The 121,896-nt window shown below is 41.0% G+C and overlaps 1 protein-coding gene across 4 annotated transcripts; it reads right to left on the bottom strand.

The window, feature by feature from the left end:
- Positions 1-1,233: 1,233 nt before the first annotated feature.
- Positions 1,234-93,480, bottom strand: scaf4 (SR-related CTD associated factor 4). 4 transcript variants are annotated; one of them, XM_033033217.1, is made up of 19 exons: positions 93,229-93,480; positions 43,998-44,081; positions 43,439-43,483; positions 43,172-43,333; positions 42,428-42,569; positions 36,722-36,858; positions 36,041-36,175; positions 35,752-35,846; positions 35,313-35,433; positions 33,256-33,465; positions 33,083-33,174; positions 26,060-26,250; positions 25,608-25,708; positions 24,011-24,124; positions 23,356-23,512; positions 21,803-21,918; positions 19,219-19,381; positions 14,764-14,862; positions 1,234-3,496 (listed from the first exon to the last, which is right to left on the bottom strand). In XM_033033217.1, exons 1-19 carry the CDS (start codon positions 93,256-93,258, stop codon positions 2,631-2,633), a joined length of 3,060 nt encoding a protein of 1,019 aa, XP_032889108.1. In that variant the 5' UTR covers positions 93,259-93,480; the 3' UTR covers positions 1,234-2,630. The 4 variants fall into 4 exon arrangements, with proteins under 4 accessions (XP_032889108.1, XP_032889111.1, XP_032889112.1 ...); XM_033033220.1 differs by having other exon boundaries at positions 33,262-33,465; positions 93,229-93,443; XM_033033221.1 differs by having other exon boundaries at positions 33,265-33,465; positions 93,229-93,443.
- Between the last annotated feature and the right edge of the window lie 28,416 nt (positions 93,481-121,896).

Below are 121,896 nucleotides of genomic sequence, written 5' to 3'. Positions count from 1 at the left end.
CACATTATACATTTACAGAAGTCATATGCTTAGTTTATCATGCTCCTGATCTGGATGGAATTTAACAAGTCAATTTAGCAAACAATCACATCAGAATAATAATCCTCTAATCAGATAATGGAAACTGAAGTTCTATATCCCTTAACACTAAATTTGAGCTGTTTTCACTACTTACAATATTTCCTTGCATTGATTGTTCTATGTGAAAATACATCCAACTTTCTCTGATGAATTTGAACAAAACCAGTGAAAAGTATGCATGACTGAAAAATTCTTTAGGATGCTGCAAAGTTTAAACTTTCATCTACAAAATATGACAAGGCAAAAAAAATCAACCAGCAATCACTTTCCAAATCACTAAACCGAACTACTGCCATAATCAATGGTGTAGCTGATTGATGCATTTTTCTTAAATGTTTTCTAAAATGGCTGCCAGATTATGATTGAAATTGGTTGGACTTGTATCTAGATGTAGAAACAGCATGAGACAGAATCTCAGTCATATTGCTTTAGAGAATTTGCATTTGTATATCTTTCATGTCTCAAGACATCCCAAAGAATTTTGCAATAAATTGAGGAAGTTCAATATGATAGCCAATTTGTGCATGTTACCCTATTTGAATGAATAAATCTTTAATTCATTATCTGAAGTTAGCTGAAAGAAATAACACTCATACTGTTGATTCATTGAGTCATGGATCAAGGCGAAATGGAAAAATTAAATAATTTTAAGGTTGGAAGACCGTCTAAAGGAAAATTGCCACTGTTTATTATTTATTGTAAATGCATATGTTGCATGTTTTTGCACTCTTTTATAAATTGCAAACTGCAGAGACATTCCCCACTGATGGAGGAATGAAGGATGTTTTCACATGTGTCAATACATGCTGTAGACACAAAATGCTGGAGTAACTCTGCGGGACAGGCAGCATCTCTGGAGAGAAGGAATGGGTGACAATTCGGGTGGAGATCCGGCTTCAGACATGCTGTAATTGATTTGGGAATGCTTGTTACCTGTAGTGAATAGAAAGTTTATGGACAGGAGAAAATAAGCTTTAGTGACCTTCCACAATTCGATCTTTCAGTAATTGGAGAAAAACAGTGCACAACTAAACCCGTAAAAGGCCCAAAGTCACAAGACTCTTCAGTGGATGACAAAATTAATATAGGATGAAACAACAAGAAATTGAAGCTTCATCAGAGTCCAAATCAAATACAAAGACTCTTTCAGAGGAGATGTTACCGGTGTGTTTTATTCTGCCTTGATTCTTCGTAGGACGGGAAGACTAACTAAAAAGTGAATTGCTGGAATAAGAGGCATCTATTGGAGAGAGAAAGAATCAAGTTACCAATATTAATCAATCATTAACAATTCAAACAACCTTACTTTTGGAATACCTCAGAACTAGATACAGGCAACCTCGCGTTACAGCCAACCAGGTAACAGAAATGAGTCCATTCAGAAATCACAAATCACTACCCAAAAATTTGAGGTACAGAATAAAATTCACACTCTTGGCATTTATGTGAAAAAAAGTAAATAATTTCTTTTCAAACTCATGTTTCTTTACACATGCGCAAATGACGCGGCTTCACGTTATGGAAAATCGTGATCGCACATTTTTCTAGGGACGCTAAACTCGCACCCCATTGTGATGTGTGGTCACTTGTATTATAATACTAATATTATGTGATTCAAATCATTGTTTTTGTGAGATGTGGATGAATAATTTGTGCTAAATTCTGATTAAATCAACAATCTACCCGACATTCATTAACCTAGCTGTAATACTGAAGTCTATTTTGAAAATAGTCAACATATTCTCCTTTTGCAACTATATTTACATTCAAAAGAGAAGAAAACAGGAAAACTGTTACTTTTAAGAAACGGTCTGTATTTAAGGGCAATGAACAAATAAACTTTCAAGAAACGTTCTAAAACAAAGTACTGTTCAGACCATTTGTTTCCTGATCTTGAGTGGGCAATTTATATATTTTTCTATACATCACCAGAGAAGTACACTAAGATCTTTATGATACACTTTGCAAAGCAATCTGTCTTGGGCTGCAGTTGGTTGTTCAAAAAACAATTTCTGCTTTTTAAAGAACACATATTAATGAGAGTCTAATTTAGACTTGTTTCCAATATAGAAAATATCAAACTTTAGGGTGTTTCACAATCTTATTCTTCCATCCCATGACATTCTTATTTCCACAAATCTGAGGAAGAATATCACACGCTCTAAAGTTTGTTAAGAAAATAGAGTTTATTAAAAACAAATCCTAAGCTCAATTTTTTGGAGGAGGTTTCACTGTTTGTTATTTTTTTAAATTAAAAAGAATAGAAAGCACTTCTACCTTACGTCAAAATTTTAAAAACGTACAGCAAAAATTTGATTTGTTTTTCTGGTCATCAGATGTTCAGACTGGAGTAAATTGTGTGGACGTTCTGAATACTGGGGAAAGCAAACAATTTGCTTAAAACCTTTAAAACTAGACAGGACTGTGGGATAGCAGAAGCAAATACTTTATACATCATTTTTTATACAACTCTGAAGCTTCATGGCACAATATTGTGGTGAATACATCAATTATCACCACATCATGTGCTTTATTACAATTAGTTTCTATCACTGAACCTCAGCCGTTGTGCCTGAATCTTTCATTTCAGGTTGATCGGTAGATGAGGTAGGCGCCAATTCCATCACCTCTGCAGCTTTTAAATTCATGTCCGATGAATTACATTCTCCTTGAGCAGGATCTCCTTCAGGAATTGGAATCGCGTCCGATTGTTTCATTGTTTCTTCTTGTGCATCTCCATTAGAGTTGTGATGCTTTTCATTGCCCTCATTAATTTCTTCAGGCTTTTCCTTTCCACGTTGATCCATTTCTCTATCCCTGCGAGATTCCCTGTCTCGTGAATCACGATCCCTATGTCCACTTGACCGCCTATTCCTTTCCTCCGAGTCCCTATGCCTTTCTCGTTCAGAGCTTCTTCTCCCCCATTCCCTTCTCTCACGTCCGCCACAATGGCGATCATGATCTCTATCCTCATGTCGATTCCCATAACGCTCACGATTATCATTTTCACTTCGATTTCCACTAAAAGGACGATTTCTAAACTCTGATCTGCCAAAACGTTGTTCTTGGTCTCGATCCCTTCCTGGAGGAAATCCATGTCTGTCATTCCTAAACTGTCTCCCATCTCTTTCTTCAGGCACTCCAGGACGACCATAAACATTCTGGGGTGGAAATGGTCCCCCCATGGCATGAGGTGGAGGTACGCCAAATCCTCCGGGTCCAGGGGGTGGTGGACCTCGGTGTAATAAGTGTGGTAGCAGCGGACGTGGTGGAGCAACAGGAAACCTCTGCAAATGAGGTGGGGGAACTCCAGGGGGTCTTTGTAAGGGTATTAAACCAGGTCGTGCACCCAAAAGACCAGGGCTTGGTGGCTGCACATTCATCATGGGAGCATGAGTAGTTCCACTCTGATTTCCTGAAAACCAAACACAAAGATGTACATTAGGTAACACCATTCACTGTCTCTTTTAAAGGAATGGAAAATTAAGAGGACACAAAATGCTAGAGTAACTCAGCAGACTAGGTAGCATCTCTGAATAACATAGGTGGCGTTTCGGGTCGAAAAGAAAGCTGAAAAACGGGAGAGGCAAGACAAAGTGTAGCAGGCGATTGGTAAACACAGACGAGGGAAATTCTTTGATAGGCAGATGATTTAAACAAAGGCCATAGACGAGAATCATTGGTGGGAGAAAGGTTTGAAGACTCAAGGATTGTAAAAGCAGGGGGAGGAAAGTAGCAGGAACGGAGGGGAGAAATTGGAATGAGTCGTTGTGGTGCCCAAGGGAGAAAAGGGGCAGGGGGCCATGTTATACGTGACCTAAAATTGGAGGTCAACATTCATACTGTTTACTTGTAAGCTACCCAGGAGGTGTTGTTCTTCCAGTTTGCGTGTGGCGTCATTCTGGCAATGGAGGAGGCCCAGGTCAGAAAGGTCAGTATGGGAAGGGAAGTTAAAACCAGGAGATACAGTAGGCCTTGACAGACCGAGCACAAGTGTTCAGTGAAACAGTCACTGAGTCTATGCTAGGTCTCGCTAATGTACAGGGGGTCACATCGGGAACACCTGATACAGTAGATGAGATAAGAGTCGAGGCACATGAACCTCTGTCTCACTTGGAAGGAGATTTTCGGGATCCTGGAAGGAGGCGGGGGAGGAGGGATAGGGACGGGGGTTGGTTCTACAATGGAAGTTAAAACTCTGAAATTAAGTCATGGTATGGGAATGAACCTACTCCCAAAGTTTATGTAAAATTCTACAATATTTAAATGGAGGCATTTCTTTATGAGAATAGATTATCATTTTCAGTATATTTATAAAAAATGAATTATTCTTGCATACATGCATACATTCAGGATATTCAGAGTAAAAACTTAAGCTTCCATATGCAAGATACAAATTTAAACCCGCGCCTCTACTCCAAAGATAGAATGAGCAGTGTCAGATATTGAACGTAAATATTTTAATAAATATGCTTCAAAATGGTAGCATAAATAATTTCAAGTGTTCTTTTATTAATTGAACATAATTCATAAATCCTTGTCATATGAGCCGAATTAGGTCATTGTGTCTACGCCATTCAATCATGCTTGACCTATCTTTTCCTCTCAATCCCGTTCTGCCTTCTCTCCGTAACCTTTGCCACCCGTAGTAATCAGTAAACTATCAAACTCTGCTTTAAAAGTACCCAAAGACACCCTCCACAACCATCTGTGGCAGTTAATTCCAGACTCACCACCCTCTGGCTAAATAAATTTATTCATCAACTTTCTAAAGTACGTTATTTTATTCTGAGGTTGTGCCCCCCAGTTTAGTTTAGTTTAGTTCTCGACTCCCCCACTAGTGGAAACACCCTGTCTACTCTATCCAGGCCTGCACTATTCAGTATGTTTCAATGAAATCGCCCCCGCCCCCTCCCCAATCTTTCTAAACTCCAGCGAGTACAGGCCCAGAGCCATAGAATGCCCATCATACGTTAACCCAATCATTCTTTGGATTATTTTGAAGACCTATTTTGAAGGTTATGAAAGATAGTATCCAACAAAAAAAGATGAAAGATAATATCCAATAAAAGCACCAATACTGGCAAAATGAAATTTTAAATCAAACTCAATAAATATTGCCTTTAAGTACAGAATATAACCAACTGGACATGAGGAAGTGATATCAGCTTTCAAGGGATAAACATACAGCACCAAATACAACTTTTATGTCAATAGACAATAGGTGCAGGAGTAGGCCATTTGGCCCTTCAAGCCAGCTATTCAATGTGATCATGGCTGATCATCCCAAATCAGTACCCTGTTCCTGCCCTCTCCCCATATCCCCGACTCTGCTATTTTTAAGAGCCCTATCCAGCTCTCTCTTGAAAGCATCCAGAGAACCTGCCTCCACCGCCCTCTGAGGCAGAGAATTCCACAGACTCACCACTCTGTGAGAAAAAGTGTTTCCTCGTCTCCGTTCTAAATGGCTTACTCCTTATTCTTAAACTGTGGCCCCTGGTTCTGGACTCCCCCAACATCGGGAACATGGTTCCTGCCTCTAGTGTGTCCAAGCCCTTAACAATCTTATATGTTTCAATGAGACCCCCCTCATCCTTCTAAACTCCAGAGTGTACAAGCCTAGCTGCTCCATTCTCTCTGCATATGACAGTCCCGCCATCCCGGGAATTAACCTTGTAAACCTACGCTGCACTCCCTCAATAGCACAAATGTCCTTCCTCAAATTAGGGGACCAAAACTGCACACAATACTCCAGGTGTGGTCTCACTAGGGCTCTGTACACCTGCAGAAGGACCTCTTTGCTCTTATATTCGATTCCTCTTGATATAAAGGCCAACATGCCATTCGCTTTCTTCACTGCCTGCTTTACCTGCATGCTTACTTTCATAGACTGATGTACAAGGACCCCCAGATCCCGTTGTACTTCCCCTTTCCCAACTTGACGCCATTTAGATAGTAATCTGCCTTCCTGTTTTTGCTACCAGTGGATAACCTCACATTTATCCGCATTAAACTTCATCTGCCATGCATCTGCCCACTCCCCCAACCTGTCCAAGTCACCCTGCATTCTCATAGCATCCTCCTCACAGTTCACACTGCCACCCAGCTATGTGTCATCTGCAAATTTGCTAATGTTACTTTGAATCCCTTCATCCAAATCATTGCCATTGGTACAGACATCAAGGCACTTTCTAGCACCCAAAGATTAGACCCAAGATATTTTGCGATAAATATAACCTTGCATTGACAACCTCTGTCCACGAAATATACTAATTTAAAGCTATTTGCGGAACTTTGTGCTCATCCTAAAAAATAGGGGTTTTAATATTTTTAATATTTGACATCTTATATTTTAAGGTCATAAGGAATAGGAGTAGAATGAGGCCCTTTGGCCCATCAAGCCTACTCAACAATTCAATCATGGCTAATCTATATCTCTCCTAACCCCATTCTCCTGCCTTCTCCTCGTAACCTCTGACACTTTTGGATAAGGAAGATCAAGTTCAGGTAATGTTCAAACTTTGGTTGGTGGGGGCATTCTTTAAAGAATGTACAGCATTAGATTGAATAACAATCCCCAGGTATGCTGAGGAACATGATCTCTCACTGAATAGATTGGAGAGGCAGTGAGTTTAGGACAAGAAAGAGCAGTATGAATGAAGTGAGGAATAGTTGGAAAGAGGACATTGAGAATGGAAAGGATGACTGGTGCAAGAGAGAGAGAGTTGCTAGAAATAGGAATGGTAGACTGGGAATGTGGGATGGGAGACTTCAGAAAGCTGAAACAAAAAGTATTGAGAGAATGCTTGGGAAATGAATGGTGACAAGTAATCTGGTGTCAGGGAATTTTGCTGAGAAAATAAACGGCGCAGGAGTGAAGAAATTATGCTGGTTCTTCTTGTGTATGGCGTGCACAGCCTAAAATTGTAGGACAACTTGTTCTATTTGATCTTATTTGATTGTGCACGACAGGTTGATTGATTTCGTCGAAACAGGGCGGACCACGTGAAGGTTGCAATCTCCCACCGCATTATGCTGGTGACTCAGTAATAAGTAATAATAGTCAACAAAAACATCAAGCTGAATGACTGATAGCTAGAATTCTCCAGCAAGAGCCGTAACAAAGCAGACAAGCCTCCAGTACTTTTGAGGCCCTTAGACGCGGAAGTGGTTGATAATTTTTATAAATTTCTCTGCCTCAGAAGGTAGGGGAGGCCAATTCTTTGGAGTCTTTCAAGATAGTTAGATAGAGATCTTAAAGATAGTCAAGGGATATGGGGAGAAGGCAGGGACGGGGGAATTTATGTGGATGATCAGCCACGATCACAGTGAATGGCGGTGCTGGCTCGAAGGGCCAAATGGCCTACTCCTGCACCTATTGTCTATTGAATGGAATTTTGCATGTTATCAAGCACTGGTTGTTAATGGCCTGCCTTGGGTGCCTTTATATAGGGGGGTTGCACGTAAGGTCACTGGGTCATAGGGCTCGACGCACGGAGCCGCTAAATCCAACTGGAGGACATCCGTCACTTCCGGTATATGTTATTAATGCAAGAAACGCGTACTTTCCTACCTGTTAAAAACCGCCAAAATGTTGAATTTTTGCGCTGAAAAAAATTGTGGGGATCGGGGTAAGTGTGAGAGACATGTACCCAACTTCAGAATTCCAAACGTGAAGCGAAATGAAGGTATAGAGAAGCGAGAACTGAAGGGACTACAGCAGCTAAAGTGCTTGGTAAACATTGAAAATATTGGGAATTATCCCGTTTGCTCATTGCATTTCATCAAGTAAGGCATTATTTGTGTTTTTTCTTGATTCCTTTGGTATCTAAAAATTCTCAGAAGTGATAAATCTGGCTGTAAATTTTTCTTCAGATGCGTTTTCATTTTGTATGTAAAAACCCACTTGGGAATCATGGGCGATTTAAAAAATTTACAGCCAGATTTATCACTTCTGAAACATTTTAAGATGCCAAAGGAATCAAGAAAAAACACAAATAATGCCTTAGTTGATGAAATGTAGTGAGCAAACGGCCAATGTTCGCTAAGCACTCTGGCTGTTGTTGTCCCTTCAGCTCTCGTTTCTAATTACCGTCATTTCTCCTCACTTTTGGAATTCTGAAGTTGGCTAAATGTCTCTCACGCTTATCCCGATTTCCATAATTATTTACAGCGCAAAAATTGACAATTTCAGCAGGCTTTAACGGGCCCGCTACGCTGGAAACAATGGTAAGTGCCTACCTGCAATTCATCGCGTGTAATCCATTTGGAGTAGCGTAGCAACAGTACGGGTCATGGGTCGTGACCCGACTGCCGTGAAACCTCCCTATACATTATGATTATAGTACACAGAGCATTTAGAAGTGGCTTCTGGTCTGACAAAGAAAAGGTCCAGGAAGTCAAAGATTTCAGCAACCCTGCTCTGGTCATGAATGCCTCAGTCTCATTCAAAATGAAGGAAACAAAGTAACAGAACTAGAGTGCAATTTTTTCCTAAAGTCTGTACCACATCTGGGAAACTAGAGATTGCAGAACTTGAATATAAAGGTACCAAGATATGTCGACCACTCTAACTTAGTTAATTTTCCAGTGGTTGATAATTCTTATAAAATGTACAAATATTATGCTGACAATCTCACTGATTTGATATAATAATGTGCAATCCTTGCCCAAGATTTTGCTGGCATTGGTAAACCACAGACTTGAAGCTATTTTTAGTCTGTATTTTTGACATTGTTGCTTTAATGCCCTGAAATCCAAACAGACTTGTGAGTAACATGGAGAGCACATTTCAAAATGATATTTCAACATTTTAATCTTCTGCAGGCAAAAGGCAGGGCTGCCAACATTGGGTTAGAGTTGGGAGTGAGAAATTGCGAGAGACCAAGCCCAAGGGAGCGTAGCGATTGAGGGGGTGAGGGGAAGATGGGGGGGGGGGGGGTGCAGAACTTTTGGTGCAGAGCTTTTCCATTTTCAGCTTGAAATTGTGCAATCTGGTGCATAATGTAGCAAGTCTTTTAACTTACACTTGAATGCAATATTTATGTTTTAAATTTGGATTAGCTATGAATAAGGTTAGGCTAAATTACATTCCACAGTAGAGCCCAGGCTCTGATCAACAGGTGCAGCACATGAATGATCTTAGTATATTAATGTATGGAAATCAGATTATAATCAAACACTTGGCCCATGTTGACCAACCTAGGTCTCACTGCACACTTAATATTACTCCTGACCCTGACTCCAGTTGCATACCTTCTCTCATTCCTGACCCTGAGTCCAGCCTTACACCTGGCCCCCTATTTTACCCTGATCATAACTGCTTAGGTTCCCAGTGCTGAACACTCCCATTGTCCCAGCTTTGACTGCACACCTAGTACTATTCCAGACCTTGACTCTGAATTCACACTTGGCCTTGCTCCTAGACCCTCTGCACTGACAATATATCTGGCCCACACATAAAGCCCCATATCTGACCCCAAGGTAGGGACTTTTTGAAATTTGATGTATTAAAATCATGTTTTAGTGCATTGTAGAAGCATGATTTCAATGTTTTTTGTTTTAAGTATTTTTAAGAGGTAACTTTTTCCACACAAAGGGTGGTGGGTGGAAGAAGCTGCCAGGGGAGGTAGTTGAGGCAGGGACTATCCCAACATTTAAGAAACAGTTACACTGATACATGGATAGGACAGGTTTGGAGGGAATATGGACCAAAAGTAGGTAGTGTAGCTGGGACATGTTGGCGGGTGTGGGCAAGTTCCGCCGAAGGGCCTGTTTTCACACTGTATCACTCTATGACTACATTATACCTCCACCATGCATGAATGCTTCAAAGTCAAGTGGTCGAGTTTTATTGCCATATACTCAAGCATAGAAACATAGAAAATAAGTGCAGGAATAGGCCATTCGGCCCTTCGAGTCAGCACTGCCATTCAATATGATCCTGGCTGTTCATCTAAAACCAGTACCTCCTTCCCGTTTTCCCCCCATATCCCTTGATTTCGCATGCACCAAGAGCTAAATGTAACTCTCTCTTGAAAACATCCAGTGAATTGGCTTCCACTGCCTTCTGTGACAGAGAATTCCACAGATTCACAACTCTCTGGGTGAAGAAAGTTTGTCCTCATCTCAGTCCTAACTGGCCTACCATTTATTCTTAAACTGTGGGTTCTGAACTCCCCCAACATCAGGAACATTTTTCCTGCAGTTACAGTAAGTGAAAATCTAGGAGGCAAGCAGGATGCTTTCTCCAACCATCCCCATTTGAAGGCCACTATCTTCCACCGTTTCTACCCAGTGCTTGGTACTTACTTCCTGCAGCCACTGGTTGTCCTCCAGGATGCACCGAGCCGCAGCCCGGCAAACACTCGCCAGCCCCGACTCCCCATCCGCATTTGTACCCACCGCTGCTTCTGCTTCCATCCCTCCCTCAGTCCCGGCTCTCCAACACCCGCAGCCCATGCACTTGATATGAGTTTTGAAATTTTCACGACAGAGCGTGAGAAATTTGTGATCAGCGTGAGAATTTGGCCAAATGCGTGATTCTCATGTTCAATGCGTGAGAGTTGGCAGCCCTGCAAAAAGGGAATATGAAGTTCTGGGAAGAAAACAAGGCCAGGCAGGTAGTGCAGGCTACTCTCTAACAATCGTTTGCTTCTGAAAATTAGAGAGCATGATAGTTCCTCAGGGTATGATAGTTCCTCATAGTCAGTCCTCCATGAGTAATCCAGATGCCCTGGGCATGGAAAGGACGCTAGAGCAAAGTGCTTGGGGAAACAATGGTCAGGAGGACAAACAGGAGATTCTGTGGTCATACATGATTTTGCAATGTGTAAGAAAGAACTGCAGATGCTGGTTTCAATCGAAGGAGGACAAAAAATGCTGAAGTAACTCAGCGGGTGAGGCAGCATCTCTGGAGAGAAGGAATGGGAGACATTCCTCCTCTCCAGAGACGCTGCCTCACCCGCTGAGTTACTCCAGCATTTTGTGCCTACCATGATTCTGCAATGGTATGTTGTTCCTCTAATGCCTGTATCAATATCAGTGAGTCAATGCAAAACACTGGGTGATCAGGGGTGTACAAAAAGTCATGCTTCATGGACATGAAAACATAGCTGAAGAAATGGTCCAAGAGGAAAGGCCGGATGATCTCTGGGGTATCAGGATTACTGGAAAATATGAATTTTTCATTCTGCAAGTAAGATAGACTGGAATCCAATATCTCAAAAGGGCCAGAATCAGAAACCCAAGGAGGCAGATAAATCAAAATTGTTTTGTGGGAAAGCAGTTTTATAAAGAAGAGGCAAAACTTGTCGAAGAAGGCATTCAGCAAACAAAAGTAGAAGGCATCAAAAAAAGACAGAATAAAATAGAAAAATATTAAAAGGTTTTAACTGGATGCACTCTAATAGAAGCAACGATCAGCAGAGCACAGGAATAGGCACAGGAATAAGAAAAGAGTGCATGGTACTATTGCCATTACTTAAATATGGGTAGCAATGGCACAATATTCTTGGACATAGCCTTTTCAGATGCAATAATGAGAAGAGATAAAATGAGAATACAGTGACATGATTACAAAAGGCAATACAGTGATAAAACATGGAATGTCATTAAGATCAACAAACAAGGCCAATTGGGTTAAAATCCATTTCAAAACAGAAAGCAATTGCACTGTAGGAAGCTGAACAGAAGTAAATAGAAGAGCGAATATGTTGAAGTGCAAGTATGTTTCAAAAGTACAAAATAAGGAGGCATTAAATGGTAGATGATTTCAACTATTCTACCATTAATTGCAAGGATAACAGAATTAAGACTATAAAAAGGTGCAGACATTTTCTAATGCATTCAAGCGAACTTCGTCAGTCAGTATGTGACAATCCAATGTGAGAGTCAGAGCAAAACACAGGTTGGAGGAACTCAGCAGGTCTGGCAGCATCTGTGGAGTGAATGGACAAGTGACGTTTTGGATAGAGATCCTTCTTCAGCCTGACTGTAGAATGGGCGAAAAACGATGGAAAAGAGTGTGGGGGCAGGACAGAGAAGAAGAGAGAAGCTGATGGGATAATTGTCTAGAAAGGTTCAAGATGATGAGAGACTCCATAGTCAGAATTGTACAACATATCATCCCCGGCGATGTCGTCTGGAGCTATGCTCCAGGTAGGGCCACACATGGCAGTAATGTCAAGGGGGAGGTCCCTGACAAAGAGCAATCCAACCAAGACCTAACTTTAGTGGAGCATCACAACGGCTGGGAAGGCGGATGAAGGCTGCAGCAGAAAAGAGTCCCCGGTCGTCTTGGACTGTTTGTGCACCAGTCTCCCCACGTTAAACAAAGTCACACACAGGCGTCCACCATGAGAGGAAAGTCATACTCGTTTTGAGTGACCGCTGATGATCATCCCACTTCATCTCTACCAACTATCATGCCAATAAATCCTACTTGCCTGCATTAATTCAATTTCCTTCCATGCCTAGGTCATTCAAGCACCTATCCAGATGCTTCCTAAATGTCATTGCTGCACCTGCCTCCAGCACAACCTCTGGCAGCTCATTCCAAAAATAACTACTCTGTGTGAACAGTTTTCCCCTCAGATTGACGGCAAGAGCAAAGTATGGAGGAGAGAAGGAACTGCCCAAGATCCAAAGCATACCACCTCATCTGTAAAACACGGTGGTGGGGGTGTTATGGCCTGGGCATGTATGGTTGCTGAAGGTACTGGCTCACTTATCTTCATTGATGATACAACTGCAGAATAGTAGTAGCATAATGAATTCTGAAATGTATAGACACATCCTATCTGCTCAGGTTCAAACAAATGCCTCAAAACTCATTGGCCGGCAGTTCATTCTACAGCAAGACAATGATCCCAAACATACAGCTAAAGCAACAAAGTAGTTTTTCAAAGCTAAAAAATTGTCAATTCTTGAGTGGCCAAGTCAATCACCCGATCTGAACCCAATTGAGGATGCCTTTTATATGCTGAAGAGAAAACTGGAGGGGACTAGCCCCCAAAACAAGCATAAGCTAGATGGCTGCAATACAGGCCTGGCAGAGCATCACCAGAGAAGACGCCCAGCAACTGGTGATGTCCATGAATCACAGACTTCAAGCATTCATTGCATGCAAAGGATATGCAACAAAATACTAAACATGACTACTTCCATTTACATGACATTGCTGTGTCCCAAACATTATGGTGCCCTGAACAGGATAAGATCTATACACACTGTGTGTGCTCGCAGAAATCTGTGTTGTATGACTGCTTATCAGTACATTGTCCTGTTTGTATGTTGAGCCACGTCAAAGAAGATTTTCTGTTACGACAGACAATAAAGTTTTCTGAATCTGAATCTGAATCTGAATGGGGGGACTATGTATAAACACTGCTGTAATTTCTACATGGTAAACAGAGGCAAATAAATAAATGATGGGTCTTTGTCCCATACATTATGGAGGGCACTGTACCTCTAACATTTCAGTCTTCTTCGTTCCAAAGGAAATCTTTCCTTACAACCCAAGCCTGCCAATCCAAGCATCATTGTGAAACTTTCTGCACTCTCTTGCATAATTACATTTGCCAATAATATGGAAGCCAGAATCATGGAGACCATGAATAAAAAACAAGGATATGGAACCAAGCACTTCTGTAGGGACAGCAAAGTGGCACAGCTAGTAAAGCTGTTGCCTCACAGCACCAGAGACCTGGGTTCAATCCTGACCTTGGGTGCTGTCTGTTTGTAATTTACCCATTCTCCCTGTGACTACGTGGGTTTCCTCAGGGTGCTCAGGTTTCTTCCCAGATCAGAAATTTATACAGGTTCGTAGGTTAATTGCCCTCTGTAAATTGTGCAGTGTTGAAGAAGTGGATGTGAAAGTGGGATAATATGGGACTGTTGTGAACAGGTTGGAGTGGACTTGGTGGGCCAGAGAACCTGTCTCAATGTGTGTACCTTTCAATCAATATATATATTCGTCCTAAGACCTGGCACAAGCACAATGGTGGCACGCGACCTCTCTCTAACCTGAAAGCTTTTGTGTGATTATTATATATTTTCATTGGTCTGTGGCCAAACCCAAAGGCATGAGTACCAGTGCTATGAGGAGAGAATTTGATGACCTTGGCAAAGGTCAATGGATGCAAAGACACTCTTTGTCCAAAAGCTGATTTACTGAGGCAGAACAGCTGAAAGTCTCAGAAAACTTTGTTTCTTCTGGGACCCTGGAAATGTTCATCTCACCTCAGTCAGAACAGAGGAAAATCAAATTCACGTTGCAAATCTATTTTGTAGCAATTAAGAAAATGTTCAAATGGTGAGGTCACTCTCAGAAAGCTGGAAAAAAGATTTATGGCCCATCTTAACTAAATTCCTTTCACAATTACCCCAGCCTGATTAAAACAGTTAATAGTAGTGGAAAACAATTTTTGTTTTCATTTCATATTTGCAAGTTCCTGCAGATTTTAATTGTCATTATTAACAGGTTGAAGGGAAAGTAGTTTGTACAATACATGCTGCCATGATTAACATGAAGAGGATTTTGATAGTTAATATAGAGCCTGAAAAGAGCAATTTTCTTCAAAAAGACAAAAAAACAATTAACATAGGTAACTTTGGAAAAAACAAATTCACGATTTAGGAAAATATATAAAAAATAAAATTATGTAATGGGAAATAACTAACCAGGAAGATGGGATGACTCGCTTGGTGGAATGTTAGTTCCTGTATTTCCAATGGGCATTGGAGTACTCAGTGGAGGCATAGCACCGGGCGGCAGGTAACCTGAAAGGACAAAAATATTTTTTAAATTGAATTTTCTCATGAAAAATCACAATTGATATTCCAATAAGAAGATTCTAAAAATGTTCAACAATTTATCCTAAAATATGCCATTTTAAGATTAATTAGATTATTTCTCCACAACAATTTCTTGCTTTTTTAATGTTATATATTTTACAAAATATATCAAAGATGTAAGGAGCATAATGAATATGCAGTAACGAAGCCTTGTGAGGTAAATGCAAACACTAACCATCGTATTGGATAAGCAGTCTACATTTCTGATTAAGATCCAGAAAATAAGATGAACAAGGTGACTGGTTATGAGAATAAAGGCAAAAAACGTGATACTAATCTAAATATTGTAACTTTTTCTAAGAGCCAGCACAGGCACAATTAACAAAATAATGACCTCCTTTACCGTTAAATTCAATGACTTTTATAGGTTCTGCCAGTTTTGTTTGTGAAAAGTTGTGATGGGTTTGCAGAGACGAAATAGGCAGAAATACAGTTGAAGGGAGCAGTTAAAAGCAATTGTATTCTAATCAGCTACAAACGTTAACATGAATTTGGTTTTGTGTAGGAAGGAACTGCAGATGCTGGTTTAAACCGAAGATAGACACAAAAAGCTGAAGTAACTCAGCGGGTCAGACAGCATCTATGGAGAAAAGGAACAGGCGACGTTTCGGGTTGAGACCCTTCTTCAGACTGAGAGTCGGGAAAGGGAAAGCGACAGATATTGATGGTGATATAGAGAGATATAGAACAAACTAATTAAAGACATGCGAAAAAGTAACGATAATAAAGGAAACAGGCCATTGTTAGCTGTGGGCTCAGTGAAAATGAGTTACAGATAATGAGACTCGACAGCTTTGAAACTAGTACAATCACTTGGGTGGGGGAGGGACAGAGAGAGAGGGGATGCAAGGTTACTTGAAATTAGAAGTCAATTTTCATTCCGCTGGGTTGTAAGCTGCCCAAGCGCAAAATGAGGTGCTGTCCCTCGAATTTGCGTTTGGCCACACTCTGACATTGGAGGAGGCCCAGGCCTGAAAGGTCAGTGTGGGAATGGGATGGGGAATTAATTAAAGTGTTTAGCAACTGGGAGATCAGGTAGGTTCAGGCAGACTGAGCGAAGGTGTTCAGTGAAATGATCGCCCAGTCTACATTTGGTTTCACCAATGTACAAGAGTACACAACTTGAAGAACGGATACAGTAGATGAGGTTGGAGGAGGTGCAAGTGAACCTGCCTAACCTGAAAGGACTGTCGGGGTCCCTGGACAGAGTCGAGGGTGGAGGCATAGGGACAGGTGGGAGAGGGGTGGTTTGGGTGGGAAGGGATGAATTAACCAGGGAGTTGCAGAAGGCAGAAAGGGGTGGAGATGGGAAGATGTGGTTTGTGGTGGGATCCCATTGGAGGTGGTGAAAATGTCAGAGGATTGTGTGTTGTGTTAAATTTGGTTTTAATTTGTATTATGCAAAGCTGATTTGCACAAATTGAAACATTTAGTCTTACTGCTAGTACTCAATAAAATATCATCACAAATAAATGACCATATAATTCATATCTGGTCTATAAACTAATTTATTGACCCAAGAAATTCTCCAGTTTGGAGAACCTGAAACAGCATGTGTATGAAAGAAACACATTGCTGGATCTTTCACTGAACTGCTACTGCAAACAATATTGCACATTATTTACACATGGATCATTCAGGCAATCCCTACATTGCTCCATTCAGTAATTAAAATTCATCCATACAGAATTCACAAATCACTAGCCAGAAATTTGAGGTATGGATTAAAATCCCCTCATGGGTTTCAATGCACATTATATTTCCATGCTTTAATTAAAAATTGCCAGTGGCATAAAATATTGAGAAGGCAATGGCCCAATGTACACAGAGCATCAATTTCATTCAGAAACTGCAAATCGTCCTTACGTTGGAAGTAGGAAAACGTTCAAAACATTTCAATTTATGAGGCTATCTAGAGGCATGCTTTTTGAACAGAATAGTAGGAATTTCACTTTTACATTTTCATTCTTTAATCACATTAGCAAAGATGAGTGTGATGTCAGACACAATGAGTATGCTTTGGGTTTGATTTGAAATCTGGTCAATCCTTAATCTTAATCCCACCTTCACAATAAACTCCAATATCCCTTAGCATTTAAGAATCTATAAATCTCAGCATCAAGTGCACTCAACCACCAAAAGATAAATTCACTTTAAAATGGGAATCCTGCAGAATCACAAACCTCCACTCATGATAGTTTTTTTTGCTGACAACAGGAAATCAATAGTGTCCTATCAGGACAACATTTTCCGGCACATTTTCTCTGATATTTTGATTGTTTAATAGGACTGACCACATAGCAATCTTTTTCAATCAGCTTGTTTAAAACAACCAATATGTCAGAATGAAATGATGTCTGAATGCTTCAAATTAGAATAAGAAACAGCAAACAAGAAAGTCACGGTAAATGCAACATTAATTAACGTTGATCCTCAGCATCAAACTTTAGATTTTCTTCTACAAATACCACAATTCTACTCTGTATAGTTTGAACAAACAAGTTAGGGGCAAGCCACTTGGCACCACGATTTATATAATTTATAAACAGTTGTAATCAGTAATCCCTGTAGCACAACTTTGATTACACCTTTACAACCACAAAAAAGTAGTTTATGCACGTTAGCCAACCTATCTCCTATCCAAACTGGTGTCACTTCCTGCACCATGGTGTTCTACTTTCTGCCATAACCTTTGATGCAGCACCTTGTCAAATCTGGAAATCTAAATACAGGACATCCACCAGTTCCACTTTATCCACAGCTCATACTACTTGTTCAAATAAATATGACAAAATGGCCAAACGTGATTTATTTCTCAAAGTCACAGGGACATTCTTCAATTTACTTGAATTTCTCTAAGCATCCTCATCTTCTCTGTGACATGAACAGCTCTCTGTAGTTTCCTGCATTCTCTCTGTCTCATTGAATAACATTTGTTAATGTCAATAGCAAAATAAACCCCCCCCAATATGTGTGGAATTAAAATAAAACAAACACTCCATCTCAGACAATGAAGACGCCCCATCAGGATCTGGAGACTTATCAGCTCATACACCCAAGAGCTTTATTTCCCATTGAATTATGTCTATCCCATGTATTCTGCAAGATCTATGTAAAATATGTCACAGCACTCCAAATGATCAATCACAGAAATCAAGCATTTCTTCCCTTCTAATCTCTCCTGCTGTATTGTTATTTTGTAAACTTTGTCGCTTTCAACAAAAAAAGTGAATCTTTCACTTCCGAATGATTTGTTGCGATAAATGAAAACATCCAAATAGAAAATGAATGGTTCCTTATAATCAATCAATCAATATTTATTACATGTCATTTGAACCTCAGTGAGGCTCAAACGAAACTCCGTTTCCACAGCCATACAAACAAAGACAATTTCCTACAGACATACACACAATTCAATTTACAAAAACATCCATCACAGTGAACCCACTGTGATGGAAGGCAAAGTCTTTTCTTTCCCCTGTTCTCCATTTCTCTCCCGATGTCGAAGCCCCAGGCGGGCGATGATAAGTCCCATGGCCATTTTAGGCTGCGCCGGGCGATGTACGGCCCCGCTCCCGGTCTAAATGTTACAAAGTTGGAGCCCCCGGCGGGCGCTGGAATGTCCCACGGCCATGAAGCCGCGCCGGGCGATGTACGGCCCCGCTCCGGGTCGTTCCAACCCCGCGACACGGGCTAGAGAAGTCGCGTTGCGGGAGCTCCGGAAAGCTGTCTCTCCACCCGGACCCGCGAGCTCCCGATGTCCCAGTCCACCGGACCTGCGGCTGCAGTTAGAGCCTCCGAGCTACGTGGTCGGGCCGCAGCAGCGAGTCACCACCTCTCCCCACGCTCCGATGCCGTCCAGCCCCACGATGGTAAGTCCGCAGCTCCGCAGGCTCGGTGACTGGAGCCCCCAGGTCGTTCAGGTTGGAGGCCGCTCCACGGTGCTAGGCCCCAACGACAACGGAGACCCGACAAGGAAAAGGTCGGGTCTCCCGTACAGGGAAGAGATTTTAAAAAGTTTCCCCCTCCCCCCCCACATATACAGTTAAAAACACTATTAAAAAACACAAACAACTACATTTAACTAGACAAAAAAATAAAAATAAAGACAGACAGGCTGTAGGGGCCGCTGCAACAGTGAGTCGCGCCGCCAACAATAAGATTAAAAAGCAACATTTAGTCACAATTATTTCTCTTAAGGCAGTCAGCATACTATCTTGCTGAGTGTTGTATGTGCAGACACTTCTCAGCCACTGCTAAAGATTCTGTGATGTGACATACCGGGTGGTGGCTGGACTGGATTGAAACCAGGACGCATAAATGGAGGTGGAGGTGGTGGCGGTGGTGGTGGTGGCACTCCAGGATTAAAAGTAGGTGGCGGAATTGTTGAAAAGTTCGGAGGTTGGAGTCTATTAATAGCTGGCATTTGCTGAATTCCAGGCATCTGCAATAACAAATATTACAGTAACATTTCTCAAAAGATTTTAATTGCATCCACCTCCAACACAATGATTACAGGAAAATACATACATTCATTTTTTCTCTACAAACCCTTGTAAAAATAAACACTGAACAAATGGTATTTTACAACTATATAACTGACAGTATTGAAAATGTATTTCTAATGCTGCAATGAAAAAAAAGTGATATTCAGATCATTTGTTGCGCGGATAGTGATTTTTGTTAATGACTTCGTCAAATCGCATTTCAATTGCTGTTTGATGCTAATATTGATATATAATCTTCTCTTGCCCCCAACATTTAAACTGCTCACCATAGCAAGAAAAGATTTGTAAATTGAGACAATTGCATTACACAATTAAACTTTGAGAATACATCACCCAATTGTTCGAAAGTCCTGATTGTCTGGCATCTGACTCACTCATTAGATCAGACTGTGAGCCAGGGGCCCAGAGATTGTACAGCCAGAAATCGCAGTGAGATCCAGAACACCAGGAGTCATGAGTATGGGCCAGTTTATAACCAGGACTGAGGTCTGGAATAGGTATATTTTCTGCACCCTTTACCTCATCAGTTGCATTGGCAGTCATTACAGGATTTTTAAGTAAAACAAGGTACCTAAAGGCATTAATAAGAATAACATCCAATAGTAAAAAAAACTACTCTTCTGGCACCAGAGGATCACAGCTTGACTGCAGTGAGAATTTGTAAATCAAATAGTTTTAAATCGAGATATAGGGTTTAATGACTGCAAATGCGCTGAAAGGCACAGAAAAAGTGATTCAGTGATGGGTGATGTAGTCCTGCAAAAGCAAGGTGTAACAAAAGCACCAAAGGATTTATAATTACACGATATGTTAAAGGGGCTGTCCCACGGGCGACCTAATGGGCGAGTTTAGAAGAGTTTAGGAGAGTTTGAAAAAAATGTCATGTTGAAGACCTCCTTCGACTATGTTGAAGACTAGCTTCGACTATGTTGAAGACTAGCTTCGACTAGCTACGGGAAAATTGGACACTGGATAGTGGAGAGTGAAGATGACCTCCTTCGATCTCTCTTCGACTACCCTCGATTACCTACGACTAACATGCCGACCTACGACTAAACCTACGAGTAAAAAAAGTTGATTTTTTTCCATGGCAACCTTTTTTTACTCGAGGGGATTTTTCAACATGTTGAAAAATACGCCGTGACCTAACTGAGGCCTCGAGTATATGGGGACTACTCTCGAGCATGAAGGAGAGTTACAAAGACCTCCTATGACCTCGTGTCGACCATGTTGCGAGTATGAGTCGAGGGCAAACTTGCCAGAACTCGCGGATTAGGTCGCCCAAGTGGGACAGCCCGTTAACTGTCTCATGGGATTGTATTCAGAATAGCCTTATATTTTCCAAAAGCAAAATAAACAGACGATGAATCAACCCTAAGGATGGAAAGATCAACACCTAAATGTTCAGCTACCATCTAATGCTGATGATTAATGCTTCACAGAAGGGATATAGAATGTCTCCCTTAACAACATTCAACCAGATATTCTGAACACGATGATAAACCCTATATTCGCAAAAGTCCACAAGTTGCTAATGGAATGTTGGCCTTCATAATGAGAGGATTTGAGTATAGGAGTAAAGAGATCCTTCTGCAGTTGGTGAGACCACATCTGGAGTATTGTGTGCAGTTTTGGTCTCCTAATTTGAGGAAGGACATCCTTGCTATTGAGGCAGTGCAGCATAGATTCACGAGGTTAATCCCCGGGGTGGCGGGACTGTCATATGAGAAAAGATTGGAAAGACTGGGCTTGTATTCACTGGAATTTAGAAGGATGAGAGGGTATCTTATAGAAACATATAAAATTATAAAAGGACTGGACAAGCTAGATGCAGGAAAAATGTTCCCAATGTTGGGGGAGTCCAGAATCAGGGACCACAGTCTAAGAATAAAGGGGAGGCCATTTAAAACTAAGATGAGAAAAAACTTTTTCACCCAGAGGGTTGTGAATTTGTTTGAATTCTCTGCCACAGAAGACAGTAGAGAGAGGCCAATTCACTGGATGAATTTAAAAGAGAGTTAGATAGAGCTCTAGGGGCTAGCGGAATCAAGGAATATGGGAAGAAGGCAGGCACGGGTTACTGATTGTGAATGATCAGCCATGATCACAGTGAATGGCGTTGCTGGCTCGAAGGGCCAAATAGCCACCCCCTGCACCTATTTTCTATGTAAACAAAGGTAACTCTGGACATATTCTCCCTAGGAAATATATAAATATAGAAGAACCAACCTTCTTGTACTTTTCTGGAATAACAGATGACTTAACACTATGTAATAGAATCGGAATTCCTCTACTTGTCTCATGGAAAGATTTATTTATCTCAGCTAAATATAATATGATTAACAGTTCATTCTTACCTGCGTTGGCATGGGTATGGGAGTTGGAGGCATTTCTTCTAACTGTATTACTGCTGTACTGCCATTTTCAGATGTTTCAACGACAGCTGCTGGTGCCTTTGTAATATTCTTCCATTCTAATGCAAATATGGAAAGGAATCAAATGTGACATGGATTCCACAGGTGACTGAAGAAGAAATAGAGTTGTTTGTTTCTTTTATGCATTAAAAAGACCATAGTCCGATGTTTGTTCCGACAACAGATACATTGGTTGTGCACTAAACATTTAGTTTCTTTAATGTGTTTGTCAGCCACAAGGCTGTAAAAAAGCAGATCTCCTCTCACCTCGTCTACTGCATCCGTTGTTCCCAATGTTGTTCCTTTACATCGGTAAGACCATACATAGACTCAATCTTTTTGCAGCACACCTTCTGTCTTTTGATCTCTGGCCTTGATTCAACCATCTACATATCAACCTCCTCCCCCTTAAAACTTGTATTCACCTATTACTTCCCAGATTAGGTCCTGCCCTTCCTCTCTTTCAGCTTCCCCCCACCCTCCCACCACCACCACCACCACCACCACCACAATATGCCTGAAGGGCCCTGACACGAAATGCCACCTATCCTTGTTCTCCAGAGATGATGCCTGATCCACTTAGTTACTCCAGCCCTGTCTCTTATTCTGTATACCAGCACCTCACATTCATTGTGCTTTCAGTGGAAATTAAAATCAGGCAATTTCATCAGGCTCCAACTTACCTTATCAGGTCCATATAAATTAACAAAACACTAGAACTGAATGACTTAGTATTTTTCATGTCACATTCCTTCTGCTGCACCTCCACACAATGACAAATGCTGTCTTTTTCACGCAGAGCCACTGTATTCTACTTGCAAGCCACATAGCTAATATGAAGTGTGGTATATCCAGCAAGCCGGGAAATACTACATTTCATGCTCTCACCAAATCAACAAAATAGGTTGTGAATTTCTGGCAAATCAGGACCAAGCCCTGTAGTAACCTTTAGCGATAGTCTCCCAACTCAAAAATTACCAACACCCTTTTCTGCCCCTCAATAAATCTTGAAACCAATACTGCTACAAGCATGCATTCTGGTTAATCTCATATGCGGCAAAACTATTAAATGCCTTCTAAAAACCAAATCAGATATCAACCCTCTCTTCCTTATTCATCTGTAATAATTTTCCTTTTATAAATTCACATGTGCTCTACCACCAATTGCCCCAAAACATTCCAGATTTTCTCTATTGCTAATGCCAGGCTAATTGGTCGATTGCTCCCAATTTTTTCACTCCTTGAGTAGAGGAGTTACATCTACAAAGCTGTAATCTGTGGGAACCATTTGAATTTTGGAAGATGCTTCTTTGAAAATTTTTGGATGTAAACTGCCAGTGTCTAGGGATTTGTTGCCGTTTAGTACAAGACGTATGTGCCATCTGTCCATACGAATGAGGGTTTTGGCGCCCAATGGGATAGATATGCCAGATCCAGCAGAGCTACAGGCATCTACCCGTGTGGGCATTCTGGTTGTGGCCATGTTTGTCACTTACCTGGACAAAGTGTTTCGCTGTCCAACACTCCTCCTTCACATAAACGCTCCAGTTCTTCTGGTTTAACTTTATCCCAAGGAATATAAGAGACCCCAAGCTCCACATCCCAAAACTGCTTGTATTCTGTTTTCATTCCTTTGTTTAAGGCCCAGGCAATCTGGGGGGCAAAGTAAACATTGTTTGCGTCATTTAATATTGCTCGATATCTAAGGATATTTCATTTGTCCTGTTATGGAAGGTTATGGTGCCTGCTCCCTCAAAATATCCAGTACTGGTGTTATAAGCATTCCTTCTGCATAGAGCATTGCAGAATTCATTTCAGAAACAACGTAACTGAAGAATGCATATTACAGTTCTGATCATTTCTGATCTTTAATTCTACTGTTTAGTAAACAAAAAAGTAGCCTTGCAGAAATGGAAAAAGTATTTCTGTCCTAATTCTAGCACACTTGTTGGACATTCTACACCACAACAGAATTAACAGTGAGATCTGCTAACAAAGGGTATCTTCCATAAATGCTGTGGAGAGTGTTTACTTTTTACTTTTCCCCCCTTAAAGAACAAAATCAATTCCTTAAGTCACTAATAACTATACTTGAGAGGAGAGGGCTTCAGTTTAGCTAACCATTTGCTTTAGCCTCTGCACAATACATACCTTTATAGGCTTTTGATTAACTTTGAATGTTCCTCTGCCAAGTTTTTGTAAGGCTCGATATGCATCTTGTCTATGAACCATCACAATGTAAGCACAACCTCTTGGAGGTATCATCTGTAGAGGGCAAAAAATAGGTTAAAAGTGCTAACAAAATCCAAAAAGCTCATCCAATGAAATTATCTTTCGCTCACCATAAATGCTCTTTGAGCTGAGTATATAAAGCATTTTCTGTTTTTATCATAAACATTACCAGGTTTTCATTTGTTCTGGACAGTACAAACAGCTTTGTAAATCCTGTTATTAAAACTGTATTGCATTTAGACCACCTCATGTTGATGAGCAGTTACAGCAAGCAAGAGTACAAGTAGCAAAGCTATCATGCTTTCTATATTAACATTCATTCGCTGAATGCAACAAGAGTACATATTAGAATGAAAAACATTAATTTGCATAATTACTTTGAATGTCGCATCACATTCTGGCATTTATTTTATTTATGAAAGTCACATCAAATGGAAAATACATGATGTGTTAACTGAATCTCAAGGACACTGGACAAGGAAGCATTCTCGTAGAACACCATACCTCTGTCACTTTTTTGTAAGAGGTAACCTAATTATCAGTCTTCTTTCACTGCACTTGCCACATACCTCTTCTATTATTTCTTTGGTTCACTTTTGGTTATGACAAGATCTGCTTCCAGCACCACTAAATTAAATCACAGCAAGATATGTCAAACAAATGTTTACTGCATCTCAACTTTGATTAATCCACCTGCCACTGGAAATAATTTCTAATGATTGACTCTATGAGTTCCTTCCAAGAATTTGAGAATCCCCATTCCTCTATTTGAGGGAGAATAACACTCCTTTCCAGTCTCATAAAGTAAATGAAATTTTGGCTCATTGATGCTTCTCTGCCACCTCCTTGATTTATAGCATGACACTGGTCCAATACAGCATTCAAATTACACACTCAGAAAGTAAACAAAGATGAGAAACAGAACTGTCATGTATGAGCAGAAGTGGGTATCTTTAGATTACAATGTTATACTTTGCATCTAGCTAAGCAACCCTGACCAGGAAATTGGTAACATCTACAGATAAGAACAACAATACATTTTATACAATGGTACAAGGTAGTTTGATAGTAATTTTGCTTTACAAAACCAAAATTTTAATAATCCAATTTTGCCCCAACCTTAAATCTACTAGGAATTTAGTTTCTGCATTAAGGGTTGATCAGATCCCAGCAACATAATGTGTTCATTTTACACTCACAGTTAAAATTTCCTGCAGCAACATAATTTTTACTAAGCTTGACTTGCCTATTTTTTTTACTAGAACAGCTACGTCAAGTCCAGTTCAGGTCTCACAATGATGATATATATATCCAACTATCTCCTGCAGGAGTCAGAAGATACAAATTCAAGACAGACACCTGAACTGATTTATCCCTTTTTCCTTTGCCACAGCAATTATGTTTGACAGGCAGCCAGCTCCATATATTCAACACCAGATTATTTATACACTGGTCTAATTCAAGTATCTAATCCAATGCAACAAGTTACTGGTCACTAAGGATAACATATACTTACATTCAAAGATTCTATCTGGCCAAACTCTTCCAAAAGATTTGCAACATCCTGCTGAGTTGCTCTTTTATCCAGCTGTCCTATCCAAAGTGTTGTGCTGCAAACTGTAGATAAGATAAGCAATTTAAATGAAGAATATTTTACGTTAATATTATGAGAAAATGTTTTAGGAATAGGGCTGGCTTGAATGTGCAAAACAGGAATCCCTCTTAAATTTAAGGAATAAACCACTTGATTCATTTTCTGTGGTTTAACAATGATGGACACCTTGAAACAAATAAGTAATATTACTTAGAATAAGCACTCCGTCGTTTTGAAAGTCTCTGATATGATTTCAACTAAATAGTAAAAGTCATATCCATACACTGACCATGGCAGATTACTCATTTAATAATAGTGAAATGTGTTAAAGGTACAAGTGTCAATGGTTTTCATGTTAGATTTAATTCACCCACCGCTGACAATTTTAGACTTAATTGCAGGAAGCCCTTTTTGCCGGCGTTCTCGCTCCTTTTCTCGTTCACGTCTTTCTTGGCTTCGGGATCGAGGAGAGTGCCTACGTCTTTCCCTGGATCGCGAACGAGAACGTTTATGTCTTGATCTTCGGGACCTAGAACTGGACCGAGAACGCCTCCTCTTTGGTGATCTGTGGATAATAGATTTTATGCACCCTGTAAATTTTATTTTAAAGAAAGAAACAAACAAGTACTTTATGTTCCATATCACCTCTTACAACTCATCTATAATTTAACCGTCAGCCTTCAAAACAAATACAGGCCCATCCCAGTTCCAAATCGTTCTGAATTCCATGAATACTCCAAACTGAATGTCAATGCTAATAATTAGGCACTGCATTGTTCTCAGTATTCACATTCCCTACAGGAGAACAACTTCCCTCATTTCAGCTGCTATGCTTATTAGCGATTATAAACAGACAATATGAGCCTCAAATTAATTCAAACCAGGTCCCAGATATGAAAGAAAATTGTGCCAAGTTGATTAATGCATCTTTTGCGATGTGTTTGGTCATAGAAACATAGAATTATAGGTACAGGAGTAGGCCATTCAGCTAGCACTGCCATTCAATATGATCATGGCTGATCATCTAAAATCAGTACCCCGTTCCCGCTTTTCCCCCATATCCCTTGATTCCTTTAGCCCCAAGAGCTAAATCTAACTTTCTTGAAAACATCCAGTGAATGGCCTCCACTGCCCTCTGTGGCAGAGAATTCCAGATTCATGACTCTCTGGGTGAAGAAGTTTTTCCTCATCTCAGTCATAAATGGCCTATCCCCTATTCTTAAACGGTGACCCCTGCCTGGTTCTGGAGTCCCCCAACATCAGGATCAGTTTTCCTGCATCTAGCCTGTCCAATCCTTTAAGAATTTTACATATAATTCTATAAGATCGCCTCTCATCCTTCAACCCATTCTTTCATCAAATATTCAGTTGCATTTCAAACATGACTGTATTTTGAAATGTTACTTATTCCATTAACTTCTATAATAAGTCTGAACAAAGAAATACAAACATTATGGGTATTTAATATTCATTTGAGGAAATATAGAGTAAGGTGGTTAATCTGACTGTCAAATTTTATGACTAATTGACAGAATAAACAACATTTAGAGTAAACTAGACCGACCGGGAACCATTGGGTCCCCGTCACACGGGAGGCCTGGTTCCCCAATGCAACCAGTTCCCCACGCATTATTGCACCACTAACCCGTAGCCCCCACTGGAGGCATGGTCCCCCAACTCAACACGTTCCCGAATGTAAGATTCCAGCACTCCCCTGCCTCCCTCAGCAGTGGACTTTAAAAAAATTCCATTTGCACTTCCCCTGCCTGCCGCAGCAGTTCCAATTGCAATACCAATTTGCCCTCCCCCTCCTGTTGCTGTGATATCCCATTGAGGTGAAAAGTTCAGTGTTCCTGTCTTGCAACTTTGTATCGAAGTGTGTTGGAAGCAGGCAGGAAGGATTTTAACAGTAAAAATCATGTTAAATTTGGCTTTTTTTAATCTTTAATCATCAATAATGTAAAATATAGCATCAAATGTTAAGTGAACCTGATTATATTGTGGAGCACAAAAATGTGAGTTTGAATTTTACACGATAGCGCATGGCGTTTTGAGGAAGATGCAAAACTACACAAACACACAAGATGAGACTTTTATAGGTATATAGATAACAATGCAAATTTGCCAGGACACAAAAAATTGAGGCTAGCACCCAGATTGGCAGATATTTTGCCTGTCAGTATTAGAGACAAAGATTTGTAATTTAACACGACCATTTATTCCCAGAAATCAAGTTTCATTCATCTCCACAGTAATTGTGAGGAAAATTGATAAGAAAATATGGAAAATTGTGTGAAATTATATTTCATACACTTGCACCTTGTTCCAGAGGACAAAAAACACTTCAATTGTAGTCATTTAACTATTTAGACTTGTCAAGTGGAACAAAAATTACCCCAAATAAGGAGGAAATCCAAGAAAATGCATAATAAGTGCCAATATGCTCTGTGACATGTGTCCAGGAGGATCTGGCCGAAATGCTGCTAGCCCAGTGTAATGATGATCAAAGATGGGAAATTATTATTACATTTTTAGCCAAACAGTAGAAATAAATAGTACCTAAAATAAAATAATTTGCTCACTAAAATGCAGAAAAGACAGAAGATCATTTAATCCTTCAAACCTGGCCTCAATGAGGTACTGGATGATTCAAATTTGTTCTGCCTTTCTCTGTCTATTTCTCTTGAATATGGAGGTTACCAAAAAGTTTATCATGGACTTAAAATGAACAATTTATTCAACATCAATTCCCATTTATAGGATACTGTTCCAAACTTCTAACACCCCATCCATCCAGATGACCTGGGCTAAGTTTCAGGCTACACCTTCTCAAGCTTGACTCCCCAAGAACCAAAAGTTTTTCTCTCACTGATCAGTTCACTGCAATATATTGAAACCTTCAATTACAATCATTTTTGCAAATCTATTCTGTACGCCCTCTGAGACCAATGTATCCTAGTCTGCTCAAATTACTCCAAAGTGTCCCAGCTAGCATTTTACAAAGCAGTAGTACAACTTCTCCTCTCCTGGACTGCAACCTTGACGTGGAGGAGAGGCTGGTGTACTCCAGTGAACCTGAGAGCTATGCCGGATGGGGTTTCATATCCCTGGCAGTTTCAACCAAACCGGACAGGTCTCGGGTGAGGAGGCAGATGAAGCAGTCCCTGGTCCTCCAGGTTGGGGATTGGGCATGGGGTTAACTACCCCACCCTGGTAAAAACCAAATTACACAATGGTTGAAGAAGGTGCCCCAGCGATGGGGAACATGACGCTTCCCAGCCAAACCCGCAAGGGCACTGGGAAGCTGACACACCTTCTGACGCCAAAGAAATCCATCCTTGTGGGGACATGGAACATCCGAACCATGTTCCAGGCTGGCAAGGTTGCCACAATTGCCAACAAAATGGTGCGCTACAATCTCTTAGTCCTCAGCTTGGCTGAAACAAGATGGACACAGTCAGGGGAGACCAAATTGGTCAGCGGGCAGTCCATTATCTACTCCGGACAGCAAGAGGAGGGAGCGAAGCATACTGAGGGAGTGGCCATCATGATGACGAAGGACGCTAGAAAGGCTCTAACGTAATGGGAACCCAGCAGCTCTCACCTCATCTCCGCAACCTTCAAAACTAACAAGAGAGTGAAAGCCCATATAATTCAATGTTATGCACCCACCAACGATGTAGAAGATGAGATCAAAGGCAGGTTCTATGACAGCTTGAACCACCTACTTGGTAGTATTGGAGGTAGAGACCTCATTATCCTGATGGGTGACTTCAACACTAAGGTTGGAGGCCAAACGAGGGATATGAAGCAGTAATGGGAAAGCGTAGAGTGGGGAAAATGAGTGAAAAAGGCAAGATGTTTGCTGAGACCTGTGTTAACAATAACCTAGTGATTGGGGGAAGTGTATTCCCTCATAAAACAATCGACAAAACAACTTGGGTGTCATCAGATCATGTCACAGAAAATCAAATTGACCACATTTGTATCTGTAAAAATTTCAGAAGGTCCATGGAAGATGTCAGAACAAGAAGAGGAGCAGGCACAGCTTCAGACCACCACCTCCTGGTAAGGAAATTCAAGCTAAGGCTGAAGAGACACCAAAAGGGCAAAAGCCAAAGAACTAACTACAACTTTGAATACCTCAGTAATGCTTAAGTGGTGATGAAGTTCAAGGATACCCTCTCATGGGAAATCACAGAGCTACAGCGCAGGAGGAAAGAAGAATGGACAATAAATGAGGAGTGGGAACACCTAAAAGCTGCTTGGAGCTCAACCTGTGAGAAGGCCCTAGGGAGAAGGACACAAAAGCACGAAGAGTGCATAACACCAGAAACCCTCAACACAATCCAACAGAGGAGAAAGTTAAAGGGGATAGTGAACAACTCAAGAACTAGAGCTGAAAAGGCTTTGGCCCAAAAGGAGTACAACAGATGCCACAAAGAAGTGTGAAAGAACATCAGGAGGGACAAGAGAACACAGGTGAAGAGGCTAGCCAAAGAGGCAGAAATTGCGGCGACTCAAAGAAACACGAGGGAGTTAGATTCCATCACAAGGAAATTGTCCAGGACATATCTGCATAGTAATAAACCAATTACAGACAAGAACGGTCAACTGCATTCAACCCAGGAGGCGCAGCTCGACAGATGGGTAGAACATTTCGAAGAAGTCCTAAACAGGCCACCACAGGCTGTACAGACACACATTCCCAAAGCCAGGATACCAATACAAATTAAATGTGACAGACCAACAAAATCAGAAATAAAGGCTGCAATCAAGCAACAGAAAACTGGCAAGGCTGCTGGCCCTGACAATATTCCACCTGAAGCCCTGAAAGTAGATATAGACTCATCAACAGACATGCTCTATGGCTTCTTTGGGAGAATTTGGGAAGAGGAAAAGACACCCACAGAATGGGCAGAGGAATACATCATGAAACTGCCAAAAAAGGTGACCTAAGAAAATGTGACAACTACCAAGGGATCACCCTACTTTCTGTACCCAGTAAAATTCTCAACCGGGTCATCCTCAAACGTCTTCAGGAATCTGTAGACAAGAGGCTACGGGACCAGCAAGCAGGATTCATGAAGGATCGCTCATGCACAGACCACATAGCAACATTACGCATCATCATTGAGCAGTCTATTGAATGGAACACATCCCTGTAAATCAACTTCATCGAATTTGTAAAGCGTTTGACAGCTTAGACAGGACAACACTATGGCGCCTAATGGACCAGTATGGAATTCCGACCAAAATCATAAACTTAATCAAGAACTCGTGTGATGGAACCTCATGCAAAGTTATGCATGCAAGCCAGCTCTCTCAGTGTCAGGACGGGCGTCAAGTAGGGATGTCTATTGTCACCATTCCTGTTCCAACTGGCAATTGACTGGATCATGATGGAAACAACTGAAGGGAAATGAAATGGAATTCAGTGGACAATGTGGGAGCAGCTATATGATCTTGACTTTGCTGACGACATAGCTCTCCTTTCACACACACAGGTATAAATGCAGGAGAAGACGGACAAACTCTCACAAGCTGCAACAATACTTGGTCTTACACCCAATACAGCAAAGACACAGGTGATGAGGATCCACTCCAAAACCAGCAACCCTATCCTTATGCACAGCACTGCTCTAGAGGAGATAGAAACATTCGCATACCTAGGCAGTGTTGTGGACATCACCAGAGGGGCAGAGGCAGACATAAAAAGTATAATCAATAAGGCAAGGGTGGTGTTTAACATGCTCAGGAAGATCTGGAGCTCAAAAATCATCTCAATCAACATCAAAATATGCATCTTTAACTCAAATATGAAACAGGTGATGCTGTATGGGTCAGAGACATGGAAAACAACAAAACACACTATAAACAGGCTGCAAACATTTATTAACACCTGCCTTAGGAGAATACTTAACATCTGGTGGAGAGACAAAGTAAGCAATGTGGACCTGTGGAAAAGAACAAGCCAGGAGCCCATTGACTTACAAATTTGAAGGAGAAAATGGTTGGATTGGACACACCCTCAGGAAACCTGCCACAAACATCACCCGGCAAGCCCTGAAATGGAACCCCCAAGGAAAAAGGAAAAGAGGTTGCCCCAGGAACAGCTGGAGAAGAGGTGTCCAGACAGAAATATCTTAGAGTGGGCTCAACTGGGGAGATCTCGAAAGAACTGCCAATAACCGAGTGAGGTGGAGGAAATTTGTCAATGGCCCCAAGAGGAGCAAAGGGCTTAAGAAGAAGAAGTACAACTTCTGCAGCCAAAGTCATTAAAAGGCCAACGTTCTACTAGCAGCTCTAATAATTATCTGCATTAGCTTCTGCCACTTAAATGTATTCATTTTCAAAGATTCAAAGGTGTACGGTGCACAGTATTCTAGCAAATATTTTCTCAATGTCACATTATTTCCATTACTTAACATTATCATTCATTCAAAGTTTTAAAGCAAATGCATTCATGGTACAGTAAAAGATTTTCACTAATCAGTATGGAATGGTAGGAGGACTCCACACTTCCCCACAGATGACTTGTATGTATAACAAGTCAAGCTTTTGCTCTGAAATAGCCAAGAGTTTCAGACATTTCAGAGGGCACCTTTCACTGCGTTGATGGCTTCTCACAGAAACTGATACCAATTTCAGTGTACATCCCCACCAATAGCCTAGACGCATGTTATGCAGCTGTTTAGGACAAAACTTGACAGTCTTATCTGAGAACTTCCTGGCAAAGTTACATTCTCCGAGGTGGGCGTAGCCTCATTTACACTATGTGCTCAATGTGCCATTAGGTCAATATTCCAACTAAAGGTTTGAAGTGTTTCGCACTAGGAATCTAGCAAAGTAGTTGTGCTCATTTGAAAATTGAAGAAGAGAAATTCCGCTTAATTACTTTTGACAGTCTGTACAGGGAATCACCCAAAGGTTACACAATTTCCTTTGTCTTCTAGGCACTAATAACATTGTATGTAGACCACTACCCAACAGATTTGTGAAAACACTGTTCTATACTTTAATGACCCATGTACATAAAATCTCCCAATTTCTTGCTTTTACCAGAAGCACTCTGTTCGATTTGTTTTAGGTTGCAAGTGCCAGGTCACACATTTGCCTACATTGAAATCCATTAGCCTGTTCTGTCCACACACCGTTGATATCCAAAATTCAGTATTCCCCTTTATTCTGCTTACAATGTTCCTCCTCCTTATGCTACCAACATAGTCAGAATATGTGGCTTTCCACTCCATCACCCGTCATTATCAATGCATATGCTTGTGGTCCCAACAAGGAACTGTACAGAAGACTAATGGTTACATCCTTGAATCTGCTTCAAGTACATTCATATGTTGCAAATCCTCAAAACAGTTTCCTAACTTTAGTCTTTTACTAACCTGGATCCAGATCGAGTGCGTGATCGTCTATTTTCTGCACTATGACGTTTTGTTTCATGGATATCGGGCTTTTCAATCTCCATATCTACTTCCTTGAAGACAAAATAAAACTACAATGATCATTCTGTCACGAGTATTTAAATTATTTACATCATAATATTAATTAAACTCACTTGTAGTTGTTGCTGCTGCTGCTGCTGCAGCTGTTGCTGCTGTTGCTGTTGCTGTTGTTGTTGTTGTTGTACTTCAGTGGGAGTATGGTAGTCTTGGAAAACAGGCTGTATAGGTGGTACAGGAGGCATAGGAGGCTGAGGCATAATTGCATAAGGATGAACAGGAACCATCCCATAAGTTGGTAACTGCCCATTGGGAGGCGGGGGCATCTGAAATAGAATAAATGATCATAAATTCTAATAACAGACCTTTTAAAAACTTTTTTTGCATTACACAGAGACCTAACATATAGGAGATAGGTGATTTTGGAATGAAGACACCCATCCTCAACACCTACTTACTACTTAATCATAGATAAACTTCAATATGTCTTGGAAGGGAAAACATATTTTTAACTGCAAATTAAGCAACGCTTTAAACGAAAATCTTTCTGAATAGTGCATGTTTCCCCTTTAACACAATGCATAAGGTCTTAATGCACTTAAAGGATGGTTACTTAATTGATCTAAACTATTTTGGAAGTACTTAATCCTTTAAGATATTCCTGAAATGGAACAAAATAATTTCAACTTTGGACCCGACAGCAAATGTTTCCTTCATAATCATCAAGAGGATATTAAAGAACCACATAGAAATAGGGTCTCGACCCGAAATGTCGCCTATTCCTTCGCTCCATAGATGCTGCCTCACCCGCTGAGTTCCTCCAGCATTTTTATCTACCTTAGAAATCTGAGAAGATCTGAGGTATAGTAAATGTATTTAAAGCAAAAAATATATATATATTCTCTTTTAAGTAATTATTATACAGTATGTCGGCGACTCCTGCGGTGGAGGAAGCGGTGGTGGATGGAGGGAGTAGGGTGTCAGAGGAGGGGGGAAGAGGCCGAGTGGATAGAGCAAAGGGAGAAGGATACACTCCCGGAGCAAACAACAGGATGGCCGACAGAAAGAAGCAGCAGCAGGTGGGAGGGGAGGGAGCCCCACAGGGACCAAGCAGGTCCTGTCTGTGGCGGTGGCCTGAAGAAAGCGCTGTCCCCAAGGGCGACAACGTAAGCCATGACAAGAGCCGCGTCAACTGGACCGTGCAGTGGCTGAAGGGCTGGTACACCTTTCCCTTGCTGAGGGTGGGCTCTAAGCAGCCGGGGAGGCACTGCAAGCCGGATGGCATCGACAGGTCCGTCTGCTACATCCAGAATTTGTTACAAAGGGGTCTGTTAAAGCGATGGTGTACTGGACTTATTTTAAAAGATTATGTACCAATCAATACACGGAATCAAGGTCTCCTGGGACTTACTAAAAATAACCCACGCTGCCAAGGACAAGCAAGAAGGAGGAACATTCTGTTGCCAAAAGTGAAGATTGTGTATTCTGAGAGGTTTTGTCACATTATCCAGCTGATGCTATTCAACACATATGCATTAATCAAATGTTCATCATGGAAGATAAATTAAAATAATTCATCTTTGAGATGTCACAACAGTCTCAGCATTTTTTTTTTCTATTCAATTTGCTATTTCTCAGTCAAATCTACAAACATCTTAAGACAGTTCAATTGGATGCATGGATACATCGTTTCTCATGGCTGGAATGCACAGGCCCAGGGATTAATGTCTCAAAGTAAGAGGTGGGCCAAATCAGGATTGAGAACTGAAATGTCTTTACCCAGAGTTATGAATCTTGAGGACTCTGACCAAGACAGTTACAGAAGTCGGGATGGGAATGGATCTGCCGGCTCCAGCCGGGCTGGAGTTCCAGAGCCTCGGCCGCAGGCGGTGAATTCGACCCGCCAATTGGCTGCGAAACTCAGCTATGAGAACCAATCTTCCAGCTGCCAGGCCGGGGTTCCAGAGCCCAGGTTTCAGGGGGCAAATTCAACCAGCCGATCGGCGCAGAAGATGAGATTGTCCGCCTCACCCGGCCTAGCCATCAGATTTTGTCTGGATTACAGGGTCGCGGGGGCACCACCAGTTGCCTGAAATCGGTGGTGGACCTGTATAAATTCTTCACCAAAAAAAAAAGGCTATTTCAAGATCTTAAGCTCCTTGCATTCACTAACCTGTTGCTGCAATGTTTCTTGTTGAAGACCCATCAAAGTTTGTTGAAATTGTTCCAAATTTGGTAGTCGAATGCCAAGCTGCGGATACATGGGTGGTTGTAAACCTTCTCCAGAGTAGCTACTAAAATGAAGCAGATTAAATAAACATTATTTTAAATCATCAAACTGGAATGCCCATTAAAAATATTCACAGAATTCACAATTATACTTAGGTTTTCACGCAGTAAACAACTTTCAACAGTGCTCAATGAATCTCATTCAGTGATACCGTACATATATAGTAGCATATCCATGAAGATAGTAAAATTACTGTTTCCAGTTCCAAAATTTAACTAATTTTGTAAAATGTGCCAGTTTTTGATTAACTGGAGGTAAATCATAAAACAGATTGCTAGTAAGAGCCTAATGAGTTCAAGCCTGTCAGATAATTGAGACTTACAATGAAGTTTGAGCAGGTGAAGGAGTAGACTCTTCTTTCTTTACTTCATCAACTTGTTCTGGCTCATCATCATAATCAAATCGGTCAAGCAATTTCTGTAGCAAAAATTATAAACAATCTGTCACAATTTCACTTTGTTTTAATTTACGGGGAAAGCCCCAAAGTACATTTAAAAAGTAATACAAATGCGGTCAGACCACCAAATTTGAAGAATGTGAGATATAATTTTAAATGTTTAATTGTTCTTTAACATATTTATTTGCACCATTCTTCAGCGGTTTCACCATACCTTATCAAAGGTAGGTTGTGTACTGGGTGGTTTCAACTGTGCTGTTATTGCCTCCACTTGAGACATTATGGCGCTGTCCACAACTGGCGATTGTGGCTTTGGAGCCTGTTGGAAGTTCTGTAATATCTGTTGTATCTAAAGTGAGACAAAAATCAGCATAATCATCAAATAAAAATTACCGAAAATGCAGGTTCCAGAATACAATGGAAGCCAAACAGAGCTAAAAGAAAATTAATCCTTTAATCTTTTTCTGCATGCTGCACTATTTCAAACAGTAACTCTAAAACTTGATTTGACTACACTTGCACTGCTTTTATCTTGACAAACTATCTCAAAGCAATTAATGTTTATGCTTTTATTTATGTTTTAAAATGACAACTGGGTTTGAACAAACTGTATCAAATGCTGTCATTGCCAGTTTTGAAATTCCAGATTTAGTCAGTTTGCCTGGATAAAATACCTAACTATTAATTTGGCAAATGCAAGCAAACATACGGTTTTGACCCAGTAAGGCAGCAATCAGGTGGTAAATTGAACCCAACACTACCCACTTCATATCAATATATATATATATATATATATATATATAAATATTATATTTATAGTGGCAGCCTTAATGTTATGGTGCAGAACTCATCAATTGGGCGACTTAATATGCAAGTTCGATCAGCCACATCTTACCTGTGCTCCTTGCGTTGACTGAAAAAGCTGAGCAACAGCTACAAAAGCATCAGATGTGGGTAGCTGTTTTATTGCTGATAAAGAATCAGAAGTAATCTGAGGAGTTTGTGCAGGTGTGGGCAGAACAACAGGTGGACCTAGAAAAAATAAAAGTACTTAGAAATAAATGAACCACATTCCTCTGCAACATTCAATTGTTAATGTTGTTGAAAACCAAATCACACTAAAACAACATCATTTTGTCATTAAACCTGCTTCTTGCACAGCTGCTAAAAAGACAATATCCATCTACAATTGACTTGCGCTTCTGATTAAGGCACCAAGTAACGTTTTGAATTAATTAATTTAAATGAGAGTGACAATTAAGGTGCTGCAGATGATCGCAAACCCCTAGGTTTCATAAAGGACAAGATCTCAAGTTTCACAATCCTAATTCCAATTCTATTATTCTTGCACAATGCACATTTCGCACCTGGTCACACAGAATGGGTCATTGATTTCTACAGAAACTAAAATTTGTAAAAACTTCAATTTGCGTTCCAAAAACAAAATCGTAAAATATTTTGAAATTTCAAAACTGCAAAAGTATACAGAACAAGTTGCAACTGTAAGTAGTTGAGATAGGTAAAATAACAACATTTAAACAACACGTGGATGAGTACAAGGATATGGACGGTTTAAAGGGATATGGGTCAAACGTGGGCAACTGGGACAAGATCAGATGAATCATCTCAGTCGACATGGACAAGTTAGGCCAAAGCTTTTGCAAGCTTTAGCTCTATAAAGGTACAGAATTCTCAAATTTGTGTGTGGTGATGCATAAAGTAGAAAATGCAAACTTCTATGTTATTCCAACCACACACCCAGTCTTGATGAAATCCTATAATAGGTCAAAATGCCTAAATTTCAATACTGATATTAGCCTTAGCCAAGAAGTGGCTCCTGAGATATGAACCTTTATTGTTGGACAGTGGTATGGTGTACAAGGGGCAGGGTTGTGGTTGATTTTTAACTCGCAGGTGTCAAGTTTAAGGCTAATCCTATCATATGCTTTTCTGAATGAGTCAATGTCTTGGAACTTTGCCTCTGAGCAGATGCAAACATAAGCATTGTCCATGTTGGGAAATAAAACAGTTTTGTTTAAGACCAGTCATCACTGACATTTGTTCTGGAGTAGATCCATGGTTTGCAATCCTTTATGGAGAAAATTTAAAGTGGAGCTAAAGTTGTGTGGGCAGCTGAAATTGAGGAGGGTATTCCACAGTACATCTCATTTGTTGGTGACAAAGGCGTCATAAATAGTGCAATGTTTGCTGCTTGCAGTATTCTTGGAGTTGGAGTGAAAATGAAGCTCACTATGCCTCCAGCTGGGCAGAATGTACATTTCATTACAACCTTCAATGTACTAGCACAACATTTGGCTGATTGAGGAAATGGATATCTGAAGATCATGACTTCAGATGTTGCATCTCAGTCTATCTGCAGCAAGCATCTCATGGCACTGCATGAATCCCATCAATGTTACATCCACAAAATCCTTCATATCTACTCAGGGCTCGAAATTAGCGGTTGCCCGGGTGCCAATGACCACCTAAAGTACCGCCAGGCAACCTAAATGCCGAGTCATTTTGCCCGGCTTGGCACTGCAGATACTGGTTTATACCGAAGATAGACACAAAAAACTGGAGTAACTCAGTGGGTCAGGCAGCATCTCTGGAGAAAAGGAACGTGACATCAAAGATACTAGCGGGTCAAAGATACTAGGTGCGGGGTGACAGAGAATTGGAGCGAATGACGGGCCCCACACAGCAGCAGCGGCTCCTCCTCCTCCTCCCGCACCCCTCCCGTCCTGATAGCAGCCGCTGTGTGCCACTCCGCCAGCAGCGCTTTCAAAACAAGGCCGGGAGGAGAGAGGGAGCGAGCATGAGGCCCCGTTCTGCCATCTGAAGCGCCTGCACCGCTCGACTCCGCTCCTTCCTGTTGGCTGGCGGAGGAGGGGAGGCGGTGGCGAGGAGATCCCAACTGCCTCCCCCTTTGGCGGCAGACAGGAACGGCCAAGGCAGCGGGGCAATGATGCTGGTGTTGAATGAGGAGCACTGACCTTCCTTCCTCCCCACCTCCTCTGTCTCTCTCCCCCTCCGTCTGTCCCTCTCTCTCCGTCTGTCCCTCTCCCTGTCTGTCCTCTCCGTCTGTTCCTCTCCCTCTGTCTGCCCCTCTCCCTCTCCCTCTGTGTCCCTTTGTCTCTCCCCCTGTCCTTCCCCGTCTCTCTCCCCCTCTCCCCTCTCTCTCTCCCTCTCTGTCTCTCTCTGTCATTGACATCCCCTGTGCTCCCCTCCCCATCTAACCCCCCCCCCCATCTATTCATCCTGCACTGATCTCCCTATCCACCTCACATTTAATCTCCTGCCACCCCCCATCCATCCTGCACTGCTCCTCCCATCCATCCTGCATTGCCCCCCCCATCCATCCTGCAATGCTCCCACCCATCCATCCTGTACTGACCCCCCCCATTCATCCCATACTGACCCCCCCTCCATTTATCCTGCACCGATCCCCCCATCCATCCTGTAGTGATCCGCCCATTCATCCTGCACAGACCCTCCGATCCACACTGTACTGACCTCCCCCATTCATCCTGAACTGATCCCCCCATCCACCCTGCACTGATTCCCCCCCCCCCATCCATCCCGCACAGATCCCCCCCCCCGTCCATCCCGTACTGATCCCCCGCGCACTCCCCTCACAATTTTACCTACTCCAACCAACACGCACTAATTCTCCAGCCTCAATCCATCCATTCCGCACCGATTGCCTTCTCAACCCCCCCCCCCCCCCCAAATGTGTTTTGATTCCAAATGTTATTATTTGTTTTTAATCCATAAAGATGGATTAATAAAATTGTGAACACATGATACATTAAAACCGCAGTGTTCGATTGTCACTGCTACCGTTGACACTTTATTACAGAATTCATTTTACCGGCAAATCAATGCTCTTAATATGGAGTATCAGTACAGTGGTTATTTAATGACAACATTCACAACTATACATTGGATTTATCCAGATTTTACTTTTACAGTCGGTCATATACATCACAAATTTGGTCAGGAGATATTTCAGTTAACATTTTAACATTAATTCTGAAGTGGGAATGATCGAAACAGCGTTTTATCAATTTTTTTTAAATCTGGTGCGTACAAACTGGGTATCTTCATTGCTGTTCACAACGCATACATCTAATCTGAATGTCCGGTAATGTGGCGTTTTGACACCTTTAAACATATTACTAAAAGAACATTTGCTGCAGTTATGTCCTTTGACCATCTCTTGTCAGTTAGTGTGATGTTTAACCTGTCAAAAGGGTATAGTCGGTTTTAACAGCTATTATCATAAAATGTCTTTTGAAATTTCCTTGCAAGCTGTATATTTTGTTGTGGATAAATTATGTGGGAAGCGAGAGTGTTTCTGTACCAATAGCAATAACGACCCATGCTATGGCCATGTCATGGTAATTTTCAGTCCTTCACAGAAAACATGTTTGCATCAATCTGTAGTGTGCATGGTTAAGCATATATGTGACCATGGTCCAGGATTTATTGACACAGGCTGATCATACGCTGAATAATCCAACCACATTTTTGTTTGGAAGTGGAAAGAAATAATAGAAATTGCATTAATTGCAACGTGTAAAAAGAGTTGAGATACTGTATTATAATTTTGCTGCATGTCATTGTGGTATATATCATGTCTTGATTGGTGAATATGTTTAGTTTGTGACTTTATTTGAAGCAGAAATAATATGTGAATGCTTCATTGAGCATAATTCCGACTGGTAACTACGCACTTCGTCCGACCACATTATCGCACGCGTCATGCAAGCTGTCTTAAATGACCACCTAAATTGTCATTTGGCAACCTAAAAAGTGAGAGCCCTGCTACTGGAAAGACTAGCAAACAGCATCAGCCTCTCCTTGGGCAACATCACGAGCATTGAGGAGATTGTTACTCTTGGTCAGCTACATTGCTTTCTGATTCCTGACTCCCAAAATAGACTCTATACAGAGATGAGATACAGCATTGTGAGAGATTACCAGATAACAAAGAAAAAGATTCAAGGTTGCACTCAAAGGTTCCTCGAGGAAATCTAACATTTCCAAGGACATCAAAGAATATATGTCTCATATCTGCAGCTAGTGGAGTAGATCCAATCTGGATGGTACTCATGGTAATGAGCTTCCAGCCCAAAAGCAGACCTCTAGTAACAAAGAACTGTGTGTGCTGGTTAATACACATAATAGACACAGAGTGCAGGAGTAAATCAGCAGATCAGGAAACATCTCTGGAAAACACGGATAGATGGACTTTTGGGTCAATATCCTTTTTCATACTCTAGGTCTGTAACTGGGCCTGGAATCCAGGTGAATTGAGGCAAGTATCCACGGGTGGCTGGAGTGCAGGTAAGGGTCGGCAGTGGTGGCTTGCCAAGGAACCAATGTTGGCAGTAGGTCTAACCTAGATGTAGCTGCGGCCGCGGAGTGTGCTAACGATGCAGCTGGCCTGACAGTAAAGGTCATCAGCCCAGCCTGGAAGCAGCCGGGGATGACATGGGCAGCCCAGCCCGAAGCGGCCAGGGAGGCGGTGTGGGCCTGGGCTTGTGTCGGCAGCCCAAACTGGAGGTGAAGGTCAGTAGGTTCGTCCGCTATATCCAAAATGTGTTATAAAGAGGGCTGTAAAAATGAGCATTTATTGTAATTATGAATTTTAAATGACATTTTGACAGATTATATGGACAGACAGGTTTAAGGACAAATGCAGGCCAACTTGGTCAGCAGGGACAAGGTGTTTTTGTGCTGTACAGCTCAATGATTCTACCTGAAAACCTGTATCATAAGCACACAGGAAGCCTTGCGGTAGTAACAAAAGGAATGCACCATCTCATAAACTACCTTCCACGCACCCCATCAACTACTCTTTGTGGTTTCCACTTTTATCTCATTTACCACTTCTGAACCCACAATACTCGAACGGAAGCAAGCCGTTCACGATCCCAAGAGAAAGCCCAAGAACATGGGAATAGAAAAATGGCAAGTTTGTTTAATTGTGGTGCTGAGCCTTTTCTAAACTTCATTAAATGTTCATACTGCTATTATTTGATACCATGAAAGGGACCCATACCTTTCAATTCTATGGCTAACTTTAGAAAATAACATTACATTTATTATAGCACTTATTCCATGGACACACATTGTAGTCAATGCCATCTGTCAAAAACCGTTAAAACGTTATGCTTAAGTATGAATTCAAAGGAACACATTCTCAATTGATTTGACCAAAATAATGCATTTCTCCATTTACAAAATGTACATATGGTTTCATTGAAGGACAGCAGTTCATTCTATTTATCACAGCTAATGTTGCAGTAATAACCTTAATACCAGGTTTAAAAGTCCTGTCAAAAGATTAATGCCAAGTTATTAATCAACTAAAGCAACGCCTTCAATACTAATGCTTATATTGTAAAGTCCTGTAAATAATTGAAAAGTCCATTCAAATAGAGGCCATCTGATTCAAATAGTTAATTACACTGCAAATTAAGATAAATAAAGCAGACGTGAAGGAGATACATATCAGAATCAATAAAAGTGCCACAATTATATTACTTTATTTTTAAACTAACATACTATTCAAGAGCAAGTCTGTTCTTACTTGTATTATTAGGAGCATTGTCCAGTGCAGGTGGAGCAAAAGTTGGTGGTGACCCAACTGCCATGTCCAATAATGGCTGGATAACTTCAATCTTGAAAACACAATTCTTTTGCCACAAGTTCAATACACGAACAATCTTACTCTGTTTAAAAAAAGAATAAACCAATTATTTGACCGACACATAGAATCAACATTAATATACATGACATTCACTCTTGAATGCAGTCTTTATAAATTCATATTGACAATACACAATTATCGGATGAAAAATTGCTAAGAGTACAGAATACCAAATGTTAAAAGATATTAATATTTTGGGTATTCGTGTCTTCAAGTTCAAGTTCAAGTGAGTTTATTGTCATGTGCCCCTGTATAGGACAATGAAATTCTTGCTTTGCTTAAGCACACAGAAAATAGTAGGCATTTACTACAAAACAGATAAATGTGTCCATATACCATGATATAAATATATACACACATGAATAAATAAACTTCATGGTAAGATTAAGAAACTTTTCTATTAATTTGGAAATTTTAAGATTAAAAAACCAATGCACTGCACTTCAAAAATGTATTTCATTAATTCCATTGTCACCTAGCTTGTAACCATTCTAAACATTAACATTTAAAGAACCTATTCGTGCGTGCGCTTTGCTGGATTGGAAAACATTCCCAAGAAAAATAAATTATGCCAGCAAACTACAGTGAGACTTGAAAAATATTTTGCCGAGTTGATTCACTTACCTTTTCATCAGATGGGCATTTATACAAATACTGGAATGTCGCAGTGAGATTTTTACTGAAACGTGGTCCAAAGACATCTTTTTCTGCTCCAAACTGATGACGGGATTGACGAACAATAGAGTCAACAACATATAATCCTGCAATTTTGAATTCTGGCTTGCACTAGAAGAAAAACAATTAAAAAGGTTAAATCTTGCACAATAAGTAGATTTGGACAAATGGATTTATTATTAGTAAATCAAAAAAAAAATTCAAAATGTTCCTTACCTTTTTAATAAACTTCTCTACAATTTGCACAACGTGCTTGTAAAGCTGAAAGACAAAAATATTATTGTCAATGAATTTTTTGTCTCAAATAATCTGTCACGTCTTTATCTCCTTCATGGTTATTCGTGATATAAATAGGTAATTTATCTTTCCACATGAACACGTTCATTTATATCCAAGCTATTTTGTAAATCTATGGCCATGGAATTGTTGAATCATTCAAATTTAACTATACCTTTTCAACAGAAATGTTTGGCATGAAATGAGATGAAATGTTATTTATTAAAAATGTTTATGGCAAATTCAAACATCGATGCTGGAAGTATTCCAAGATAGACCTGCAACATTTCATGGTAAAATGAGAATGTACACACTTGAAGAAACACTAATGTATTCTTTTTTCCCCTTGTTGTATGGGAGGGAAGAATGTAACCTAATGCAAATCCAACTCATTTGCTCAAGTCTACTACACTAGAAATTGAAAAGGGAGGAACAGTGAAGGATGGCATCAAAACAACAGCAGGAATACAATAAAACAAATCATACAAGATTTTTTTACCTTAATAGCCTTAATAGCAGCTTTTGTGATAAGGATCATTTTTGCCCGTGAAATAGGAGGCTTTAGTTCCATCAAGGAAAAAAGCTAAAGCAGAAGAAAAGCAAAATTAACCAGTGTACATTAAATTCGAAGTCTGTTTAGATTATGCTTTGTAAAAAGGAGCACGGCATTTTTTCAGATATCAGAAATACTAAATTTTGTCATTTCATGCTGTATGGAAATTGTTGTTATGTTGATGTACAATGAAAAGCTACACAATCTACAGTAGTAATTTAGAGTTTGAACAATATTTATCTTATAATACAATCATCGCTTGCATGGTCTCAAATGTATCACAGCAGTGTATCAAACATGCCCAGTAGTTGTTCCAGCAATGGTATTTTATCAACAGTCACTATATCCTATATCAGTCATGAGATCAAATAACCGAGAAGTGAAATAAAAATACCTCAACTCATTAGTCACCTATTTATAATGAACACAAATCATTCTGGCTTGTATTAAGGTTTAAGAAAGCCACAAAAAGCACATTTAAGTCATAGTAAAGCTATTAAAAACACATCAATGAATAGCCAAAGTCCAGCCAAACTCATAAAATTCAACACTTGGTCTAGACAAAACTCAATTTTCCTTCAGCTAATATTAAAACATTAATTGACAGCCACACTATCCTCCCTCAAATGTTCTCCCTTCATATTTAAATAAATGTTCTTTCTTATAGTTTTGTCATTCAGAAATCTTCCCCATCAGGCTATAATAGAAAATATATTTTTTCATGTACAAATATCGGCCCTTATTAATTATCAAATCAACCTTATCAATTATTACATTCCACTTCAATTCTATAAATTGTGCTGGCATTCACATCTGTGATTTCTAAAATTATTAAACATCAATGGTGGAAATAGGGTGGTCATAAACACTTTCATTTAGGTCTAAAAGTCTCACTTCCTTCCTAGACATTTCCCAATTGTCCCCTGGTTACTCAGACTTGATCTTGATATTCATCTCCAATATTCAAAGATTTTTTAAAATAACATTTCATTACTAAATCCCTCAATTATACTAGAATGTATTCCAATAATTGTGTAACATCAAATTAATTTTCAAAGAAAAAACAATTTAAAATTGTATTATCAGCATATTTAGCGAGGTAACAACCTTAATAGGATAAAAATTCAAAAGCATTTCACATATACATGCTCCGCTAAAATTACATCTAAATGTTTTTAAGAGAATTAACGCAACCTATTTCATAAATTAAAAATTTCTCGAGATTACATGATGAAATTCTGCCCTATTTAAAACATCCAATTTACGAAATTGTACTTGTAATAATCACAGAACAATTCAATTAAAGCCAAATATGATGGATCAGAATTTTGGGATATGGCAGTGTCATATTGTACTGCTAATCTAGAAACAGGTTCAAATCTCACAAAAACAGGGAAATTTAGGTTGAATTAACAAAACATGTTTTCTTTATAAGGAGTAATCACAAAAACTAACAATAGACACCAAGTGCAGGAGTAGGCCATTCGGCCCTTCGAGCCAGCCATTCAATGTGATCATAGCTGGTCATCCCCAATCAGTACCCCGATCTTGACTTCTCCCCATATCCCCTGACTTCGCTATCTTTAAGAGCCCTATCTAGCTCTCTCTTGAGAGTATCCAGAGAACTGGCCTCCACCTTCCTCCGAGGCAGAGAATTTCACAGACTCACAACTCCCTGTGTGAAGAAGTGTTTCCTCGTCTCCGTTCTAAATGGCTTACCCCTTATTCTTAAACTGCGGCCCCTGGTTCTGGACTCCCCCAACATCGGGAACATGTTTCCTGCCTCTAGCATGTCCAAACCCTTAATAATCTTATATGTTTCAATAAGAATCCCTCTCATCCTTCTAAACTCCAGAGTATACAAGCCCAGCCGCTCCATTCTCTCAGCATATGACAGTCCCGTGAGGCCACTGGTCTGCTGGAAAACACCTTGTGCTTCACTTCAAGAAAGACCACTTATTTGGGCCACATTGGGATGAAGGAGGATCTCTTGAATCTGGCTTGCTGGAGATTTCTGCTGTTCACGTTCCTGCCCAATGCTCAAATTTGAAATCCAAATGATCACACAGTTTTGCAAGTATTAAACTGAGCACTCACAACTCCTGAAGTGAAGAATTCCAAAATTTACAGGGCTCTGTAAAATAAATTCTCATATCCATTCTAAATAGTAAACTCTTTACATCAAGAAATTTTACCTACTTCTAGTCTCGCGAATTGGAGAAACTAAGCCTCATGGTATTATTTCTATCAATCTCTTTCAAAACTTTACACATGATTATATGCCAATCTTGGTTCCTCTTCTCGGGTAACAATTCTGTCACAAGGCAAGCATATCTCTCTTCAGACATTATGCCCTAAACCGTCTTAGTTGTTACATCTTCAAGAGATGTTTGTAATAAATTATTTGTAATAAATTATCTTTCTTTTTGAAACCTATACTGATCCTGTGTAATCCCTATTTTCCACACCTTGCTACAACATCCTCAAATCCAGCATTTTCCCAATCGTAGATATTAAGCTAACTGTTCCTATGATTCATCAATTTTCCTTCACCCTTCTTTCTTATGTAGCCAAGTTACATTGGCTATTATCCAGATGGTGTGACTGCCAAAGAATCAGGGATACCCTTGAAGATCACTAAATTCATCACCGGGTACTGCAGCCATCACTCTGGAATATAAACTTTTAAATCCTTGGGAAAATTAGAAAAAAATCCCCATAAAACTAATATTGACCTTAATTGCTAGTTAGCTATTGATTGTTTCCCATCAAGTTTTTAATTTCTCCATGGAAGTCACATTCAAAATCTTTAGTATTCTTCAGTTTACCTGCAAGCAAACCTTTTTGCCAATCTACTTTTAACCAATACACCAACTGGGTCCCTGTCACATGGGAGGCCTGGTTCCCCAACACAATATTGCACCACTAACCCGTAGCCCCCACGGGAGGCGTGACCCCCAACTCCACCCGTTGCCGAACGTAAGATTGCAGCACTCCCATGCCTTCCCCCAGCACTGGACTTTAAAAAAAATTCTAATTGCACTTCCCCAATTGCAATACCAATTGACCCTCCCCCTTCTGTCCTGCCAGGAGCTATGATGGCAACATTGTTGCAAATGTCAGGTGGAGGGCTGTGATATACCATTTAGGTGGAAAGTTGGTGGAAGCACAGTGTTCGTGTATTGCAACTTTGTATCGAAGCTTGCTGGAAGTTGGGAGGAAGGATTTTAACAGTAAATATCTTGTTAAAGTTTACTTTTTTTTAAACTTTGATCATCAATAGCTTGTGAAATACAGGATGAAATCTTAAGTGAACCTGATGACGGCGTGGAGGGGAAAATGGGAGTCAGAATATGTAAAAGTGTAAGCGCTAGCGCATAGCATTTTGGGGAAGATACAAAACATACATATAACACGATAGATAGACAGACAGACAGACAGACAGACAGACAGACAGACAGACAGATAGATAGATAGATATTCCTTGTATCCACATATTTGGCTCCATTAAGTTCCAGATTCTAGTCTCCAATTGTTCTGTGTACCTACGGAACTGTATACAAAACTATGTATAAGACCAATAATCAACTCTCTATAATTACACAAGATTGCAGATTGCCTGTTCCCAGTTGGTTCCAAGATGTACAGCTTCCATAAATACTGAAATTTGCACCCTCATCCAGTACCAATGTCTTCAAAATCAAATTAAATTGTGCTTTTGATTCGAACATGGGCCAAAATAACTAGATCTTTGTCCTCAATCCAAGTCCAGTTCAACCCTACCACCAGAAAAACAAAACACAATCTGGTCACACTGCAGAGAAGTTTCATTCACCTTACTTCATGTATTTCTACCTCCCGATATCAGATATTTTTTTTTCTCTTTGAATAGTCTCCTGTACCTTAAAGCCATGGTCAGATTGCCCTTCCTCACAAAAGCAATCACATATGTATGGGCAAGACCCATCTTGAAACCATTGTACAGAGTCAAATGCCAAGACTCCATAATAATGATATCATGTGTCATTAGAAGCTGCCTGCCACTTTCTTCTTTCTTTGACAATTGAGAATTGCCTAAATCCAGGCTGGCAAATAATCCAAAGAGTGTTAATTCTAATTTGCTCTGTCCAAGTAACTACCCCCACCTTTCTGATGCCCCAAAATATCACAGCTTGTTATTTTGGTCATTTACCATTGTCATATTTGCTGAAGACCTTGTTGCCACATGTTTTGTACTACATATAGAAACTGCAGATGCTTAAATTTTGCTCAGAACACAAAGTGTTGGCGTAACTCATCAGATCAGCACCTCCATTCTCCTCTGCACTAAATTGTCAGATAGACCATTGCAGTTGTCCCTATACCATCACATTGATAAGTGTAACTTATCAATAAGTGTCACTGAATACAGTTTTAGTAAAAGGATTGTGCTGACAATCAAAAATTGTTGCAGTAAAAACAGTACATATAAACTATCAGCGATCACATCAGCCTTTAAAAATGGAGGATTAAAAAATGTGTGCATGTTCAACAAAGCACGTTTTCCTTTGCCTAATGATTTTTTAAGGCAGTCAGAAGGGCGTTTTCACGACTAACATTCAAATCTAAATTTAAATGATTAATTGGACATTCCCAAATATAATAATGCTCCCTGCTAAACATTATTTTCATATTCTTGAGTATTAATAATGTTAGCTAAGGTGCTTTGAACAAGACTAGACCAGCAAATCCTGATAACCAAATCTGCTTCTCAGAGGGCCAGGAGGCAGCAGGACAAGTTTATGTTACAAATAGTGTGCATGACAATCTGTATATATTTCTCACAGAATTCACAGTAAATATGACCTCTGCACCATATGCCATGGCCAACAAGTCAAATCTGGAAAACACCCTTCTGACTGCCTTAAAAAATCATTGGGCTTGTGGTACAAGGAACAAATGCTTAATATGGGCCACAATCAAAGATTCAGAACTGTGTGCTGAGATGCACGGAATCTTGATACAAACATCGCTAATCCTCTGCGGAGAAAGTCCATAGATTAAGAGTCTCACCATTGAACATTGACAAGCACAGGTCCCTCAGACTGCTTGAGTAAGAAATTAATCTAATGGAAAATTGATGTGATGCATGCAATGGCATGGTTTATCATGAAAATGGCAATACAAGAATGGCAATATATGAATATCTATATCATATACATTTGCAAATATTATGAATTCTAACTTGATAGTCTGAACAATAGAAATATTCAGCTGCAACAGCAAGGAATATTTATAGCAGAAAGGCATGCTCAAGGTGCTCAAAATAAATTTAAGCCCTAAAAATAAAGCGGTTTAGAATTGCCCAGCAGTAGCAAACCTCCCCAGCATTCACTGCTCCCCTACCAACTCCACACCAGGTGTAAGCAGATCTTGGTTGTAATTTCCTCCATTCAACCTGATAAATGAAGCATCAACATCCGTGCAGAGCTGGAAAACTGTTTGTGAACTCCACAGTTGTGGTCTTACATGTCTGTTTACTTCATCAGGAAATCCAAATTTCGCGACACTTGTAAAGGGAAATGCTGGCAGTTCACAATGGCATTTCTCAAGAAAATCCATCCACTAAAATGTTTAAGTTTAACATGCATTATACAAGGAAAGTGATCGAGTTACTTCAAATAATTACAATGTTCTTCCAAAGGAGTAAAGGGCCTGTTCCACTTTGCGATTTTTTCGGCGGCTGCGAACGTCAGCGACTGACGCCCGTAGTCGCCCTAAAAACCCTCAAGTTGTACGACACTCCGCGTCACTGTCATGTCAAGCTACGACACTCCGCGTCACCCTGCTTCACAACACAAGGTTACACCGAAGTATAATAATCACATTGGAAATGAACTCATTTACAATAAATCTAAGGACCTTTTAAGAAATAAATTGTTTATTTAACGTCAGCGTCACCGGGCATCACCCGCAGGACAGCATACGTCAGCGAGTGACAGGGCGCATAAGATATAAGATAACATAAGATACCCAGATGTTGCCTGAAGATTTTGAACATTCCAAAATCCAGGGGTGGCAGGGAGACACCGCGCGTCACTACATGCGTCACCCCGCATCCCGCCGCGACCACACCGCGACAACCTCTTTTCAGGCTGTCGCCGAAAATGTCGCCCAAGTGGGACAGGCCCTTAAGACAACCTAGTTTAAACACATGCTTGTAAGTTATTTAAAAAAAATAATTGGGAGTATCAAAGCAAGAATACCATTCCAGTCTCGACAATATTCCATCAATCAACATTGATATCTCTCTTCTGCATTATGTTATGGATCTACTGCTGTGCTTAATTTACCACAGAATTGTTCATGTTGCGCTAATCTCTCAAATACCCTAATTATGTTCTAGCAACATGAATATCGAAGAGCCCCAACAATTGACCCTGCATAATAGCGTCAGGGTACTCTTCTGCTGCTGAACATTAAAATCAGTACAAAATGGGAGGAGGGGTGAGAGGGGAATAAACCAGTGATGCCATGTGGTTTTAAAATAAAATTGAGTTTCAGACAAAATTCAGGTTGATTGTAAAGTTAGGTATACATTGGACTTTGATGGTTCATTTACACCCAGGTTATTCCTCTTCTCCCCTCTCCCACTGGGCAGAAGATATAACAGCCTGAAGACACATACTGCCACACTCAGGAACAGCTTCTTCCTTGCAGTTGTCAGACCGCAAAACAGTCCCCTCATCAGCTAAGAGTGTAAGTAAGTAAGTTTATGAGCAAGTATTCACATACAAGGAATTAGCCTTGGTGCTCCGCGCACAAGTAACATATCAGGAACTTCAGAGGAAGATGACTGACTTTGGTGCCTTCCCTCACAGTGGGAAACTTTTTGATTCTGCTGTGTGGTGATGTTTTATGTTGGACTCTATTGTGTGTTGTGTTCTTTATTTTATTGTATGGCTGTATGCAAAAACAAATTTCAGACTTGCTCTGACAATAAAGTAATATTGTATCGTATACAGTGACAGTTACGAATGACTCAGAAAACATTGATAATAATAAAACATTAATGATAAAACACCATTGATCAAGCGTGTGAACCAACAAAATACCAGATCAAAGGGAGGCTACAGATTTTTGGCTGTTGAGTAGAGCAACTACTCGTGGATAAAAACTATTTTTATGTCTGGCTGTGGCAGCTTTGACAGGCCGGAGTCGCCTTCCAGAGGGAAGTGATTCAAAGAGTTTGTGGCCAGGGTGAGAGGGGTCAGAGATGATCTTGCCCGCTCGCTTCCTGGCCCTTGCAGTGTACAGTTCATCAATGGAGGGAAGGTTGCAGCCAATAACCTTCTCAGCTGATCGGATAATTCGCTGTAGCCTCCAGGTGTCGTGCTAGGTGGCTGAGCCAAACCAGACCATGATGGAGAAGGTGAGAACAAACTCTACGATGGCCGTGTAGAATTGGACCATCATTGCCTGTGGCAGATTGTGCTTCCTCAGCTGCTGTAGGAAATACATCCTCTGTTGTGCCTTTTTGACTGTGGAGTCGATGGTAGCCCCCCACTTAAGGTCCTTGGAGATGATGGTTCCCAGGAGCTTAAGACTCCACAGATGTGACTGTGGTGTTGTTGATGGTGAGTGGGGTGAGGGGAGGGAGCTCTCCTAAACTCTACAATCAGTTCTACTGTCTTAAGAGCATTGAGCTGTCTGTAGGCAGATTCCTCCCCATCCGGGATCAGTCCAATCAGGGTTCTGTCGTCTGCAAACTTGAGAAGCTTGACAGAGGTGTCTGTGGAGGTGCAGTCGTTGGTGCAGAGAGAGTAGAGGAGAGGAGAGATTTCCCAACTTATCTCATTGCGGCCTCTTCCTCTTTCTTTTATTGCCATTTCTCTGTAAACATAAGCAGTAATACTATATTCTATATGCTGATCTGGGTTGTCTCCTCCAGGCATGATGAAATCCAAAAGAGGCCGTTTTGGATCGTCCGGGGTCATTACTGAAGAGGTTCACATGTTGTATAAACAATCAATTTAATATTTAAACGATACAGCTCAACAATTAATATATAAGGGCAAGGTGTGTGTTAACGTATTGACTGTGAAGTGAAAGCTAGCTCCGTTGTCTGCTGCACCCCGTCAGCTGACCACCCAGGTCGGCGTTGATTGGTCTGCCCAAATCACGCCAGGTCCACGCGAGTGTTCCAGGTTGACAAACGATGGTTCGAGACCTGGCCCGCCACAAAAGTGTTTTTACTTTTCTTGTATGAATGGTAATCCTGATATCTATACATCTATCTATATATCTATCCCTATATTCTATTCTCTATATATATATATATATATATAACCAAAAGATCTTGTTACCTTCCGTTTTGCTTTTTTTTAACATTTGCACCAAAACAGTACACAATAGCGCTACAATTTTTCACTACCTTACTCACCATTCTCCTGTGCTGCAAGTGCAACAAGTTTTGTTCCGATCGGTAGTATATTTGAAAAGTTATTAAATTTTTTTAATCTTTAAAACTGCGCATGCGCAGATTGGTCTCCTCTCCTGTCAGTCACCGCCGGGATGGCGACACCTCTTCCAGCACCATCGCTGCACTAATTGGTCGCGTCCGCAGTCCGTCACCGGCGGCGCCTGCCTTGCCCGGCACGGCCACTGTCGGCGCGGCCACCGACTCAGAGTCCTGCGTGCTGAGCCTGGCTCTAAGGGCGCCGACGGCTGATGCTCCTCCGGGGCACCCAAGAAGGGAGAGGAGCGGCAACCTCGAGATCCTGGGGAGGTGAGGAGCGTGGGGGCATTGAGGGAGAGGAGGGGGTAAGGAGGGAGTGGGGGGGGGAAAGTGGGGGAGGTGAGGAGGAAGACTGGGGGGATTGACGGAGAGGAGATAGGGAGGAGGGAGAGGTTGGGGAAAGTCAGGGAGGTGAGGAGGGAGAGTGGGAGATAGAGGGAGAGGAGGGGAGTAGGGAGGGGAGAGGAGTTATGGAGGGAGTGACTGAGGGTAGGGGAAAAGAGAGGCGAGGGAGGGATTGGGGAGGGTAGGAGGAGAGGGGAAACAAGAGTGAGGAAGTGAGGAGGGAGAGTGAGGGAATTGAGGGAGAAGAGTGGGGGAGGTAAGGAGTGGGAAATAGAGGGAGAGGAGGGCAGTGAGGAGGGATAATGGAGAGGATAGGGGAGGTGAGGAGTGGGGGATGGAGGGATAGGAGGGGATAAGGAGTGGAGAGGAGTTATGGAGGGAGGGAGTGACTGAGGGTAGGGGAAAGGAGAGGGAGGGAGAGATGAGGGATTGGGGAGAGGAGAGGGGAAAGAGGGAGGGTGAAGAGGAGAGGGAGAGTGCTGGATGAGGAGAAATGAATCGCGCCTGCGCAGTTGGGTGCTCTGGGTGAGTGGTGGAAGATTGCATTGGGGAAACGGGTTGCTTTGGGGGACCAGGCCTCCCGTATGACAGGGATCCAACGGGTCCCACTTCATCTAGTTTCAATTAAATACCATCTTTCTGAGGACACGGTGCGTGATAATTTACTGATAATTGCTCCTACCAGAGATAGGTTCTCAGGCCATACAAATAGAACATGACAGCCGTGGATATGGTGGGGCATGCCTCATTTCCTTTTGGCTTCCTATACACAATTAGTGTCAGCATCTGGCAATTTCCATCCAGCTAGTCACGGCCAACTGTTTGCATCACTTGCAATAGAACAAATGAAAATCTTTAGATATATTCTTTATTTTGTACCACGCCTCAATACTCAGTGCTAATCGAAGTCATCAGCTTTGTCACTCAAGAAATGTTGTTTTCTAGTATTTCTAGCAACGTGTGCTTATATTCTGAAATAATTAATCTTTCTCACGGAATTCGCCATAAGTTCTTGGAGGTATCACACAACCATTTCAATTTAAGTCTGCTATTTAATACAAACTTAATTGCACAGATATAAATGATCAAACATTTTCATTTTTGCTGCCGTTGAACATTGCACTGTATTTAGTGTGGTGTGGGTACCGTTATATACTTTCTAGTAGGATTCAAAGCAGAGATACTTTAAAAATCAATGCTGGCTGCCCTCTCCTTTTGTACCATGACATGGCTTGTTAGTTGAATGGTATATTGAGAAAAGAGTTTAGAGCCCAGTAATTTAACATCAAAATTACTATATCATACCATAGCAACCTATAACCCACGTGCTAATCTTTCATCCAAAATAAACATGAAATGAAAAAAACAAATACTGCAAGCGCTGGAAATCGGAAAAGGCTGAAAATTTGATAAGGTCCCACGTAGGAGATTAGTGGGCAAAATTAGGGCACATGGCATTGGGGGTAGAGTGCTGACATGGATAGAAAATTGGTTGGCAGACAGGAAACAAAGAGTATGGATTAACGGGTCCCTTTCAGAATGGTAGGCAGTGACTAGTGGGGTACCACAAGGCTCGGTGCTGGGACCGCAACTATTTACAATATACATCAATGATTTGGATGAAGGGATTCAAAGTAACATTAGCAAATTTGCAGATGACATAAAGCTGGGTGGCTGTGTGAACTGTGAGGAAGATGCTATGATGCAGGGTGACTTGGACAGGTTGGGGGAGTGGGCAGATGCATGGCAGATTAAGTTTAATGTGGATAAATGTGAGGTTATCCACTTTGGTATCAAAAACAGGAAGGCAGATTACTATCTAAATGGTGTTAAGTTGGGAAAAGGGGAAGTACAACGGGATCTGGGGGTCCTTGTTCATCAGTTTATGAAAGTAAGCATGCAGGTACAGCAGGCAGTGAAGAAAACGGATGGCATGTTGGCCTTTAGAATAAGAGGAGTCGAGTGTAGGAGGAAATAAGTCCTTCTGCAGTTGTACAGAGCCTTAGTGAGACCACACCTGGAGTATTGTGGACAGTTTTGGTCCCCTAATTTGTGGAAGGACATTCTTGCTATTGAGGGAGTGTAGGTTTACAAGGTTAATTCCCAGGATGGCGGGACTGTCATAGGCTGAAATAATGTAACGGCTGGGCTTGTACACTCTGAAGTTTGGAAGGATGAGAAGGGATCTTATTGAGACATATAAGATTGTTAAGGGTTTGAACACGCTTGAGGCAGGAAACATGTTCCCGATGTTGGGGGAGGCCAGAACCAGGCGCCACAGTTTAAGAATAAGGGGTAAGCCATTTAGAACGGAGATAAGGAAACACTTTTTCTCACAGAGTTGTGAGTCTGTGGAATTCTCTGCCTCAGAGGGCTGTGGAGGCCGGTTCTCTGGATACTTTCAAGAGAGCTAGATAGGGCTCTTAAAGATAGCGGAGTCAGTGGATATGGTGAGAAGGCAGGAACGGGGTACTGATTGGGGATGATCAGTAATGATCACATTGGCTCGAAGGGCTGAATGGCCTGCTGTCTATTGTCTATTGAAATGTTTAGATGGTAAATAAGCACCTCGAGACAACGGTTAAGTGTTCCAGATCACTTACAAACCCCATCCACCAGCAAGCTTAAAAAGTTTATTTTATTTTCCCAATTTTAACAAAGGGGTTTTCACTTTCACATTAACTGTTTCTGTTGCCGCAGATGTGGCCTGACCTGCTATGTATCTTCCAGTATTTGCTGTTTTTATATTAGATTTCCAACCACTGTTTTTTTTTGTTTTTTTCACATATTCTCATCCAGATCATACCCCACTTTTACCAAATGATTCAGTTATTGAACTGAAATAAAGTTGTCACAGATGCTACCTGACCAACCAAGTATTTCCAGCATTTTGTTGAGCAACAACATTAAAAGTTAAGATTTTCTACTGGAATTTACTTACAGGAATTAAAGATAAATTTCCCCTCAGTATAACTACATACAAAATCTCATGACCTGCAATTCAAACCTGAAAATACTATTTACGCCATTATATATTCCCAAATATAATCTGCATCAACTACAACCTGCAATATAAAAATAAAGACTATTAAGGTTACTATTTAGAGCCTAAATTCATCCAATAACCCCATTTATGATTCACACTTTTATTGTGGCACAGTAATGAGATAATAAACTAGAATGCAAATAAGGAAAAAGACTGCAGCATTCTTATCTAAGTACTATGAATTGAATTTGTGACAGGTGTGCAAAAAAAAGGCAGTAAATTTGCATTTATTAAAAAAATTGTATTCAGGTCACATTAATATCAACTTTCACAGTTCAAGCATGCAATGTGGTGCTGAAACATTTCTTAAAGCCATTTTTAATATATTATGTTAGGTGAGGTTCAAAGAGCAACATTCACACCTAAATTAAAAGATTAAACATTCAATTGTGCATTGATGATACTATTGATTGTGCAATGGTATCTTGAATGACATTTTATTTATTGATACCCTAGTTCTCACAGAATATCAGCTGGTCAGGACACTGCCTTTCCAGATGAGGCATTTAATTTGCTATCTAAGACAGTACTAAGAAACTACTTTCACGAACAGCAGATAAATTATCTATTCTACACTTTAAGAGACATCCCTCATTCAACATTAAAAAAAAAGGTTTATATAGTAATTATCAGATTGTTTGTGCAAGCATGCTGTACAGAAGTTGGCTACTGATTTTCCTACTTTAAGGTTAACTGAACTACTAGGGTGTAAATTGCTTTGACAGCCTAAGGTTATGAAAACTGTTCACCTTTCTGTTGAAAAGCAGTAACGATTCATACATTTTAAAAATATATGTAACAGTATTTTAATTTTTGAATTCAATCAAGCTTAAACATAAATGTCATGCATCTTCTGCTTCCACCTTATTTCAATTGGCATTTGCAAAATACTGTATGTAGAAATGCATCCTATCTTCACTATTGAAATGACTGTTCTGTGCTAGGCCCCCAAAATAATGAGGATTGTCTATCTTCTGTCATTGTCTCTCAATAATTTAAATATGAATATAGCCGTGATACTTCCAGTGAACACAGAGCCCTTGCTGGTGTTGTCGCTTCTCACTGTAATTCTGAACCTATATTACAAGGTCAATATAATCTTCCTAAATTTGGTCTTGATGTAATATAATCAGAACACTGGTATATGTAGCATACTTGCTGAACTCCGTGTACTATAATCCATTAGATATAAAAGCCAGCATTCTATTATATTTTTTATTAGCTTTGATTGTGTATTGCACACATATGTGTTTTATTAACCCATAACCACTGAAATTATCTTTAAGCCTCCACTGATTCCAGTGTTTCACCATTTACCAATTTTACCCAATTTATATCTAATTTTTAAATAATCTTGATTTCAACCCTACATTTTCTAGCTATCCAATGTCTCAAAACACAATTTCTAATTGCGCAATGAATAAAATAAACAGATCACAGGTTTAATAATCTTAAATGCACTACCACAAATCTCAAAATAACTATGAACTAGCTGTAAGAATTTCACAATGTTTTTTTTCAAGGCACTCACTAGTTAATATAATCCATCTATTCACACCAAGGGTGGTGGTAACTTATTTATTATCTTTACAGCGTTGTTTATAGTTACATTAAAACCCACAAATTAACCCACAAATCTATGTTCAGTTTAGAAAATGCATGGACCCAAGTAAATAATGATTAATTGAGTTTTAAATGTTTCTTCGAGACAAATGAAAAGAATATAAAATACTTAGAGCTAGGGGAATAAATAGAATGTTTTCAAGGAATTCCCCAAATTATAGCTCTGAAAGTTCTTGAACCTATTGCTATAATTCACCTACTTTAATGCATGCCGTTACAGTATAAATTGAAGGTTTAAAAATGGTGTTAAAACACCTGTGCAAAAGAAACATTAACTGTGGTTGCTTTACTAAATCAATACGACTACTATTCTTTTAAGCCATTAGAATTCAAATTGATGTGATAGCAAGTATCTCAATTAATTTTGCAGGTATTAATAAGAAACCATACACTGTGTATCTTCAAGGCAGAGTGTATCTTCAATAGATTATTTAAAGACAGCAGATTAGTTTAACTTTTTTTTATTTCAAATCAGTAACTCATACAGTGTAATGAAAAACAAGACCATACAAAGTTTGACAGGTATATTAGGAAACCGATTTACAAGTCTCCGAAAACTATTGTGCATAATGTAGAACTGTACAGTACACAAGTACAATAGCTTTAAAAACATCTTCTACATTTCTGCTAATTATATATTCCCTAACAAGTTATTGATGCTCTTGCAGCCACATTCATATTTTTTCATGTTCACAGCAAAGTCCATATCAATTCAGCGTAACCTAGAACTTAAATTAACCAATGTTACTGCATTCATGGTTATGTTCTCTCTTTTTCGGTGACTAGTTATCCCCTAAACAAGCACATAAGTTTGAAAACGCACACTTCCAGAATCAGGGACAGTTTCTTCCCAGCTGTTATTAGGCAACTGAATGATCCTTTCATCAGCTACATTGCAGTCCTGACCTCCCATCCACCTCATTGGAGACCTTTGAACTATCTTTATTTGGACTTTATCTTGCACTAAACGTTGTACCCTTTATCTGTGCACTGTGGATGACTTGATTGCGATCATAGTCTTCTTTGACTGGATAGCACACAAACAAAAGCTTTACACTGTACTTCGGTGCATGTGACTTTAACAAAGTAAACTAACGACAAAAATAATAAAACTAAAAGGTCAAAATGTTTGAATTAGAGTAATTAACTAAACAGTGGACTTTGGTATTCTTCACAAGATATTCTGTTAATTGTGTAATGATTTGCAAAATTAGTACACCGAAACTTAATTTTGAACTTCAAAATTAAATCATTGAACCCCTGTAATTGAAATTAAGTATGGATGCATTTAAAAAATATATAATGGATAGGCAAAAGGCAACATCCAACATCATTTTTCAGTTCTGTGTCATTTATTTAAATATAAACCGATTTATCCAGATTTCGGCCACATTACAAACTGCTCTTTATGTTTAAAAAATCTTAAATATATTCCTTAATATCAAGCTCTGGTAACTCAATTTACTATCTAATCATCTGAAACTACTGGAAATGATACCTTTGCTGCTATTATTCATAGAAATTGAACCTTGTACACAATAGAGATGACAAGGTTAAACACAACACCTAGCTAATCATTCAAGACATTTTACAGATACCAATAAATAATATCTTATTCAGAAGATGAATGCCCTAATTTTGTGAAGTTGTTTTGTAAAACCCTCAATAGCAATGTTCACACAAAATGTCTGCTCCTCAGCACTCGTTGAGCAACAGTTATAAGCATTAAAGAGCAACAATGAATAACTGGAAGTTCAGTCCCTTCATTTCTTTGTCCAAACAGAAACAATTTATTTATCTCCCCAGACGATTATGTATGCATATGAAGAGAATAGCTCAAGAAAATTTAAACTAAAAATTTAATATCGGTTGGCAATAGGATATTTTCAATAACATTAGGCAGATGAATGTTTGTCCTTCCTTAGAAAAGTGTTTAGATACAAAGGTTAAAGATTCAATACAAATATCAATGTATCTTGTCTGTTCACGTCTGCCCATTGAAGTCAGAACGAACAACAAAAATAGGTGGAACATTTTTAATCTTTGGTATCCATCGAGCTTATATTTAAATGAAAATGCAAGTTTATAATAAAGAAAATTATACATCACATGGCACAGCCTTAAAAAAGTCATTCTATATATTATATAATCTGAAACAAATGAATGCAATTCATACAAAAGGAACAATCAAACTATTATTTGCAAAAACTATTGATATTACATAAAGACACACACTATCTACATAGTTAGCAAATGTAAAATCAGTAATTCACAAACATCAAGTTGTAATATTTGGTGGATTTTGTTGAAACGGCACAAGAATTTTTTTGCTAATGATCATAAACTGGGAAGACAAAAAGATCAATCTGGGCTTTCTGAAATCTTCTGAATCCATATATATTTACTTCATTTCAACACTATATAAAGGGGGGGGGGGGGGGGGAATCATATATTTGAAGTAATTGAGGTACCTCACTGTAACCATGCAGAAAATTATGTTAAATCAATCCTTGTCAGGTAAAACCTAGCTCCATGTATTCTAATTGGAGATTGTGGTCAAATAAATTGCTCATTTGCATGTGAAATATGATGTGAATTGTGAGCAACAGAGTTGAATGCCTGCAAAGTCCTCTTGGAAAGTTTGCGCAGGCATACTGAAAATGCATAACTTAGTGTTTCTGAACTGTGGAACAATACAAATCCATGTAATGAACAGTCAAACTTGTAAGTAGGACAACAATTAAATTAACAAGGCCTATTAAAAAACGACAGCAATTACTAATTTTGGAGAATCATCAGGAATATGTGGGGTGAGGTGTGGTGTGGGGGGGGTGTGGGGAAACTTTTTTTTTCAGGTTCTTACCTTCCCGGAGATGTGATCAAGTTTCGGATCACATTCTTCGGGCTCTGCGGCCTACCATCGCTGGAGCTGGAAGCCGCCTCGGACTGTCGTGAGCCCCACCGCGGGGCGCGGACCTACCATCGGAGCGGATCCCTTGCCTGGGATCGCTCCCACCGCGGCCTGCGGACTTACCATCAAGGGCTCACAGTCTCGGGAGAGGGTAGTCGGGAGCTCCAATGCCGCAGGTTAGTCCAGCCCCCACGCGAGGTTTGATCGCCCGGCGCGGGGGAGCTGACATCCCCCCCGATGCGGGAGCTGAACACCTCGACGCGGAGGGGCCGAACGCCGCCGGCTACGGGAGTCAAGACCGTCCCGTCAATGGGGGGCTCGAGGCCTCCGACCAAGGAAGAACAAGGGAAGGACTTGGAACTTTATTTTCACCTTCCATCACAGTGAGGAATGTGTAGGAGTCACTGTGATGGATGTTTATGTTAAAATGTGTTTTCTGAGTCTGTTGCTTTTTTAAATTGTATGACTGACCTGGCAAGTGAATTTCACTACACCAATTAATGTATGGGACAATAAATGAACTTATGAACTCATGAATTCTATTTTAAATATTTTTAGTTGGGATTGGCTGTTTTACAAGCATTTGAGGTTTTCTAAGATACCAAATGAAGTAACTCGTTAAACCCAGGTCATTTAATAGCTAGACCATGAATCTATTCCTGAGGATTCAGTAATCAAGATGAAAGCAGCAACAAAATGTCAAGTACAGGTGCACAACCTTTTATCTGGAGTTCCGGAAACCGAAAAGCTCCGAAAACCGGACATTTTTTCCAGGATGTCGTCTGCACACCAAAGCTGACACAAAGCGCCAAACTTGACCCGAAACGACCCACGGTCAACCCAGGTCTGTACTACTGTAGCAGCTGCCTCCTCCCCGGAGACCGGGGAGACACTTAAAAATCTGTAAATCATTGTTTAAATGTTAGTCAGTTAGTTTGGAGGGCTTTTATGTGAAGGGGGGGGGGGGGGGGGGGGGGGGGGGTGAATGGGGAAACTTTAATTCTTAGTCCCCTACCTGGTCGGAGAGGCGGGGAGCGTGCAATGCCTTACCGGATCGGCGTGCAGTAAGCTCCGGAGCGCTGTGGCCGCCGACTCCCAACATCGCGGAGCTGGGGCTGCGGGCGGCGCCGGTTGTAGCTCTGACCCCGGCAACTCTACCCCTGGCTGCGCGTCGCTCCAAATCCAGCGCTGCCCGCAGCCCCAGCTCCGCGATGTTGTGTGTCGGCGGCCACAACGCTCCGGAGCTTACCGCACGGTGACCCGGTAAGGCACTGCCCGCTCCCCGCTGGTATTCCAGCGCTGCTACGCCGCCGACTCACAACATCGCGGAGCTGGGGCTGCGGGCGTCCGGCCGCGGGCGGCGCTGGATTTGGAGCGCCGCGCAGCCAGGGGTAGAGTTGCCGGGGTCGGAGCTCCAACCGGCGCCGCCCGCGGCCGGACGCCCGCAGCCCCCAGCTCCGCGATGTTGGGAGTCGGCGGCCACAGCGCTCCGGAGCTTACTGCATGACGACCCGGTAAGGCATTGCCCGCTCCCCGCCTCTCCGACCAGGTAGGGGACTAAGAATTAAAGTTTCCCCCTTCACCTCCCCCCCCCCCCACCACATAAAATCCCTCCAAACTAACTGACTAACATTTAAGCAATGATTTACAATGATTCCCCGGTCTCCGGGGAGGAGGCAGCCGCTCCAGACTTTTCAGGCCGCCCGCGCTACCTACCTAATCTACACTAAAAATCTTCCATTCGGAAATCCGAAAAATTCCGAAATCCGTGAAGTGTCTGGTCCCAAGGCTTTCGGATAAAAGGTTGTGCACCTGTATTACTTTTCCCCCATTTCCTCCACAGATGCTGCCTGCCCTACTGAGTTTCTCCAACACATTGTTTTTTTGCTCATTACTCTTTGCAAGAACTTCTGACAATCTATCTGCACCAGGCATACCAAATTTACATTCAATTATGTTTTTAAACATTATTTGTCATTTATCTTGTCTCATTTTTAGGGCACCTACAATAGTGAATCTTCCACAGCATCTGTCATTGATAGGCAAATAATATTCATATACAAGTGTGATGCTAGTTAGAAAATTAAAGAGTTGAATATGTGGTCAGAGGAAGCAAACGGAGGATGGGAAATTGTGAAGTCAGGCTATGCTGGAATTATGCTTCTTCCCTTTTCTATTTGATGGAAAGTGTTTTTCAATTCAATATGAAATTGTATGTGTTAATCAAATTGTTTCATTATTTAGTTTTCACCAATTTCAAATGAAGATTGTCATTGCATTACTCCAGCATTTTGTGTCTATTTAAAAGGTAACTTATTTTGAGCCCCCAAACTTGTAAAAAGATGAACTCTGAATCAGTGTATTGTGCTGGTGGAAAACAGGTGTTACATACAGCAAAAAAATTACCATGGTTTAGTTATATTTGTTTAAAACATAATACATAATGCAACATGCGATGAGATTGTTCAAGTGCAAGTTTTACTTTATGGGATGTCACATGTTCTTGCAATCACCACTAGGGATGGGGCAACATCCATATGTCATAACACCACTGAATACATGGATTTGGGTAGGGATGGTTAAAAAAAAAGCATGTCTGTGCTCTCAACCTAAGTGTAGAATAAAACTGCAGATTTTCAATACAAGAAGCAAAATCTGGCACAAGATCCTGTGAGACAATGGGAGGCTGAGAGTTCAAAGGGACCGCCCACCAATGTTGCTGTGTAGTGGGAATAAGCACTCCCAGCTAAGTGCAGTGAGCTTCAGTTCAGAGTATTCCATGGAATTCTGACCCAATATGATATTGTCACTGTTTACGGGTAGATATAGCCAGAAAACCTGTTCTGAAGATACAAAACACATTGACAAATATTCTTGATAACTTAGTATTCAAACCATTAAAATGATATTGACTTTATAACAAATGGATTTTATGATTTTGTCAGAATCACAGTTAGTTCACAGGAAACAAGAGGAACATATTGAATTTCAACTTGGGCATTGGCAGAAAATTAATCCAAGATCTCTGGTCCAAGAAAGTCAGGAAATCGAGATGAATCATATGCAGGGTGATGAAATTGGTTTATCTTGGCATCATGTTTGGCACAGGCATTGTGGGCAGTAGAGTCTGTGCCTGTGCAGTATTTCAATGTTCAATCGCAATATATAATGTATCATTATTTAAACAAGAATTTCACTTTTTTAGGGAATAACAAAAGTGTTCAATATCCAGAGTCCATGACAAATATGTATAAATCAAGATAGTGCATAGATAAATATGCAAATGACATTCTGTACCATGTGGTTCTGGGCATTTCATGGAGAAACTCAGCGGGTGAGGCAGCATCTATGGAGAGAAAGAATTGGTGATGTTTTGGGTTGGGTCTGCATTATTCAGACTGATGTCAGGGGGGTGGGGGAAAAGAAAGGAAGTAGGCGGAGACAGTAGGACTTGTGGGTGAACTGCGAAGGGGGAGGGTTGGGAAAAAGCAAAGGCTATCTAAAATTAGAGAAGTCAATGTTCATAAACTACCCAAGCGAAATATGAGGTGCTGTTTGTGCTGGGCCTCTGGCAATGGAGGAGGCCCAGGACAGAAAGGTCAGATTGGAAATGGGAGGGGGAGTTGAAGTGCTGAGCAACCGGGCGATCAGGTTGGTTAAGACGGACTGAGCGGAGGTGTTCAGCAAAGTAATCGCCGAGCCTGTGCTTGGCCTCTCCGATGTAGAGAATTATTTAAGAGACTTCCTCTTAGAGAAGCTTTTGTAAGTCATAAACAACAAAAGAATGATCCACAAATGTGTTCCTTTATATTATTTCAACAAAATTATCTTATTTTCATCAAAGATATTTAACTTGCACTGAGTCCTTAAAGTTTCAATCATTTGCCCCAGTTAACTGCCCAAGTAAATCTTTCATTGGGAATTTCTCTCAAGTAAGTTGGGATGGTTTGCAAGTATAAAGGCATTATACAAATCTTCAGGTCAATAGCTATGGGTAATAAATCATTGGACACGTACAATCTGTGTGTCACAATGAATGAAATTTAACAAGGCGATTATGAGTTCTGAAAGTGGATTATTATTAAAAAATGTGCCTTGGAGGGTTGTCATAGTTGAATCGCAATTTTAAACACAAGAATGTATCTGCAACACAAGAGTAAATCACATTTGAAATTCCAACTCCTTAAAATAAAAACTTCCTAATCTTGTGGAAAAAGTTAGACAAGGGCAATAAAGAGGACATGCATTGGGCCGACTTATCCGATTCTACATCTGCCTGTCACTCACCTTGCAGTTGCAGCGGCAGCATTGAGTCTGCCAAACCCTTGACTGAACCTTTGACAAAACAAACCCATGGTGCACTCCATGCCACTTACTGATTAAAGCATTAAAGTCTTATGACTTCCCTGAAGATATTCTGTCCTCTTTACAAATTCGGGGGCGCCGTCCAGTATGATATGGTTGCCCAGCCTGCAGCTGCCCGTTTTTTCATCTCTTTTTTTAATTTTTAGTTAGTTAAAAGTGTTTTTGTTCTGGAGTTCTAGTCTTTTTTATGTGGGGATGGGGGGGGAGGGGGAAACTACCTTTCAGGGTCCCTACCTGGTCGGAGAGGCAGCTTTTCTCCAGGTTGCACCGTCGACCCGTCCTCGCGGCCTACCAGCGGGCCTGGAGCGGCGTTTCCTGAGGGGACCGCCCAGAACCTTGGCTTCGGCAGCGGCACAGCGCTGGAGCGCTATCGAGGAGCGGGCGGTGCCTTGCCCGGGTCGCCGCGCTGGAGCTCCGGTGAGCTGAAGACCGCCGAGTAAAACAGAGCAGAGCTGCGGGACTGTTGAGCGGCCGGCGACGCTGAACTTTACATCGGGAGCCTGAGATCTCTTGCTGAGATTGCCAGTGGTGGAGCTCCATCCGGCGCGGCCTTGTTGGCTTCGGAAGCCGTGGTCTCGAGTAAGGTGGCTGCCGTTCCAGGTGTCCCATGCCGCTGAGAGGATTCTCCCGACGCCGGAGCACCATCACCCGGCGACAACGGCCTGGAACATCGGGCCTCCGGAGCGGCGACTGCGGAGGCCTCAATAGGCCCGACTATGGGTGGACATGGGGATGGGACTGGACTTAGTGCCTTCCCTCATAATGGAAACCATTGTGGGGGGATGTTTTTTATGTTAAAGTTCTTTATTATTGTCATGTTTGTATTCTTTTTTTATGTGCTGCATTGGCAACAAGCATTTCACTACACCTAGGTGTATGTGACTACTAAAGAAACCTTTGAATTCCAGCTCAAGAAGGGACAGCGCTGAAAATGTCACCAGGCCTTTCATTTCAGTAACCAGGAACAAAAAAGTTGTACAATGATAATTGTTAAATAATCGTAAAACATTAGCATCAAGGTCATCTTAATTTAATTTTTGCCCCAACCAGCCAACAAACAATTTGGGGCAAACAAATATATGGGAATACAAAATTTAAAAATTCAAATTTACTTGCGGTTATAATTCTAGACATTTGGATGTCCAGGGTACAACTCAGATAGGGGGGTCCAGCACTGAAAAATCCCAAAAGAACTTGCTGACAGGCAGTAAACCCCCTCCCATCCAAATAAAGGCTGGAAGACTCTTGTTTCGGGAGTTTGCCGTTTCCCGTGGTACAACTAGGGACCAATCCTAACAGCATTCAGGCAGCAGGCAGTATGTTACCCAACAATCCAGCCACGTTCTAATTGGAAATAAAGTTATTGACAGTAATTTCAATTACTGTTTACCACTATATCAGAAGAACCAGTCCATCAGATCCATGTTGTTCCATTGTTTAAAAAGGGTTCTAAGAGTAAACCTAGCAATTATAGACCTGTTAGTTTGACATCAGTGGTGGGCAAATTAATGGAAAGGATACTTAGAGATAATATATATAAGCATCTGGATAAACAGGGTCTGATTAGGAACAGTCAACATGGATTTGTGCCTGGAAGGTCATGTTTGACTAATCTTCTTGAATTTTTTTGAAGAGGTTACTAGGGAAATTGATGAGGGTAAAGCAGTGGATGTTGTCTATATGGACTTTAGTAAGGCCTTTGACAAGGTTCCTCATGGAAGGTTGGTTAAGAAGGTTCAATTGTTGGGTATTAATGCAGGAGTAGCAAGATGGATTCAACAGTGGCTGAATGGGAGATGCCAGAGAGTAATGGTGGATGGCTGTTTGTCAGGTTGGAGGCCAGTGACTAGTGGGGTGCCTCAGGGATCTGTGCTGGGTCCACTGTTGTTTGTCATGTACATCAATGATCTGGATGATGGTGTGGTAAATTGGATTAGTAAGTATGCAGATGATACTAAGATAGGTGGTGTTGTGGATAATGAAGTAGATTTTCAAAGTCTACAGAGATATTTAGGCCATATGGAAGAATGGGCTGAAAGATGGCAGATGGAGTTTAATGCTGATAAGTGTGAGGTGCTACATTTTGGCAGGACAAATCAAAATAGGACGTACATGGTAAATGGTAGCGAATTGAGGAATGCAGTTGAACAGGGGGATCTAGGAATAACTGTGCATATTTCCCTGAAGGTGGAATCTCAGGTAGATAGGGTGGTAAAGAAAGCTTTTGGTGTGCTAGCCTTTATAAATCAGAGCATTGAGTATAGAAGTTGGGATGTAATGTTAAAATTGTACAAGGCATTGGTGAGACCAATTCTGGAGTATGGTGTACAATTTTGGTCGTCTAATTATAGGAAGGATGTCAACAAAATAGAGAGAGTACAGAGGAGATTTACTAGAATGTTGCCTGGGTTTCAGCAACTAAGTTACAGAGAAAGGTTGAATAAGTTAGGTCTTTATTCTTTGGAGCGCAGAAGGTTAAGGGGGGGGACTTGATAGAGGTCTTTAAAATGATGAGAGGGATAGACAGAGTTGATGTGGATAAGCTTTTCCCATTGAGAGTAGGGAAGATTCAAACAAGAGAACATGACTTCAGAATTAAGGGACAGAAGTTTAGGGGTAACATGAGGGGGAACTTCTTTACTCAGAGTGGTAGCTGTGTGGAATGAGCTTCCAGTGGAAGTGGTGGAGGCAGGTTCGATTTTATCATTTAAAAATAAATTGGATAGGTATATGGATGGGAAAGGAATGGAGGGTTATGGTCTCAGTGCAGGTAGATGGGACTAGGGGAAAATAAGTGTTCGGCACGGACTTGTAGGGCCGAGATGGCCTGTTTCCGTGCTGTAATTGTTACATGGTTATATCATGGAGCAGGATGCATACCTTGCCATAAACAAGGCTAAGGAAAAAAAAAGGACTGATGTCATGCATGACCACTGAAGCAGACTTCAGGAAATGTATCAAATTCCAAACTAGTCATGATATATTCTAGTTGGAAGCTTATTATTTCAGGTATCCCATCACAACTTACTTCAAGAGAGAGCTAGATAGGGCTCTTAAAGATAGCGGAGTCGGGGATATGGGGAGAAGGCAAGAATGGGGTACTGATTGGGGATGATCAGCCATGATCACATTGAATGGCGGTGCTGGCTCAAAGGGCCGAATGGCCTACTCCTGCACCTATTATCTATTGTAAACTTATTTCCTGAAAAGCTAACCAAAACTAACTACTTCTCATTCCCCCTTGCAAGGACGCCAGCCCCTTACTCTAATTTACTTAGTCTCTGCCGCATCTGCTCCCAAGATGAGGCTTTCCACTCCAGGACATCCAAGGTCTTCTTTCTTCAATAAACTTGATATCCTTCTATGCTGTTGTGGATGCAGCCCTCACCCATGTCTCCCCTGTATCCTGCAGTTCATATCTCGCTCTCCCTACCCCCAGACGAAACAAGGACAGTGTTCCACTGGTCTTCACATTTCATCGCACCACCATTCACATCCACCTCATCACTCTCTCACATTTCCACCACCTTCAACACCTTCACATTTTCCGTAGACCATCCCCACCACCCAACTCGTCCCCTCCCCAGATACTTTCTCCAACAACTGCAGGAAATGTAACACTTGTCCAAACATCCTCCTAATTCACTTCCATCCAGGGACCACAGCAGCCCTTCCAGATGAGACAAAGGTTCATGTTCATGTCCTTCAAACCTTGTCTATTGCATTCGGTGCTCCAGATGTGGATTCTTTTACATTGGCATTACAAAGCGTAGACTAGGAAACAGTTTCACTGACCACGTGCATTTGGTCCACCAAGGTCTGCTGGAGCTCCTGCTTGCTGAGTATTTTAACATCCCTTCCTATACTGACCTTTCTGTCCTCCATGATCAGAGTGAGGCCACCGCAACCTGCAAGAATAGCACCTCATATTTGGGTTGAGTAGCTTACAAACCCAATGGTATAAACATTGAATTCTTCAATTTCAACTAATACCTTCCATATTCAATCTCTACCATCCAGGAGTGAACCCATTTATCCCACCACCCAAGTCACATTGTTGCTCACCACACCCGTACACTCCTCTCCCATCCCAGAGTCTAACGTTTCCTTTGATCCCTTCTTTATCCTCCTTATGCTCCCTTTCACCCCTACCCCTATAACCTGCTTTACATTTCACTCATCTGCACCCTTTTGTCTTCTTTTCACCTCTAGCCTTTGTGACTCTCTCAAACTATCTGCCAATCACCCCCCCCCCCCCTCACCTGTATCCACCATCATTCACTAAGCTTTAGTCCACACCCCACCTCTCTTTTCCAACTTCGCCCCACCCCCCCCACTCCATCAGTCTGGAGAAGGCCCTTGACCCAAATCTGTATCCATTCCTCCACAGATACTGCCTGACTGCTGAGTTCTTCTAGCACATTTCTTTGTTTAAGATTCCAGACTATAGTTTCTTGTGTATCCAAGATCTTTCTTGAATCATATAAATAGCTGTTTATAAAACAATAGTTTTCACAACAGTATGCAGCACCATAGAAATAAGATAAGGGTTTTATTTGCTGAAAAATATTAATACAATAAAATGGCAAGATCGTTAACAGCAGTTATATACAGGGATTTTGGGGTCTAAGTCCACAGCTCCCTGAAAGTGGCAAACACAAGTAGATGGAGTGGTAATGAAGGTGTATGGTATGCTTGCCATCATTGGTTGACACATTGAGTACAAGAGTCAGGAAGTCACATTGCAGCTTTATAGGACTTAATAACGTTATAGGACTAGGATTTGAAATACTGCGTGCAGTTCTGGCCACCCCATTACAAGAAGGATGTTTACATTACAGAAGAGGTTTACCAGAATGCTCTCTGGATTAGTCTGTATTAACTATAAGGAGAGGTTGGAAAACTTGGTTTGTTTCCTCTGGAGCATCGAAGCACAGGGGTAACCTGATAGAAGTATATAAAATTATGATGCATAGAAAGAGTAGACATCAAGAACTTTTTTTTCCCCAGGGTGGAAATATCAAAACTAGAGGGCACAGCTTTTAAGACGAGAGGGGTAAAATTTAATGGAGATGTGCAGGGCAAGTTTTTGTTGAAAATGCAGAGTGGCGAGTGCCTGGAACCACTTCCAGGGGCGGTGGTGGAAGCAGATATAATGCCATTTAAGAGACTTTTATATAGGCAAATAGATATGCCGGGAATGGAGGGATAGGGATCATGTGCAATCAGAGGAGATTATCTTAACCTGACATTATGTTTGCATGGACATTGTGGGCTGACAGGCTTGTTCTTGTGCTGTAAAAGGCTCACCTATTGTGTCGAGAGGCCAAATACTTTTGCTGTTTAAAAAAAACATATACTAAACAAGATAGGCTAGCTGGTATGAGCATACTATCACAGAATAAAATTATGTATTTTGAATTCAAGAACAAATTTTGGCCCCTGCAAATTATTTTTACAATTTTTTTGGAAAAAATAAAGCTTCACCACTGAAGAAATTAATTATCGTATTCCAAAATACTATTTGTTATCAACTACAAATATTTCTCAGCCGTTTCAAAACTGCCGTCAAGAAAATATCACATTCAGGAATAAAATTGTAAAATGAATGGTACGTATCATTATCGGATAAATGCTCATTAAAAGCATAGAGCTAATCTCCCCCAAGTAGTTAAAATCCTTACCTAAAATACCAACAACCACTGTATCTGATAAATGGCCAGTTACAATGCAACATGACAAATTCTAATAATTAAAACTCGTCTTTGTGGTTTGAATGTACTTCCAATAACTAATATACTTAAACATTCTTCAGGACAAAAGGACAAAATTATAGCTGGGCAAGATTTTTTGTAAGATAATGCTTTATTGGAGCAGCGCATTGACCTTATCTATTCCTCTCATGATTTTATACACCTCTAAGATCAACCCCCTTTCTCCTACACTCCAAGAAATAAAGTCCCAGCTTGCTCAAGCTCTCCCTAAAACTTAGTCCCAAAAGTCCTGCCAACAAATCTTTTCTGCATTATTTCCAGCTCAAACTGCATCTTTCTTGTTGTAACAGGGCATCTTTCCAATTGTAGGACGACCAAAACTGAACACAATATTCCAGCTATACATCTTGAATAACTGCAGCAAACCAACTTCTATGTTGTTACTCATTGGTTTATTTTTGTTTAACAACAATCCTCAGGGCTCTACCGTTCACTGTGAAAGTCCAACCTTGGTTTGACTTCCCAAAACGCAATGCCTTACTTTTATTTGAATTAAATTCCATTTACCATTTCCACATAAATTCCATTTACCATTTCCACAACACCATAGATTTAAACATAATCTGCAAATTTAACAACTATACCGTGCACATTCACATCCATATCATTGACATAGATCAGGATTCTCCAAACTATGGCCCGCAGACCACATCTGGCCCGCCACGAGATTTTATCCGGCCCGCAGCAAGCGCTGAGCTCCGGGCTCCCCCAGGTCCTAAAGTCCAGCGACTCAGAATTTGTAGTGTGTTTGCAGCATTTGCTCTCCACACAACAGATATTATTTCTTTAAAACAGATCTTTGGAAGAATGTGTTCAAACTGAATTCCCGGTTCCAGGTGGGAGCCTGTTGTGCTCAGGCTCTGTCTCTCTCCCTGTAGAACATGTAGATCATTCCTTGTTTCAGTCGCCACCAGTCTCTTCCCTCACCTCTCTCTCAGGTACATCATGTCTGTATCGGTGCTGCTTCCTGCTCTCGTTCACCGCTTTAACGCTTCATGTCTCCCACTGCCAGTTTCCAATCAGCTCCCACTTTCCTCTGCCCGAGCCCCGACTCTTCCCTTCGCTTCCTCGCTGTCTATCTCGGATTCAGTGAAAACGCGAGTGACCAAAGTCCATTCTAAGCCCACGGACGCCATCGGCTACCTTATCTATCCACTACCCCTGTTTGAGCAGCGGAACTGGAATATTACCTCCAAGATCGAGTCTGTACAGCAAATCTGACATTTCTTTCCTTCTGCAGTTGTACAGGGCCCTAGTGAGACTACACCTGGAGATCAGATATTGTGTGCAGTTTTGATCTCCAAATTTGAGGAAGGACATTCTTGCTATTTAGGGAGTGCAGCCTAGGTTCACAAGGTTAATTCCCGGGATGGCGGGACTGTCATATGTTGATAGAGTGAAACGGTTGGGCTTGTATACTCTGGAATTATTAAGGGATTGGACACGCTGGAGGCAGGAAACATGTTCCCGATGTTGGGGGAGTACAGAACCAGGGACCACACTTTAAGAATAAGGGGTAAGCCATTTAGAACGGAGATGAGGAAACACTTTTTCCACAGAGGGTTGTGAATCTGTGGAATTCTCTAATTCAGAAGACAGTGGAGGCCAATTCTCTGGATGCTTTCAAGAGAGAATTAGATAGAGCACTTAACTTAGGGACGACAGATGGCACAATGGGCTAAGTGTTCGGCTGGCAACCGGAAGGTAGCTGGTTCGAATCCCGCTTGGAGTGCATACTGTCGTTGTGTCCTTGGGCAAGACACTTCACCCACCTTTGCCTGTGTGTGTCCTTGGGCAAGACACTTCACCCACCTTTGCCTGTGTGTGTGGATGTAATTATGTGAAGCACTTTGGGGTCAATGCAAGTTGACTAAAAATGTGCTATATAAATTAAGAAATTTAAATTTAATTTAATGATAGCGGAGTCAAGGGATATGGGGAGAAGGCAGGAACAGGATACTGCTTGTGGATGATCAGCCATGATCACAGTGAATGGCGGTGCTGGCTCGAAGGGCCGAATTGCCTACTCCTGCATCTATTTTCTATTGTCTTTATTTTTTCCTACGGCCCACAAAAATGTGCCAAATATATAATATGGCCCTCATGCTGAAAAGTCTGGAGGCCCCAGACATAGATAACAAACAACAATGGGCCTAGACAGACACCCAAGGCACATTACTCGTCACCGGCCTCCAGATGAAAATAAACTTTCCGGCATCAAGCCACTGTTCCTACCATCAAGCCAACTATGTGTCCAAATAGCAGGGTCTCCCTGGATCCCCTTCTACATGCTCTCCAAACCATGCACATCCATCCTGTAATGACCAGCAAGCACACCATACGCCTTCTTTATCACTATCTACTTGTATTGCCACTTTTAGGAAGCTATATATATGAACCACAAGATACCTCTGTATATCAATGCTGTTAAGAGTCTTGCCATTAACTGTACATTTTCCCCTTACAGTCAATCTTCCAGTGTAACACGTCACACTTGCTCGGATTAAATGTACATTCAATTACCCTTTAGATTTTCTTTAATGTGACTTCCAATGCCTTTTCATGGCCCCCAAAGGCCTTGCTTTCATCTTCCTAAACCTGTATTACTTTGGAAGTTAACAAACAGAAAAAAGCTGTCTTGGAAACAAGCTATTTTTATGTTACCTCCCCGCAGTAATCAATCGCCTCTAAAGAACACAGGATGCCAGTATCACCATGACAGGCCAATTTGACAAGCAATCGCTTCTATTGATACTTGAGCAACAATACTCTAATAAACAAAGTAACATACAATCTGAGACATAAAGTGCGGGAATAACTCACTGGGTCAGGCAGAATCTCTGGTTACTCCAGCATTTTTTTTGTAAACCAGCATCTGCAGTTCCTTGTATCTCCTAATATACAATATTTTTAGCTTACATGTTTAAAATAAACCTCTAGCTATAAAAACACCTCTATTATTGAAAATCCTGTACGAATAGCAACTTTGTTATTGCATGTCCAAAACTCTCGCTGCTAACCCTCCTATTCCCATTGACACAATTGCTCTTGCTATTTTCTATAATGCAAGGGTTCTTAGGAACACTACCCAGTAATAGCATAACTACTTGGAGATGGTCAATGGAGATGGCAGCTTCAAGACCTGACACTAGTGGGACATGAATATAACGTGTCAATGACAACACGTATGATGGTGTTTAAGTCTCGAGCTTACAGGCATGAGTATTTAAATTATCTGAGAATATGCAGTAGTGAATACTCAACTTCTGGAATGAAGGTCACTGTTGAAACAGTTGAAGTGGCCAGAGACTTAACATTGCCTGCACCCTTGTAGTAGTTTCCATAGTTTGACACAACGATCCCGGGGACAACTATCATCTTTGTTGCCAGTGAAATTTGTAACATCGTCAGAAAAATCAGTTTTTATATGAGGTGTTAAGCAGAGGCAGAACCTGCTCTTCGGTGGAACATATCCTATGCAACCATTTATAAAAGCAAAGTTATCTCCAATGTTCCACAATAATATCAACCTTTCAAAACAGATTATATGGTCACTATTTCATAATGGCAGTGTGTGAATTAGTTGCCACATTTTAGTGCATATACTTAAAAATTAGCATAAATACAGAATTTCACTTAAACACCTGCTCTCTTTAGATGCTAGTGAAACTCTTTAACATTTTCATTATTTATTTGCCTTTGTGTTGAATTAAAACCAATTTAAGCAGACACATCAAAGTAATAACTTAGCACCGAGTTTTGAGATGCAAAGTTTCTTCCGATCGTCTCCATCTATGATAGTTTCTGAACAAACTATTCATGATTGACATTGAGAATTTTTTGCTCAGTTGAATGAATAAAAAGATATTGGGAAAGCAAAGAGGCAGATTGTTCATGGTTTAACTGAATGTTAGTGCGTTCGAGAAATATATATTAAGCCTGACTGGAAAAAGCCCATTTGAATGGAATGTGTATATATTTGCACTGAAAGTAGCAAAGTTGTGAACACTGAAAGTAATCTGCTCAATGAGGGCAATGGGCATATCAAATCTGCCTTTGAAATACAAAAGTTACTTGTTTCACTATTCTTGGTCAAATATTTTCCAGACATTTTTCTTCTCTTCTATACTCAAAAGTGCCTTCCCAAAAGTGAGACTTTTGACACATTGTGAGCACGGCCACAGAACAATTGTCTTTAAATTTATCACCTAGACTTCTTCCAATCTAGCGTATTCCATCGGTAATCACAATGTGATCTCAAAGCTATCAAAGGAGTTAAATTGTCATGTGTCATGACAACAGAACAATGAAAATCTTACTTGCTGCAGTGCACCAGGCCCTTAAAAGCAATACACATATATAAAATAATCAAAGAATTCAGTAAATTGACAACCAATATATTAGTGGGGAAAGAAAACAAAGCCCCTGGTGCAATCAAAGACAAAGTCCATAAAGAGGTCAATGTTATGTAGTGGTCAAAAGCCTGATGGTTGTTGGTAAGAAGCTATTCTTGAACCTTGTGGTCATGGATTTCAGGCTCCTGTAATTTATTCCTGATGATAGAAATGAAATGTTAAAGTGGACAGGGGGTGTGGTTTTATGATATTGGCTGTCTTTTTGAGGCAGTGCCCCCTGTAGATCCCTTTGATGGTGGGGAGGTCAGTGCCTGTGAATGGACCAGAAAGTGTCTACGGCACTCTGCAATCTCTTTAATTCCTTGATGTTCATCTTGCACAACCAGGCCACGATGCAACTATAGAACGATACACCTATAGAAGTTCAATAAGACTATTCAACAACATACTGAATGTCCTCAACAGTCCATTTATGTAGAGCCATTGAGCTTACTCAAGCTGCATGCCCAAGAACTTGAAACTGTTGATTCTCTGCACCGCCATCTCTTCGATGAAGACAGGTTCGTGGATCTCCAGCTATCCCCTCCCGAAGTTAACAACCAGCCCCTTGGTCTTGCTGATGTTGAGAGCACGACTGTTGATCTCACAACATTCAATCGGATTTTCAATCCTGTACTCGGACTGGCTTTATTCATCCAACAATAGTGGTATTGGCAATTTAAAGATGACGTTGGAAATGTGTCATGGGTAGAGCCAGGATTTTGCCATCTACATTTTTTAATGATTTCAGCAAGATAAATACCCTTTTCACGATCGAGTACCTAAATCAGCCTTTTTTTGTCTCGTTCACGTAACTTACAAGAAAATTTCCACCATCGGGGCTGTGCTGGCTCGAAGGGCCTCCTCCTGCACCTATTTTCTATGGGGCTAAACCGGGGGCGCCATCATCAGTCGTTCATTCGTGGGTAGTGGATGTGGCCCCAGTCGTTTGCAGTCAGGCTATAAGTGGGTGTTAAGTGGCGATTGGAGGGGTGGGTGGGAAACGGTCCAGTCTTTGTTGACTGGAGTCATGCTTTGAATAGGTGTGAAGTGGTGATTGGGGAGGAGTGGGTGGGGAAGGCAGGGCTTGAAATTAACGGTTGCCCGTTTGCCAATTGCCACCTAAAGTCCCGCTGGGCAAGTTAAAAGCAGTGTCATTTTGCCCGGCTTGGCAAGCACCTGGGACACCTACCATTCAACTCCGAGCGGGGCCCCCCTCTCTATCTCTGTCACTCTCCGTCTCCACCCGCCATCTGTGTCCAGCCACTCATCTGCCGGCATGGCCGGCCGCTCCTCATCCATCGGCACGGCAGCCAGCACATCCTCGGCTGCCCTGCACATGCGCACTGCCACCACATCCTCCCCCTGCACACAACCACAGCCAGCACATCATTGGCCGCCCAGCACATGCGCACTGGTCGGCGCCGGGAACTTACTCCCTCCCTTTATATTGTGGGAGATCTGGCCGCCATTGCTGTCCAGTCACCGCCACGACCGCTGAAATCCAACGCAAACACTCCCTGGAACTGGAGTAATTCCCTGGAGTAACTCTTGCTTCTTGGTTTCCTGGTCCTCCAAAAATATTCCAAATGAAATTTAAACTGGAGGTGGTGGAGGGTCCACCACCAAACTCAAAACTCTTAACAATATATAGACACACAGAATTTTTATCTCCTGTTCTGTATTCTGTTTACATATTCTGTTGTGCTACAGCAAGCAAGAACTTCATTGTCCTATCTGGGACACATGACAATAAAACTCTCTTGACTCTTGACTTGGACTTAAGCAAAAAAGAGTTCTTGGGGAAAAAAGAGTTACCTTAAATTTAGTTGTGTCTGGTTGGGTAACTATAGTGGGGTGAAGATTACTCCATGCTTTAATTATGCAGGGGAACTCCATGGAGCAGCCAGCATCTCTGGATAGAAGAAATTGGGTGACGTTTCGGGTAGAGACCCTTCTTTAGACTCCCTCTGGTTTTAGTGTTTTTAGTTTAATTTAACGCAGACCACCGATCACCCGTACATTCGTTCTATCCCACACATTAGCGACGTAAGTCACGAGTGTTTTATTCTCTCACATCCCATTTAGAACAATGAAATCCTTGCAGCAGCACAACAGAATATGTAAACATAGTACTCTGTAAACAATGCTATAAACGAGAAAACAAAAGTGTATATTTATACATTAATATATGACTATATATATATATATATATATATATATATATATGTGTGTGTGTGTGTGTGTGTGTGTGTGTATAATACACACACACACACTTTCCCTCCTGGGATTAATAAAGTTCTATCGTATGTGTAGGAAGGAACTGCAGATGCTGGTTTAAACTGAAGATAGACACAAAAAGCTGGAGTAACTCAACAGGTCAGACAGAATCTCTGGACAAATGGAAAATATAACGTTTTGGGTTGGTCTGAAAAAGGTTCCTGCACACCTTTGGAATGTGGAAGGAAACAAGAGCACACGGAGAAAACCCATGCGATCAAGTGGAAAAGGAAAAAACTCCATACAAACAGCACCCATATTCAGGATTAATTCCGGGTCTCCGGCACTTTCATGCAGCAACTTTATGGCCGATGTACTGTCCCATAGACTTGAACTGAATTAAAACATACAGTAGCTGTAAATGGGGACACAGTGTCACTTAAAGACTAAGGCTGAAAATGGATCACTTCTTTCTGTTTTAGTAACCAAAAGTTATCAACGTATAATTTTTTTGTGTGTTGGAAAACAAAATATAGTTGCACAGCTGGTAGATTTGCTGCCTCACACGCCAGATCTGTGTTCGATCCTGTCCTCGGGCATTGTCTGTGTTAAATTTGCACGTTCTCCCTGCAAGCATGTGGGTTTCCTCCCACATCCTAAAGATGCTTTGGCTTTATAGGTTAACTTGTCTCTGTAAAATTGCCCCTAATGTGTAGGGAGTGGGTGAGGAAAGTGGAATAACAGAACTTGTGTGAATGGGCGGTAGACAAAAAATTGGAGAAAAAGCGGGAAAAAGGAAGAGGCGGAGACAGTAGGCTGTGGGAGAGCTAGGAATGGGAGAGGAAGGAGGGAGAAAGCAAGGACTACCTGAAATTGGAGAAGCCAATGTTCATACCGCTGGGGTGTAAACTACCCAAGCAAAATATGAGGTGCTGTTCCTCCAATTTGTGGTGGGCCTCACTCTGGCAATGGAGGAGACCCAGGACAGAAAGGTCGGATTCAGTATGGGAGGGGGAGTTGAAGTACTGAGCCACCGAGAGATCAAGTTCGTTATTGCGAACTGAGTGGAGGTGTTGTGCGAAGCAATCGCCAAGCCTGTGCTTGGTCTCACCGAGGTTGATCATACGCTGAATAATCCAAGCACATTTTTGTTTGGAAGTGGAAAGAAATAATAGAAATTGCATTCATTGCAACGTGTAAAAAGAGTTGAGATACTGTATTATAATTTTGCTGCAGGTCATTGTGGTATATAATCATGTCTTGATTGGTGAATATGTTTAGTTTGTGACTTTATTTGAAGCAGAATATGTGAATGCTTCATTGAGCATAATTCCGACTGGTAACTACGCACTTCGTCCGAGCACATTATCGCACGCGTCATGCAAGCCGTCTTAAATAACCACCTAAACTGTCATATGGCAACCTAAGAAGCTGCCTAGGATGCCCGGCTGGAGAAAGAGAAGTGGGAGCCCTGGGAAGGGTCCAGTCTTTTCAAACTGGAGTCAAGCTGTGAGTATGTGGGAAGTGTTGGTTGGGGAGGGGGTACCAGGGTTAAGTTTCTGTTTATCGATCCTGCAGTAGAACTCGTTCAGGTTGTTAGTCAGCTGACGATTGTCCAAGGAGCGGGGGTGGGTTTTCCTCTTGTAGCTTGTGATTTCTTGTAGCTTGATTTCTTGCAAGCCCTTCCAAACTAAAGAATCATTTGCTGAGAACTTTCTCCTCAACTTCTCAGAGTACCCTTTCTTGGCAGCTCCGATTCCTTTTCTCAGCTTGTACTTGGCCTACCTGTAGAGGTCTGCATCCCCGCTCCTGTCGGATCTACCCCTGCAAGTGTCAAAATGCCTAAAGTCAAGTCAACACCTTGTAAAAAACTGAACGATTTGGTGAGAGTGTATGGGGGTGATATATTCTTTAAAGCCAACTGTGTGCTGTTTTGCAAAGCATGTGAGTAAGCAGTGAATCATGAGAAGAAATATTTAATCTCCCAACTGAAGGCAGGAAATACGCAAGCCTGTCTCCTCACTACATTTACTGCTGGCTCCAGTCGCAAATCTGAGTTTTCGAGCGATCTGTGCAAGGCATTCATTGATGCTGGATTTCCACTGTGGAAATTTGAAAACAAATCTCTCAGAGGATTTTTAGAGAATTCAACGGAGGAACATATACCGAGCGAGTCATCATTACGGAAAAATTATGTTGACAGCAACTTCAACATTGTTGTGCAGAAAATTAGAAATGAAGTTGCATGCAACAAAATATGGATCTCAATAGACGAGACAATCAATGCTGTGGCGAGATATGTTGCTAATGTGGTCATCGGTACACTGGAGGCAGGTCAACCGTCAAACAAGTATTTGTTGACATCAGGAGTATTGGAGAAGTCAAACAGCTCAACTATTGCTCAGTTATTTACATCTTCACTTGCTGTACTTTGGCCAGAAGGTATAAAACATGAGAATGTTCTTCTGTTTGTGACTGATGCAGCTCTGCACATGAAAAAAGCTGCACGTGCTCTGAAAGTTTTATTCCCCAAAATGTTGCATTTGACATGCTTAGCTCACGGACTCCATAGAATCGCCGAGCACATAAATAACTTGTTTCCATATGTCGATCGCCTAGTTTCCAATGTCAAGAAAATCCTCCTCAAAACACCGTCATGTGTGCAGTTGTTCAAGGAAACGGTACCCGAGATTCCGCTACCTCCTCAGCCCGTTTTGACTAGGTGGGGTGCATGGCTCTCTATTGTACTCTACAATGCTGCAAACTTTGAAACGATAAAATAAATCGTCAACTGTTTTGAAGAAGAATCTGCTGCAGTCAAGATCATCAGTGAAATCATGCAGAAAAAGTCCCTCCACTGCCATCTTGTGTTTATTGCTTCCAATTTTGCAAACTTCCTACAAGCTAACACTTCCCTTGAGAAACGCGGCGAAACATTAGTGAATAACGCAGGTTTTTAATAAAGTAACTGACGATATTCGTAAAGTTCCTGGCGATGTAGGTAAAGACATACAAGGTAAATGTGAGTATGATTTTAGGTAACAAAGATCTTGAACAAATACAAAACATAGCTAAAGTTCTCAAAGGTAGATGTTATGCACAAGATATCAACATGAATATAGAGTCCGTAGCTTGTTTTGGGTATGCACCAGTGACCTCAGCTGGGGTAGAAAGAAATTTTTCACAACTGAAGCATATTCTGTCTGACAGATGGCAGTTTAACACCAGTTATTTTGAAAAAAATTGCTAGTAATTATGTGCAACCAGGCAACTTTGGTCATTTAATGTAGCATACCTTTATATCATCATTTTTAAACCATATTTTGGTGTTGGAAATACATGCCTTTTTATTGTCAGAAATGCCTTTTTCGTAATTTTATTTTGCCCATTTGCCTGCATATTTCAGAGACTTTTAGCACCTAAATCTCCTGGCTCTAGTCATGGGTATAGAGAGATACTGAGCACACAACTGTGAGGTGCTCATATTGACAATGCTATTTGCCGACGAGGACTTTGAGATTCCACTTACATCCGGATGAGCATAGACCCAGTCCTCTGAGTTTGACAACAAGATTGGAGGGGATAATGGTGTTGTATGCCAAGTTGTAGCCGATGACCAATAGCCTGGAATATGTGTTCTTATTATAAAAATGACCCAGTGCAGGAGAGCCAGCAAGATCACATACCGCAATGGTCTATTGTGTCACTAGGCGAATTGTAGAGGGTACAGATCCTTACTTAGATACGAGTTGATATGTCATAACTAACTTCTCAAAGCACTACGGACATTAGTCAGTGAGGCATGTCATAGAAACATAGAAATTAGGTGCAGGAGTAGGCCATTCAATATGATCATGGCTGATCATCCAACTCAGTATCCCGTACCTGCCTTCTCTCCATACCCTCTGATCCCCTTAGCCACAAGGGCCACATCTAACTCCCTCTTAAATATAGCCAATGAACTGGCCTCGACTACCCTCTGTGGCAGAGTTCCAGAGATTCACCACTCTCTGTGTGAAAAAAGTTCTTCTCATCTCGGTTTTAAAGGATTTCCCCCTTATCCTTAAGCTGTGACCCCTTGTCCTGGACTTCCCCAATCTCGGGAGCAATCTTCCTGCATCTAGCCTGTCGAACCCCTTAAGAATTTTATAAGTTTCTGTAAGATCCCCTCTCAATCTCCTAAATTCTAGAGAGTATAAACCAAGTCTATCCAGTCTTTCTTCATAAGACAGTCCTGACATCCCAGGAATCAGTCTGGTGAACCTTCTCTGCACTCCCTCTAGGGCAATAATGTCCTTCCTCAGATTTGGAGACCAAAACTGTACGCAATACTCCAGGTGTGGTCTCACCAAGACCCTGTACAACTGCAGTAGAACCTCCCTGCTCCTATACTCAAATCCTTTTGCTATGAAAGCTAACATACCATTCGCTTTCTTCACTGCCTGCTGCACCTGCATGCCTACTTTCAATGACTGGTGTACCATGACACCCAGGTCTCGCTGCATCTCCCCTTTTCCTAGTCGGCCACCATTTAGATAATAGTCTGCTTTCCTGTTTTTGCCACCAAAATGGATAACCTCACATTTATCCACATTATACTGCATCTGCCAAACATTTGCCCACTCACCCAGCCTATCCAAGTCTCCTAGCATCCTCCTCACAGCTAACACTGCCCCCCAGCTTAGTGTCATCCGCAAATTTGGAGATATTGCCTTCAATTCCCTCATCCAGATCATTAATATATAATAATGTCATGCTACTCTTTTTGGTAAAGCATGTATTTTAAGCATTTGAGAACCTCATACCTTAGTAATGAGAGGATGAAGATGTCCACAAAATCTCCTGCCAGTTGGTCCCCCATACTGCTTTACAAGGGTTCACTTCCTCTACATTAGAGAAAGTAAAAGTAGATTAGGTGTCTACTTTGACTGAGATTTAAGGTGACACGTTCGCATCATGTGTCACTTTAAATCTGTCTCACTATGACCCTTGTCTTTGGCCCCTTGCAATGCTCCATGGAAGACCAACATAATCATGAAAAAAGCATCTTGCAGACCTTGGGACTCAATCACCGATGTCATGGGGGGGGGGGGGGAAATGGTGGCACGGCGGTAGAGATGTCGCCTTTCAGCGCCAGAGACCTGTGTTCGAACCCGTACTCTCTGTATTGTGTGGATTTTCCCTGAGTGCTTCGGTTTCCTCCCATTCCAAAGACGTGCAGGTTTGTAGGTTAATTGGCTTCTGTAAATTATCCCTATAGCGTAGGATAGAATTAGTATACTTGTTGGTTATAGGTGATTGTTGGTTAGCGCAGACTTGGTGGGCCTTCTTCTACTTCTTTTTGCGAATAAAACATAAACCAAAGGAATAGTTAGATCTCAAGCCGGGTGTTGAGCAGCCAGGTTGTTGTCTCTGCGTCAATGTCTACCAGGCCCTGAGCTCCATTTGGTGGGTGGTAGAGCGGGCACCCAGCAATGACATGGTTGGCTGTCTGTTGTTCTGCTCCACATTCACAGGCTGGGCTCTGGCGGAGTCCCCATCTCCACATGCTGGCATTGAAATGCCCAACTCCAGTACGAAGTCTGTTGAGCTTCACCCATGCTCCTCTGGGGAGGTCAGACCCTGGACAGCTTTTATCTGGTGAAGAGATGCAGCTGTGTAATGGAGATGAGGTTGTCTTTCACTCCTGTGACCACTCAGTTGGCTGGATGGATGCTAGGAGTTGTTTTCCATGTGGAGCAAAGGGGTGGCGGGACTTCAGTCGGGTTGGCCTCTGCTCTCTGCTGATAGCCTGATGGAGGAGGCGATCTGGGTCCATGGCACGACGAGATAGTGACAGAGTTGCTGCTTGCCTCGGATCCCTGCAGGCGGAATGCCTGCAACTATTGGTGGGCCGAAGAGGCTGTTTCCATGCTGTATCTCTAAACTAAACTACCGAATTAAATTCCTATTTGTAATAGACCAGACCTGCTCTGATACAAGGACATCAGTCTGTAACAGATTCATTTTTTTACTCTGCACAGATGCTATCTGTTCTGTTAACAATTCCACCAATATCTTCTGTTTCAGATTTTCAGTTGCTGCTCCCTTCTGCATCTCATAGTCTCAACCCACACCCCCATTGTCATGCCGATACCGACATCATTGTGCAACCTAGACTTTGGCTCCATCATATTCACACACTCTTTGTTTTCTCCACCTTCTAAGCTCTACAACTATTGATTTATTTGTTGGTTATTATACATTTAAATGAGAGCAATAGATTAGATTTTGTGAAATATGAGTTTTTCGTCAAAATCTTAAAAACTTTAAGTTTAGGAATAACATTGGCCAACAAAATTCAGCCACACAACCAGAAAATGCTCATGGCATAAATTATCTTGAAAAAACCCACACATGTTCTTGTCTCAACCCACCAACAACACTATCCTGAATATGCTTTCAAGTTTACTGCTTATTGACTTCCATCATTTTCTTGGCATTACTAAAATCAATGAATAGAGCTTGAAGAGAAAGTGTAAATTTACACTCCTCGTGCCATGTTCTGTGCCAATTTCTGCAGTGGTGTCTGCTTTTAAACTTGCTTCAATGTGTGTACATTTTCCTGGACTTCTATGTCGCAAAATTGGAAAAAAATCTGTTACACTAGTACCACCTGATCAGTCTGAGTAGACAGTAATTCATATTTAGCATCAATCTATATTAACTTGCTCAGTTACCCAGATCATGACCACAAAAATAATTTTGCATCATCCTCATTTAATTGTTCTACCAATGTTCAATCTTGTTTAGTTTAACTCTCCATGCCACCTAGTTAGGTGAGATACATACAACAGCTAAATAGTGAACCTTCTGGGACTCGACTTAATGCCGCAAACTTCTACCTGACAATTAAAACCTCTAAATCTCAATCTAGTATTTTAGATCCTCATTTCAGATTCTCCAACTGTGATTAGTTTTTCAATTTACCTGATCAGGTGTTTTCGCAAAAATAAATTAAGGCAAATTACATGCTGCACTTTTCTTTGACCTTGCAGTTACAGGTATTTCTCCGAATTTTGAGTTGATTTATTCTCAAAACACATAAATGCATAGCGTAGCCTTTAAAAAAAGGACTGCATTGTTTTAACCAGCTGAAAATATGCCAGTAAGCGTTAATTGTATTTAAAAAAATGTAATGTTTCTTTTAATGTCCAATCCGCAGAATCTCACTTGTGACCGATGATTCCTCCCTGACAGCGGTCAATGGGCCACAAATGACCTCTCTGGTCTATTTAAGGACATATGTCACCTAGGGTCTTTCTGACTCCAATTGCCAGGTAGTGATCAAAACAGTCAATTTGAAATTAATCTCTGAAGAATTTTTTCATGCTTATGCTGGTTACTTGATCAGATCAACCTTAAATAATACAAGATGCACTCAAATTTTGTGTGCCAACCCTCAATTAAGAAATACATAGTTCTGCATATACACACTTAACATAAGCACAGAAAGGAAAATTTGAAAGAACCAAATTGTTCATTAGACAAAAAGACACAAAGTGCTGGAGTAACTCTGTGGGTCAGGCAGCATCTCTGGAGAACGTGAAGAGGGAACTTTTTTGGTCGGGATCCGAAATGTCACCCAACTATAATCTCCAAAGATGCTGCCCGACTGAGCTCCTCCAGCACTGTTTTTTTTTGTAAGCCAGCACTTGCAGCTCTTTATACCTCCATTAGATAAGACTTCTATTGTATGATTTGGTGTAAAGGCTAGTGTTTTTTGAGAGGATTCTGCTAGAACGCAAAAGAAACAGTCAAAGACTTACTATTCTGATACCTTTGAATAAATGTACAAGTAATAAGATATGCATCTCAATAGTTATTTGAGAAAGATCCTCAACAAATTAATCTCAATGACCTTTGACAGTGTATAAAGCAGCACACGACCTCCGAATTGTTTATAAACCTTTCCAGAAGAGCACATTATTACGTCCCAGGTCAACAATGTGCAACCTCAGCTTGTTATGCCCTATCAAAATGAGGTTACCAAGATCACAATTCAGGCTCAACAATAACAATATATTAGAAAGGAATGGCAGGCACCAAACCCCTGAAGAGCCAACACCATTGATGGAACTGCGTCCAGCATGAATCCCTGCCTTCGAGAAAAGAGGGATAAGATAAGAAAACCTGTAGAAACACATACAAAGATAAAAAATCAAGTTAGAAAATGCAAATAAACTTGCTTTAATAACTATCACCTCATGCGCAAATATATTTTATTTCACATACTGCCATAATGATGCATGCCTCAGGTCATGCATGGACACCCTCACAATGTGTAATGGAATAAGAGACCTTTTAAAATAGTTTTTAAAAAATTCTAATCATGATTGCTAGATTGGTTTGAAAACAAAATAATTTACACCATTCCTTGCATTCATAAAGCAGAATCTTCCCTGCTCTTATTAGATCTCCTTAAGGAGACCACAATAAAATAATTTGAATTGAACAATAGTACAAAAAATATATATTGTCACCACTACAATAATCCTCATTTAATTCAAAATAAGGCTTTGGGCAAAATAGTGAAAGAGATTCGTTACTCCAGAAAAAATTGCTTCAATTTTCAAATGCTTGCCCGAGATAGGGACTATGCTGCTGGATTATAACTCTTTCATTTTTATGGGAGGAGAAGGAAGAAACCAAGCAACTACCCAACTCCCAGGTTAATATTTACATAAAAGATACTGGAATAAATCACAACGACACAGTAACTGAACAGTTTGATAACTATGAGATGACCATCCAGAGTCTTTTGTAAAGGTTAGGTCATGTAATCTAGTAGCAATTTTTGAGAAGATTACAAGCATGGAAATGTTTGGATGCTGACTGTGTGCTGACAAATTTAGACTTTATAAGGTTCACGCAAGAAATGAAAAAACAACGAACATGGGAGACTATGAAGCTATGTACTAGGAAACAAAAAGCAGGAAATGCTCAATTGAATGAATATGAAAAGTGACACTCTCCAGGAATATGTCCCTTGATCTTAACTTCAAGTAATATAATTTTTGACGACTTTGATAAAAGATACTGCAAGTTTGTACGTAATGCTGAGGGTGAATGATGAGCTATGCAGAAGGAAAAAAAGAGGTGAGTAAATAAGTAGATGATCATATTGCATTGGGTGAATTATGGCCATTAAACCATGCTGGAATATTTTCTGATGACAAGAGAGAAGGGATTACAAAACAAATGAATTGGGATGCTCAGACGCTTAAAGGACTAAAATTCAAGTTAAAGATACAGAATTAAGCAAAGACAAAGGACCATTATCATATAATCTCAAGGGACCAGAGTGGACATCTCAAAGTGTGAAGAATGCTCTTCTTAATCTAATTCTCCTCAATCAATCTCAGCACCTTGTGGTTATCAAGTGAGTTTTGGCAAATATCATATTTTGGACAAACTGTCTTCAACCATCTTGACGTCATTTCAAGAGGTCCCAAACAATTCCATTATTCAGCTCCGTTTACAATGGCTGGTAACAATTACATACGACAACGCTTACCTCAAAACAAAAACTCAAACTATTCAACCATCATCCAATTAATTGTCAACAAAATAATCATTACAATGTTCCTTAACATAAGTATATTAAGGTAACTATTTCCGAGACATTTAATAGGTTCAACTATGTTACCCGGAGTGAAAATCCTAATGCCAAATTACATTTTGGAAGCCCGTAAAATACCCATATAACAAGGTTCAAGCCAAGATCAAGGCTCAAGATGGTTGCATATCATTATAAACCAAAGGACAAAGCAGGTTAATTTTCTGGTATCTACAATGCCCTCCATAAAGTTTGGGACAAAGACCCATCATCTATTTATTTGCCTCTGTACTCCACAATTTGAGATTGGTAATTGAAAAAAAATCACATGTGGTTAAAGTGCACATTTTCAGATTTTAATAATGGCCATTTTTCTATTTTGGTTTCACCATGTAGAAATTATAGCAGTGTTTATGCGGCTAACCAGTGGTTTTCATCTTGCAGTGTACCTGCATTAAGGAGGCAATTAAACACACCTGAGCAATTACAAACACCTGTGAAGCTATGTGTCCCAAACACTATGGTGCCCTGAAATGAGGGGACTATGTATAAACACAGCTATGATTTTTACATGGTGAAACCAAAATGTATAAAAATACCCTTTAATAAAATCTGACAATGTGCACTTTAACCACATGTGATTTTTGTTAAATTCCAAATCTCAAATTGTGGAGTACAGAGGCAAATAAATAAATGATGGGTCTTTGTCCCAAACATTATGGAGGGCCACTATGTCAATTAGTTCACTACCCACCAAAATAAAATGTTAAAACATCTCAGGAATGGGGTAAGACACCTTTATTGCAATTGTGGTCTCCATTCCTTCATTGCTGTGGATGATTTGTAAGTAAAAGGATAAGCACAATTTGGGGAAAATGACCATCAAATAACAACACAACAAAAAAGAACAAATGTAGCACTGTTAGGATCGACCCCATTCCAAGATAATTTTAAATGACAACAAAAAACTAATTAAATCTTTCTTACATTTTGTCAAATTTTATCATCCCTTAACATTGTCCTGGAAACAACAAAGGTAACTTCAGAAAAGCCAAATTCATTGTAAGGAAGGAACCTGAAGCATGACGTATACCCAAACGCTGCTATATCTATTCTCATCCAAATCTTCATATTATTTTAATTGAATGTTAAATTGAATTTTAAATTCTCCTTATTGATCATTTGATGATTCACCTTTAAACCTTAACATCTTCCTGCAGTAATTTCTGCCATTTTATATGCTGGATGCGACCACCTGTCTGATTCTGAATGCCAACAACCACTTTTCTTCCCTTACGGCAGATGTTATCACCTCTGACATTACATCAATGGACAAACAAATAAATCTTGGAAAGATCTAGCCACTTACTTTGGATCCAAGTGCACACTAGGGATGCTGCTTAATCCATTGAGTTACTCCAGCACTTTGTGCCTTTTTGTGCAAAGACAAGATCCTTACCATTCACACATAGGAACTTTCGCACACTGAACTGGCTGTCTGTAATATGGGGTTACATCTGAACCCAAAATGTACTATCAGTAACCAGTTAATTTCAACTACATCATATTATGACTCGACCCTTACATTGGCAGATATTCTTCTGAAGACCACACCCATGCTTTTGTTTCCCACAGATTGGATTATTTCAACGTTCCTATTTATACTCTCCATGAACTCCTGATCATCCAAAATCCTGGTGCCCTTAGTCTAACTCGCACTACGTCTTACTCTCTATACAATCGCTGACCTACTATCAGTTTATTTTTAAATGGTCAAATTCTGATTTTTCATCTTTATTGGTAAAAATGGAGCTTCATTCTATAAATAACAATTAGAGAAGGGTCAATTATTAATTTCATAATCTGACATTTGCAGATTTCAGTTGACCAAGGGTACACAAAGGAGTCAATTCCTGTTCCTTGTTTCCATATCAACTATATTTCCATTGTTTTTAAATCCCCGCCAGCCATCCATTTGCACGGATCAGCAGACGGATCAGAAGCTCCCAGATGCCATCTCCAGAATTTCCTCTGCTCCACTCCTGTGGTCTTTTCTTCAGGGTGTTTCTCAAAATGTCACTTCGCCAACGTTTTTCGACATTTGCACTATCCCTTTCCACATGTTATTTTGGTCATGCCACATCAATTTTTGTTTGATAATATGCACCTAGGTACAATGTGGTACGTTAAAGACACTATTTAAATAGATTTTTTTGTAAAGCGCACCATGTTCAAATATCATCCTAAGAAAAATGTCTTTATTCTTTAAGTATCGGTGAAGCTATGCTCCTTTTCATTCCTTTATCGGAAAAAAACATTATTTACCGTTGTTATTTTTCGTCAACAACCATATCATATCTTGATGTCTTCTTGCTGAAACCTTTTTCAAAGCCTTTTATCTCATTAAAATGTAATTCTGATATAAATGACCGTGACTTCCCTTTTAGTCATTCCATTGTTCAATTTTCATAATAATGGACTTTAAAACTTTACGCAGTCCAGTTGTGTGCTAATCAACATCTTGTAAAAAATAATTTTAAGTCACAAATTCAAAACTGTGCCACTATTCTAAACACAATAATTTGTTTCTTCAAAGTCTCCAATTCTCTTGTAAAGAGTTCTACACACATTTTAATCAAAAATTGTCTTCTATACTTCCTTTCTGTAATCTTCAACAATATTCTGATAGTACATAAAAATCATTAAATATAACTGAAAAATGAACATATCTAGTGCCTGCACAATTTGAAACTGATTACAAACTTTCCATTCTCCCTAATTTCCCCTTACCTGCCATTCCCGACATCCCAAATTGATTACTGCCATCAGCCCTTTCATTTTATTACATGGCTGCATCGTGTACATTTATTGATACAACATTCATGAGGTGATGAAGGTGACTTTTGAGGGTGGATGTTGTTTATATAGATTTTAGTAACGCATTTGATAATGTTCCGCTGATCCAAAAGATTGAGATGCACGGGATCAACAGTGAATTGGTCATATGGATTCAGAACTGGCTTACTGATAGAAGACATAGGGTTGTGGTGAAAGTCCAAGCTGGAGGACTATTACCAGTAGGATCTATGCTGGGATCTCTGCAGTTTATGATATATACAAATCACTTGGACAAAAACGTGGACAGGTTGGTTAACAAGATTACTTGGTGCGACGACTGTGAGGAAGGCTGTCAAGGTATACAGCGGGATATAGATCAGCTATAGAAATGGTTGGAGACATGGCAGAAGGAGTTTAATACGAAGATGTGAAGGTGTTGTACTTTGGGATGTCAAATACAAGGGGGAAATATATGTAATTCTGTAAGGCAAAATAATGGCATGACCCTTAACAGCATTGATGGACAGAGGCATCCTGGGGTCCAGAACCATAACTTCCTGAAAGTGGCAATAAGTAGATAGAATGATAAAGAAGGTATATTGTATGTCTGCTTTCATAGATGGGGGCATTGCGTACAAGAGCAAGAAAGTCATGATACAGCTTTATAGGACCTTTAAGCTGCATTTGGAGTATTGCGTGGAGTTCTAGTTGCCCATTACAGGAAGAATGTAGAGGCTTTGGAAAGGGTGCAGAGGCAGTTTACCAGAATAATGTCCGAATTAGCAGGTATTAGTTGCAGGGACAGGTTGGACAGACTTGCATTGTTTTCTCTAGAACGTCGGAGATTGCAGGAGAGTCGATGGAAGTATATAAAACTATGAGAGCAATAGATAAGGTGGATAATCAAAACTTTTTCCCCAGGATGGAAAAATCAAATACAAGAACGCATAGCTGAAAGAGGAGCAAAGTTTAACAGAGGTACACGGGGCAACTTTTTAGTTTGCACAGAGCGGTGAGTGCCTGGAATATGCTGCCAGGGTTGGTGGTTGAGGCAGATATAATAGTGGTGTTTAAGAGACTTTTGGATAGGCATATGGATGTGCAGGCAATGGAGACATATGGATTATGTATAAGTAGGTAAGAGATGGTCTTGGCATTATGTTCAGCACAGACATTGTGGGCTAACGGGTCTGTTCTTGGTTTGTATGAAAACACTAACGACACAGTTTAAAGAAAAAAGACAAAGGATACCAAGATATTCTATCCCACGTTTTAAAATAATCACTAATCACTTTTTATTTCAGAAATTTGAATTGTGTAACAGCATAATCAACAGAAAGACTATCATGCAACAGCAAAAATCTCTGAACCAATTTGAAATCTCAGTATTCCCTACACAACAAAAGTAGAAAATAGTGGATGTAATCAAAAGTTTCCTGTCTCCACCACTCCGTAAAAATTGAAATCACTTGGTCTATGCATGGAAATAGACTAAACACATCTATGATGTTAAGACTAAAAATCCAAACTACAAATTGACTAGAGAAGAATTACAAGTCTAAGTTAGAAAGAAGGCTCATGTGGTTCTCCCTTTAACATCAGACGGCAACTGGACAATAAATGGAAGGAAGGATTACAGGAGTAACATCAGCACTATTTTAAAGCGATAACATAAACCATTGCCAAGTGCTTTCATGAAGAACAAAGCTGCTGAACCATTTTACTGCTCAAAATACCCGAGGAGGTTGTATGCAGATAATAATTTCAGTGTTGCCTTCAATGGAATCTCAAATGATTACCCTCAAAATGGCTGCCTGATTACAATCCAGTAATTTGATTTCACACAACAGAGGATAACAATTATGAATGAAGATGGCCATTTGGCTCTCATCTGAACTTCTCTCTGGAGACGACAACTGTCCCATCACTTGAATATCCGATCATTAAATGGTAACATGGTGCCTGCCTCAACTATGGTGTTCAGAAAACCAATTGGCTCACATTTGATTTATTTCCCCAATCAGACTTAACCTGGGCCTTTAATGGTTTTAAACAGCAATCCCTGCATTTAATTTGAATTAATGTGTCACGTTAACAGATTCAATACAGTTATTTGTTTGTACTTTTGCAGGTTTACCTGTCATGCCTTCCTTAAAATCCTCCAGCCTTTCCTCGTCATCAAGACCATTCTCACTTGGAACAGACTGACTGCTTTTCTTTACAATGCCATATCCAGATAAATGGCCATTATCAGGACTGAAATGCTCTAAATAACATAGACTGATTAGTATATGACAAAATACAATTTCCACCTCATCTGCCATGTTTCAATGTTTTAGTTATTGAACTCAAATTTAAATTCAGTTTTGCATGACTGTAGTCTACATTGTTTAGTGTCAAATGTATCAAGACTCCCTATTTCCATCCATTTCACTTACTCTCAAAAACTCGTGTGCTATTTTCCCTTACAATGTTCAATATTGTACACGTACTGCTAACTTTAAAGGACATTTTATTGATTAGCCAAGCAAAAACTCACTTCTCCATGCACAAGGACACAACATTGCAAATATTGACAACATGCAAGTCTTCCAGATTCGTATTAAATAATCAAACTAAGTTATACTGACATAAATATGTGCATTATTCAAATAATACAAATGAATGGAGAAGAAAATCGATCCTTCCCCGTCAATAAACACTACCCAGATCAAGGGAAGTATGGAATATTAATTTCCCATTTTTAAATAGCTGTTATGGTATTTTAACTATAATTACAAAATATTTCATATTTACTTCAGTGAACATCTGAAAATATTCGTATCTGAAGTGGCAGAATCATTGATACTAAAAAAAAGTCCGAGTACTCCTGCCAAGTACGCCTTATCGATAAACGGCAATTTAAGACAGAACAAATTAGTGGATTGATTGTAAACCAGTCTTTCAGAAATAAAATTTGATGCCTTGCTTAATCAACGTTTTTTTTCAAATGGGATAAGATCAAAACCACGGAACAGCACCTCTTTGTTTGTACTATTTATAAAAGCTAAAGAACAAGGAGTTGCGAAGCAATTTGGCGCTTAGCGTCCTCTAATTACACACAGATCTAGGGCCATTGTCCTCTCTCACGGGTGAGATGAATCAATACCACCCCAGGATTTCGCCGCAAACAGCGTGGAAGGAAGAAAAACAAGGACCTATCACAAGACGCCTCCGCTCTCTTAACCCGGACAAACTCCTCTACAACAACTGCAAAACCATGGCTCCCAAAAAGAGCCAGGAGCCTCCGGCCGAGCTAATGTCTACCCACCTCCCTCCCCCACCACTCCCCCGATCATGATGCGGGAGCTTCAATGTGACAACCACCACATACAAGGCCAGGCCCGGCCAGCCCGCCGCCATAACACCCGCGCTCGCCAGCCGCCTCCATCTTCTGATCGCTCCACTGTAACCAGTTCCTCCTCTGTGGCAACGGGATCGAGCGGCCTAGGGTTCCTGGGAAAGCTTGCATCGGGGAGGCTGGAGGAGGAAAGTGACCGGTGCGAGCGGCTTCTGCTCTCACTCACCTCGTCGTTAAAGGCGTTGACGGCTTCCATGTTGCTGGTGTCCGGACGCCGCCGTGTTCAGGCTTTTCGCAAAACCCCTCCGCAGTCCCTTCAGCTGTCTCCCGCTCGGCTCGCCTCAGTCGGGCTCGGCTCTCCGGCCCCGGGAGCTTCCTTTCGCTTAGTTCCCACTCCAACTCCGCATTCACCTCCACAGCGGCTCCACACGCGCCTCGATCAACATGGCGGCGGCGGCGGCGGCGGCTGCACAACACCGCCGGAGTGGCTTGTGGGAGTGCGTGCAGCCGCCCGCCCAAGGCCGCGGACTCACGAACCCGCCTCTGCAGAGTAGATGCACCGTGTGGTGGCCGCAGGTACTTAGCTTGCCTAGTGTATTTTGTATCATACTGAATTCTACTCTTATTATCTGTCATAATAACTATCAATACATCCCGAAGTTTCAGAGATTGTAAATTCAAGAGTGTCTGAAGAAGAGTCCCGACCCGAAACGTCGCCAACTCACAGATGCTGCCTGATCCGTTGAGTTACTCCAACTTTTTGTGTTTCACTCAACAATCTAGCATTTGTGGTCCCTTGTGACTTCAAGGCATTGTATCTCTTAGATGGCACACATTCACAAGTAGAATAGGAGCAATTGGACCACGGAATAGTAAACATTGTTTGAACCGGTTCTAAGTGAGAGAAATTCACTTCTTTGCCCTTCTGAAAACTATCTTTGAGTCTGCCTCAATTACTATAACTGGCAGGTTTTTTTTCTCCATATTATATACAATTAGTTCTCTTGTGGGTCAGTTTCATTTCATTGGTTGGTATCTTAATCCTACAACCAACGGAACCAATTTATCTATGTCTTGCTATGTGTTGCAAGAGAAGTCAACTCTACTTCTCTTAATACACCTGCAAGTTCTTAAAATTCTTCGTCAGCCTGACCTCCGGAATATTCACCGCATGTACTGTTTTGTAATATTTAGAACATCTATTGTTTTATTTTGATTTTCAGTTTTTCTCTATGCACCCTTTGTAATTCTTCACACCGAGTCAAGGGAGCGGGAGACATAGAGATATGGAAGGATAAGGTGTGATGGCTATCTTCATGTGTGGCTGCATCAGGCTGTGCATAGAGCCAACGCACATGGCACCAAGTGTGATTACTTGCTGAGGTTCCACCTGTCCCTGGTGCTGCGAATGATAGGCCTGGCACTGCTGCCCCATAACGTGAAAGTCAATTGGACATCATTGCAACACATCTTTTGTGGAAAAGTTCTTCCAGTCCAACACCTTTACTCACGTCCATTGAGCAGTGGTCAGCAAGGAACATCCTTCAGGCACTGCAGGACATGGATTTGATAGTTCCTGTGGGTGCTTCACTGAGCAGACTGCCCCGTTTGTCTGGTGAAATGCCTCATAGCCAGAATTCACCAAGACCATACATGGCTGTTGGTAAGAGGGGGCCTCACAGTCAGATCCTTCCTACTTCCTACCCTCAGAGCCTTACTACTTATGTGTTCTGCCCTCAGGAGGCTGTTATAGAGAGGAGGCGGTTGCTCACCATTTTACAGAGTATGGAATTGTGAAGAGGGTTTGAAGAAGGATCCAACTGTTCTTGTCATGGTTTGTTCCAAACAGTTTTGTAACAGAGAACTCTAATTTACGGCCTGCTCCCATGGTCTCATTTGAAGACAGATATTATATGCTGTTGGAAGACCATCAACTTGATGAAAGCACTCGGGGCAGCACAGTGGCGCAGCGGTAGAGTTGCAGCCTTAAAGCGCCAGAGTCCCTGGTTCGATCCCGACTAGCGGTGCTTGTCTGTACGGAGTTCGTACATTCTCCCTGTGACCTGCGTGGGTTTTCTCTGAGATCTTCAGTTTCCTCCCAAATTCCAAAGACGTACAGGTTTATAGGTTAATTGGCAGGGTATAAATGTAAATTGTCCCAAGTGTGTAGGATAGCGTTAATATGCAGGGATCGCTGGTCGGTGCAGACTCGGTGGGCCATAGGGCCTGTTTCTGCACTGTATTTCTAAACTAAACTAAGATCAACATCATGAGAAATATAATAGATGATGGACAATAATTTAAATAATCTGATTAATATATATCACTGTATTAAAAACACCATATAGTTATAAAATGAGCTGAAGTATTAATGACTTTCTCAGTGCAGTTGAGAAGGCAAGATGATCTGGTGATATTAAGAAGGAATTTGATAAACTAAAGAGTGACAGATTGTTCTTCAGAAGAGGGAATCAACTAGACTAAGTGGGATCCGTTGGGTCCCAGCATCACATGGGAGGGCTGGTCCCCCAACACAATATTCCACCTCTCCACTAATTCCAATATTGGTGGACAGTGGTGGGCGGGCGGGGGCTTTCTGGAGCGCTTGTATGGGTGATGTGGGCTGAAGGGACTGGTTTCCAGAGTGCTGGTATGGACATTGTTGGGCCGAATGGATTCTTGGGCTGGCGGCTCAGTCACTCAAGCCTGTTGTGCTGGCAGCTCACTCACTCACGGCTGGTGGGCTGGCAGTTGACTCACGGCTATTCTTTAATTCCATTTCAAGCAGGGCGCAAGGCCACCAAATTCAAGTGCAGTTTCATACCATTTCAAGCCGGGTGCAAGGCCACTAAAGACAGCGAGTCGTGACCTCTCCCTCCTCCATCTTGCAGTGACTGAGCCACGCCCACACTTCTGGGTTTTATAGTCCCTCCCACCAGAAGGGGCGTGGCTTTCATGGCGTGATTGACCGGAGAGAGAGAATCTCAACATTTTTTAAACACTAATAACTTTTACTTTTCATCAATAGGAAAAATCCTTGGCACTTGATGAGCGGAGGGGGATTCTGAGTAAGATGGCCAAAAATCACAGCCGTATGTGGTAGCGTATTTTCTAAAATCAATATAAAGCGCAAACAGGAAGTGGTCAAGATTAAAGTTTTAATTATAAAGAAGGCAAGGCAACATTAATTGGGCAAGGCAACATTAATTGGGCAAGGCAACATTAATTGGGCATGGCAACATTAATTAGGCAAGGCAACTTTTGCATTTCCAAACCAAAGGCAACACAGCTTTTGCATTTCCAAACCAAAGGCAACACAGCTTTAGCATTTCCAAACCAAAGACAACACAGCTTTAGCATTTCCAAACCTAAGGCAGCACGGCTTTAGCATTTCCAAACCAAAGGCAACACAGCTTTAGCATTTCCAAACTATATTTTCAAACCACATTAAGGGCACTGACAGGTCAGTAAAACCACTGACAGTTTAGTAGACATGTGTTCAGTGATATTCACAGCTCAGACTGAGCGACGTGACCCTCTTGCTCCCCCATCTTGCAGAGACTGACTGAGGCACTCAATACTTCCGGGTTTTATAGTCCCTCCGGAAGGGGCGTGGCCTTCAGGAGAGAGAATCTCAACATTTTTTAAACACTAATAACTTTTATTTTTCATCGATGGAAAAAATCCTCTTGTCCTGCGCAGTGGAGGGGGACTCTGAGTAAGATAGCCAAAAATCATAGCCATAAGTGGCAGCGTTTTTTCTAAAATCAATATACAGAACACCAGGAAGGGGTCAAGATCATAGATTTAAGATGTATGCAAAGAGAATTAAAGACTAGCATGATAGAAATTTTGATGAAGCCTATGTTATACCCTTGCAGCCAATGAATATTTGCCCTTACAGAATTTACAACTGGTGACCCAAAAATTTAAGATACGGAATAAAATTCATTCTCATGGATATTTCGTGGGGAAAAATAGTAAATAAATATATCACTTTTGTTTATGCATTGCACAGATGATGTGACTTTACGTCATGGAAAATTATGATATAACTGTTTTCTACTACAGGTGCACAACCTTTTATCCGAAGATCCAAATAACGAAAACCTCCGAATAGCGGCCATTTTTTCGGTCCTTGAAGAAAGGTCCTTGAAAACGTTCACCGAGGGCGGCCCGCAGAGGTGACAGCGGAACCTCCGGTCGGTCCTCGAAGAAAGGGGAACTAAATCCCCATTCATAAAAGAGAAGGTGAGGGTATATTGCGCGGGAGGGTTAATAATTGACAATCTGCTGCTGCCTGCCCGCTGAGTTAAAAAGTTCCCACGGTAGACTCACGATACACAGTGTATCGTGAGTCTTGCGTGGGAACTTTTTAACTCAGCGGGCAGGCAGCAGCAGATTTTCGCTCCCTTCAGTTTCACCCCACCTACACCCCTCTGCTTCCCGGCCATGTGTGTGACCCCTTCCCTCCCCTCTCCAGCTCCCCACCCATTGCACCGGCGCGGGGGCTTTGCACTGTCTTCACATCGGCGATTCCAGCAGGACCGTGCCAGTCACCGGAGACGTCAGGACCAATTGGACATCGACCACCGCAAGCACGGAGAACCCAGAGACCCACAGCCAACAGCAGCCCAGCCCAGCCCCGCTCCAACTACAGAGGAACCTGGGTTGCGGATGACGGGGCGCAGCTCGGGGGGTCGTAGGGGCCCATCGGGGAGCGGGTTCCTGTTGGTCCTGACGTCTCCGGCCACCTGCCATCCTCCGGGAACTGTACCGCCCTTGCAGGAGAGTGGGGTTGTTTGCAGTTGCAGAGGGAGGGGGCAAGGGCGGTACAGTTCCCAGTCTCAGCTCCAGTCCAGGGGGGTGGCCGGAGACGTCAGGACCAACGGGACACCGACCCCCAGGCCCACTGCAAGCACGGAGATCCCAGAGACCCACAGCCAGCAGCAACTCCAGCCCAGCCCCGCTCCAACTCCAGAGGAACACGTAGGGGCAGAAGCTGATGGTGTGCAAGGTACGTCTTGTTCTTGGGGTGGCGGATGAGGGGGCGCAGCTCGGGCTGTGGGCGAACTGCCACTTGTCGCCGTAGCGGCCCATCGGGGAGCGGATTCCTCTGGAGTTGGAGGGGGAGTGGGGTATTGTGCTGTTTGATCGCCCCCTGCTAACCCAGGGACAGGGAGACACAGCGGCTTTTTAGACTGGTGGGCAATCACTTCCAAAGTTCTGCCCACACAGTCAGTACACCTCTCCTACACTGCATTTCATACAAACATTTATTCTGCAAGAAAAAACTACATTGAAGACTCAAACTCGCGACCGAGTAACTGCCAGGATCGAGGCGCAAACTCGCGACTTAGCACGGGGATTCAAGAATCCCCGAGCTAGGCCGCCTAAGGGCATGTAGCCCTGCTAGGGTGACATGAGTGCGAGAGGTGATTCAATGCTGCGGGCACATTTACAAATTCAGGAATTCATTCAACACACTGCATTTCATACAGACATTTATTCTGCAAGAAAAAACGACATTGAAGACTCAAACTCGCGACCGAGTAACTGCCGGGATCAAGGCGCAAACTCACGACCTTGCAGATATGCCGAGCACTCTACCACTGAGCCAGCCATTAAAATCTACGCTAAAAAATTTCCATTCCGAAGACCGACAAATTCTGAATTACGAAAAGTGTCTGGTCCCAAGGCTTTCAGATAAAAGGTTGTGCACCTGTAATAGCAACCCTCCATCACAAATCATTTTTCAAATATTCACAAATTATTTAAATCAAGAATCAGATTGCTGAAAGTAAAATATTAAATAAAGTATGTATAGTACAGTAATAGATTTAAAAAAAAATATATCAACCTTTCCCCCAAACTCCCACAATAAGTTTTGGGTGGTGCCATACAATGGCTGCCTCGCCAACAGTGTCTCGTCGCTTTCTCTCTTTGTTGTTTTTTAGTCTGTGGTTAATGTTGTTTTAGTGCATCTTTAGTTTTATATTATGTGGGAGGTGGAGGGGGAGATGGGGAAACTTTTTGTATCTCTTTCCTCGATTGAGATGCAACTTTTTCCTTATCGTATCTCTGTCTGCACTGCGGCCTAACATCGAGGAGCTGTCGGCCTCCTGCTGGGGATCGATCTTGGGAGCTCCATCCGGGGGAGCCTGCGTATTTAACATCTCGGAGCTGGCGGTCCCTTTGTCAGGGATCGACCTTGGAAGCTCCAACCGTGGGAGCCTGCAGACTTAACATCATGGAGCTCGCAGTACTTGGAGCTCCAAGCCGCAGCAGCTTCAACCCCCCCTTCGATCACAGGAGCTTCGATTGCCCCGACGTGGGAGAGTTGATCTCCGGCTGCAGGAGCTTCAATCACCCCGACTGCAGATGGTTCAACTTCCCCGACCGCGGGAGAAAAAGGAGGAAAGAAGTAACATTTCACTTTATTGCCTTCCATCACAGTGAAGAATGTGGGGGAGCCGCTGTGATGGATGTTTATGTTAAATCTTTATGTGGTTGCGTGTTTGGTCGCTTTTTTGGTATGACCGGCAAATTAAATTCCTCGTATGATTTACGTACTTGTTTTGTTTTCATACTTGGCTAATAAAATCAATTACAATTACCACATGCATTCCTTTGTGCATCACCTGATTCTCCAGGTTCCCTTTACATCCACTTACATTAACTGTCTGAACTCCTTGGGGTGGTGATTTCCACATTTTCTGGGTAAATCATTTTCTTCTGATTCCTTTGTATGTTTTCGTGATGACGGTTTTATACTTATGCTTCTAGTGTTGGTTTTCATCATATATGGAAACACTTTCTATATGTACTGTATTATAAATTTTCCCGAGGACCTCTCTTACATTTCCCAGAAAACTCTGCCAAAGAAACACAGACTATTTTTTTTGTGCTGGGAAATCTTGTCTCACAAATTTGATTGAGTTTTATTTGAAGAAGTAACCAATATGGTTGTAGATTAGGCCAGGACTAGAGACATACTCTATCTGGACTTCACGTAGATCTTTGGTAAGGTTCTATGTGGTAGACTGTTCTGGAAGCTCTCTTGGGATCCAGGGAGAGGTGGCATTGACAATGATAGGAAACAAAGGGTGATGATGGATAGTCAATTTTCAGACTGAAGACCTGTGTTGAGTGGTTTGCTTTGAGCGCCCATTTGTTCTTTAGCGTCTATCTCAATGATTTGGATGTAAATGTGCAAGGCATAAGTAATTTTGCAGATTACATTAAAAGAGATGGTATTCTAGACAGTGAAGATGGTTATCAAGAATTACAGTGAGATCTTGATCATACAATACAATACAATTCAATACAATTCAATTTATTGTCATTTGGACCCCTTGAGGTCCAAACGAAATGTCGTTTCTGCAGCCATACATTACAAAACAAAAAGACCCGAGACACAACACAGTTTACACAAACATCCATCACATCGTTGTGATGGAAGGCAAAAAAAACCTTATCTCTCCACTGTACTTCCCCCCCCCCCCCCACCGATGTCAGAGTCAGAGTCAAAGTCAAAGCCCGCGGCTGGCGATGGCGATTGTCCCGCGGCCATTAAAGCCAAGCCGGGTGAATCAAGGTCGCGCACCGGGTCTTGGTGTTAGAGCCCCCGGCGTGCGCTCGCAAAGTCCCGCGGCCATTCCAAGCCGCACGGGGCGATGGTGTAAGGCCCCGCTCAGGTGCTCTTCAACCCCGCAACTTGGGCGGGAGAAGTCGCCGTTGCGGAAGCCCCGAAAAGCGGTCACCCAGCAGGGACCCGCGGGCTCCCGGTGCCGCCGTCCGCCAAACCCGCAGTTGCAGCCTCCGAACTCCGGAGGTCGGGTGGCAGCAGTGCTCAACCACAGCTCCACCCGCTCCAGACTCGGCCAGCTCCGTGACGGTGAGTAGTCGGCAGCTCCGCAGCTGGAACCCCAGGTCGTTCCTGTTGGAGGCCGCTCCACATTGCAGCCCCAACGACAACGGAGACCCGACAAAGAAAAGGGGAAAGATTTTAAAGTTACCCCCTCCCCCCGACACCACCCCCACCCCCCCACACACATACCCAACAAAACTACATAAAAACGAGACAAAAAAATAATAAAACACAGACGGACTGCAGAGGCCGCTGCTGACGAGAGTCGCGCCGCCCACCGAATGATCAGCTGGCAAAGTGGGCCAAGGAATGGCAAATAGAGTTTAATTCAGGTAAGAGTGAGGTTTCGCATTTTTGGAAGTCAAACCAGGGCAGTACCTCCACAGTAAACAATAACGTCCTGAAATTGTTGTAGAGTGGATGGATCCATGAGTACAGGTATATAGATTCCTGATAGTGACGTTACAGGTAAATAGCATGGTGAAGAAGGCGTTTGGCAAGGTGGCCTTCATCATTCATGGAGTTGTGTATGGAGGTTGGGATGTCATGTTACAATTGTACAAGATGTTGGTGAGGCTGTGCTTGGAGTATAGTGTTCACCCTGCGATAGGAATTATGACATTTTTTAATTTAAAAAAAACATATTTTTATTGGAAGCAATTGTACAAGATTAAAACAATCGGCATATAAAATTATACAATTATTGTACAGCTTCAATTTTAACCTTTTAACTTGAAAATAAGGGAAAAGAAAAGAGAAAGAACAAGAAAGGGAAAAAGTGAAAGGTGAAAAGATAGGACCCCTAGACTACCAAAGTAGTGTTGCCAAAGAGTGAATAAAGATGTAAGAGAGGAGAAGGGAAAAAAAAGAAAAGAAAAAAGTGGAGATATACCTGCCTCTCGCCGCCCCCCCCCTACCTCACCCAACCCATAGTTGGATTAAAATCCAAAGTTGTGTTGCGCCATGCTATCCTTGTAAGAATTCGGTGAAGGGTGTCCATGTCTTGAAAAATTGATCTGGTTTTTCTGCCAAGACAAGCCTAATAATTTCCAAATGTAGTGTCTCAGAACTTTTATGTAACTTTTTACAAGAGGCAAAAGAATGGGTTATAGTTGCTTCCGGAAGGGGACATTTATCACAAATAGGAGAAACATTTGGGAAGATCTTATTCAGTTTAGACTTTGAATAATAAAGTCTGTGCAGTATTTTAAATTGTATTAGCGAATGCCTAACGTTAAGAGACAGTTGTGTATATATAGACTTTCCTCCCATCTGTCTTTTAAATTTTGTTAGGCCGAGTTCATCTTCCCAAGCTCGTCTAATTACTTCCGAAGATGGGGTTTGTATATTTAAAAGGGTATTATAAAGGTACGATATTAACTTATTTGAATCCGTGTTTCTATAGATGCATTCGTCTAGTATGTCTGGAACCATATATTGACAGTCTTGGGAATATGATTTCAGATACTCGTCTTTGAAGATATCTAAAGTGTTGGCTACCTTTCAGATGATATTTCGACTGTAATTCTTGAAATGAGAGACGAGTTCCCGTCTCATAAAGATCTCCCAGTTTTTAAATTCCTAATCTTTCCCAGTATGTGAACGTCTTGTCTAAAATAGACGGCTTAAACAAGGGATTATTGGCAATTGGTGAGAGAAGAGATAAATTTATCAGTTTAAGGGTTTAAGACTTCATTTGTTTCCAGATTCGTAGGGTACTATGGATAATCGGATTTTTCTCATATACTGTTTTCTTCAGATATATTGGAGAGCGAAGAATCGCACCTATATTAAAAGGCGAATATTCTTCTCTCTCCATTATTAACCAGTTTACTTGTTGGCATATGTTGTCCATCCAATAGATTACGTTTTTAATATTTGTTGCCCAGTAATAGTACAAAAAATTGGGGAGAGCCAATCCGCCAGTTTCTCTGGGTTTACATAGATGTCGTTTATGGATTCTGTGTGTTTTATAATCTCAAATAAAGTTTGTGATCAGACAATCGAGTTTTCAAAAAAAAATATGAGGGAGATAAATCGGTATTGATTGAAATAGGTACAGGATTTGTGGAAAGAAGATCATCTTTATGGCATTTATTCTACCTATGAGGGAAATTGGAAGCGTTTTCCAAAATTGAATAAGGGCATTTAATTTGGTAATTAATGGTGGAAAGTTTGCTTGAAATAGAGAAGTATATTTTCTAGTTACGTAAACTCCAAGATATTTAAATTTTTCCGTAACAATTCTAAAAGAGAATTTTAGAAGGTGTGTCGGATCTTGAGGCTTTATTGACATAATTTCACTTTTGTTCCAGTTTATTCTATATCCTGAAAAGGAACCGAATTCCTCTATAAGATTTAGTATGTTTGGAATGCTAACTTGGGAATTTGTGATATATAGTAGTACATCATCTGCATACAATGATATTTTATTATTAGAATATTTAGTATTATAGCCATGAATATTCAGATGTACTCTCATACTTTCTGCTAAAGGTTCAATCGCAAGGGCAAATAACAGGGGTGATAGTGCACACCCCTGACTATTGCCCCTGGATAGCTGAAATTTAGGTGAGAGTATGTGATTAGTCAGTATTCTGGCAGTCAGCTTGTCATATAACAACTTTATCCATGAAATAAAGTTTTCTCCTAATTGAAAATTTTGCAATACTGTAAAAAGATATTTCCATTCTACTTGGTCAAATGCTTTTTCTGCATCTATTGAAATAATTGATAAGTCTTCTTTTATCGTTCTATGGGAGTACATTATATTAAACAGACGTCTCAAGTTGTTGAACGAGTGTCTCTTGGGTATAAACCCAGTTTGATCAGAATGTATTAATTTATTAACGTATTTACTTAGTCTTCTTGCCAGGGTTTTAGGTAATATTTTCTGATCTGTATTTAGCAGGGCAATTGCTCTATATGATCCCGGCTCTTCGAGATCTTTATCTTTTGTGGGTATCAGTGTAATAGTTGATTTGGCAGTTTGTGGTAGCGTCTGTTCTTTAAATGCGTGTATATAAAGGGCTTGTAAACGCGGGGAGATTAAATCATGATTTTTTAAATCAAATTCATTACTAAACCCGTCTGGGCCAGACGTTTTACCATTCTTCAATGAATTAATAGTCTCTTCGATTTCTTTTATTGTGATCTGCGCTCCTAATTCTTCACGTTCCGCCACATTAAGTGACGGAAGATTACAGTTGTCAAGGAAGTTTTTAATTTTTATCGTTCCTGGAAGTTTTAGATGTGTATACATTTTGATAGAATTGTAAAAATCTTTCGTTAATATCTTTAGGAAGTGTAAACAGTTCACCTTTTTCTGATCTAATTTTTTGAATAGTATGATCTTTTTCCATTTTTCTCAACTGACGTGCTAGAAGTTTATGCGGTTTGTCGCCAAATTCAAAAATTTTCTGTTTAGTAATTTGAAATAGCCTGATAACTCTTGCGGAGAGAATTTGATTTAACTTGAATTTTAATACTGCCAGCTTATTATGTTAATCCATAGAAGGATCTATAGCATTTTCTGAATCCAGCTGTCTGATCTGTTCTTCTAATTCCAGTTGTTCAGTCCAGTTTTTTTATTTTGATATGCTTGATATGAAATAATAGAACCTCTAATAAAGGCCTTAAAAAGATTCCCATAATAATGAAGCCGAAATACCTGGTGTATCATTTGTCTCATAAAACAATTCCCTGTTGTTTTAGATATTCACAGCAAGCTGGGTCAGTTAATATTTGAGGATTTAATCACCAGAACGTTTTTTTATTGTACATTCCTTCTAGTTTTAGGGAGAAGGTTAGAGGAGAATGATTGGAAATAATATTATTATGATATTTGGGATTTGTTGTAAAAGGTATTAATTTTGTGTCCACCAGAAAATAGTCAATACGTGTATACGTTTTATGCACGGATGAATAGAAGGAATATTCTCTTCCGGATGGATTCGCAATCCTCCATACGTCTGTTATATTTGTTTTTTTATATACGTGTTTAGGAGTTCGCTAGATTTTGATTTTGTGTTATATCTCCTTTGTTGTGAGGATTTATCCAGATATTGATCCAGAACACAATTGAAGTCTCCAATTATCAGATTTTGCTGGGTGTAATCTGAGATGATATTAATTATTTTATTAAAAAATTGTGGGTTATCAAAGTTGGGAGCATAGATATTCACCATAGTAAGTGGGGTAGAATATATCTCCCCAGATGCTATGACGTACCTACCCTCCTTATCTGCTATAGTGGCTTTATGTTTAAATGGTATACCTTTACGAATTATAATTGCAGTACCTCTGGCTTTGGAGAGAAAGGTAGAGTGATATAATTGGCCAATCCAGTTAGCCTTCAGCCTGTTATGCGCTCAATCTTTGAGGTGCGTCTCCTGTAAAAGTATTATATCAGCATTGATCGATTTTAAATGGGCTAGAACCGTACCCCTTTTAATTGGTTCATTAGCGCCCTTAATATTCCAACTACAAAATGTGATTCCTCCAATTTTCTTCAAAGGATCGTCTTGCATGAGAGCTTACATGGTTTCTCTTGTTTCGGATGGGGCAACACAATATATAAAATCAACCTTTTGGTTACTGGGTGGGTGAGCCCAATTTCAAAGCCCTGCAGGTACAGTATATCACAAGAAAAAGTGCCTTAGGAAGAGTAAGTAAAGAATGTGCCAAATAAACTAAATAATAAAAAAAAAACAGCATTTAAAGATGCTTTAGTAGTAGCCCACCCCCGGTGGGATATTTCTTGTGAGCTTCCGTGGATGTTAATTTCAGCTAGCTCCGCCCCTTACAGAGTAATATTTAAAAAAAGGGACTGAGCAACATATAATGTAAAAAGAAAAAGGAGAACAGTCCCTAAATAATTTCATCTGAGAGAATTAGATTTCTTCTTATAGCATACATCTAAGTGGGTATTTACTAATTAAATTGAAATATAGAAAAATAAAAATTCTTAACTTGCTCATTGAAATTAGTATGTTGAATACATAGCTGGTTTAAAATCGTCAGGCTTAAAGGAATTAATTAAAACCTCCAGCAGTTCCGCAGGCAGAGCGAGAACTCTCTCTCTCTCTCTCCTCCCCTCTCAAACACTCAACAACAGCCCCACAGCTTCCCCAATCAATCTAATACTGTTTCTAAACATCCTCACTTCTTACTACAACTTGCCCAATGCCCATCTTCACTTACTTGACCCCTCTTCCTCTATTAACACCTACCCTCTGCCTGGTCTTCTGACTTGCTCTCTTCTCTACTTGACTATCCTAACTTACCTAGGTTACCTTACTAATCCACACTAAATCCCCCTTCCAATAACATACTGTATCCCCATCTCACACTTCCTTCCTCTACCCCCTGCCCCCCGAAATCTTAATTACCTTACCTCTCCTCGACCACCTCTCCAACATATTCCCTCTCGCTCTGACCTGCCAACTGCTGGGAATTCCAACCCTTTTAATCGGATAATTATTAACCACATTTTGAATATAAACAAATTCATTGACCTTAATAAATCTCATGACTTTTAAGTATAAAATTAAAATAGATGGCTTAGTACGTTTGTTAGTATGTTATATAATTATCATAAGTTTAAATTGTTTTCGCAGCTGAATTATGCAGGGAGACCTTGAACAATCTCCCTGCGTTTTCCCACGAATCCTCCTCTTCTTTCCCCACACACATTCCATTCTATCTCTGATAAGTTAGTCTAGACTTAACCAGGAATTATGCTATTAAGCTGGAAAGAGTGCCGAAAAAAATTACAAGGACATGGCCAGGACACAAGGGCTTGAGCAATAGTGAGAGGTTGGGCAGTCTATGATGCAGGAAATCTGTAATAAAAACAGAAATCTGGATTTCCTCAGCTGTTCAGACCAGGGCTGTGGAGTCGACACCCAAAACACCCGACTTCGACTACTCGATTTCTTGTGTATCTGACTCCGACTCTGACCCCTAGGTATAATAATTCTAAATCTGCTATGGTGACATTACACAAGATGGCATTTCATAAGAATCACATGAATCATCAGGCTATCTTTTTAACCCATGTCCTTAAAGTTTTGAGTCTAATGGTTGTAGCTATGCTATTGTGGCTTTTTTTTAATTGTTTATTCTTGTAAATAAACATAATTCATTATGCTTAAAAAAACAATTACAGAAAGGACTGACAAAATTAAAATTCCATTGAATTAAATAAAAATTATAAAAGTATTACTCCAAAATTTATTAAACTAAGGTCACAGGTATGAGCTAAATGGCCAAAAAAAATTCTCGTGCAATAGAAATTAAAAGTAAATGCATAGGTTGTTTGCTACAAAAGTACATACCTATAATTTATTAATGACTTGTCCTTGGGAACTGAATTCCTTCTACCAGGTCCTCTTTCAATTAAGCACTTAAATCTGATTTAATTATTTTCAGTGCGGGGAACAGTCTCTCCACGCTGACTTGAGTGGGTGGTATGGCTGTTACTATCATAGGTGCAAATTTTACTATTTCTGGACAAGCAGAGATGACTGCGAATTATAGACCAATTAGCCTGACATCAGTGGTGGGGATGATGCTGGAGTCAATTATTAAAGAAGTAATAACGGCGCATTTGGATAGCAGTAAAAGGATTGGTCCAAGTCAGCATGTATTTATGAAGCGGAAATCCTGCTTGATTAATCTTCTGGAATGTTTAGAGGATGTAAAATGGACGAAGGAGAGCCAGTGGATGTAGTGTATCTGGACTTTCAGAAACCCTTTGATAAAGTCCCAAACAGGAGATTAGTGGGCAAAATTGGAGCGTATGGCATTGGGGGTAGGGTATTGACATGGATAGAGAATTGGTTGGCAGACAGGAAACAAAGAATAGGAATAAAAGGCTCCCTGTCAGAATGGCAGGCAGTGGCAAGTGAAGTGCCGCAAGGCTCGGTGCTGAGGCCGTAACTATTTACATAGAAACATAGAAAATAGGTGCAGGAGGAGGCCATTCGGCCCTTCGAGCCAGCACCGCCATTCATTGTGATCATGGCTGATCGTCCCCTATCAATAACCCGTGCCTACCTTCTCCCCATATCCCTTGACTCCACTAGCCCCTAGAGCTCTATCTAACTCTCTCTTAAATCCATCCAGTGATTTGGCCTCCACTGCCCTCCGAGGCAGGGAATTCCATAAATTCACAACTCTCTGGGAGAAAAAGTTTTTTCTCAGTCTGAAATGACCTCCCCTTTATTCTAAGACTGTGGCTCCTGGTTTTGGACTAACCCAACATAGGGACCATTTTTCCTGCATCTAGCTTGTCCAGTCCATTTATAATTTTATATGCTTCTATAAGATCCCCCTCATCCTTCTAAACTCCAGTGAATACAAGCCCGGTCTTTTCAATCTTTCCTCATATGACAGTCCCGCCATCCCAGGGATCAATCTCGTGAACCTACACTACACTGCCTCAATCACAAGGATGTCCTTCCTCAAATTAGGAGACCAAAACTGTACACAATACTCCAGATGTGGGTTCACCAGAGCCCTATACAACTGCAGAAGCACCTCTCTACTCCTACACTGAAATCCTCTTGTTATGAAGGCCAGCATTCCATTAGCTTTCTTCACTGCCTGCTGTACCTGCACGCCAACTTTCAGTGACCGGTGCACAAGGACACCCAGATCTCCCCCTTACCTAACCTAACCCCGTTGAGATAATAATCTGCCCCCTTGTTTTTGCCGCCAAAGTGGATAACCTCACATTTATCTATATTATACTGCATCTGCCAGGCATCTGCCCACTCACTCAACCTGTCCAGGTCACCCTGCAACCTCCTAACATCCTCCACAGTTCACACTGCCACCCAGCTTTGTGTCATCCGCAAACTTGCTAGTGTTGCTCCTAATTCCCTCTTCCAAGTCATTAATATATATGGTAAACAGTTCTGGCCCCAACACCGAGCCTTGCGGCACTCCACTCGCCACTGCCTGCCATTCTGAAAAGGACCCGTTCACTCCTACTCTTTGCTTCTGGTCTGCCAACCAATTTTCTATCCATGTTAACACCCTACCCCCAATACCATGTGCTCTAATTTTAGTCACCAGTCTCCCGTGCGGGACCTTATCAAAGGCTTTCTGAAAGTCTAGATACACTACATCCACTGGCACCCCATCATCCATTTTACTTGTCACATCCTCAAAAAATTCCAGAAGATTAGTCAAGCATGATTTCCCTTTCATAAATCCATGTTGACTTGGACTAATCCTTTTACTGCTATCCGAATGCCCCATTATTACCTTTACAATATATATTAACGATTTAGATGATGTATTTAAAAGTAACACTAGCAAATTTACAGATGACACACAGCTGGGTGGCAGTATGAAGTGCAAAGAGAATGCTAGGAGGTTGCAGGATCTTAGACAGGTTGAGCGAGTGGGCAGATGAATGGCACTTGCAGTATAATGTAGATAAATGTGAGATTATCCACTTTGGCGGCAAGAACAAGGAGGCAGATTATTATCTCAATGGTATCAGATTAGGAAAAAGGGAAGTGCAACGAGACCTGGGTGTCGTACACCAATCATTGAAAGTAAACATGCAGGTACAGCAGGCAGTGAAGAATACTAATGGCATGTTGGCCTTCATAACGAGAGGTTTGAGTATAAGAGTAATGAGGTCCTTCTGCAGTTGTACATGGCCCTGGTGAGACCACATCTGGAGTATTGTATGCAGTTTTGCTCTCCTAATTTGAGGAAGGAAATCCTTGCTATTGAGGCAGTGCAGCTCACGAGGTTAATCCCCAGGATGGCGAGACTGTCATATGAGGAAAGATTGGAAAGACTGGGCTTGTATTCACTGGAATTTTGGATGAGAGGGAATCTTATAGAAACACATAAAATTATAAAGGGGCTGGATAATCTAGATGTAGGAAAAGTGTTCCCAATGTTGGGGGAGGCCAGAACCGGGGGCGCAGTCTAAGAATAAAACTGAGATGAAAAAAATCTTTTTCACCCAGAGAGTTGTGAATTTGTGGAATTCTCTGCCACAAAAGACAGTGGAGGCCAATTCTTGGGGCTAGCGGAATCATGGGATATGGGGCGAAGGCAGGCACGGGTTACTGATGGTGGATGATCAGCCATGATCACAATGAATGGTGGTGCTGGCTTGAAAGGCCGAATGGCCTCCTCCTGCACCTATTTTCTATGCTTACATTCAACCTCCCAAAGTGCAGCACCTCACACTTGCTCCGTCATTAGGCCAGAGGTAAGGAAGGGCATTGAATACAAGTGTCAGGAAGTCATGCTGCAGCTCTGTAGGACCTTAGAGGCCACAATAGAAACATATAAAATTATAAAAGGTCTGGACAAGGTAGATGCAGGAAAAATGTTCCCAATGTTGGGGGAGTACAGAACCAAGGGCCTCAGTCTAAAAATAAAGGGGATGCCATTTAAAACTGAGATGAGAAAAAAGTTTTAACCCAGAGAGTTGTGAATTTGTGGAATTTTCTGCCACAGAAGGCAGTGGAGACCAATTCACTGGATGAATTTGAAAGAGAGTTAGATAGAGCTCTTGGGGGTTAGCGGAAACAAGGGGTATGGAGAGAAGGCAGGCACGGGTTACTGATTGTGGATGATCAGCCATGATCGCAATGAATGGCAGTGCTGGCTCGAAGGGTCAAATGGCCTCCTCCTGCACCTATTTTTTATGTTTCTATGCCACATCTACACTATTCACTCTATCTATTCCCCTCAACATTTTATGCACTTGTAGAGCTTTTTTGCAATAGTATTGGTGTTATTCATTTATTGATTTTTTTTGTTCATTGCATGGTATCTATTTATATTGGGTTAATAGGCCTAAATCTGCACGGTAAAAATGTAATTGTTCCACTGTCAGTACATATGACATCCAAGAAAAGATAGCTGAATTAATAGAAAATTGGCTTCAAGTAAGGAAACAGGGTGATGGTGGAAGGTTGCTTCTCGGACTGGAGGCCTGTTACTAATAGTGTGTCTCAGGGTTCATTGCTGGGCCCTTTACTGTTTGTCATCTGCACCAATAATTTGGATGAGAGCATACAGGGCAAGATTAGCAAGTTTGCTGCTGATGATACAAAAGTTGGTAGTTTTGCAGATACTGAAGATGATTGTGAAAAATTGCAGCAGGATCTGGATCGATTGGCCAGGTGGGCTGAGGAATGGTTGATGGAATTTAATACAGAGAAATGTGGGGTGTTGCATTTTCGGAAGTCTAACATGGGCAGGACCTACACAGTTAATGGTAGGCCTCTGGGTAGTGTTGTAGAGCAGAGGAACAGTTCATTGAAAGTGGCATCAGGTAGATCAAGGTCGTCAAAAAGGCTTTTGGCACATTGGCCTTTATCAGTCAGATTATTGAATATAGAAGTTGGGCGGTCAAGTTGCAGTTGTATAAGACGTTGGTGAGGCCACATTTAGAGTTTTGTGTTCAATTTTGGTCACTACGTTATAGGAAAGATGTCAAGCTGGAAAGGGCACAGAAGATTTACAAGGATTTTGCCAGGATTAGAGGGTCTGAACTATAGGGAGAGGTTGTATAGGCTAGGACTCTATTCCTTGGAGCGCAGGAGGATGAGGGGTGATGAGTAAAATCATGAAAGGAATAGATTGGGTAAATGCACAGTCTCTTGCCCACTCCACCTATTATTGTGGATAATTGGCCTAAACGTCGCGTGTGGTAGAGATGCCTGCTGTGTTTTTAAAAACAGGTTATTTTTGTGAACGAAATTCAATTGCAGGTACATAGCTCCTTGACAGTGGTGTCACAGGTAGACAGGAAGAAGGCTTTCGGTACATTGGCTTTCATCAGTCAGAGCATTATAGAGTATTGTGTTCAGTTTTGGTCAGCTTATCATAGGAAAGATGTTGTCAAGCAAGAAAGGGTGGGCAAGGTGGACCGAAGGGCATCTGTCCGTGCTTTATGTCTCTCAGAAAAAATATTGAATAAAATGAAGAAATTGGATGTTATTTGCATCATGTCCAACACGGATATTGTGGGCCAAAGGGCCCATTCCTGTGCTGGACTGTTCTATGTTCTATTCTATTCCATAACAAAGGCTATATTCTACAACATGCTATATTCTGTTCTATAATAACTATGATATTTATATTCTTATGCATAAATATATATGTCATAAGGTCATAAGTGAATAGAATTAGGCCATTCAGCCCATCATGTCTACTGCGCCATTCAATCATGGCTGATCTATCTCTCCCTCCTAACCACATTCTCCTGCCTCCTCCCCATAACCCCTGACACACGTATTAGTCAAGGATCTATCTATCTCTGGCTTAAAAATATCCACTGACGTAGCCTCCACAGCCTTCTATGGCAATAAATGACACAGATTCACCACCCTCTAAGGAAATTCCACTTTATCTCCTTCCTTAAAAACACTTACCGGCAGACGTTCAGTGTCGCGTAAGTGACGTCAGCAGAAGGCGACTCCGGTATTTTAAATGACCGGTAGATGCAATCCTAGATGCTTGCCTAGAGTACCACGGAGGAAACGACAAGCAGAAGGTGTGGAAGGCCCCGAAGAAGCTTCGACCTCGAGTATGGAGCACCCCCGAGAGGAGGCAGCCAGCCAACCTCTGGTGTTGGAGGACATCCGATCACTACTGGGTGAGCAACTTGTGGCTGTGAAGCTGGAAATTTCAGCCGGGAAGGCAGAAATCTGTGGCAAGATTGACAAGATAGATGCCCGTATAGAGGAGGTGAATTCCTCCTTGAAAGGGGAAATCCACAGGCTTGAAACCGATATCAGTCGTAAGTTGGAGCCTATTCTTGCTACTTTAAAAAAACCAAGAGAGGCTATTCGGGAATTGGAGTCTACTACTGCTGTAAATGCCGAGACAACACACAGGCTGACGGCTGAGGTGGAGCGCATTTCCGGGTTACTGGTCAAAGTGACAGAAAAATGTCTTGATTTGGAAGGGCGTTCTAAACATCAGAACCTAAGGATTATTGGGGTGAAGGAAGGCAAAGAACATGGTAAAAATCTTCGAGATTTCGTGGCCCAACTACTGCAAGATGTACTTAATCTGGATGAAAAACCTAGACTTGACCGGGCTCACAGAGCTCTGAGAGCCCGGTCATGCAGCACAGCTTCACCAAGACAGTTGATTCTGAAGGTACATCACTGCCATGTTCTAGAGGACATTATGCAGAATGTTGCCAACAACAGAAACCTAACTTTTGAAGGTGAAAATATACGAATCTTCAGAGACTTTCCTGCCTAAATCGTTAAAAAAAGAGCACTCTTCCCCAAGTCAAGAGCTATTTTGAGGGACATACCGGACCTCCGATTTGGCCTTTTACATCCAGCCAAATTGCGAGTTACTTATAAAGTGACTGAATACTTTTTTACCGATCCGGAGAAAGCATTCAAGTTTGCCCAAGATACTGCGGGGCCCGTCAAGGATAAGTAACTGTATTACTGAATTTATGTCGTGATGATAATCAAGAGGGTTATATTCTGTTTATATTGAGTTTACACTGTGTTTATAATTCATTTATATTGTATTAATTTATACTGTGTTTATATTGTATTCATTTATACTGTGTTTATAAGGAATATGTTGTTATAAATCTACTGACTCAAGAGTCGGTTAATACACTTCAGAGAAGAGAAGCAGAGAACTTGAGAGATTGAGAGACAGAGAGAGAGGGAGAGAGGTTGAGAGGGGGGGCTAGGGGTAGAGAAGCAGAGAGGGAGAGGGAGGGAGGGAGGGAGGGAGAGGTAGTGAGAGGAAATTTAATGAGAGTAAGTTAGAGGAAGTTGTGGAAAGTTTTGGGAGCGGGAAGGGAAGAGGGAGATAGGGAGGGATGGGGTAAAGGGAGAGGGGAGAGAGAGAACAAATGTGGGAGATTGGTTGGGAAAGTGTTGGAAAGTGTTGAGTAAGTTTTTGAAAGTCTTGGAAAGTTTAGAGACTGGTTTGGAAAGTTTTGGAGAAGTCGCGAGAGGGAGATTTGTCTGTGTGAAGCGGCATTTGTAATCAATGTTGTCATAAATTCACTGACTTTGAGTCGGTTAATACGTCAAAACAGTACTAATAGAAAGTTAAGTAATAAGTGCCGTATACTAGTCAAATTACTCAATATTCAACTACTTAATTAGAGTACATTAAGATACCTATCCTGGGAATGCTGATTCCCTGACGGATTTAAATACTGTTAAACTTTTCTGGGGTCTGTTCTGTTTAGTTTTTATTAACTCCTTATGGAGCAGACTTACTTAATATTATCTACGGAAGTTTTCACTAACCTAACCACCGTTGGGTGGTATTCACCTGCACCACACCTGGTATATGCTGCAATTTCTGTTGTTTTTCTTTTTCTTTTCCCTTTCTACTTTTTTTTTTTACCATATATCTTAACTATTTTTATTAATGCACATTTTTCTTGGAGATATCTCTGGGGGATAGGGGAAAAGGGGACAGGGCTCACCCACCCAGCAATTAAAGGAAATATTTCAAACAAAGTGTTGGATCATTTGAATGAAAGGAAACCATATAAGTTTTAAAATGCAAGACGATGTTGCTAGGAAAATTGGAGGAATTACATTTTGTAGTTGGAACGTTAGGGACGTTAACGAGCCAATTAAAAGGGGCAAAGTACTAGCCCATTTAAAACCTATTAATACTGATATAATATTTCTACAGGAGACGCATCTTAAAAATGGAGCTCACAACAGGCTGAAGGGTAGCTGGATTGGCCAATTATATCATTCTACTTTTTCTTCCAAAGCAAGAGGAACAGCAATCCTAATTGGCAAAGGTATACCATTCAAACACAAATCCACTATAGCCGATAAGGAAGGTAGGTACATTATAATATCCGGGGAACTATATTCAACTCCACATACTATGGTGAATATTTATGCTCCTAATTTTGACAATACCCAATTTTTTAATAAAATATTTAATTTAATCTTAGACTCCTGCCAGCAGAATCTGATAATTGGAGGAGACCTAAATTGTGTATTAGATCAATACTTGGATAAATCTTCACGCCAAAGAAAAAGTACTTCAAAATCAAAATCGAGTGAACTTTTAAATACGTATATAAATAATACAAACATAACCGACGTATGGAGGATTGCCAATCCATCCGGAAGAGAATACTCTTTTTATTCAGCTGTTCACAAAACGTATACACGAATTGATTATTTCCTGGTAGATGCAAAACTTATCCCATTCACCTATAACCCAAAATATCACAATAATATCATTTCGGACCATTGTCCGTTAACTTTCTCTTTAAAATTGGAAGGAATGTATAATAAAAAATCATTTTGGAGATTCAACCCACAAATACTAACTGAGGCAAGTTGTTATGACTCTTTGAAGCTACAGATGAAAATATTCTTTGAGACAAACGACACACCTGGTATTTCTGCAGGGTTGTTGTGGGAAACTTTCAAGGCCTATATCAGAGGCTGTATTATTGCATACCAAGCTTTTCAAAACAAGAAAAATAAGACTGAACAATTGGAATTAGAAAAACAGATTAAACAGCTTGACTCAGAAAATGCGATTGACCCAACCATTGCAAAACATAATAAGATAGCCGCATTAAAATGTAAATTAAACCAGATCCTTTCTGCAAAAATTATTAGGGTATTTCATTATACTAAGCCAAAAAAGTTTGAATTTGGTGACAAACCACATAAACTACTGGCACGTCAGCTCCGTAAATTAGAGAATGATCATACTATTCAAAAAATTAGATCAGAAAAAGGAGAGCTGCTTACACTGCCTAAAGATATTAATGAAAGGTTCTTAAATTTCTATCAAACACTACATTCATCAACAACAACAGCCGATCCTGCAAAGATGAAAAGCTTTCTTGAGAATTGCAATCTCCCATCCCTTAATGAGGAGGAACGGGAGGAATTAGGGGCAGAGATAACAACAAAAGACGTTGTAGAGACTATTAAATCATTGAAAAGTGGAAAAACACCGGGTCCGGATGGGTTTAGTAATGAATTTTATAAACAATTTAATGATTTAATTTCCCCACGATTACAAGCCCTCTATATTCAAGCCTTTAAAGAACAGACTTTACCACAAACTCTTGCCGAATCAACTATTACATTGATTCCAATAAAAGATAAAAAACTTGACGAGCCTGGATCAAATAGGGCAATAGCCCTTTTAAATACAGGTCAGAAGATATTAGCTAAGACTTTGGCTCGCAGATTAAGCTTGGTTATTAGTAAACTAATACATCCAGACCAAACTGGGTTTATACCTAATCTACACTCGTTTTATAATCTGAGACGTCTGTTTAATATAATATACTCGCATAGAACGACAAACGAGGATTTAACAATTATTTCTCTAGATGCAGAAAAAGCTTTCGACCAAGTGGAATGGGCATATCTTTTCACAGTTGGAAAAATTCCAATTAGGAGAAAACTTCATTTCATGGGTGAAGCTGTTATACACTAATCCGACAGCCAGAATACTGACAAATCAAATGCTTTCACCTAAATTTCACTTATCCAGGGATAACAGACAAGGATGCGCCCTTTCACCAATGTTATTTGCATTAGCCATAGAACCTCTTGCTGAGAGTATTAGGTCACATTCGGGCATTCACGGATATAATACTAAATATACAACCAATAAGATTTCGCTATATGCAGATTATGTACTTTTATACACTTTTATACATTACTAATTCCCAAGTTAGTATCCCAAATATACTAAACACTATAGAACAATTTGGTGCTTTTTCAGGTTATAGAATAAATTGGAATAAAAGTGAAATTATGCCAATAAAAGCTCAAGACCCTTCTCAACTCCAAAAATTTCCTTTCAGAATTGTTACCGAAAAGTTTAGATATCTCGGAATTTACATTTACATGAGAACACTCCTCTCTATTTAAAACAAACTTTCCACCATTAATTACTAAACTATATGCCTACATTCAGTTTTGGAAAACACTTCCTATCTCCTTCATAGGTAGAGTAAATGCCATAAAGATGGTCTTCCTTCCGCACCTCCTATATTTATTTCAATCAATACCGATATATCTCCCTAAAAGATTTTTTTTTAAAAATTGATTCTACTATCACTAATTTTATTTGGGACTACAAAACCCATAGAATACACAAAAGACACTTGTGAAAATCCAAAGAAAATGGAGGATTAGCTCTTCCTAACTTTCTTTTTTACTACTGGGCAACTAATATTAAAAACATAATCTTCCGGTTGGACGATACATGTCAACAGGTAAATTGGTTAAAAATGGAGAGGGAAGATTGTTTGCCTTTTAATATAGGCTCGATTCTCCTATCTCCAATACATTTGAATAAGTCAATGTATGAGCAAAATCCGATAATACACAGCACTCTACATATCTGGAAACAGTTGAAATTAAGTCTTAAACTGAGAAACTTGTCTCTCCTTCTGCCTATCGCAAACAATCCCTCGTTTAAACCTTCTACTTTAGATAGGGTGTTTGTTCAATGGAAAAACCTGGACATTAATACTGTGGGAGACCTCTGTAAGAAGGGGACTCTCGCTTTTCAAGAACTACAGGAGAAATACCACTTGAATGCAAACAATCTTTTTAGATACTTTCAAATCCGAGATTATGTAAAAACATACACACAAGATTGTCCTTTTATGGGCCCAGATATATTAGACGATTGTTTGAACAGACATGCCGATACAAGTAAGTTGACATCTTACATTTATAATACTCTCTTAAATATTGATCCCCACCTTCTGAGATTTATATGCGAGCATGGGAAGACGTTGGGTTTACCTATTTCAAAAGATATATGGGAGGAAAGCCTATTATACATACATTACTGTTCTTTAAATGTCAGGCATTGTCTGATACAATTCAAAATATTGCATAGGTTATACTATTCAAAGACCAAATTGAATAAGATTTTTCCAACTGTCTCCCCTATCTGTGATAAATCTCACCTCCAAGAAGCTACCTTAACCCATTCCTTTGCATCCTGTATAAAAATACAAAACTTCTGGATGGGAATATTCGATATCATCTCTAAAACACTTAAAATTAAATTGGAGTCAGATGTAAAATTAATAATTTTAGGAACGTCAGACGGCTGCTCTAAGTTAACGACATTCCAAAGACGTTTCCTTGACTACGGCTTAATCGCGAAAAAACTTATACTCAAATTCTGGAAAAAGTTAAAAGTTCCCACAATTAAGATGTGGATCACAGAAATGACCGAGACACTACATTTAGAAAAAAATAAGGCTTGTTTTGGCTGATAAATCAGACCAATTCTCCAAAACATGGTCTCCTTTCACTGAATTTCTTCAACAATAGACTGGTTGAACACAAATTTAAAACCGATGCTTGGGATGGGTGAGCGGCGAGAGGGGAAGGATAGTGGGGCATATCTCCATCTTTTTTTTTTGTCTCACTACTTCTTCGGCAGTTCAGGGGTCTTTTCTTCTCTCTTTTTTGTATTTTGTTCTTTCTCTTCATTCTTTCCTTTTTACTTTTTTTCCCTGATTCACTTATCAGTTTATAAAATGTTAAAAATGAAGCTGTATGAAAATCGTATAATTGTTGTGCCGATTGCTTTATTCTTGTACAATTGCTTCTAATAAAATAAACATTAAAAGAAATTAAAAATAAAAGAGAAGAAGTACAACATAGCAAAGATGAGTGGGAAGCCAACGGATTGGGTAAAGTTTAAAGAGCAACAGGAGATAACTAAAAAGGCAATACAGGGAGAAAAGATGAGGTACGATGGTAAGCGAGCTAAGAATATAATGGAGGGTAGTAAAAGCTTCTTTAGGTATGTGAAGAGGAAAAAAATAGTTCAGACCAAAGTTGGACCCTTGATGATTGAAAAGGGTGAATTTATTATGGGGAACAAAGAAATGGGAGATGAGTTGAACAGGTACTTTGGTTCCGTCTTCACTAAGGAAGATACAAACAATCTTCCTGATGTACTAGTGGCCCGAGGATCTGGGGTGACGGAGGAACTGAAGGAAATCCACATTAGGCAGGGAATGGTGTTGGGTAAACTGATGGGATAAAAGGCTGATAAATCCCCAGGGCCTGATGGTCTGCATCCCAAGGTACTTAAGGAAGTGGCTCTAGAAATCGTGGATACATTGGTGATCATTTTCCAATGTTCTAAAGGTTCAGGATCAGTTCCTGCAGATTGGAGGGTAGCTAATGTTGGAGGAAGATGCTGGAGTCAATCATAAAAGATGAAATAGCGGCACAGTTGGATAGCAGTAACAGGATCGGTCAGTTAGCATGGATGTACGAATGGGAAATCATGCTTGACTAATCTTTTGGAATTTTTTGAGGATGTAACTAGGAAATGGACAAGGGAGAGCCAGTGGATGTACTGTACCTGGACTTTCAGAAAGCATTCGATAAGGTCCCACATAGGAGATTAGTGGGCAAAATTAGGGCACATGCTATTGGGGGTAGAGTGCTGACATGGATAGAAAATTGGTTGGCAGACTGGAAACAAAGAGTAATTGAATATGTTTATTGTCATTGCACAAAACTGAGGAACGAAATTCCATTTGCTTCTCCGTTAAAAGAAATACAACACGACAACCAATACACATATGTACAGTTAATAGTAAAATAATAAATACATTTTTAAAAGAGTTTAAAAGAATTTAGCGGTATTCCTCGAAGTTACTTCTTGCTTCCCAGTGTTCACTGTTGGAGTTAAGCTCTTTTATCACACATGGGTAGAAACTATTTTTTAGTCTACCGGTGCGAGCCTGCAGAGACCTGAATCGCCTCCCAGAGGGTAGCAGAGTAAAAAGGTGGTTGGCAGGGTGGGATGTGTCCTTCTTGATATTTATGGCCCTGCGCAAGCATCGGGCCCTATATATATCATCCAAGGAGGGCAGGTTAGCGTTTGTAATGCGCTGCGCAGTTTTTATAATTCCCTGCAGCGCCCTCCTCTCAGCCACAGTACAGCTGGCAAACCACACCAGGATTCCATAGGTGAGGATACTTTCCACGGCGCATCGATAGAAGGACAGCAGCAGCGGCTGTGAGACGTTAGCTCTCCGTAGAGACCTCAGGAAATACAGCCGCTGATGAGACTTCATCAAGAGAGTGACGGTGTTCATTTGCCATTTGAGGTCCTGGGAGATGTTTATTCCCAGGAACTTAAAGTCGTTGACTCTCTCCACCATGTCTCCTTTGATGTATAAGGGAGCAGGTTCCTCTCTCCTCTTCCTCCTGAAGTCAACGACAAGTTCTTTTGTCTTTGATGGGTTTAGTACCAGGTTGTTTTTGGTACACCAGACGGTCAGTTTTTGGACTTCATCCCTGTAGGCAGACTCGTCATCGTTGTTTATCAGTCCCACCACAGTCGTGTCGTCCGCAAACTTGATGATCCTGTTTGTACTGTGTGTTGGTATACAGTCGTAAGTGTATATTGTATACAAGATTGGACTCGGCACACATCCTTGTGGCGCACCTGTGCTAAGCGTCAGGACTGGGGAGTAATTGGACCCCATCCTGACAGTCTGTGGGCGGTCTGTTAAAAAGTCCTTAATCCATCCACATGTGTTTGCATTAACACCTAGATCAGACAGTTTGTCCACCATTCTGCTGGGGATGATAGTATTAAATGCAGAACTAAAATCTACAAATAACATCCGCACATATGAGCCAGGACGCTCCAGATGTGCCAGTGCAGAATGTAGAGCTGTGTTGATGGCATCTTCCGTTGACCTATTAGCTCTATATGCAAACTGATGCTGATCCAGGGTGGGTGGGAGTGAGGACTTAATGTGGGCCAGGACCAGCCGTTCAAAACATTTCATCACGGTCGAAGTGAGAGCAACAGGTCTATAGTCATTCAAGCTCGTAATGAATGTTTTTATGGGTACAGGCACGATGGTAGCAGTCTTAAAGCATTTAGGGACAGTGCACGTTAACAGAGAGAGGTTAAAGATTTTGCTAAAAACCTCCGCTAACTGGTCTGCACAGTCCCGCAATACTCTCCCTGGGATGCCATCTGGTCCAGCAGCCTTCCTGAGGTTGACCCTGCGGAGTGTTCTTCTGACGTCCTCCGTACTCACAGCGAGTGGCGGGTTGTCAGTGCTGGGTGCGGCTGCAGGTGCAGGCTCTGCCTCATTCAGCTCAAACCGGGCGAAAAAATGGTTGAGCTCCTCAGCTAGCGAGTTGTTACTGCTGCAGATGATCGGCCCCCCCTTGCCCTTATAGTTTGTGAGTTGCTGAATGCCCTGCCAGACACGCCGAGGGTCCCTCTCGTTGAAATACCCCTCTATCCTTCTTCCATAGGCTGTCTTTGCCTCCTTAATGGCTCTCTTTAGTTTAGATCTGGCAGTGCTGTACAATTCATCACTGCCAGATCTAAAGGCTGAGTTCCGTTCTCTCAGCAGGTTCCTGACATCCCTGGTCATCCATGGTTTATTGTTTGGGTAGCACCTGACCTCCCTGTTGACAGTGACGTTGTCAATACAGTTCTGTATATAGAACATGACTGTGGATGTATATTCATGTATGTCCTGGTTTGCAAACAAGTCCCACTCGGTGCGCTCAAAACAGTCCTGAAGTTGGGCGGCAGCGCCCTCGGGCCAAGTCTTTATGCTTCTCACACTGGGCTTGGTTCTCATAATGAGAGGTCTGTATGCCGGGGTGAGAAAGAGTGATAGATGGTCAGACTGGCCGAGATGAGGGAGAGAGGAGGCTTTGTATCCATCCCTAATGTTGCTGTACACGTGATCCAGTGTATTTTGACCTCTCGTCGGACACGTGACATGCTGGTGGAATTTAGGGAGGACAGTTTTTAGATTAGCCTGATTGAAATCTCCAGCCACAATGAAAATCCCATCAGGATGCGCAGTCTGTAATTTGTTGATTGATGCTAGCAGGTTGTTCAGTGCTAGCTTGATGTTGGCACTTTGTGGAATATAAACAGCCAGAATAACAACAGCTGTGAACTCCCGCGGCAGGTAGAAGGGTCGACATTTCAATGTAATAAACTCCATGT

The sequence above is a fragment of the Amblyraja radiata genome, chromosome 14 (genome assembly GCF_010909765.2).
Source record: "Amblyraja radiata isolate CabotCenter1 chromosome 14, sAmbRad1.1.pri, whole genome shotgun sequence".
Classification (NCBI taxonomy): Eukaryota; Metazoa; Chordata; class Chondrichthyes; order Rajiformes; family Rajidae; genus Amblyraja; species Amblyraja radiata.
Note: the sequence above shows the minus strand (reverse complement) of the source record. Positions and strands in the feature narration are given on the sequence as shown.

Excerpts from the sequence above, each read along its gene's own strand:
- scaf4 (XM_033033217.1), bottom strand. The coding sequence starts at position 93,258 with ATGGAAGCCGTCAACGCCTTTAACGACGAG. Across the intron at positions 35,434-35,751 it reads TCACCTGCTCAAACTTCATT|TAGCTACTCTGGAGAAGGTT; the intron begins GTAAGTCTCAAT and ends GCTTCATTTTAG. Across the intron at positions 3,497-14,763 it reads CGAGTCATCCCATCTTCCTG|GAAATCAGAGTGGAACTACT; the intron begins GTTAGTTATTTC and ends TTTGGTTTTCAG.